The sequence below is a fragment of the Coregonus lavaretus genome (genome assembly GCF_964263955.1).
Source record: "Coregonus lavaretus genome assembly, chromosome: 2".
Lineage (NCBI taxonomy): Eukaryota > Metazoa > Chordata > Actinopteri > Salmoniformes > Salmonidae > Coregonus > Coregonus lavaretus.
In genome coordinates, this window is record NC_139989.1 from 81,342,906 (window position 1) to 81,487,084 (window position 144,179).

Here is a 144,179-nt window from a genome sequence, read left to right on the forward strand (position 1 = left end):
CAGAGAGAGAGGATGTTGAGGGCTCAGGAGAACAGGAAGAAGGGGAGATAGTCAATGTTACGGATAGCATGGATGATTATGTTTACACTTCTGATGATGCCAGAGATGACTCTGCAATGGAGGGAAAGGACAGGAGATTTGGGGAAATTGATTTTCAATATGTCCCAGAAACAGCAGGGAATATTTCAGTGGAATGTGAAGCAGCGGAGATCACCAAGGGCAACTCTGCTACAGGAGAAGCTGGTGATTCGGTTAGACAAAGTAAGCCTAGACCAGTTAGGAGAAAAGTCAGACCAAAACGTTACGAAAACTAGGGTTGCAGTAACTCTGGGACAGTCAGCTCAGCTCCCGTGTCAGTGCACGAGAGAGAACAGTGGTGAAGGGAAATTTAGAGTTCAGTGGGAAGATAGATATGGCCGGAGTTTAGATCTGTTAGGAGCAGTTGCATTAAGAAAGTATGCGTTGCTGAATGATGAGAGAAGAATGAAGATTGAGGGTGATTGTGGTATCTATATTTACAATTCCCAGCAGGAAGATCAAGGTGATTATAAGTGTATTTTTTATAATCAACAGTTTGAAAGTGAGGGATTAATAATAATAATAATATGCCATTTAGCAGACGCTTTTATCCAAAGCGACTTACAGTCATGCGTGCATACATTTTTTTTTGTGTATGGGTGGTCCCGGGGATCGAACCCACTACCTTGGCGTTACAAGCGCCGTGCTCTACCAGCTGAGCTACAGAGGACCACATTAGAGTTAGGATTAGAGTTAGGGCTGAGAGTTAATGTAGTGACACTAGTGGTGACAGATGGAAATACAAGTCAAGAATTCAAAGCCTTAGGGGGAATGGATGAATCGACAACAATGAGATCAACACTTCAGCCTATTATAACAACAGTGAGAAGCAATTTAACTCCTTCAACATTGACAGTTATTAAAGCCATAAATATATCACATTTGATTACAAGGGAGCCGAAAGCTCCAGCACCAATTTTAGAGGAAAAGACTGTTATTAGGGTTAGGATGGGTGATACAGTTCATCTTCCTTGTAGCTGTGAGAGATGGAATGGGGGTGGTGACGTTCCTCCCACATGGAGAGATAATTATGGAGAAGAAGTGTTGTTATTAGGACCAGAAGTAGAAGCTGTTGCACCTAGTCAAAGGAAGTATATTTTGTACAACGATATGAAGTGGAAGAGGGTTATGAGTGATTGTTCACTTATTTTGAGTAATGTTACAGGGAAAGATCAGGGAGAATATATGTGTACTTATCTAGTGCAAGCATTAAAATTTGTTCCGGTTAAGAATTATTGGTTAAAAGGCTATGTAACTCGTAAGGTGACGCTTATGTTAGATGATTTGAAGTCTGTTGAAACTTCCACAGTCACCAAAGGAGTTCAGGAGAAGCATATTACAGTAGCTACTCTAACAGTAAATAATACGCAGAGGATATCAGTAACTTTCCCACTGGAAATAGTTAAGAGTGTTAATACATCAACTAACGCAACTATTTTAATAGTAACTTTGAAAGAGATTAATGGTACGACGGCAATAACAAATGTAGGAAGTATGACACAGACACCAACAACAACTTTTCTGAAATTAAAGGATGTAGCAAGAGTGACTCAGGAGTTTATGATACGGAGGGAGAGTGCTGTCAATGGTAGTAAGGATAGTGTTCAAATAGGAGAGCAGATGGTGGTAGAGAAGGATATAGATTCATCTGAAATAGTGCAAGATACTATCATGGAGGTACAGGATGAGTTCTTTGATTTCAACGGAACATCAGAAGATACATCTGATCAATACCGCTCGTTAGGGAAGAGAGAAACTAAATGGAAGGCATATGGATTTGATTCGTCTGTTTTTAAGATTAAAGATGAATGGGCAGGTAGGAATCTTTGGTTCCAACAGTTAACTCATTCTGTAAGATCAGTGAGGAATCTTGAGGGTCCATGTCTGTTGAGAATTCCAGCACCAGGCACATGGGGTTCCATTTTAGAGACGGTCGCTCAACCTCTATCAAGTACGTGTCAATCTTATGCTTTATCATGGCTGTTGTATCAGCAACAATCGTTAACGGATACATTAATGTCGTTGTCGAGACATTTGTTTAGGCCTAGGTTTAAGTGTTCTTGGTTAAATGAAATACCCTATGTGAATTTGTTAGATGGGAAGGAAAATCAGTTAACAGCGACTCCTGAAGCATTGGAGGTGAAACCAGTGAGGGCTAAAAGCAGTTTTTGTTCTAATGAAACATATGATGGAAAGGGTATGTTTATGGGAATATCAGATTATGATGATTATATGATGACTTTGGGTAAGCATGACCTTTAGGGTAGTAATGAGAAATATAATGTTACTTTTTATGTTCCAGTTAGTAAGAAGAGCAGGATTTTGATGGTGAAAGATCAGCTTTTGCCTGGCAATGTGACTATTGGTAATTTTAGAGATATTTGGTGGGTTTGTGGTGATAAAGCGTATATATTCTTACCCTATGGATGGATAGGATGTTGTTACATGTCGACGTTGAAGCTTCCATATGAGGTTTTTACCATTGAAAGAGGGGAAGCACCGGACACAGATAAATCTGAGGCTAGGTTTGGAAATAGGGTGAAAAGGGACATGGCAGAATTTCATAGTCTGGAAGCCTACCATTGGAGGATAAGTCTAGGAGAGAAGTGGGGACTGGGACTTTTTCCATGATATGGTGTAACATTTTTGGCAGATCACATTGATAATATTACCTATACTTTGCAGGGTTTTGCAAATGAAACAATAAGAGGGTTTAACCTTCTGTCGAATACTCAAAGAAGTCACAGACTGACACTGTTGAAACATGACATGGCTCTTGACTATATTCTGGCAAAACAAGGTGGCTTAAATTTGGCTATGAATTTGACGGGGGATGATTGTTATACTTTGATTCCAGATAGTTCCGATAATATCACTAGTGTTATAGATGCATTGAAGAATATAAGGGATGTGTTTGGTCGATCTGAAGGAGCTGGATGGTCAGCGAAGGCTTGGTTGCAAGATCAGTTAGGCCCAGTGGGAGCAGTGATAGTTCAGATTTTAGTAGCAGCTCTGATAGCACTGTGTGTGATGTTTTGCTTTTGTACTTTGTTACTGACCTTTGCGAAGGCTATGATATTGAGATGGGTTGGAGTTGTGATGCCTGGAGACAACACTCAGATGCCGTTGTTAACTGTTCCTGATCTGGATGAAGATGGACAAGTGGGACTGGATGGAGTATTGATGGATAAATATCTATTTTGATTATCTCATCATTTTTCAAATGTTTTTCAATATTAGTGTGATTTTAGTATTGTGTTATGAATCAAAGGGGGGAAATATAAATGAATCACCTTCTATCATTTATATATCATTTATATATGATTTTATATGTCATTTTTTATATTCTTAGTTGATATTGATGTTTTAATTTGAATGTGTTGTTTTGCAAAAGATACTGTTTGGTCTTTTATTTTCTTCCAGAAGTATTTGGGGGAATATGTAGAGATTAAAATGCTCAAACAAGGACAATATGAAGGGACTGGAGGAGATGGAACAAGGAAGGTGTGGAAATGTTCAGATTCCATCATCAACGATGCATTGGAAGTCGACACTGCTGAGGAGATGAAGTGTAGTGGAGTACATTCCAGTGTCTGCAATGAAATATAGACATATTTGCATGTGTAATACATAATTTGTGTCATATTCTTTCTGTATTAATTTTTGTAGAATGATATTTGCTGTTATTGGATACATGTGGGGATCTTAGATGTTTTTGTTTATTTCGTGAATGCTTAGGGACATGAGGTCTAGGCAGGGATAGAGGAATCCACAGTAGGGTCCGATGGGTCGACCAGCCTGAGTGTGGATATTTTGGATAGTATTTTGTTTGCTGGGGCTTTCATGTGTATTTAATTGCATCATAGTTTCAAATACATTGATAAAGATTTATGAATTGATCTGGAGTACTTAGGTGGTTGCCTGGGGCAGAGGGGCCGTGAGAAAATTTTACTGTCTTGATTGATGGATGGATATTTGGAAAGAAGGCTGCCAGACAGGTTTTTCGCTCTCACACTCCATAAAGATTTGTTCATATTTCATAGTAATGTATTCACACTCCATAAAGATTTGTTCATATTTCATAGAAAGGTCTTTACACTCAATATAATTTTTTTTTTGGTTTATTGTTAAAGATACTCAATAAGATAAATTGTTACTTGTCATAATCCTATTCTTTTTGTTTTCGAGACTTTTAGTTAGTCTCGAAGGGGGGAATATGTAGTGTATGGAGAATTATGATTTTGCTAATTTTTTCAAGTGGAAACTGAGAGGATGTTTATTTAGTTTTAGAGGGAGCCGTTTTAGAGTGACACCCCATAGAACAGAAGAAGTCTGGTTGTTGGAGACAGGTGATTGGACAGTAGAGGGAGCCACCCATATTTTTGTAAAGATTATAAGTATGGGGTAGAGACAAAGAACATTGGGAGCAGACATATTCGTTTGGGATGCTGCTTTCCGGATGATCTTGACATCTGTAAACTTATGCTGAAATCTTGTGATATAAATAAAACTTATGATCAAAGTTCAGTATAAGCGGACTCCTTTGTTTCACAGCATAATTAGCAACATTAACTCGACACTACACCAGCTAGAGGAAAATGATCGTTTTTTTTAACCAAACATTTTGACTGAATATTTCCTCAACACAACCTGTTTGGGTTTGTTCATGCTGAGGTCACTCATACCCACTGATTCAACAGGCAGTTGTGGCCCAAATGCTGCCCCGGACTCCACGGAGCTACTAGCATCAGGCTCAGACTGTCGTCCAGGGTCTCCTTCTCCAACTACCCCAAGGGGGGGTAGAAGGATTACTTTATCCTATCCCAGGTATTCCTTAAAGAGGTGGGGTTTCAAGTGTCTCCGGAAGGTGGTGAGTGACTCCGCCGTCCTGGCGTCATGAGGGAGCTTGTTCCACCATTGGGGTGCCAGAGCAGCGAACAGTTTTGACTGGGCTGAGCGGGAACTGTGCTTCCGCAGAGGTAGGGGGGCCAGCAGGCCAGAGGTGGATGAACGCAATGCCCTCGTTTGGGTGTAGGGACTGATCAGAGCCTGAAGGTACGGAGGTGCCATTCCCCTCACAGCTCCGTAGCCAAGCACCATGGTCTTGTAGCAGATGCGAGCTTCAACTGGAAGCCAGTGGAGTGTGCGGAGGAGCGGGGTGACGTGAGAGAACTTGGGAAGGTTGAACACCAGACGGGCTGCGGCATTCTGGATGAGTTGTAGGGGTTTAATGGCACAGGCAGGGAGCCCAGCCAACAGCGAGTTGCAGTAATCCAGACGGGAGATGACAAGTGCCTGGATTAGGACCTGTGCCGCTTCCTGTGTAAGGCAGGGTCGTACTCTCCGAATGTTGTAGAGCATGAACCTACAGGATCGGGTCACCGCCTTGATGTTAGCGGAGAACGACAGGGTGTTGTCCAGGGTCACGCCAAGGCTTTTTGCACTCTGGGAGGAGGACACAACGGAGTTGTCAACCGTGATGGCGAGATCATGGAACAGGCAGTCCTTCCCCGGGAGGTTCAGCTTGAGGTGGTGATCCGTCATCCACACTGATATGTCTGCCAGACATGCAGAGATGCGATTCGCAACCTGGTTATCAGAAGGGGGAAAGGAGAAGATTAGTTTTGTGTCGTCTGCGTAGCAATGATAGGAGAGGCCATGTGAGGATATGACAGAGCCAAGTGACTTGGTGTATAGCGAGAATAGAAGAGGGCCTAGAACTGAGCCCTGGGGGACACCAGTGGTGAGAGCACGTGGTGCGGAGACAGATTCTCGCCACGCCACTTGGTAGGAGCGACCTGTCAGGTAGGACGCAATCCAAGAGTAAGCCGCGCCAGAGATGCCCAACTCGGAGTGGGTGAGGTCAAAAGAGGAGAGGAGTGGAAAGAAGGAGGCAGAGAGAAATGCGTCAAAGGTTGACGTAGGGAGGTTAAAGTCACCCAGAACTGTGAGGGGTGAGCCATCCTCAGGAAAGGAACTTATCAAGGCGTCAAGCTCATTGATGAACTCTCCAAGGGAACCTGGAGGGCGATAAATGATAAGGATGTTAAGCTTGAATGGGCTAGTGACTGTGACAGCATGGAATTCAAATGAGGAGATAGACAGAGGGGTCAGGGGAAAAAGAGAGAATGTCCACTTGGGAGAGATGAGGATTCCTGTGCCACCACCCCGCTGACCAGATGCTCTCGGGGTATGCAAGAACACATGGTCAGACGAGGAGAGAGCAGTAGGAGTAGTAGTGTTTTCAGTGGTAATCCATGTTTCCGTCAGCGCCAAGAAGTCGAGGGACTGGAGGGTAGCATAGGCTGAGAAGAACTCTGCCTTGTTGGCAGCAGAACGGCAGTTCCAGATGCTGCCGGAGACCTGGAACTCCACGTGGGTCGTGCGCGCAGGGACCACCAGGTTAGAGTGGCAGCAGCCACGCGGTGTGAGGCGTTTGTATAGCCTGTGCGGAGAGGAGAGAACAGGGATAGACAGACGCATAGTTGACAGGCTACAGAAAATGGCTACAATAATGCAAAGGAGATCGGAAGGAAATGAACTAAACATCTGGGAAAGCGAGAGAGCGGGGCCTCCTTCACTTACGTTTCACTGAAATATAACTCTCCCAACTTCCACCTCAGAAAGTTCCACCTCACTTTTTAAGAGATCTGTGCCTCAAGTGGGGGGTGCCAAGCATTTTTGGGGGCGGGCCCGGCCCCCTATGGCCCGCCCATAGCGACGGGTGTGGTCCTCTTTAGCACGTTATTCCAATATTTCCTAGCTCTGAATTGACGCAGGTTACACTTTTGCAAAGCTACTCGGTTAAAAATAAGAGCATGAATGACAATAAAGGTATGACTTGAATTATATGCATAATTTTTTTTTTTTTTTTTTTTTTTTTTAGTCATTTAGCAGACGCTCTTATCCAGAGCGACTTACAGGAGCAATTAGGGTTAAGTGCCTTGCTCAAGGGCACATCGACAGATTTTTCACCTAGTCAGCTCGGGGATTAGAACCAGCGACCTTTCGGTTACTGGCACAACGCTCTTAACCACTAAGCTACCTGCCGCCCCGATGTTGTTTACTACATAATGATGTAGTAAACAACATCGCTCAGCGTGGGAACTTTTGGTGGGGGGGGAAGTAGCCTTTATAAGTCTCCATGGCGGGCAAAGACCATCACTTCGTTGTCTTGTTAGGAATAGTAATATTTCGTGACAGTACGCATTGTATTAGTCTAACAGTTGTTTTTCATTTTATTTCTCACATTAAACAGACATTTGAGAAGGATTTGAGAAGCGAATTGCTTGCAGTTGTACCTATGACGCACAGACACACTAAAGCTGTACAGTGTAGTTAGAAAAGTCAGTTTACATTATTTGCAGATGTGTTCCCTTTTATTTACAAATCGAAAAATGTAACATTTGAAATGAATGTGGCAGAACAGTTAAGCCAAGAGTTCCTGTGGGAGTCTTCTCCTTCAGTCTTTTTGCCTCCTATGCCTCGTTTCCCATTAGATGGGATTTTCCCAATGCCAACTTCACCTGAGACAGCCGCTATCCAGTGTCATGTGTTGCTGAATTACAGATCTCGCTATCCCAATGTCGCTGCTGTCCATGGTGCTGAAATATCCAATCTCGGCTATTAGCATACATAGGACCATCCACACTTGACACCACACACACAATTTAATGCTTTTTCTCTCACACACTTTTGAACATTGCACAACCTGCAACAAGACACTGAAACAACACTTAATTTCAAGTTTGTTTCTTTCTGAATAAAGATGAAATCAATGTGTGGAAGGAGATTGGACAATGTATAGGCATTCCCTATAGCTGTTTTTGACTGGAGCATGATCAGATTGCTTTGTTTGAGCCAGAATGGAAATTTGGTATGAGAAACGACGCCCATTATAGCATGACTATTTCAGACAGAATTAACTTTATGTTATATGTAAAAATATAAATAAGGCAATGTTTATATGACCCCCTTTCAAACAGTCACTTATTTATCACTTTCTTGCAGATATACAGTGCATTCAGAAAGTATTCATACCCCTTAACCTATTCCACATGTTGTTTTCTTACAGCCTGAATTAAAAATGGATTCAATTATAATATTTTCTCTCACGCAGCTACACACAATACCCCATAATGACAAATTGAAAACACGCTTTTGAAATTACAATATCTACACCATCCAAAGTTTAATTAATACCTTCACCATGCTCAAATATCTCATTTACATAAGTATTCCCACCCCTGAGTCGATTAAAGCTGTGTCTTACTTGGTAAGTCTCCAAGAGCTTTGCACAACTGGATTGCAAAATATATGCATTATACATTATATAGACAGCCATTTTTTTTTGGCATAGGTTTTCAAGCCGAATTAAGTCAAAACTGTAAATAAGCCACTCAGAAACATTCAATGTCGTCTTGGTAAGCAACTCCAGTGAATATTTGGCCTTGTGTTATAGGTTATTGTCCTGCTGAAGAGGGAATTTGTCTCCCAGTGTCTGTTGGAAAGCAGACTGAACCAGGTTTTCCTCTAGGAATCTGCCTGTACTTAGCTCTATTCCGTTTATTTTTATCCTAAAAAAGTCTCTAGTCCTTGCCAATGAAATGCATACCCATAAGATGATGCAGCCACCACCATAATTGGAAATATGAAGAGTGGTACTCAGTGATGTGTTGTGTTGGATTTGCCCCAAACATTACGCTTTGTATTCAGGACATAAAGTTAATTTCTTTGCCACATTATTTGCAGTTTTACTTTAGTGCCTTATTGCAAACACAATGAATGTACAGGTTTCCTTCTTTTACATTTACATTTTAGTCATTTAGCAGACGCTCTTATCCAGAGCGACTTACAGTTAGTGAGTGCATACTCTGTCAATTAGGTTAGTATTGTGGAGTAACTACAATGTTGATGATTCATCCTCAGTTTTCTCCTATCAAAGCATTAAACTTTCTAACTGTTTTAAAGTCACCATTGGCCTCATGGTGAAATCCCTGAGCGTTTTCCTTCCTCTCTGGCAGCTGAGTTAGGATGGACACCTGTATTTTTGTGGTGACTTGGTGTATTGATACACCATCCAAAGCGTAATTAATACCTTCACCATGATCAAAGGAATATTCAATGTCTGCTTTATTTGTACCCATCTACCAAAAGGTGCCCTTCTTTGCGAGGCATTGGAAAACCTCCCTGGTCTTCATGGTTGAATCTATGTTTGAAATTCACTGCTCGACTGAGGGACCTAATAGATAATTGCATGTGTGGGGTACAGAGATTATGTAGTCATTCAAAAATCACTATTATTGCACACATAGTGAGTCCATCTAACTGATTATGTGACTTGTTAAGCACATTTTTACTCCTGAGCTTATTTAGGCTTGCCATAACAAAGGGGTTGAAAAATAATTGATTAGATTACTAGATACTAGACTCTGTCAATATGTTTTTGGAAGTGGCTCTGCATTTCTTGCATACATATCATATTTATGTAGGGATTATGACGACTTTCTAAAAGGACAAAGCTGTTTTTGCTGTTTCTGTGTGCTCCCTTGTCTCCACTGTCACCACATCCCTCGATGCGTGCAAACAGAGCATCTATATCAGGGATGGGCAACTCCAGTCCTCGGGACCTGATTGGTGTTACACTTTTTCCCCAGCCCCAGCTAACACGTTTGACTCTAATAATCAAATACTCATGGGCTTCAGTTTAGAATGCAATAAGTTTAATCAGCTGTGTTTGCTAGGGATGGGGAAAAACTGTGACACCACTCCGACCCCCAAGGACTGGAATTGTCCATCCCTGATCTATATGGTAGGACCAGTACCAGATTAATATGGAGGCGAAAGAAACGCACACCTATTTAGGCGAGGTGCTGGTTATCGGAGTAGAACACTTGAAAAAGAAAAGGCGAGCCGCACACTCTAGGAGCTCAGAAGCAATAATTTAATAACCTAATAACCAACGTCAGGATACCTTGATGAAGACAGCTTGTCTGTCAAAATCTACCCACTGCACTGAGGCTAGGAAACACTGTCACCACCGATAAATCTACGATAATCTAGTCTTTCAATAAGCATTTTGCACGGCTGGCCATGCTTTCCACCTGGCTACCCCTACCCCGGCCACCAGCTCTGCACCCTCCGCTGCAACTTGCCCATGTCCCCCCCGCTTCTCCTTCACCCAAATTCAGATAGCTGATGTTCTGAAAGAGCTGCAAAATCTGGACCCCTACAAATCAGATGGGCTAGGTAATCTGGACCCTTTCTTTCTAAAATTAGCCGCCGAAATTGTAGCAACCCCTGTTACCAGCCTGTTCAACCTCTCTTTCGTATCATCTGAGATCACCAGAGATTGGAAAGCTGCCACAGTCATCCCCCTCTTCAAAGGGGGTGACACTGTAGATCCAAACTGTTACAGACCTATATCCATCCTGCCCTGCCTTTTGAAAGTATTTGAAAGCCAAGTTAACAAACAGATCACCGACCATTTCGAGTCCCACCGTACATTCTCCGCTATGCAATCTGGTTTCCGAGCTGGTCATGGGTGCACCTCAGCCACGCTCAAGGTCCTAAACGATATTATAACAGCAATCGATAAAAGACAGTACTGTGCAGCCGTCTTCATCGACCTGGCCAAGGCTTTCGACTCCGTCAATCACCGCATTCTTATTGGCAGACTAAATAGCCTTGGTTTCTCAAATGACTGCCTCGCCTGGTTCACCAACTACTTCTCAGATAGAGTTCAATGTGTCAAATCGGAGGGCCTGTTGTCTGGACCTCTGGCAGTCTCTATGGGGGTGCCACAGGGTTCAATTCTCGGGCCGACTCTATTCTCTGTGTATATCAATGATGTCGCTCTTGCTGCTGGTGACTCTCAGATCCACATCTACGCAGACGACACCATTTTGTATACATCTGGCCCTTCATTGGACACTGTGTTAACAAACCTCCAAACGAGCTTCAATGCCATACAGCACTCCTTCTGTAGCCTCCAACTGCTCTTAAACGCTAGTAAAACTAAATGCATGCTCTTCAGTCGAACACTGCTTGCACCTGCCCGCCCGACTAGAATCCCTACTCTTGGCGGGTCTGACTTAGAATATGTGGACAACTACAAATACCTAGGTGTCTGGTTAGACCGTAAACTCTCCTTCCAGACTCACATTAAGCATCTCCAATCCAAAGTTAAATCTAGAATCGGCTTCCTATTTCACAACAAAGCCTCCTTCACTCATGCTGCCAAACATGCCCTCGTAAAACTGACTATCCTACCGATCCTTGACTTCGGCGATGTCATTTACAAAATAGCCTCCAACACTCTACTCAGCAAGTTGGATGTAGTCTATCACAGTGCCATCCGTTTTGTCACCAAATCCCCATATACTACCCACCATTGTGACCTGTACGCTCTCGTTGGCTGGCCCTCACTACATATTAGTCGCCAAACCCACTGGCTCCAGGTCATCTATAAATCACTGCTAGGCAAATCCCCGCCTTATCTTAGCTCATGGGTCACCATAGCAACACCCACCCGTAGTATGCGCTCCAGCAGGTATATCTCACTGGTCATCCCCAAAGCCAACACCTCCTTTGGCCACCATTCCTTCCAGTTCTCTGCTGCCAATGACTGGAACGAACTGCAAAAATCTATGAAGCTGGATACTCTTATCTCCCTCACTAACTTTAAGCATCAGTTGTCAGAGCAGCTTACCAATCACTGCACCTGTACACAGCCCATCTGTAATTAGCCCACCCAACTACCTCATCCCCATATTGTTATTTATTTTGCTCATTTGCACCCCAGTATCTCTATTTGCACATCATCTTCTGCACATCTATCACTCCAGTGTTAATACTAAATTGTAATTATTTTGCACTATGGCCTATTTATTGCCTTACCTCCATAACTTACTACATTTGCACACACTGTATATAGACTTTTCTATTGTGTTATTGACTGTACGTTTTGTTTATCCCATATGTAACTCTGTGTTGTTGTTGTTTTTATCGCACTGCTTTGCTTTATCTTGGCCAGGTCGCAGTTGTAAATGAGAACTTGTTCTCAACTGGCTTACCTGGTTAAATAAAGGTTAAATAAAATGAAATAAATGAAAATGGGCTATTGACGGAGAGTCTCTCCTCTGGCAGCAGGTGCTGCAGAGGCTCATAGCCCTGAGACGCGTAATGGTCACCCAGAACATTGCGCGAAGTGGGACCACCGACAGGCTCAACGAGCCAAATAATGGGAACTTTCTGAAATTTGTGGAAATGCTGGGTATCTTTGATGGAATCAAGAAGGAGCATGCAACTAGAGTGCAGTCCAAAGAAACACGTGCAAATAATCTAGAATAAAATCATAGACATGCTGGCTCAAGAGATCCAACAGACAGTGTGCAGTGAGCTAAAAGCAGCCAAATATGTTTATATAATTTTGGACTACACACCTGACAAGAGCAAAACAGAGCAGATGACCATGGTGGTGCGTTTTGTTTCAACCGAGGATGATGGGTCAGTGAGCACGAGAGAGCACTTCCTGGTTTTAGTGAACTGCTTGACACAACGGGGGAGGGTATGACCGAGCTCCTCTTCTCAAAACTACAGGAACATGGCATCACCATCATGGACATGAGACGGCAGGGAGATGTACAACGTGGACCATCATGGACATGAGATGGCAGGGGGATGTACAACATGGACCATCATGGACATGAGACGGCAGGGAGATGACAACGTGGACCATCATGGACATGAGACGGCAGGGAGATGACAATGTGGACCATCATGGACATGAGACAGCAGGGGGATGACAATGTGGACCATCATGGACATGAGACGGCAGGGAGATGACAATGTGGACCATCATGGACATGAGACGGCAGGGAGATGACAACGTGGACCATCATGGACAGGAGACGGCAGGGAGATGACAACGTGGACCATCATGGACATGAGACAGCAGGGGGCTGACAATGTGGACCATCATGGACATGAGACGGCAGGGAGATGACAACGTGGACCATCATGGACATGAGACAGCAGGGAGATGACAATGTGGACAATCATGGACATGAGACGGCAGGGAGATGACAATGTGGACCATCATGGACATGAGACGGCAGGGAGATGACAACCTGGACCATCATGGACATGAGACGGCAGGGAGATGTACAACGTGGACCATCATGGACATGAGATGGCAGGGGGATGTACAACATGGACCATCATGGACATGAGACGGCAGGGAGATGACAACGTGGACCATCATGGACATGAGACGGCAGGGAGATGACAATGTGGACCATCATGGACATGAGACAGCAGGGGGATGACAATGTGGACCATCATGGACATGAGACGGCAGGGAGATGACAATGTGGACCATCATGGACATGAGACGGCAGGGAGATGACAACGTGGACCATCATGGACAGGAGACGGCAGGGAGATGACAACGTGGACCATCATGGACATGAGACAGCAGGGGGCTGACAATGTGGACCATCATGGACATGAGACGGCAGGGAGATGACAACTAGGACCATCATGGACATGAGACAGCAGGGAGATGACAATGTGGACAATCATGGACATGAGACGGCAGGGAGATGACAATGTGGACCATCATGGACATGAGACGGCAGGGAGATGACAACCTGGACCATCATGGACATGAGATGACAGGGGGATGTACAACGTGGACCATCATGGACATGAGACGGCAGGGAGATGACAACCTGGACCATCATGGACATGAGATGACAGGGGGATGTACAACGTGGACCATCATGGACATGAGACGGCAGGGAGATGACAACCTGGACCATCATGGACATGAGATGACAGGGGGATGACAACGTGGACCATCATGGACATGAGACGGCAGGGAGATGACAACCTGGACCATCATGGACATGAGATGACAGGGGGATGACAACGTGGACCATCATGGACATGAAATGACAGGGGGATGACAACGTGGACCATCATGGACATGAGATGACAGGAGGATGACAACGTGGACCATCATGGACATGAGATGACAGGGAAATGACAACGGGGGGAGCACAGCAGAGTTCAAAAGAGAGTGTGGGATATAAGCATTGTGTTGTTTGGAGGAGGCAGAGTTTTCTTTACACCATCCAAAGAGATTTCTACATTTTTATCTGGATCTACACACCGCTGGGACGTGCTGAAAGAGCATGTAAAAGATGGACTCACAGTGAAATCCCTCAGCACCACGAGATGGGAGAGCCGGGTGGAGGCTGTGAAACCCCTCAGCACCACGAGATGGGAGAGCCGGGTGGAGGCTGTGAAACCCCTCAGCACCACGAGATGGGAGAGCCGGGTGGAGGCTGTGAAACCCCTCAGCACCACGAGATGGGAGAGCGGGGGGGAGGCTGTGAAACCCCTCAGCACCACGAGATGGGAGAGCCGGGTGGAGGCTGTGAAACCCCTCAGCACCACGAGATGGGAGAGCCGGGTGGAGGCTGTGAAACCCGTGCGATTTATGATGGCCTGTTGTCCATCTCCACCGACACCAAGCTCACAGGAAGCTGTGGTGCTAAAACAAGGTTGGAGGCAAACAGCATCACCGCCAAGATGAACAATGTTGGCTTCATGTGTTCGTTTGGTATAACATCTTTAATCAGATTCTTGATTCTGCTATCTGGTCTGTTTACACAGCTAGAAGAGCTCAGCAGTGTTTTCAGCATCCTGTACAACATCCCCACCATCAAGGACATGGACACTGCAGCACTTACCAGGGACTGCACAACACTAGAGAGGGCCCTTACGTACAGGGATTCCAGGGACATTGACGCAAAAGAGCCTTGAGCAGGAGACTGGACAGTGAGGCAAAACCACTCGACACACTGGAGTACATATCCAGACTCCAAGTGGCCTCCTTGTACCCCAATGCCTTTGTTACCCTGAGAGTTCTCCTCACACTCCCCGTGACAGAGGCAAGTGGAGAGCACACATTCTCCAAGCTCAAACTCATCAAAACTACCTGCACTCTATTATGAGTCAAGAGAGACTCAATGGACTCGCCACCATATCAATTGAGGACGAGTTGTCTTACAAACTCAACCTCCAACAAGCAGTGCATGCTTTTGCTGCGAGGAAGGCAACTTGTCTTTCAATAAAAGGTAAGCATTGATCAGACCCTCGCATTAATTCTATCACCGAGTAATTTGTAAGATTGATCAATTATCGTGTACTATGAGTTTACTTTGTAATTTTTAGACTTAAATAAACTACATCCTAAACCCAATGCAGCACCACAGCAGTGGAAAGACGCCACTCTAGCCGGGCCACGAAATAAAGAAATGCTGATGTTGGACAATCAAATTTGATAAATAAACCAAATTTGTTAAGGCTGGGTCATTGAGCGAAAGCTTATTTTACACTGCTCCAGTGAAACGAGGCCCGCCATGCATTTATGAAAGCACTTGTTTCCAAAGCTCAAATGATATATCACTATTTTTACAGTTAATATTAAATATGTTAAATCAAAATTATATTTTAATTGTAATTGTAACAATTCTGGGGTCTTAGCATGTGTGATTCCAGGTGTCTTATTATTAGTAACAACTCTGTTTGCTACTATAAGCAGTCGGCTGCCAACTGATTGAAACATTGTAACTCTCCTATGTGAATAGTTGGCCACCATGTTTAGTTTCCAAGCACTGCTGAATAAGCTCAAGTTGAACTGAAATGCACCAATTGCGCACATACAGTGCATTCGGAAAGTATTCAGACCCCTTCCCTTCCCTTCCCTTCCCTTTTTTTTTTTTTTTTTTTTTTAACATTTCTGGGATCTTTTATTTCAGCTCATGAAACATGGGACAAATAATAATAATAATAATAATAATATGCCATTTAGCAGACGCTTTTATCCAAAGCGACTTACAGTCATGCGTGCATACATTTTTGTGTATGGGTGGTCCCGGGGATCGAACCCATTACCTTGGCGTTACAAGCGCCGTGCTCTACCAGCTGAGCTACAGAGGACCACATGTTGGTTTATATTGTTGTTCAGTATAGTTACAGTGCCTAAAGAAAGTATTCACACCCCTTGACTCCCTCCACATTCCGTTGTTACAGCCGGAATGCAAAACTGACCAAATTGAGATATGTTTGTCACTGGCCTAAACACAATACCACACAAGGTACAAAGTGGAATTATCCTTCCAGACATCTTTACAACTGAATAAAAAAGGAAAAGCTGAAATGTCTTGAGTCAATAAGCACTCGAATGTGCTTAACAAGTCACATAAGTTGCATGGACACACTCTGTGTGCAAAAATAGTGTTTAGCATGAATTTTTCATGATTACCTCATCTTTGTACGTCACACATACAATTATCTGAGCATTGATCAACAACATTGTAGTCACTCAACAACAGCAACCTAATTGACAGAGTGAAAAGAAGGAAGCAGAAGAAAATAAAATTACAAAACATGCATCCTGTTTGCAACAAGGCACCAAAGTAATACTGCAAAAAACGTGGCAAAGCAATTCACTTTTTGACCTGAATACAAAGGTCTTATGTTTGGTGCAAATCCAACACAACACATTACCGAGTACCACTCTCCATATTTTCAAGCATAGTGGTGGCCGCATCATGCCACGGGCATACCTGTAATCGCCAAGGACTGGGGAGTTTTTCAGGATAAAAAAGAAACGTATTGGAGCTAAGCACAGGAAAATCCTAGAGGAAAACCTGGTTCAGTCTGCTTTCCACCAGACACTGGGAGATTAATTCACCTTTCAGCAGGAAAATAACCTTCTTGACCAGTTGGATCTGCTGCACTGGGTCAGTCAACGCCAGACAGTCCTGCAAGGTCTGGGCTAGCTGTCTGATCACTTCATCTCCTCCATCCACAGAGAGAGACGCTAGTCAAGCCTGTCCTTGTCCGAGACCAGCCTCCACTTTCACAGTTGTCTTCTTTGTCACTCCCCAGAATTTGAGTGATTTCACGTTTAGGGAAGGACTTTTTAATAAACATGCAAAATTGCAATTAACAACCTGATATCACAAATAATATTTTCTGTGGCTTCTCTCAGCTGCTGCTAGCCACCATCATGCTACATGTGTATAACGTCAATTCCGGAGTTCCTTTTTCGACATTTTGTTACGTTACAGTCTTATTCTAAAATGGATTGAATTACTTTTTTTCCTCATCAATCTACACACCATAACCCATAATGACGAAGTGAAAACTGGTTTTTAGAAATTGTTGCACTTATTTACATAAGTATTCAGACCCTTTGCTATGAGACTCGAAATTGAGCTCAGGTGCATCCTGTTTCCATTGATCATCCTTGAGATGTTTCTACAACTCGATTGGAGTCCACCTGTGGTAAATTCAATTGATTGGACATGACTTGGAAAGGCACACAACTGTCTATATAAGGTCCAACAGTTGACAGTGCATGTCAGAGTGTGGTGTCGAGACAACGATGCTGATATGCTGTGATGACATAATGGTAATGGTTTATAATGGTTTATTACATCAAAGATTACAGTATCAATTTACAGATTCCTGCAGACATCTGGAGAACAACTGACCCAATCTCTAATATGTTATTCTCCCCGTCCTTTGTTCAAAAACATGGTATTTATATCCTATGTAACATAATATGGGTGGTTTTAGATAGACCAATCCCTGGCCTTTACACATCCGAATCTCCTCTGTCTTAGGGGGCCCCTATAGTAATACTTTCCAAATGTTTCCGCAAGCAGAGCCAAGTTCTGGAATGTTCAGATACTACATATTTCCCCCCTTCGAGACTAATTAAGTCTCGAAAACAAAACGAATAGGATTATGACAAATCTTGTGTAACTTTAACAATAAAACAAAATGTGAACAAATTTTTATGAAGTGTAAACAAATCGTTATGGAGTGTAAGAGCGAAAAACCTGTCTGGCAGCTTTCTTTCCAAATATCCATCAATCAATCAAGACAGTAAAATTCTCTCACGGCCCCTCTGCCCCAGGCGACCACCTAAGTACTCCAGATCAATTTATACATCTTTATCAATGCATTTTAAACTATGATGCAATTGAATACACATGAAAGCCTCAGAAAACAAAGTACAATCAAACTTGTCCACATTCAGGCTGGTCGACCCATCGGACCCTCCTGTGGATTCTCTCTGTCCCTGCCTGGACCCAATATCCTTAAGCATCCACGAAAAAAACAAAAAAATCTGAGGTCCCCACATGTACCCAACAACAGAAAACATAATTCTTCAAAAATTAATACAGAAAGAATATGAAACAAATGATGTATTACACACACAAATATGTCTATATATCATTGCAGACACTGGAATGTAGTCCACTACACTGCATCTCCTCAGCAGTGTCGACTTTTAATGCAACGTCGATGATGGAATCTGAACATTTCCACACCTTCCTTGTTCCACTTCCTCCAGTCCATTCATATTGTCCATGTTTGAGTATTTGAATCCCACTCTACACATTCCCCATATACTTCTGGAAGAAAAGAAAACACCAACCAGTATCTTTTGCAAAACAACACATGCAAATTAAAACATCAATATCAACAATAATATAAAAATGATATATAAAACGATATATAAAATGAATCACATTCCATTTCCCCCCTTTGATTCATAAGAAAATACTAAATATCACAATAATATGTAAAGACGTGAAAAATGATGGATATTCAAAATGGATATCTATCCATCAATACTCCATCCAGTCCCACTTGTTTATCTCCATCTAGATCAGTAACAGTTAACAACGGCATCTGAGTGTTGTCTCCAGGCATCACAACTCCAACCCATCTCAATATCATAGCCTTCGCAAAAGTCAATAACAAAGTACAAAAGCAAAACATCACACACAGCGCTACAAGAGCTGCTACTAAAATCTGAACTATCACTGCTCCCACTGGGCCTAACTGATCTTGCAACCAAGCCTTCGCTGACCATCCAGCTCCTTCAGATCGACCAAACGCATCCCTTATATTCTTCAATGCATCTATAACACTAGTGATATTATCGGAACTATCGGGGATCAAAGTATAACAATCATCCCCCGTCAAGTTCATAGCCAAACATAAGCCACCTTGTTTGGCTAAAATATAGTCAAGAGCCATGTCATGTTTCAACAGCGTCAGTCTGTGACTTCTTTGAGTATTTGACAGAAGGTTAAACCCTCGTATCGTTTCATTTGCAAAACCCTGCAAAGTATAGGTAATATTATCAATGTGATCTGCCAAAAATGTTACACCATACCATGGAAAAAGTCCAAGTCCCCACTTCTCTCCTAGACTTATCCTCCAATGGTAGGATTCCAAATTATGAAATTTCGCCATTTCCCTTTTCACCCTATTTCCAGACCTAGAATCAGATTTAGCAGTGTCCGGTGCCTCCCCGTCGACATGTAACAACATCCTGTCCATCCATAGGGTAAGAATATATATGCTTTATCACCACAAACCCACCAAATATCTAGAAAATTCCCAATAGTCACATTGCCAGGCAAAAGCTGATCTTTCACCATCAAAGTCCTGCTCTTCTTACTAAATGGAACATAAAAAGTTACTTTTTATGTCTCATCACTAACCTTACGTTCATGCTTACCCAAAGTCATCATATAATCATCACAATCTGATATTCCCATAAACATACCCGTTCCATCATATGTTTTATTTGAACAAAAACAGCTTTTAGCCCTCACAGGTTTCACCTCCAATGCTTCAGGAATCGCTGTTAACTGATTTTCCTTCCGATCTAACAAATTCACATAGGGTAATTCATTTAACCAAGAACAATTAAACCTAGGCCTAAACAAATGCTTCGACAACGACATCATTATATCTGTTAATGATTGTTAATGATACAACAGCCATGATAAAGCATAAGATTGACACGCAGTTGATAGAGGTTGAGCCACCGTCTCTAAGATTGAACCCCATGTGCCTGGTGCTGGAATTCTCAACAGACATGGACCCTCAAGATTCCTCACTGATCTTACAGAATGAGTTAACTGCTGGAACCATAGATTCCTACCTGCCCATCCATCTTTAATTTGCAAAACAGAAGAATCAAATCCATATGCCTTCCATTTAGTTTCTCTCTTCCCTAACGATGTCACGAATTCCGCCGAGACTGCTCCTCCTCCTTGCTCGGGCAGGCTTCGGCGTTCATCGTCCCTGGAGTACTAGCTACTACCGCTTGATGTCTCGATGTTTGTTTGGTCTTGTCTTGTTAGTGCACCTGTTTTGTGTTATGTATTGATTAGGTCACCTATAAGTTTCCTTTAATTTTGTTAGCAGTTGTGTGTGATTGTCCGCCTGTTCGTTGATGTCAGAGTTTTGTTCTCTTGTTGATAGTGTTTTTACGCACTGTATGCGTAATCGCTTGCCTCCAGTGTTTGAGGCCCGTTTATTTTTGTATTGTATATTTGACTAGTAAAGTCTGTTTGACTGAGCTTCTGTGTCCTGCGCCTGACTCCAACACCGCATCCACATCAGCTTGTGACAGAATCACACACCATTACTATGGAGTCAGCAGGAGCAGCGGCGGCGACCGAGTCGCTGGAGGATCGGGTCAGCTGCCAGGACGCCAGGATCCAGCAACTCGGCTCCGCCATGCAAGAGGTGATGAACACCCTATGGGAAAGGGGAGGCGTGCCCACACCTCCTCCTACCTTACCACCACCATCGGCCAGCCCCACCAGACCAGCTCCGGAGTCCAGTGGGATTCGGCTCTCGCTCCCAAGGGCGTATGATGGCACCGCAGCCGGGTGTCAGGGGTTCCTCCTTCAGGTAGAACTCTACCTGGCCACCATACACCCGGCGCCCTCGGGATACGAGAGCGTTTCCGCCCTCATCTACTGTCTCTCCGGCAAGGCGTTGGAGTGGGCCAACGCCGAATGGAGGGGAATAGACGCCGCCACCATCAGCTACGCGGAGTTCTCCCGCCGCTTCAGGGCTGTGTTCGATCACCCTCCTGAGGGTAAAGCGGCGGGGGAGCGTCTGTTCCACCTCCGACAGGGGAAGAGGAGCGCACAGGAGTTCGCCCTGGATTTCCGGACTCTAGTGGCGGATGCGGGGTGGAATGAGAGGGCCCTCATCGACCACTATCGGTGTAGCCTACGTGAGGACGTTCGACGAGAGCTGGCCTGCAGGGACACCACTCTATCCTTCGACCAGCTGGTGGACATGTCCATCCGTCTGGATACCCTGCTGGCCACCCGCGGACGTCCCGAGTTGGGGCCGTCCATTCCATCCCCCAGCATCTCCGAGCCTAGCCCTATGGAGCTCGGGGGTGCTGGCACTAGAGAGAGGAGGAGAGAGCCCGAGGGGGGCCGTCCCCTGCACCAACTGTGGCCGTGGAGGACACACTGTGGCTAGGTGCTGGGGAGGGTCTCCAGGGAGTCGGGGCAACAGGTCACGCACTGGGGAGTCATTCCAGGTGAGTAGGCGCCCCACTCACCCAGAGCTCTCTGTTGTTCACTTGTGTCTACCTGTGGTATTTCCTCAGGTTGCATCTCATTCCCAGCATAAGGCGCTAGTCGATTCAGGCGCAGCTGGGAATTTTATTGATCGGAAATGTTGTATTAAGTTAGGGATTCCCCTCCTGCCTGTTGATGCACCCTTCCCTGTCCATGCCCTAGATAGCTGCCCGTTGGGATCTGGGTTGATTAGGGAGGTCACAGCGCCACTAAAGATGAAGACGCAGGGGGGTCATGAGGAGATCATTCAGTTGTACCTGATCGACTCTCCTGCGTATCCCGTGGTGCTGGGGCTTCCTTGGTTAATCACCCATGACCCCACCATTTCGTGGCAACAGAGGGCTCTCAAGGAGTGGTCTGACCAGTGTGTTGGGCGATGTTTAGGTGTTTCCGTTGGGGCGACCACGGTGGAGAGTCCGAACCAAGTGCCCGCAATGCACATTCCCCCTGAGTATGAGGATTTGGCACTCGTGTTCAGCAAGACTAGGGCGACGCGATTGCCACCTCATAGACAGGGAGATTGTGCGATAAACCTCCAGACAGGTGCGGCACTCCCGCGGAGCCATGTGTATCCTCTGTCTCAAGAGGAGACGGCGGCTATGGAGACATACATAGCCGAGTCCCTGAGACAAGGATACATACGGTCCTCCACTTCCCCTGCGTCCTCGAGTTTCTTTTTTGTGAAGAAGAAGGATGGAGGGTTGCGCCCGTGTATTGATTATCGTAGTCTCAATCAGATCACTGCTAAATACAGTTACCCACTTCCTCTGATTGCGAGTATGACTGAATCATTATGCGGAGCGCGTTTCTTCACAAAACTGGATCTCAGGAGCGCCTATAACTTGGTGCGCATTAGGGAAGGAGATGAATGAAAGACGGCATTTAGTACCACCTCAGGTCATTATGAGTATCTCGTCATGCCATACGGGTTAATGAATGCTCCTTCAGTCTTCCAATCATTTGTGGATGAGATCTTCCGGGACCTGCATGGGCAGGGTGTGGTAGTGTACATTGACGACATCCTAGTGTACTCTTCTACACGAGCCGAGCATGTAGCCCTGGTGCGCCGAGTGTTGGGTAGGCTGTTGGAGCATGACTTGTATGTCAAGGCAGAGAAATGTCTGTTTTTCCAGGAGTCCATCTCCTTCTTGGGTCATCGGTTGTCCACGTCAGGGGTGAAGATGGAGATTGACCGTGTGTCAGCCGTGCGTAACTGGCAAACCCCAACCACTGTTAAAGAGGTGCAGCAGATTTTGGGGTTTGCCAATTACTACCGGAGGTTTATCCGTGGTTTTGGACAGGTAGCAGCTCCCAATACTTCCCTGCTGAAGGGGGGCCCGGTGCGTTTGCAGTGGTCGGCTGAAGCGGACAGGGCGTTTGGTAAACTGAAGGACCTGTTCACTTCGGCTCCGGTGCTCGCGCACCCGGACCCCGCTTTAGCGTTCCAGGTAGAGGTGGATGCGTCAGAGGCCGGGATTGGGGCAGTACTGTCGCAACGCTCAGGCACGCCTCCTAAGCTCCGTCCCTGCGCTTTTTATTCTAAAAAGCTCAGCCCGGCGGAACGTAATTATGACGTAGGGGACAGGGAGCTGTTAGCCGTGGTTCAAGCTCTAAAGGTGTGGAGGCATTGGCTTGAGGGGGCTCAACACCCTTTTCTCATTCTGACTGATCACCGTAACCTGGAGTACATCTGGGCAGCTAGGAGATTGAACCCTCGTCAGGCTAGGTGGAACATGTTCCTGACCCGGTTCGTGTTTAAGATAACCTACATCCCAGGGTCCCAGAACGGTAAGGCAGACGCCCTGTCCAGGCGGTATGACACAGAGGAGAGGTCCATTGAGCCCACTCCCATACTGCCGGAGTCTTGTCTGGTGGCACCGGTGGTATGGGAGGTCGATACGGAAATTGAGCGGGCGTTACGCACCGACCCTACTCCCCCAGAGTGTCCAGTGGGTCGGACGTACGTGCCGCTCGAGGTCCGTGATCGTCTCATTTATTGGGCTCATACGTCACCCTCCTCTGGACATCCAGGTATTAGCCGGACAGTGCACTGCCTTAGTGTTAAGTACTGGTGGCCAACATTGGCTAGGGACGTGAGGGTTTATGTCTCCTCCTGCTCGGTGTGCGCTCAGTGTAAGGCACCTAGACACCTGCCCAGGGGGAAGTTACAACCCCTGCCCGTTCCACAACGGCCGTGGTCTCACCTCTCGGTGGACTTTGTTACAGACCTTCCCCCCTCTCAGGGGAATACCACTATTCTGGTCGTTGTGGATCGGTTCTCTAAGGCCTGTCGTCTCATCCCAATGCCGGGTGTCCCTACTGCCCTACAGACTGCTGAGGCTTTGTTTACCCACGTCTTCCGGCACTACGGGGTTCCCGAGGATATAGTGTCTGATCGGGGTCCCCAATTCACCTCTAGAGTCTGGAGGGCGTTCATGGAACGCTTGGGGGTCTCGGTTAGCCTTACCTCGGGGTTCCACCCTGAGAGTAATGGGCAGGTGGAGAGAGTGAACCAGGATGTGGGTAGGTTTCTGAGATCATATTGCCAGGGCCGGCAGGAGGAGCGGTCGGGGTATATCCCCTGGGCAGAGATGGCTCAGAACTCTCTTCGCCACTCCTCTACTAACCTGACCCCTTTCCAGTGTGTGTTAGGGTATCAGCCGGTTCTGGCACCATGGCATCAGAGCCAGATCGAGGCTCCTGCGGTGGATGAGTGGTTTCGGCGCTCGGAGGAGACGTGGAACGCTGCACACGTCCATCTGCAGCGGGCCATCCGTCGGCAGAAGGCGAGCGCCGATCTCCACCGCAGTGAGGGTCCAGTATACGACCCTGGAGATCGAGTCTGGCTCTCGACTCGAAACCTGCCCCTTCGCCTGCCCTGCCGGAAGCTGGGTCGGCGGTTTGTGGGGCCATTCAAAGTCCTGAGGAGATTGAACGAGGTTTGCTACAAGTTACAACTGCCTAATGATTTTCACATTAACCCCTCGTTCCATGTGTCTCTCCTCAGGCCGGTGGTAGCTGGTCCACTCCAGGACAATGAGATAAGAGAGACTCCTCCGCCCCCACTGGACATCGAGGGGGCTCCGGCGTACTCGGTCCGGTCCATCGTGGATTCGAGACGTCGGATGGGGGTCTACAATATCTCGTGGAGTGGGAGGGGTACGGCCCGGAGGAACGGTGCTGGGTGCCTAGGAGGGACATTTTAGATCCATCCCTCCTGACTGAGTTCCACCGTAGTCATCCCACGCGCCCTGCTCCGCGTCCTCCTGGCCGCCCCGTGCCCGGGGTCAGCGCACGGCTGGAGCCGCACGTCAAGGGGGGGGTACTGTCACGAATTCTGCCGAGACTGCTCCTCCTCCTTGCTCGGGCAGGCTTCGGCGTTCGTCGTCCCCGGAGTACTAGCTACTACCGCTTGATGTCTCGATGTTTGTTTGGTCTTGTCTTGTTAGTGCACCTGTTTTGTGTTATGTATTGATTAGGTCACCTATAAGTTTCCTTTTGTTTTGTTAGCAGTTGTGTGTGATTGTCCGCCTGTTCGTTGATGTCAGAGTTTTGTTCTCTTGTTGATAGTGTTTTTACACATTGTATGCGTAATCGCTCGCCTCCAGTGTTTGAGGCCCGTTTATTTTTGTATTGTATATTTGACTAGTAAAGTCTGTTTGACTGAGCTTCTGTGTCCTGCGCCTGACTCCAACACCGCATCCACATCAGCTTGTGACAAACGATCGGTATTGATCAGATATATCTTCTGGTGTTCCATCAAAATTAAAGAACTCATCCTGTACCTCCGGGATAGTATTCTGCACTATTTCAGATCAATCTACATCATTCTCTGCTACCATCTGTTCTCCTATTTCAACACTATCCTTACTACCATTTACACCAATCTCCATCTTTATCATAGACTTCTGTGTCACATTTCCGAAATTTGTTATCGCCGTCGTAACATTCATCTCTTTCAAAGTTACTGTTGAAATAGTGGCTTTAGTTGATGTATTAACACTCTTAATTATTTCCAGGGGCAAAGTTACAGATGTCCTCTGTGTATTATTTACTCTTGGAGTGACTACTGTAATATATTGCTCCTGAACTCCTTTGGTGACTGTGGAAACTTCAACAGACTTTAAATCTTCCATCATAAGCGTCACCTTACGAGTTACATAGCCTTCTAACCAATCATTCTTAACCGGAACAAATTTGAACGCTGGCTCTAAATAAGTACACGTATATTCTCCCTGATCTTCCCATGTAATATTACGCAAAATAAGTGAGCAATCACTCATAACCCTCTTCCACTTCATATCGTTGTACAAAATATACTTCCTTTGACTATGTGGCACAGCTTCTACTTCTGGTCCTGATAACAACACTTCTTCTCCATAATTATCTCTCCACGTGGGAGGAATGTCACCACCCCCACTCCGTCTCTCACATCTACAAGGAAGATGAGCTGTACCACCCATCCTAACCCTAATGACAGTCTTTTCTTCTAAAATTGGTGTTGGAGCGATTTTCTGAGGCGCCATTGTAATCAAATGTGATACATTTATAGCTTTAATAACTGTCAATGTTGAAAGAGTTGAATTGCTTCTCACTGTTGTTGTATTAGGCTGAAGTGTTGATGTCATTGTTGTTGATTCATCTATTATCCCTACTGCTTGGAGCTCTTTAATTGTATTTCCATCTATCACCACTAGTGTCACTACATTAACTCTCAGTCCCGACTCTAATCCCTCACTTTCAAACTGTGGATTATAAAAAATACATTTATAATCACCTTGATCCTCCTGCTGGGAATTGTACACATAGAGACTGCAATCACCCTCAATCATTTTACATTTTAGTCATTTAGCAGACGCTCTTATCCAGAGCGACTTACAGGAGCAATTAGGGTTAAGTGCCTTGCTCAAGGGCACATCGACAGATTTTTCCACTAGTCAGCTCGGGGATTAGAACCAGCAACCTTTCGGTTACTGGCACAACGCTCTTAAACACTAAGCTACCTGCCGCCCAATCTTCAGTCTTCTCTTATCATTCAGCAACGCATACTGTCTCAATGCAACTGCTCCTAACAGATCTAAACTCCTGCCATAGCCATCTTCCCACTGAACTCTAAATTTCCCTTCACCACTGTTCTCTCTCGTGCACTGGCATGGAAGCTGAGCTGACTTTCCTAGAGTTACTTCAACCCTAGTTTTCGTAACGTTTTGGTCTGACTTTTCCCCAATTTTTTCAAAATCCATTTCACTGATTTATCCACAAAACTCTTTCCCACTATCTGAGGATATTTCGATCGGGAAATCCCCACCTGCTTATGACTTCTTTACACAAGAACTTAGCAACCGACTGAGCATATTTTAGCTTAGTTGGACATATTATGCACCTCTTGGTGTAGGAATGTAACCAAGAAAAACAGTCATACCCCTGCAAACATTATTTTTCAGACAGATTGTGCACCTGTCTATGACATAGTCAACCTGTTAAAGCAAGTATGGTTCCCAAAAACCATACTCCTTTGTGATCTTTCTCCTAAGCTCCCTCCCCCCTTGCAACATGAGCTAACCCATGTGCTTCCTAAATCATCAGACCTAATAGGTCTAGAGGCGCTACTATCAACCCCTCATGGTTTCTCCAAAGACAACAAAGGATTGTTACTCTGAGGATTTTTTATTGTCTTCAAAACACCTGCTTTCGAAAGTCCTTCAATTTGTGGTTCGATCCCTTGGATTGCTTCATCTTTCAATGGATACTGATTCTTCCAAGGAGGTCTGGCTCCTGGTCGAAGTTCAACTTTCACCGGTTGGGCTGATTTCACAAGTCCAATATCGGTACTGTGTTGATACCACAAACATTCTGGAACTTATTGCAACATCTCCTCTTTCATAGGGTCTGAATCCATCTTCGCACTGCAAATAGATTCATGTGTCATCCGTACAGCTTGTGGCTCTCCTTGTCCTTGAGCCGAAATCATGATTTTGAGAAATCGCTGATCTTCACTCCTCCAAATCGCCAAATTTTCTTTCATCGGTACGAAAACAGCTTTCTCTGCTTCTGTCATCATTTCTCCTATTTGCTTCTGCTCATAGCCTTCAGAAACCAACAAGGTCACATGTGGCACACTATTCTCAATCTCAAATTCTTTATCCAGATAAACGTCCGTGTTTATCTTCATAGCTGCTCCTTGTGGTCCTACAATTATGCAACATGAGCTGAGTTGAACTTTCTTTGGTTGATGACTCAACCATTCCTCTGAGTTAGACTGGGCAGCATTCTTGAAATACTTGAGCATACAATGAAATGGATATTCTGGAAGCCTCGCATCTGGCATGTTTGCCACAATGAATTTCTCCCATATCTTAGCCTGCTTCAAAAAATCTTCACTGAGATTTCCAATCCAGAATACTGAAGAAGAATCCATCTCTGTCGTCATCAACAATTGGTAAACCTTTTCCTTTGGCACTTCTACCAGACAGCCGTCTGGTGTACATTTTATTGTACAGTTCAATTTACACAATGCATCTCTTCTCAACAATGCAATAGGTGTATGTTCTGATACCAGTATGGATATTGTAATTTTCTGATTTTCATAGCAGAGCTCAATTGGTTCCGTAAGAGGAATCAGCTGTTTCACTCCCTCAAATCCGATTGTCCTAATTAGTTGATTGGACATAGGGAGATGTGTAGCATCTTCAGGCTGAACACAGGTAAAAGCAGCTCCGCTATCCGCCATCACCTCCAATGGTCGGTTGTTTACTTTCACCTCAATTGTTGGATCAATTGTTGGATCTTCAGCTACCAGCTGACACCCCCCTTTCGGATCTTCTGGGCACCCCTAGAATCCTTGCTCCGGGCCCCTATAAGGGTTCACCGGTCCTCCAGATGATCTTGACTGGCCCCTGTATCTTCCTCTGAAATTCCCTCTGGTGTTTCCTCCTGGCCCATTACACTCACGGGCAAAGTGACCAACCTGTCCACAATTATAACACACTTCTGAAGATTGCTGGAAGTATGGCTTAAATCTTCCTCCTCTTCCTCTTCCTAAGCCTTCTCGTCCTCTTCCTCTCCAATTCTGTGTCTGTCCAGAAACTGGCTGTGGATATGAAGAAACTGGTACCGCTATTGGTGGCTGGTACAATTGCGGTTGGAACTGGTTCGGTTGAAGCTGTGGCAGTGATTGTTGATTTGGTGCACACTGATTCTGCATAACCAAAGCTTGTTTCTTCTCCTTCTTATTCTCCACCAGTTGTATTTGATTGAGTTTTCTGAGAGTTTCTTGGTCCTGTTCTTTCTGGTTGTGTTCCTTTTTCCGGTACAGATCCACTTGATGGGCTATATGATCTGTATAGACACCTTTTGTCATGCTTCCAAGTCCAACCACCTCTGCCAGTTTGCTCCTTACTGGTGAGGGCAGTCCCATCTGCAGTTTAGCTCTCAAAATTGACATAATATTTCTCCACACTTGATGAACTCTTGGCACATAGGCTCTCTGATTTTCTTGTTGTCCTAGTGGGTCAATCAGAATGTTGTCAGGATGCACATTTGTTGGAAACGTATCTTTCAGTGCTCTCCACTGCCGATTTTTACTTGCAGCCAACAATTCAGGGTCATTCACCGCAGTCCCCACATATCGATGAAGTCCAGCTCTCTGAAAAATGTATTCCATACCTGGAATCCCAAGGAGATTAGCCAAAAGTATCTTAATGTCTCCTATGGCAGACTGTGTTCCCACCGTAATTTCTTCCAATTTTGAAATCCAAGGATATGCTCCATCTTGAAGAGTAGGCAGCTTCTCAAGTACAGTGGGGAGAACAAGTATTTGATACACTGCCGATTTTGCAGGTTTTCCTACTTACAAAGCATGTAGAGGTCTGTAATTTTTATCATAGGTACACTTCAACTGTGAGAGACGGAATCTAAAACAAAAATCCAGAAAATCACATTGTATGATTTTTAAGTAATTCATTTGCATTTTATTGCATGACATAAGTATTTGATCAAATCAAATGAAATCAAATAACATTTTATTGGTCACATGCGCCGAATACAACAGGTGCAGACATTACAGTGAAATGCTTACTTACAGCCCTTAACCAACAGTGCATTTATTTTAAACAAAAAAAGTAAGAATAAAACAACAACAAAAAAAGTGTTGAGAAAAAAAGAGCAGAAGTAAAATAAAGTGACAGTAGGGAGGCTATATATACAGTAAAATAAAGTGACAGTAGGGAGGCTATATATACAGGGGGGTACCGTTGCAGAGTCAATGTGCGGGGGCACTGGCTAGTTGAGGTAGTTGAGGTAATATGTACATGTGGGTAGAGTTAAAGTGACTATGCATAAATACTTAACAGAGTAGCAGCAGCGTAAAAAGGATGGGGTGGGGGGGCAGTGCAAATAGTCTGGGTAGCCATGATTAGCTGTTCAGGAGTCTTATGGCTTGGGGGTAGAAGCTGTTGAGAAGTCTTTTGGACCTAGACTTGGCACTCCGGTACCACCTACCAACCAGAAAGAATTCCGGCTCTCACAGACCGATTAGTTTTTCTTTAAGAAGCCCTCCTGTTCTCCACTCATTACCTGTATTAACTGCACATGTTTGAACTTGTTACCTGTATAAAAGACACCTGTCCACACACTCAATCAAACAGACTCCAACCTCTCCACAAAGGCCAAGACCAGGCAGCTGTGTAAGGACATCAGGGATAAAATTGTAGACCTGCACAAGGCTGGGATGGGCTACAGGACAATAGGCAAGCAGCTTGGTGAGAAGGCAACAACTGTTGGCGCAATTATTAGAAAATGGAAGAAGTTCAAGATGACGGTAAATCACCCTCGGTCTGGGGCTCCATGCAAGATCTCACCTCGTGGGGCATCAATGATCATGAGGAAGGTGAGGGATCAGCACAGAACTACACGGCAGTACCTGGTCAATGACCTGAAGAGAGCTGGAACCACAGTCTCAAAGAAAACCATTAGTAACACACTACGCCGTCATGGATTAAAATCCTGCAGCGCACGCAAGGTCCCCCTGCTCAAGCCAGCACATGTCCAGGCCCGTCTGAAGTTTGCCAATGACCATCTGGATGATCCAGAGGAGGAATGGGAGAAGATCATGTGGTCTGATGAGACAAAAATAGAGCTTTTTGGTCTAAACTCCACTTGCCGTGTTTGGAGGAAGAAGAAGGATGAGTACAACCCCAAGAACACCATCCCAACCGTGAAGCATGGAGGTAGAAACATCGTTCTTTGGGGATGCTTTTCTGCAAAGGGGACAGGACGACTGCACTGATCTTGGCCAACAACCTCCTTCTCTCAGTAAGAGCATTGAAGATGGGTCGTGGCTGGGTCTTCCAGCATGACAACGACCCGAAACACACAGCCAGGGCAACTAAGGAGTGGCTCCGTAAGAAGCATCTCAAGGTCCTGGAGTGGCCTAGCCAGTCTCCAGACCTGAACCCAATAGAAAATCTTTGGAGGGAGCTGAAAGTCTGTATTGCCCAGCGACAGCCCCGAAACCTGAAGGATCTGGAGAAGGTCTGTATGGAGGAGTGGGCCAAAATCCCTGCTGCAGTGTGTGCAAACCTGGTGAAGACCTACAGGAAACGTATGATCTCTGTAATTGCAAACAAAGGTTTCTGTACCAAATATTAAGTTCTGCTTTTCTGATGTATCAAATACTTATGTCATGCAATAGAATGTAAATTCATTACTTAAAAATCATACAATGTGATTTTCTGGATTTTTGTTTTAGATTCCGTGTCTCACAGTTGAAATGTACCTATAATAAAAATTACAGACCGTGTACAGTGGGGAGAACAAGTATTTGATACACTGCCGATTTTGCAGGTTTTCCTACTTACAAAGCATGTAGAGGTCTGTAATTTTTATTATAGGTACATTTCAACTGTGAGACACGGAGATGAAATCTCTATCCTGATTGCCTAGTCATTTTACCCCTACGTACATGTACATACAGTGGGGAAAAAAAGTATTTAGTCAGCCACCAATTGTGCAAGTTCTCCCACTTAAAAAGATGAGAGAGGCCTGTAATTTTCATCATAGGTACACGTCAACTATGACAGACAAATTGAGAAAAATAAATCCAGAAAATCACATTGTAGGATTTTTAATGAATTTATTTGCAAATTATGGTGGAAAATAAGTATTTGGTCACCAACAAACAAGCAAGATTTCTGGCTCTCACAGACCTGTAACTTCTTCTTTAAGAGGCTCCTCTGTCCTCCACTCGTTACCTGTATTAATGGCACCTGTTTGAACTTGTTATCAGTATAAAAGACACCTGTCCACAACCTCAAACAGTCACACCCCAAACTCCACTATGGCCAAGACCAAAGAGCTGTCAAAGGACACCAGAAACAAAATTGTAGACCTGCACCAGGCTGGGAAGACTGAATCTGCAATAGGTAAGCAGCTTGGTTTGAAGAAATCAACTGTGGGAGCAATTATTAGGAAATGGAAGACATACAAGACCACTGATAATCTCCCTCGATCTGGGGCTCCACGCAAGATCTCACCCCGTGGGGTCAAAATGATCACAAGAACGGTGAGCAAAAATCCCAGAACCACACGGGGGGACCTAGTGAATGACCTGCAGAGAGCAGGGACCAAAGTAACAAAGCCTACCATCAGTAACACACTACGCCGCCAGGGACTCAAATGCTGCAGTGCAAGACGTGTCCCCCTGCGTAAGCCAGTACATGTCCAGGCCCGTCTGAAGTTTGCTAGAGTGCATTTGGATGATCCAGAAGAGGATTGGGAGAATGTCATATGGTCAGATGAAACCAAAATATAACTTTTTGGTAAAAACTCATCTCGTCGTGTTTGGAGGACAAAGAATGCTGAGTTGCATCCAAAGAACACTATACCTACTGTGAAGCATGGGGTGGAAACATCATGCTTTGGGGCTGTTTTTCTGCAAAGGGACCAGGACGACTGATCCGTGTAAAGGAAAGAATTAATGGGGCCATGTATCGTGAGATTTTGAGTGAAAACCTCCTTCCATCAGCAAGGGCATTGAAGATGAAACGTGGCTGGGTCTTTCAGCATGACAATGATCCCAAACACGCCGCCCGGGCAACGAAGGAGTGGCTTTGTAAGAAGCATTTCAAGGTCCTGGAGTGGCCTAGCCAGTCTCCAGATCTCAACCCCATAGAAAATCTTTGGAGGGAGTTGAAAGTCCGTGTTGCCCAGCGACAGCCCCACAACATCACTGCTCTAGAGGAGATCTGCATGGAGGAATGGGCCAAAATACCAGCAACAGTGTGTGTAAACCTTGTGAAGACTTACAGAAAACGTTTGACCTGTGTCATTGCCAACAAAGGGTATATAACAAAGTATTGAGAAACTTTTGTTATTGACCAAATACTTATTTTCCACCATAATTTGCAAATGTGATTTTCAGGAAAAAAAATTCTCATTTTGTCTGTCATAGTTGACGTGTACCTATGATGAAAATTACAGGCCTCTCTCATCTTTTTAAGTGGGAGAACTTGCACAATTGGTGGCTGACTAAATACTTTTTTTCCCCACTGTATCTGACATATCGGTATTCTGCAAAGGCTTATACTCCAGGTTCTGTCCTCGAATTATCACTGGCATCATCTTCTTACTTGTGCTCCCTTGTCTTGGCATCAATGTATACCTCTTCTCCAATTCTTGGGATCCTTTTTTCAGCAGTTTTTTTCTTCTGTATCTTCAGCTTCTTGAGTTGTTCTTCCAGTTCTCTTACTTCTTCTAAATTATTGGCCTTATCCAAGCATGATATGCATCGATCTATATATTTTTGTTTTTCTTCTGTGCTAGTCATTGTAGGATAAAATCCTCTTGAATATGAAGCACCTTTAATCTCCAAATCTTTATCGCTGTCTTCATCTTCACTTTCATCAGAACTCGAATCTCTTGTATTCTTCTTCTTCCAACTTCCATCACCCCTTCTTTCCGCTCTGGCCAACCTCCATCTGATCACAGGGTCATATCCACCCATGATCTCTTCTGAATCTTTCTGATCATCATCATCATCATCTTCAAGTTCCAACCTCCTGAACCTCACTCCACCCTTAGTTTCCAGACATCTCGTTTTCTTCTTACTTTTGGAGTTTGGATTCATCTTTATGGTCGTTTCGGCTTGTCCTCTCTCTATTATTCGTTCATCTTCATCTCTGATGCAATAATCACCCTCCTGAATGATCACTGGAAGCTGAGGATAGACGTCCTTAAACTCTACTTCTTCCTCGTAAGGTGGGGGTCTTTTTGCTGAATCCGTATGTGAGAAAGGTGTATTGACTTCTGCCATTAGTTTTTCTGTCACCTTCACCTCTTTTGCCATTTTCTCTATACCTCTGTCTCTTTTATCTTTTGTATCTTTTATCAGTTTTTGTCCTTCATTTTCAAACAGCTTAAGAACACCCAGCTCTCTTTGTCTCTTTTCTTTAAGTTGTTCCCCTTTTTTCCCCTTCTTTTGATCTGCCTTATATGTGGCCACAAGCACTTTCATTATCACGATGACGTCTGGGTTAAGAGTCCCTTCCACTGGCCACGGTTGTTCAATGTCAGGCCAACGTTTATTCCATTTTCCAGATAACCTTGCAATACCATTAACTAGAGGATTACTATTTTGTACTACATCAACAGGAGTAATTACTTTCGTAGTTTTGATGTCCTTTTTCCCCATTGTAACAACTCTTTTATATTCCTTTATTGTGAATCATTTTATTATTATTATTATTATTTTAAACCAATTAATTTGTAAACCAAAAAATACTTTAAACTATGTAGCTTATGTTTCCCTCCTTTAAAAAAAAAAATTAAACCAATTAATTAATTTATCAATATATCTATTTATTTTTATTAATTTATTAATTTATTAATTAATGTTTATTTTATTTTATTTTACCAAATTATTGATTAGTGGCAATCTTACCACATCCGATTAGGAAAAGTAAAGGAAAGTAGTCAACTTCAGAGCAATCCAAAAAAGAAAGACCTGTAATCCAGCAACACTACAGCACTCACAAACCAATTGCTTAATAATCACCCAATTACCTTAATTTTACAAAATAATGTCAGTGCTGGATATCCAACACAACTCTAATCAAACCAACCCATGCACAAAAAACTCCAATGTGCAATTCTTAATTACATCAATTGATCAGTCTGTTGCCAAGTCCCTGTTAAATTGTCACAACATAAAATATGCTAGGCACACACAATATCCTGTATGGGAAAGTAAGTTTGTGAACAGAACAGTACTGGCCTTGATTGGACTGGATCCGGGGCAGCACACACTGTCGCGTGACGCATTGGTCAGCACCTCCTCTCTCTCTCTGTCTCCTCCTTCTCGTCTCTCACATGACAGAAGAACAAAGGAAACAGACAACAATTTAGTATTTTATGCATACCTATGTTCACATTCGCGCTAAGAAATAAGCAAACAGCTTAACTCAGGAATATTATATATAGCGCAATAACATTTTATTTTATTTATTTATTTATTTTTAATCCGTCAACATATCTCTCATTTATAAATTCAATAGATCTCAATCAAATAGTTTCATAGTTAAGCAACAGCGACTTATCAAACAGAATACTTTATCTGTGTGTATTCAAAATCTCCCCCCTTTTCACATCCCTGCTGCACTAAGTCTGCGTGTCACAGCAGCTCAGTGCAGGCAGGGGAGTGGCATATTTGCTCTACGTAACTCTAAACTCATAAAATCCCACGCATGCGCAGCTCATTCACCAGTGCAATTTCAGAGCGAGAGGAGCTCTCCCAAGCAGCTCTCTCCAAGCTAAACAACAGAAAGCAGACAGACCAGCTGTCCCTCCGTTATTTCCAACACAGACAAACAGTAACACTTAACAAACCTCACAAACCAACACAGAACATAGAACACAAATCCTACTTCGAAGTTTCTTAACTTTACCACAATCTATTTTCTCTCTCCTCTATCTTCACATCTTTTACTCTAATCTGTAGACTTATTTTCTTATCCATTACATCTAACGTCCTCCCAGGGGCTCATAGTTTTTTAACAATTATTAAACGTTCTCTTTTATAGAGACTCATATAAGGTTTTAACCTTAACGTCCTCCCAGGGGCTCATATATAGTTAACAATTATTAACGTTTTCTCTAATGGAGACTCATAAGATTTTAACCTTAACTAACATATTTCCTTACAAAAAACTAAAACCCCTGTTGTCATATCCTTAGTCGACACACAGCAGAGACCTCCCCTTTTACACACACGCATAGGCCCTCTTCCTCTCACACACACACAATTCAAGAGGAATGCATCCGTTCATACAATACACTAAGCATGCTACCGTCGCTCCTTATTTCTCATTGTTCCTTCCTAAATTTCTGCTACCTCGAGTTGCAGATATTCAATGAGAGGTTACTTCGAACACATACCTCGTCAACTATATGTCGAGAGGTAACTTACAATGGAATGTATCTTCCACAAACTCCAGTTCCCAGAACTGACCTTAAAAATCAACCTAGTGAGTTTTCAGGATTTTCGGCCCATCCTAATGATCGCCTCGTTTGAGGGCTTCCTTAAATCAGCGACGTCCTAAAAGTATACTTTTTCCTTATTTCCTGGCCTTATTCCTTCATGCTATCCCTGGACACTCCTTTAAATTTTACTCAAGCCAAATATCCGTGTGCCCAGTGTTAACAATTCTTATAGACACTGTTGTTCCCAACGCAAACAAATTTAGAAATTTTGAACGGATTCTCATCACACAGCAAATAACAGCAAAGCGCACACACAAGTCCTTTGACGGTACATCTCCTCAACGCACACACACACACAAGCACACGAACCGACCAGCGCCCAAAGCTGTGAGAAATCTCACCTTATTTGCCGGCATCTTGAGCGGGAGTCACTTCGTAGCTCATGAATGGAACGCTGAGAAAAGACGCAACACGTCCCAAATCCTCGTCGCCATTCTGTGGTGTCGAGACAACGATGCTGTTATGCTGTGATGACAAGAAATCCGCTGACACTGTCCTTGATTATAATGGTTTATTACATCAAAGATTACAGTATCAATTTACAGATTCCTGCAGACATCTGGAGAACAACTGACCCAATCTCTAATATGTTATTCTCCCCGTCCTTTGTTCAAAAACATGGTATTTATATCCTATGTAACATAATATGGGTGGTTTTAGATAGACCAATCCCTGGCCTTTACACATCCGAATCTCCTCTGTCTTAGGGGGCCCCTATAGTAATACTTTCCAGATGTTTCCGCAAGCAGAGCCAAGTTCTGGAATATTCAGATACTACAAGAGCAAAAACAAAACCATGATGTCGAAGGAATTGTCCATAGAGCTCCGAGACAGAATTGTGTCAAGACACAGATCTGGGTAAGGGTACCAAAACAACTCTGCAGCACTGAAGGTCCCAAAGATCACAGTGGAAACCATCAATCTTAAATGGAAGACGTTTGGAACCACCAAGACTCTTCCTAGAGCTGGCAGCCTGGCCAAACTGAGCAATCGGGGGAGAAGGGCCTTGGTCAGGGAGGTGACCAAGTACCCAATGGTCACTCTGACAGAGCTCCAGAGTTCCTCTGTGGAGATGAGAGAACCTTCCAGAAGGACAACCATCTCTGCAGCACTCCACCAATCAAGCTTTTATGGTAGCCACTCCTCAGTAAAAGGCAATTGACAGCCCACTTGGAATTTGCCAAAAGGCACCTGAAGGACTCAGGCCATGAGAAACAAGATTCTCTGGTCTGATGAAACCAAGATTGAACTCTTTGGCCAAGCGTCACGTCTGGAGAAAACCTGGCACCATCCCTACGGTGAGGCATGGTGGTGTCAGCATCATGCTGTGGGGATGTTTTTCAGCGGCAAGGACTGGGAGACTAGTCAGGATTGAGGGAAAGATTAACGGAGCAAAGTAGAGAGAGTTCCTTGATGAAAACCTGCTCCAGAGTGCTCAGGACCTCAGACTGGGGCGAAGGGTCACCTTCCAACAAGACAACAACCCTAAGCACACAGCCAAGACAACGCAGGTGTGGCTTCGGGACAAGTCTCTGAATGTCCTTGAGCAGCCCAGCCAGAGCCCCGTACTTGAAGCCAATCGAACATCTCTGGAGAGACCTGACAATAGCTGTGCAGAACGCTCCCCATCCAACCTGACAAGAGCTTGAAAGGATCTGCAGAGAAGAGTGGGAGAAACTCCACCTGTCACCAGAGACCGTCCTAGAGACATTAATGACAGTCAGGTGTGTCCTATTACTCATTATGATTTCCCTGTTAAGAGGTGTGTTTTCTGTTGTCCTTTGCAGAAGCTTGATTTGTTGTGTGCTTTTGTCTCCTGAGTGAGTTTTCGAGACTTAGTGTTAGTTGTTTTCCCCGTGTTACTGTGATCCTCCTGTTACCGTTTCTTAGTAAAGTTGTATTTATCCTTAACCACTGATTCCTCATCTGGTGTCTTCTCTGCTCCTGGGTCCAACCACGTCACAGCAAGCTTCTGCCTCCAACATGGGCCCAGCAGAGATCACCCAGATCATGAATGTTATTACCCACCAAGGAGCACTGCAAGAACAACTCTCCCAAATATCAGAGACCCTCCGGGCACTTAACGACTTCCTCCAGTCCAACCCCAACACAGGAGGAGCCAATGCCCAAGTCTCATCGCCCAGTGCTACAGGCATCGCCGTAGTTCCTCCAGTGAACCTGCACCGGGAAACGAAGATCCCAGCCGAGACACAATACTGTTAAAATATATATCAGAACAAATAGCAGCAGGAATGGTTGTACAGCTAGAGACACAATACTGTTACAATATATATTCGAATATTATGGAAACCAGTTATTGCAGGTAAATACAATTAAAATAATAAAATCAATAAGGTACACATTTGCACTAAAATGATGATGAACGGGCAATATGTTGGGTAAACAACCCACTACAGTAGTTATTTTATGGTTTCAGTTGCAGATAACCAGCTGTCAATTGTTGTTTGGCTACATATGTATATGCATAAAGGAGCCAAACGGCACCTTGACTACATAGATCACACAGAGGAGAGGTTATGATTTGTATTAAATGATGTTTTCTAGGTGGAAGGTATACCCTGTGTATGAGATTCAAATGTATCAACTGGTGATTAGGATTGTTAGATGAACCCACTAAGTTCCTGATGAACTCAACTGGTGAGCCTCTTTAGCAGCTAGTTCCATGGACACACTGATTTCAATGTCCTTTGCCAAGGTCAGATGACTTTCAGTCAACAGTCTCTTTTGTGTAGCTTCACTCCGTAGCCCACATACTAGTCTGTCTCTAATGATGTCATTTAGAACAGCATTAAACTCAGTGTTCTGATAGTTTCTTTAATGCAGCAGCAAACATTGTTACTGATTCTCCCTCTTCTCCTGTGTAACCTGAACCTTTCAGCATTAACTAGTGGTTTAGGTGAAAAATGTCCTTTAAGTATCTCCACAATATCCACATACGTCTTATTACCTGTTCTGTCTGACTTCTTCTAGATTCAGACTTACTCATCACCAATCTGTTGTTATGTCTCGTGGGTTTCATAACCACGTCTGTATAACAATTCAATAATGATGAGACAGGAAACAGGAATCACTTCAACCATTTATCTGGAACGTGATCATCTCAACACATACAAACCCCCATGATGCTCTGCGGCACAACCCCAATATACAACAAATACATAAATAAGTAAATGGACACTAAACAAAACTCATAGAGGAATTTAAATGTTCAGTTCTAGAAAGTAGGGCCATGGGACAGGGTCAGAAAGGTCAGTATGTTTGATAACTGACATAACAAGCATAAGGTCCATTATAACACAGTGAAGTAGAGGTGGGAGCTAAAAGCAGACATGGACAGTGAGACGGTGTGAGGAGGTCAGGGGTGAAACACTAGATCAGGACAGGTAGAAATGGCAGGGCTGGAAATAGACACAGAGACACATTCTGATCATGGCTCAGACCTGACCTGAGACACCCAAACAGAAGATGCCATAGCAAAGTCCTGTCCAGTAGACTATATGGGATTTCCTTTCATCAAAATCCAACACATGGAAATGAGGCATCTGTCAATAAAAAGTTACTTTAGAGCTTTAGTGAAAGGATGGAATGACTTAGTGTGACTAACATCATATCAAACATTTAGAACTGCTCTTTTTTATTATACTGAACAAAAATATAAACGCAACATGCAACAATTTCAAAGATTTTACTGAGTTACAGTTCATATAAGAAAATCAGTCAACTGAAATAAATTAATTAGGCCCTAATCAATGGATTTCACGACTGGGAATACAGATATGCATCTGTTGGTCGCAGATTCCTTAAAAAAAAAGGTAGGGGAGTGGATCAGAAAACCAGTCAGTATCTGGTGTCACCACCATTTGCTTCATGCAGCGCGACACGTCTCCTTCGCATAGAGTTGATCAGGCTGTTGATTGTGTCCTGTGGAATGTTGTCCCACTCCTCTTCAATGGTTGTGCAAAGTTGCTGGATATTGGCGGGAACTGGAACATGCTGTCGTACACGTCGATCCAGAGCATCCCAAACATGCTCAATGGGTGACATGTCTGGTGAGTACTCAGGCCATGGAAGAACTGTTTTTTTTCAGCTTCCAGGAATTGTGTGCAGATCCGTGCGACATCGGGCTGTGCATTATCATGCTGAAACATGAGGTGATGGCGGCGGATGAATGGCACGACTATGGGATCTCATCAAGTATCTCTGTGCATTCAAATTGCCATCGATAAAATGCACTTGTGTTCGTTGTCCGTAGCTTATGCCTGCCCATTCCATAACCTCACCGCCACCATGGGGCACTCTGTTCACAACGTTGACACCAGCAAACCCCCCGCCGACATGACACCATACACGTGGTCTGCGGTTTTTGTCTGGTTGGATGTACTGCCAAATTCTCTAAAACAACGTTCAAGGCGGCTTAGAGAAATGAACATTAAATTCTCTGGCAACAGCTCTGTTGGACATTCATATGGCCACCCAGACTATTTACATTGACACCCCACCCCCCCTCCATTTGTTTTTACACTGCTGCTACTCGCTGTTTATTATCTATGCATAGTCACTTTACCCCTACCTACATGTACGTTACCTCGACTAACCTGTACCCCCGCACATTGACTCGGTACCGGTACCCCCTGTATATAGCCTCATTATTGTTATTTTATTGTGTTACTATTTATTATTTGGTAAATATTTTCTTAACTCTTTCTTGAACTGCATTGTTGGTTAAGGGCTTGTAAGTAAGCATTTCACGGTAAGGTCTACACCTGTTGTATTTGGCGCATGTGACAAATAACATTTGATTTCATTTCATTTGACACACACACACTGGACACACACACACACTGGACACACAGACACACTGGACACACAGGACACACACACTGGACACACACACACACACCCAGAGACACACTGGACACACAGACACACACACTGGATACACACACACACACACACACACTGGACACACACACACACTGGACACACACACACACACACACACTGGAGAGTGTGTGTTTGTGTGTGTGTCCAGTGTGTGTGTATGTGTATGTGTGTGTGTGTGTGTGTGTGTGTCTGTGTGTCCAGTGTGTGTCCAGTGTGTGTGTGTGTGTGTGTGTGTCCAGTGTGTGTGTGTCCAGTGTTTGTGTGTGCGTGTGTGTCCAGTGTGTGTTTGTGTGTCCAGTTTTCATATGTGTGTGTGTCCAGTGTGTGTGTGTGTGTGTGTGTCCAGTGTGTGTGTGTGAGTGTGTGTCCAGTGTGTGTGAGTCTGTGTCCAGTGTGTGTGTGTGTGTGTGTCCAGTGTGTGTGTGTGTGTGTCCAGTGTGTGTGTGTCTGTGTGTGTGTGTGTGTGTGTGTGTGTGTGTGTGTGTGTGTTGTGTGTTTCCAGTGTGTGTGTGAGTGTGTGTCCTGTGTGTGTGTGTGTGTCCAGTGTGTGTGTGTGTGTCCAGTGTGTGTTTGTGTGTGTCAAGTGTGTGTGTGTGTGTCCAGTGTGTGTGTGTGTGTGTCCAGTGTGTGTATGTTTCCAGTGTGTCCAGTGTGTGTGTGTGAGTGTGTGTCCAGTGTGTGTGTGTGTGAGTGTGTGTCCAGTGTGTGTGTCCAGTGTGTGTGTCCAGTGTGTGTCCAGTGTGTGTGTGTGTCCAGTGTGTGTGTGTGTGTGTGTGTGTCCAGTGTGTGTAGGTGTCCAGTGTGTGTGTGGTGCATCTGAACCGTTCTCACAGGGCGCAGGATCACGGAAAGAGACAGATGCAGAGTTACCATGGTTATTATTTACAGGAATAAACTGGCCCACACTGGTGTGTTACTCTGTGTATTTAAATGCCATATTCTAATCAAACATAAAACACATGATCAGAGTGAAACATCATGTTGTGTTTGACACAGGGACCACCTGACACAGGGACACTGAGGTGTCATCATACCAAAACCTAAACCCTGGATAGAGGGGCTCAGTGAATGTGGAGTGGAATGTGTTCAGGTGGGTCAGTGTGTCAGATGAGACTCTGTAGAAGGACAGAGTGCCGGCTGGCCAGTCCAGATACACTCCTACTCTGTGGGAGCTGGAGGAGGAGACATCTATGGTAGTGACATTTTTATTGTGCCTGGCATAGTAACTTTTGTCAGAGCAGAACAGATTCCAGGACTTGTCATTGTATCCAAGCCCACAGTCACCACCCCCTCCTCTCCTGCTGATTCCTTTATATGTCACTCCTATAACAGCCTCTCCATTCCACTCTACCTCCCAGTAACAGCGCCCAGTCAGACCCTCTCTACACAGCACCTGACTATAGTCCTCAAATCTCTCTGGGTGATCAGGATACGGCTGCTCCTCTCCCCTCCATGTCACCTTTCTGTTCTCCTCAGACAGAGAGAGGAGTCTGTTTACTGTGTTTAGGTCCAGTGTGAGATCACAGGCATCTGATGGATGAAACCAGACACAATATTAGAAATCATCATCATTCACATTAGAATGTTACCTCACTTTTCACTAATTCATTTAATGTAGATGTTTCTAGGTATGAAAAGGAGAAGTTAAGGTAACTTGAGACTTGTTGAATGATCATATGTTATACTGTATGGTAATATAAAACACACTTATTCCCATTAATTATACACACACACACACCCCCTGAACACACACACACACACACACAATATTACAAATCATCATCATCCTGAACACACACACACACTGAACACACACACACACACACACACACCTTCATGCATGCATGAACACACACACACATTTCTAAAGTAACACAAACACGCCACACACATACACAGACACACACATTGTCAAAGCAACTCTTTGTAAACTTTGGTGTCCCTGATTTGTGCTTCTGTAGAACTACAGCTGATATTTAATATGACCAAGTAAGTACTGATGGTGGTCTTTGACTTTGACTTCACTTGAATTAAGACTTATTCTTAGTCATATTCTTCACAGCAGTCAACACTCACATTTTCTAAGTCCAGGTTTCATTCTGTTCTCTCCACCATGTTCCACACTGTAGTGGTAAGCAGAAGAACAGACAGTCATTGAGGGATACACCTGAACTCACACACACACACACACACACACACACACACACACACACACACACACACACACACACACACACACACACACACACACACACACACACACACACACACATACACACACACACAGTCAGCATATAACTTTGTCCAAGTGTGTGTGTGTGTGTGTGTGTCCAGTGTTTGTGTGCTGTGTGTGTCCTTTTTGTGTATGTGTCATTTTGTGTGTGTATTTGTCCAGTGTGTGTGTGTGTGTACAGTGTGAGTGTGTGTGTGGGGCCAGTGTGTGTGTGTGTCCAGTGTGTTTGTGTCCAGTGTGTGTGTGATCGTGTGTCCAGAGTGCGTGTGTGTCCAGTGTGTGTGTGTGTCCAGTGTTTGTCCTTTTTGTGTATGTGTCCAGTGTGTGTGTGTGTGTGTCCAGTGTGTGTGTGCGTGTGTCCAGTGTGTGTGTGTCCAGTGTATGTGTGTGTGTGTCCAGTGTGTGTGTGTGTCCAGTGTATGTGTGTGTGTGTCCAGTGTGTGTGTGTGTGTGTGTCCAGTGTGTGTGCGTGTGTGTGTGTCCAGCGTGTTTTTTTCCAGTTTGTGTGTGTGAGTGTTTGTGAGTGTGTGTGTGTGTCCAGTGTGTGTGTGTGTGCGTGTGTGTCCATTTCGTGTGTGTGTGTGTGTCCAGTATGTGTGTGTGTGTCTGTGTGTGTGTGTCCAGTGTGTGTATGGATCCAGTGTGTGTGTGTGTGTGTGTGTGTGTGTGTGTGTCCTGTGTGAGTGTGTGTGTTTCCTTTTTGTGTCTGTGTGTGTCCAGTCTGTGTGTGTGTGTGTCCAGCGTGTGTGTGTGTGTGTCTAGTGTGTTTTTTTTCCAGTTTGTGTGTGTGTGTGGGTGGGTGAGTGTGTGTGAGTGTGTGTGTGTGTGTGTCCAGTGTGTGTGTGTGTGTGTGTGTGTGTCCAGTGCGTGTGTGTGTGTGTGTCCAGTATGTGTGTGTGTGTGTCTGTGTGTGTGTGTCCAGTGTGTGTGTGTGTGTGTGTCCAGTGTGAGTGTGTTTGTGTGTCTCCAGTGTGTGTGTGTGTGTGTGTGTGTGTGTCCAGTGTTTGTGTGTGTGTGTGTGTGTGCGTGTGTCCAGCGTGTGTGTGTGTGTGTCTAGTGTGTTTTTTCCAATGTGTGTGTGTGTGTGTGTGTCCAGTGTGTTTTTTTCCCCAATTTTGTGTGTGTCCAGTGTGAATGAGTGAGTGTGTGTATAGGTGGATCCAGTGTGTTAGTGTGTGTTGGTCCAGTTTGTGTGAGTATGTGTGTGTCCAGTGTGTGTGTGTGTGTGTGTGTGTGTGTGTGTGTGTGTGTGTGTGTGTGTGTGTGTGTGTGTGTGTGTGTGTGTGTGTGTGTCCAGTGTGTGTATGTGTGTGAGTATGTGTGTGTCCAGTGTGTGTGTGTGTGTGTGTCCATTTGTGAGTGTGTGTGTGTGTGACCAGTGTGTGTGTGTGTCTGTGTGTCCAGTGTGTGTGTGTGTGTGTGTGTGTGAGTATGTGTGTGTCCAGTGTGTGTGTGTGTGTGTCCATTTGTGAGTGAGTGTGTGTGTGTGTGTGTCCAGTGTGAGTGTGTGTGTGTGATCCAGTGTGTGTGTGTGTGTGTGTGTGTATGTGTGTGTGTGTGTGTTTTTGTCCAGAGTGTGTGTTTCCAGTGTGTGTGTTTCCAGTGTGTGTGTGTGTGTGTGTCCATGTGTGTGTGTGTGTGTGTGTGTCCAGTGTGTGTGTGTCCAGTGTGTGTGTGTGTCTCCAGTGTGAGTGTGTGTGTGTGTGTGATCCAGTGTGTGTGTGTGTGTGTGTGTGTGTTTTTGTCCAGAGTGTGTGTTTCCAGTGTGTGTGTTTCCAGTGTGTGTGTGTGTCCAGCGTGTGTGTGCGTGTGTGTGTGTGTGTGTCCAGTGTGAGTGTGTGTATGTGTCCTTTGTGAGTTTGTGTATGTTTGTGTGTGTGTGTGTGTGTGTCCAGTGTGTGTGTGTGTGTGTATGTGTCCAGTGTGTGTGTGTGTGTGTCCAGTGTTTGTGTGTGTGTGTGTCCAGTGTTAGTGTGTGTGTGTGTGTCCAGTGTGTGTGTGTCCAGTGTGTGTGTGTGTGTCCAGTCTGAGTGTGTGTGTGTGTTTGTGTGTGTGTGAGTGTGTTTTTCCAGTGTGTGTGTGTGTGTCCAGTGTGTGTGTGTGTGTGTGTGTGTGTTTGTGTGTGTGTGTGTCCAGTGTGTGTGTGTGTGTCCAGTGTGTGTGTGTATGTGTGTGTGTGCATGTGTGTGTGTCCAGTGTGTTTGTGTGTCCAGTGTGTGTGTGTGTGTGTGTGTCCATTGTGTGTGTGTGTGTGTGTCCAGTTTGAGTGTGTGTGTGTGTGTGTGTGTCCAGTATGTTTGTTTTTCTGGTGTGTGTGTGTGTTTGTCCAGTGTGTGTGTATGTGTGTGTCCAGTGTGAATGTGTGTGTGTGTGTCCGTGTGAGTGTGTGTGTGTGTATGTGTCCAGTGTGTGTGTGTCCAGTGTGTGTGTGTGTGTTTGTGTGTGTGTGTGTGTCCAGTGTGAGTGTGTGTGTGTGTTTGTGTGTGTGTGAGTGTGTTTTTCCAGTGTGTGTGTGTGTGTCCAGTGTGTGTGTGTGTGTGTGTGTGTGTTTCTGTGTGTGTGTGTCCAGTGTGTGTGTGTGTGTCCAGTGTGTGTGTGTATGTGTGTGTGTCCATTGTGTGTGTGTGTGTGTGTCCAGTTTGAGTGTGTGTGTGTGTGTGTGTGTCCAGTATGTTTGTTTTTCTGGTGTGTGTGTGTGTTTGTCCAGTGTGTGTGTATGTGTGTGTCCAGTGTGAATGTGTGTGTGTGTGTCCGTGTGAGTGTGTGTGTGTGTATGTGTCCAGTGTGTGTGTGTCCAGTGTGTGTGTGTGTGTTTGTGTGTGTGTGTGTCCAGTGTGAGTGTGTGTGTGTGTTTGTGTGTGTTTGAGTGTGTTTTTCCAGTGTGTGTGTGTGTGTCCAGTGTGTGTGTGTGTGTGTGTGTGTGTGTTTGTGTGTGTGTGTGTCCAGTGTGTGTGTGTGTGTCCAGTGTGTGTGTGTATGTGTGTGTGTGCATGTGTGTGTGTCCAGTGTGTTTGTGTGTCCAGTGTGTGTGTGTATGTGTGTCCATTGTGTGTGTGTGTGTGTGTCCAGTTTGAGTGTGTGTGTGTGTGTGTGTGTGTGTGTGTCCAGTATGTTTGTTTTTCTGGTGTGTGTGTGTGTTTGTCCAGTGTGTGTGTATGTGTGTGTCCAGTGTGAATGTGTGTGTATGTGTCCAGTGTGTGTTTGTCCAGTGTGTGTGTGTGTGATACATACACACAGGACACACACTCACACACACACACAAACACACACACACACAAACACACTGGCCACTGGACACACACACCACACACACACACACACTAGACACAAACACACACACTCATACTGGAGACACACACACACACACACACACTCACAGTCTTTATATAACTTAGTCCAAGTGGTGGTCAGAATGTTTGTCTTAACTAGCCTGATAACTCCAACATGTCTGATATGAACATTGACATAAACCCTCTACATACTTGAGTTTCTCCAGTCTGCAGTGTGGATCCTCCAGTCCAGCAGAGATCAGTCTGACTCCTGAGTCTCCTGGGTGATTGTAGCTCAGGTCCAGCTCTCTCAGGTGTGAGGGGTTTGACTTCAGAGCTGAGACCAGAGAAGCACAGCCTTCCTCTGTGACTAGACAGCCTGACAGCCTGCAAAGAGTCAAATCATATTAAAACCACACTGCTGTTCTTTGGTGGTGAAGATATTAAAAGTATATTTTTTAACATTTTCAGTTAAATCAGTGTCCTGAAACCTGCCCTATCTATTCATAAATGGATGTTTCATTATTTGAAATGACAAATTATCAAAGTACTGCTTGTAGATAGAAAAATGTATAGTACAAATATTTGAGTAGACTGACCAGAGCAGTTTAAAAAGCAGTATCAGTCAAAAGACAGACAGTGAGGTATCAGATTTAGATTGTATTGAGTATACAGTCCACACCATATCTATTTTGACAGTGAAGCTAACATTTTAAATGTGGCTATATACTCCAACATTTTGGATTTGAGATCAAATGTTTCATATGAGGTGACAGTATATAATGTCACCTTTTAATTTAGGGTATTTTCATACATATCTATTTCACCATTTAGAAATGAAAGCACTTTATGTATCTAGTCCCCCACTTTTGAAGAAGTCATAAGTATTTTGATAAATTCACTCATAGTGTATTAAAGTAGTCAAACGTTTAGTATTTGGTCCCAAACTCGTTGGTTGCATTTGCAGTTTGTTTTGGTTGTGTTATGGGTTATGTTTTGTCCAATAGTAACTGAATGGTGGATGATGACTGGAGTAATTTTCTGTCTAAGTGAGTAGATAACATGTTTCTAAACACTACTAAATTAATCCTGATGATGACATGATTAAGAAAAATCATGAATGAATCATGAATAATAATGAATGAGAAAGTTACAGAGGCTACAACAAAACATGCTAACCTCTCACCATTACCAATAACAGAGGGGGTATGATCCTTGTTCCTCTGTAACTTTCTCATTCATCATCATTCACGATTATTCATAATCATGGTAGCATCCACATGAATGTAGAAGTGTTCAGAAACATCTTCTATTCTTACTGACAATACAAGTGAAGTGACTCCAAAATTACTAGACATTATTCACCATTCAGTTTCTATTGGGAAAAACATCATCCAAAACACAACCAAGACAAACTGCAAATGTATTCAACAAGTTTGTAGAATCACAAGCTTGATGTAATCACTGCAGGTAAGGAATATGGGACCAAATACTAAACTTTGGACTAAATTAATTTGTCTAAATAATTATGACTTTTCAAATGGGAGAACTACATAATAAAGTACTTTCATTTCTAAACGGTAAAATATACAGTGATGGAAAAAAGTATTTGATCCCCTGCTGATTTTGTACGTTTGCCCACTGACAAAGACATGATCAGTCTATAATTTTAATGGTAGGTTTATTTGAACAGTGAGAGACAGAATAACAACAAAAAAATCCTGAAAAACACATGTCAAAAATGTTATAAATTGATTTGCATTTTAATGCGGGAAATAAGTATTTGACCCCTCTGCAAAACATGACTTAGTACTTGGTGGCAAAACCCTTGTTGGCAATCACAGAGGTCAGACGTTTCTTGTAGTTGGCCACCAGGTTTGCACACATATCAGGAGGGATTTTGTCCCACTCCTCTTTGCAGATCTTCTCCAAGTCATTAAGGTTTCGAGGCTGACGTTTGGCAACTCGAACCTTCAGCTCCCTCCACAGATTTTCTATGGGATTAAGGTCTGGAGACTGGCTAGGCCACTCCAGGACCTTAATGTGCTTCTTCTTGAGCCACTCCTTTGTTGCCTTGGCCGTGTGTTTTGGGCCATTGTCATGATGGAATACCCATCCACGACCCATTTTCAATGCCCTGGCTGAGGGAAGGAGGTTCTCACTCAAGATTTGCTGCGGTGAAGTTGTCCTGTCCCCTTAGCAGAAAAACACCCCCAAAGCATAATGTTTCCACCTCAATGTTTGACGGTGGGGATGGTGTTCTTGGGGTCATAGGCAGCATTCCTCCTCCTCCAAACACGGCGAGTTGAGTTGATGCCAAAGAGCTCGGTTTTGGTCTCATCTGACCACAACACTTTCACCCAGTTCTCCTCTGAATCATTCAGATGTTCATTGGCAAACTTCAGACGGCCATGTATATGTGCTTTCTTGAGCAGGGGGACCTTGCGGGCACTGCAGGATTTCAGTCCTTCACGGCGTAGTGTGTTACCAATTGTTTTCTTGGTGACTATGGTCCCAGCTGCCTTGAGATCATTGACAAGATCCTCCCATGTAGTTCTGGGCTGATTCCTCACCGTTCTCATGATCATTGCAACTCCACGAGGTGAGATCTTGCTTGGAGCCCCAGGCCGAGGGAGATTGACAGTTATTTTGTGTTTCTCACATTTGCGAATAATCGCACCAACTGTTGTCACCTTCTCACCAAGCTGCTTGGCGATGGTCTTGTAGCCCATTCCAGCTTTGTGTAGGTCTACAATCTTGTCCCTGACATCCTTGGAGAGCTCTTTGGTCTTGGCCATGGTGGAGAGTTTGGAATCTGATTGATTGATTGCTTCTGTGGACAGGTGTCTTTTATACAGGTAACAAGCTGAGATTAGGAGCACTCCCTTTAAGAGTGTGCTCCTAATCTCAGCTCGCTACCTGTATAAAAGACACCTGGGAGCCAGAAATCTTTCTGATTGAGAGGGGGTCAAATACTTATTTCCCTCATTAAACTGCAAATCAATTTATAACATTTTTGACATGCGTTTTTCTGGATTTTTTTGTTGTTATTCTGTCTCTCACTGTTCAAATAAACCTACCATTAAAATTATAGTGTCACACCCTGGCTCTGGGACTCTATATGTTGAGCCAGGGTGTGTTCATTCTTTGTGTTTATTTCTATGTTGGTAATTCTGGTGTGTTTATTTCTATGTTGGCTAGAGTGACTCCCAATCAGAGGCAACGAGTGTCAGCTGTCGTTGGTTGTCTCTGATTGGGAGCCATATTTATACTGTCTATTTTCCCTTTGTGTTTGTGGGTTCTTGTTCCGTGTTTGGTCATTGTTACCATGGACTTCACGAGTCGTTTCTTGTTTTTGTATCGTGTTTACACTTTAACTAATTAAAGTATGTTCGTTCATCACGCTGCGCCTTGGTCTGTTCAATATGACGATCGTGACAGAAGAACCCACCATGCAACGACCAAGCAGCGTGTCCAGGGGCAGCTCTTGGGCTGGACATGGGAGGAAGCGCCGGGAGAAGAGACGGTGGAGGCGCGCCGTAGAGAGGAGCAGCGGCGCCAAACGGGTCAACGTCGGACAGGCGAGAGGCAACCCCAGAACATTTTTAGGGGGGGGCACACGGCATGGACGACGGGGCTGACGGAGGCAAAAGAGGGGCGGATTCAGAAGGCCACCAGGTTACGGATACACCGCCCTGTACGTCCTGTGCGGATGCCTCACACAGAGTGGGTGAGGGTAGGCATTCAGCCAGGACGGGTTGTGGCCGCTCTTCACTCCAGGTCTCCTATCCGTCTCCACAGCCCGGTTCGGCCTGTCCCTGCTCCACGCACCAAGCCTACGGTGTGCGTCGCCAGCCCTGTCCGGCCTGTCCCTGCTCCACGCACCAAGCCTACGGTGTGCGTCGCCAGCCCAGTCCGGCCTGTCCCTGCTCCACGCACCAAGCCTACGGTGTGCGTCGCCAGCCCAGTCCGGCCTGTCCCTGCTCCACGCACCAAGTCTACGGTGCGCGTCGCCAGCCCGGCCCGGCCTGTTCCTGCCACTCGCACCAAGTATACGGTGCGCGTCGCCAGCCCGGCCCGGCCTGTTCCTGCTACTCGCACCAAGTCTACGGTGCGCGTCGCCAGCCCGGCCCGGCCTGTTCCTGCCACTCGCACCAAGTATACGGTGCGCGTCGCCAGCCCGGCCCGGCCTGTTCCTGCCACTCGCACCAAGTATACGGTGCGCGTCGCCAGCCCGGCCCGGCCTGTTCCTGCCACTCGCACCAAGTCTACGGTGCGCGTCGCCAGCCCGGCCCGGCCTGTTCCTGCCACTCGCACTAAGCCAGGGGTGCGAGACGTCAGCCTGGTAAGGCCCGTTCCTCCTCCACGCACCAAGCCAGGGGTGCGAGTCGTCAGCCTGGTAAGGCCCGTTCCTCCTCCACGCACTAAGCCAGGGGTGCGAGTCGTCAGCCTGGTAAGGCCCGTCCCTCCTCCACGCACCAAGCCAGGGGTGCAAGTCGTCAGCCTGGTAAGGCCCGTTCCTCCTCCACGCACCAAGCCAGGGGTGCGCGTCGTCAGTCCAGCACAACCCGTGCCTGGGTCACCGGTGCCTGGTAAGGTACCGGTCAACTGCTCCACTATGGAGCTGAAGCTAACCACTCCTGCTAAGTCCAGTTCAGCTCCAGCCGGCGGGGCCAGACTGGACCAGGGGCGCTATGGGGGGTGTATTGGAGGGTGGTGGTCAAGGCCGGAGCCAGAACCGCCGCCGAGGAGGTATGCCCGCCCAGCCCTCCCCTGTTTTGTTCAGGTTGAGGCGCGGTCGCTGTCCGCGCCTTTAGGGGGGGGTACTGTCACACCCTGGCTCTGGGACTCTATATGTTGAGCCAGGGTGTGTTCATTCTTTGTGTTTATTTCTATGTTGGTAATTCTGGTGTGTTTATTTCTATGTTGGCTAGAGTGACTCCCAATCAGAGGCAACGAGTGTCAGCTGTCGTTGGTTGTCTCTGATTGGGAGCCATATTTATACTGTCTATTTTCCCTTTGTGTTTGTGGGTTCTTGTTCCGTGTTCGGTCATTGTTACCGTGGACTTCACGAGTCGTTTCTTGTTTTTGTATCGTGTTTACACTTTAACTAATTAAAGTATGTTCGTTCATCACGCTGCGCCTTGGTCTGTTCAATATGACGATCGTGACATATAGACTGACCATTTCTTTGTCAGTGGGCAAATGTACAAAATCAGCAGGGGATCAAATACTTTTTTCCCTCACTGTATATGTATGAAAATCTTTAAATAAAAGGTGACATTCTGTACTGTTGCATAATATGAAACATTGTATCTAAAAACCAAATGCAAAACTGTAAGCTTCACTGTCCAAACACATATGGTGTGGACTATGTGTGCCTGGTAAACACATGTGGATCTGGTGAACAGTTATCACTTGTTGACCAACTACAGGAATACTGACCTCAGAGTCTCCAGTTTACAGCGGGGAATCCCCAGGACAGCAGAGAGCAGCTTCACTCCTGAATCCTTCAGGTCATTGTTACTCAGATCCAGCTCTCTCAGGTGTGAGGGGTTTGAGTTCAGAGATGAGACCAGAGCAGCACAGCCTTCCTCTGTGACTAGACAGCCTGACAGCCTGCAAAGAGTCAAATCATATTAAAACCACACTGCTATTCTTTGGTGGTGAAAATAGTGGCAGTATATTTTTTCATTCATACCAGTGTCCTGAAACCTGCCATTTATATATTATTATTAGAAAAAATCATAATATTGCTTGTAGATAGAAAAATGTATAGTACAAATATTTGAGTAGACTGACCAGAGCAGTTTAAAAAGCAGTATCAGTCAAAAGACAGACAGTGAGGTATCAGATTTAGATTGTATTGAGTATACAGTCCACACCATATCTAGTTTGACAATGAAGCTAACATTTTAAATGTGGCTCTATACTCCAACATTTTGGTTTTGAGATCAAATGTTTCATATGAGGTGACAGTATATAATGTCACCTTTTATTTTAGGGTATTTTAATACATATCTGTTTCACCGTTTAGAAATGAAAGCACTTTATGTATCTAGTCCTCCCATTTGAAGAAGTCATAAGTATTCTGACCAATTCACTTAGTGTATTAAAGTAGTCAAAAGTTGAGTATTTGGTCTCAAACTCGTTGGTTGCATTTGCAGTTTGTTTTGGTTGTGTTTTGGGTTATGTTTTGCCCAATAGTAACTGAATGGTGGATGATGACTGGAGTAATTTTCTAACTAAGTGAGTAGATAACATGTTTCTAAACACTACTAAAGTAATCCTGATGATGACATGATTAAGAAAAATCATGAATGAATCATGAATAATAATGAGTGAGAAAGTTACAGAGGCTACAACAAAACATGCTAACCTCTCACCATTACCAATAACAGAGGAGGTATGATCCTTGTTCCTCTGTAACTTTCTCATTCATCATTATTCACGATTCATATATGATTATTCATAATCATGGTACTATCCACATGAACGTAGAAGTGTTCAGAAACATCTTCTATTCTTACTGACAATACAAGTGAAGTGACTCCAAAATGACAGGACATTATTCACCATTCAGTTTCTATCAGGAAAAACATCATCCAAAACACAACCAAGACAAACTGCAAATGCTTTCAACAAGTTTGTAGAATCACAAGCTTGATGTAATCACTGTGGGTAAGGAATATGGGACCAAATACTAAACTTATGACTACTTTAAAACAATATAAGTGAATATGTCCAAATTATTACGACATATACAAATGGGAGTACTAGATACATAAAGTGCTTTCATTTCTAAACAGTAACACAGATATGTATGAAAATATCCTCAAATAAAAGGTGACATTATATACTGTTGCCTAATATGAAAGATTATATCTCAAATCCAAAATGATGGAGTATAGCACCAAATGTAAAACTGTAAGCTTCAATGTCCAAACACATATGGTGTGGACTATGTGTGCCTGGTAAACACATGTGGATCTGGTGAACAGTTATCACTTGTTGACCAACTACAGGAATACTGACCTCAGAGTCTCCAGTTTACAGTGGGGATTCCCCAGTCCAGCAGAGAGCAGCTTCACTCCTGAATCCTTCAGGTCATTGTTACTCAGATCCAGCTCTCTCAGGTGTGAGGGGTTTGACTTCAGAGCTGAGACCAGAGAAGAACAGCCTTCCTCTGTGACTAGAGAGCCTGACAGCCTGCAAAGAGTCAAATCATATTATAACCACACTGCTATTCTTTGGTGGTGAAAGTAGTGGCAGTATATTTTTTCAACATTTTCATTTATACCAGTGTCCTGAAACCTGCCATATATATCATCATTAGAAAAAATCATAATATTGTGTGTAGAGAGAAAAATGTATAGTACGAATATTTGAGTAGACTGACCAGAGCAGTTTAAAAAGCAGTATCAGTCAAAAGACAGACAGTGAGGTATCAGATTTAGATTGTATTGAGTATACAGTCCACACCATATCTAGTTTGACAGTGAAGCTAACATTTTAAATGTGGCTCTATACTCCAGCATTTTGGATTTGAGATCAAATGTTTCATATGAGGTGACAGTATATAATGTCACCTTTTAATTTAGGGTATTTTCATACATATCTGTTTCACCATTTAGAAATGAAAGGACTTTATGTATCTAGCCCCCTATTTGAAGAAGTCATAAGTATTCTGACCAATTCACTTATAGTGTATTAAAGTAGTCAAAAGTTTAGTATTTGGTCCCAAACTCGTTGGTTTCATTTGCAGTTTGTTTTGGTTGTGTTTTGGGTTATGTTTTGTCCAATAGTAACTGAATGGTGGATGATGACTGGAGTAATTTTCTGTCTAAGTGAGTAGATAACATGTTTCTAAACACTACTAAATTAATCCTGATGATGACATGATTAAGAAAAATCATGAATGAATCATGAATAATAATGAGTGAGAAAGTTACAGAGGCTACAACAAAACATGCTAACCTCTCACCATTACCAATAACAGAGCGGGTATGATCCTTGTGCCTCTGTAACTGTCTCATTCATCATCATTCACCATTTATTCATGATTATTCATAATCATAGTAGCATCCACATGAATGTAGAAGTGTTCAGAAACATCTTCTATTCTTACTGACAATACAAGTGAAGTGACTCCAAAATGACAGGACATTATTCACCATTCAGTTTCTATTGGGAAAAACATCATTCAAAACACAACCAAGACAAACTGCAAATGTATTCAACAAGTTTGTAGAATCACAAGCTTGATGTAATCACTGCAGGTAAGGAATATGGGACCAAATACTAAACTTTTGACTAAATGAATTTGTCCAAATAATTACGACTTCTTCAAATGGGAGAACTAGATACATGAAGTGCTTTCGTATCTAAACACTAAAACAGATATGTATGAAAAACCTCAAATAAAAGGTGACATTCTGTACTGTTGCCTAATATGAAACATTCTATCTGAAATCCAAAATGCTGGAGCATAGCACCAAATTTAATACTGTAAGGTTAACTATCCAAACACATATGGTGTGGACTATGTGTGCCTGGTAAACACATGTGGATCTGGTGAACAGTTATCACTTGTTGACCAACTACAGGAATACTGACCTCAGAGTCTCCAGTTTACAGTGGGGATCCCCCAGTCCAGCAGAGAGCAGCTTCACTCCTGAATCCTTCAGGTCATTGTTACTCAGATCCAGCTCTCTCAGGTGTGAGGGGTTTGACTTCAGAGCTGAGACCAGAGAAGCACAGCCTTCCTCTGTGACTCCACAGCCTGACAGCCTGACAAAGATATCATCATGATTTCACAAACACACTGTTAATTTAACACCAGTAGTGTAGAAGGACAATGGCAGATGCATTTGGTTTATTCTCTTAAACAACATATCGATTCCACTTCCGTCTCCTAGAATTGTATGCTCATATTGTTATACTAATGTGAACATCAATGCAGTGATTCAATATGTTTTTCAATATATATTATATACATATTATAATATATATATTTCTCTAAACTGAATATTTCTTCTTGATGATTAGTACTTAAATGTCATTTGATGTACTCACAGAGCAGCTCTGGAGGCTTTGACCACTGGCAACAGCCTCAGAAGACCTTCCTCTGATCTGGAGTATTTCTTCAGGTCAAACACATCCAGCTCCTTTTCTGAAGTCAGCAACACAAAGACCAGAGCTGACCACTGTGCAGGTGACAGTTCTTCTTCTGAGAGACTTCCTGATCTCAGGTAGCTTTGGATCTCCTCCACTAGAGAATGGTCATTCAGTTCATTCAGACAGTGGAACAGATTGATGCACCTCTCTGGAGAGGGATTCTCCCTGATCTTCTCCTTGATGTAATTGACTGTTTCTTCATGGCTCTGTGAGCTGCTTCTTGTTGTTGTCAGTAGACCTCGTAAGTGCTTCTGATTGGACTCCAGTGAGAGGCCCAGAAGGAAGCGGAGGAAAAGGTCCAGGTTTCCTGTCTCGCTTAGTAAGGCTTTATCTACAGCACTCTGGTAGACAGTAACTTCAGTAACTTGAGGTTCGGCCATTAGATTCTCATTGTTGTTGATGAATGAGAGGAACACAAATACAGCAGCCAGAAACTCCTGAATGCTCAGATGCACGAAGCAGTACACCTTGTCCTGGTACAGCCCACATTCCTCTTTAAAGATCCTAGTGCACAATCCGGAGTACACTGAGGCTTCATTGACATCAATGCCAGCCTCTTTCAGCTCTTCTTCATAGAAAATCAGATTGCCCTTCACAAGCTGTTGAAAAGCCAGTTTTCCCAGTGACAGAATGCTCTCTTTATTCCAGTGTGGACCTGTCTCTTCTTTCCCAAGATACTTTTCATTCTTCTGTTTGGTATGAAACATCACAAGGTGTGAGTACATCTCAGTCAGAGTCTTTGGCATCTCTTCTCTCTTGTCTGTACTCAACATGTTTTCAAGGACTGTTGCAGAAATCCAACAGAAGACTGGAATGTGGCACATGATGTGGAGGCTCCTTGATGTCTTTATGTGTGAGATGATTCTGCTGGCCAGGTCCTCATCACTGAATCTCTTCCTGAAGTACTCCTCCTTCTGTGGGTCATTGAACCCTCGTACCTCTGTCACCTGGTCAACACACCCTGAACGGATCTTATTGGCTGCTGCAGGTCGGGTAGTTATCCAGAGGAGAGCAGAGGGAAGCAGATTTCCATTGATGAGATTTGTCAGCAGAACATCCACTGAGGTTGACTCTGTGACGTCAAAACAAATCTTGTTCTTCTGGAAGTCTAAGGGCAGTCGGCACTCATCCAGACCATCAAAGATGAACAGAACTTTGTACTTGTCGTAGTTGGAGATCCTTGATTCTTTGGTTTCGATTGAGAAGTGATTGAGAAGTTCAATCAACGTGTGTTTTTCACCTTTCATCAAATTCAGCTCCCGAAAAGGGAATGAAAATACAAATTGGACATCCTGATTTGCTTTTCCTTCAGCCCAGTCCAGAATTAACTTCTGCACAGAGACTGTTTTTCCGATGCCAGCGACTCCCTTTGTCAGCACAGTTCTGATACGTTTGTCTTGTCCAGTTAAGGGTTTGAAGATGTCTTTACATTTGATTGCAGTCTCTGGTCTTGCTTGTTTCCTGGTTGTTGTCTCAATCTGTCTCAGCTCATGTTCATTATTGACCTCTCCTGTTCCACCCTCTGTGATGTAGAGCTCTGTGTAGATCTTATTGAGAAGTGTTGGGTTTCCTTGTTTAGCGATCCCCTCAAATACACATTGAAACTTCTTCTTTAGATTAGATTTGAGTTCACGTTGAAGAATCACAGCACGCTCATCTGAATCTAGAAATAACACAGAGGATATTAATATTACATTTGTTTTAATGCCTACAGTATTGTAAGACTGTCTTATAAAGTTTAAATTATAATCATTTATTCTCTTAACTGTCTGTATAAATCTGTAAATGTTTTCATAATGCATTACACACTGGTGTGACTGATTATATTATTATTGGTATTATTGATGGCATTAATAATGTTCTCTCTCTCTCTCTCTCTCCTCTGTCTCTCCTCTTCTCTCTGTCTAAATTAATCACCACAACACATCCCTGCTGCTACTTGATGAGGTCACTAGGTGTTGTGTTAAGGCTGCTACAATATCATTGAATTACACAGCTACTTTAGCTGTACTTTAGCTACAGCTTTTAAATGTTCTAAAACAGCATTCAACATGAGGCAGACAGCTCTTACTTTTCTCCAGTGTGTCAGCAAGCTCCTTCTGGTTCATTTTCCTCAGGACGTGCAGTGTGATCTTCAGAGCCCCCTCTCTTGCACTGCTCTCCTGCTTCTCATCTTCAGCATCCACCACTTCCTTATCCTGCTTCTGACTCTCAAAGCCTTCTGGGAGTTCTGGACTAAGAATCCTCTTGAACATCTTCAGCTCGTTCTTCACAAATGTCATAATATTCTCTTCAAGCAACTGAAATAAATCAAGTAAATAAGTTAAGCAAGAGACTAAATGCTTTCTCATTAACACATTAATGAATGATTGACAGATCAACTTTACTTGAGGTAAACAAAAACAAATGTACATAACAGGACCACATACACTGAATATGGAGGCCAGGTCTGTTTGATGACTCTGGGAAGACTGACCACTGAGAATCTCTGACTCTGATCTCTCCTGTTGGTTTCTGTGGACAAAACATCAGATTACATTTCCTCATCCAGGGAGTACACACACACACACACACACACACACACACACACACACACACACACACACACACACACACACACACACACACACACACACACACACACACACACACACAGGGAGGGAATGTAGTGTTTGTTTAATATTGTTTCAGGACTATGAAAATGGAAAAAAGGGTTAGCCTATGGATTATGAAAACAACAAAAATAAATGGGAAAATGGGAGAGGAGAAATGACTAGAGACAGTGTTGTTTAACTCACTGAACATGACCCATGAGTTCTTCTTACCTTTGTTCAGTAGAAAAGTCTCCCTCTCTAAACGCTATAGGAAGATTCATAGACCAGTCACTCTTCATGGACACACAGCTGGGTACAGGGGAGGCTGGTCTCTCCTGCTTGATTGGACTTCAACACAACAGAGACAAACATTACGTCTCTCATCTACTCTGAGCTCAGATGGGGAAACAAGAGTTTCATTCCAAAACGCTATATATCCATTTTCAGAAATGTTGGTCAATTTGCTTTTATTGTTTAAAGAAATTCTGAAAGAGATTGGTGTGTTTTTTCACTAGCTAATCATGGTATGGGGGTGTTCAATGACAGACATGTATTTGTTTAAAATCTATCACTTGATGGTTTCATTTCAGAGAGACAAATAATCATGTTTTTTTGCACAATGCTATATCTGCCTCACTCTCAGAGAAATAATTAGTACTGCTAGGTTTACACAGTAATAATATATATCTGCCTCACTCTCAGAGAAATAAGTAGTACTGCTAGGTTTTACACAGTAATAATATATATCTGCCTCACTCTCAGAGAAATAAGTGCCTCACTCTCAGAGAAATAAGTAGTACTGCTAAGTTTTACATAGTGAAATGTGACCGATCAGCTCAATTTTATGTAGCAAAATTTGAAATTTGTGTTTTTTACATTGGATAAAAGTAGAGACTCAGCTAGAAAAAGGTATATCATACACTACAGTTGAGGAACAATGGGAAAGTAATTCTGCTTTGAAAGATGATAAACTTGTAACCTCTCTTTGAGAAAATGGCCTTTGAAAGTTTTGGTACACCTACTGAAGAGCTCTTCTTTATCTACAGTGGTGTTACTTTGGCAGATAATGTCACCCATCTAAATAAATAGTATATATATATATATATATATATATATATATATATATATATATATATATATATATATATAGTTAACGAAATGTATGGTGTTTTTGGTTTATGTCAGTTTCATTGTTTGTTATGCTATAAATGGTTATGTTATGGTTGTAAGTGGTAGAATGAACTAGAAAATGTCATATTTTTAAATTCTGAGTAATTACTACTTTAGTATGGATATACACTTTATTCAGTACTACTGCAGTTACTAAATAATTCCAATAGATGGAAGCGTAAGACCACAAATGAAATTTCAGAAGATCAGTTTAGTTTTCTCCCTGGATACACCACCACTCCCCCTCACAGGAAAACTCCTGCACACGCTTTTTACTGTCCTTTTCCACACTGTTAACGCAAGATGAATGACTGAAAAATAATTTAACAGATTACTGTGAAGTAATATAATAATCTTGAAAAAGAGGACAGTTACATGCGTTTTGTTTAGATCGTACACTTTTTTCTGACCAGAAAATGTTTAATGCTTGATGGCTATGTGCCAGCCATCTCGTCTTCGACTGTGGGTCACAACAACGTGTACTCAGGTGAACAGTGTGCGCGCTCATCAAGTAGCCGTAACCTTGTTAATAATAAGTTACCTAAGGTAAACCTACAGGGTTAACGCTCACCAAGTAGCCGTAACCTTGGTAATAATAAGTTACCTGAGGTAAACCTACAGGGTTAACGCTCACCAAGTAGCCGTAACCTTGGTAATAATAAGTTACCTGAGGTAAACCTACAGGGTTAACGCTCACCAAGTAGCCGTAACCTTGGTAATAATAAGTTACCTGAGGTAAACCTACAGGGTTAACGCTCCCCAAGTATCCGTAACCTTGGTAATAATAAGTTACCTGAGGTAAACCTACAGGGTTAACGCAGGCAGGTCTCATTGATAACAATAGTGAAGCTGGCATTGTGACGCAGAACAATGGGCTGGGAATAGAACGTTCTGAAGGCGAGTTGGTGTCACGGAGCTCAATAGAACTAATAGGAGCTGGTAGGGTGAAAAATGACCAAACATAAGAGATTGAGGCGCCCCGAAAATAATATTCAAAAAGTTCAGTCCTTGGACACAGCGGGGTTAAACACTAAAGTTACCGTTTATCTAGTGAAGAGAGGAGAACCGGACAGAGGGAGCGTAGGAAGCCAGCATCCGTCAACGAGAGAGGGAGAAGCCCTCCACGGTATTTAACAGGTGGAAGAAACAACCCGGGAGCTCCATCGGTCCACAAGAAATGCAGGCAGCCGGTGATGATGTAGTGGTAGCTAGGATAACTAGGATGCTGCTGGTAGAGTAGCTAGCTTAGCTAGCTGTACCGACTAGCTTGGCTAACTAGCAGGTCGTTCGTCTGTCCCTCGAGGATGATGACGAATCCGGTGAACCACAAGATGAAACAAGGATAGTGAGTGAAAAGGATCTGGCTACACTCATACTGTCCCTGACCAAAAAGCAAATTGAACAATAAACTTCGGTGTCTCAACACTGTAACGAACTCCGTCGTTATTCCCCAACATCACCTCAGTCCACTTTGCGCGTAACTGGACAATATGCTTGGCGCCAAACCGTACTTGGACGCGGGCAGTTCTGTACGTGGACGCGGACAGTTCTGTACGGGGACGCGGACAGTTCCAGAACGCGGACATGAGCAGAGCAACACAATAAACTAAACCAAGTCTTTACAGTGGCTTACATTAGTAATATTATTTTATTTATTTTTTATATGTAAAACAAACATTCAAAGTTTTTTTAATAATAATATTTTGAGATCTGGGCCCATATCCACAAAGTATCTCAGAGTAGAACATTGGTCGTATAAGTGCTGAGAATTAAGACATTTTACTCTTATGGGTATAAATGAATGCATAGCATTTTGTCTTCGGTTTGGCATATTAACTCATGCTTATTTCTGAAGATAAACTCAGGTTTTCGCCCAGCGGCTAAGGAGTTGGAGCAGTGGCAGGAGTTGGACCTATGGCAGAAAGGTGGCAGTGTCACGCCCTGGCTCTGGGGACGCTGTTATGTTGAGCCAGGGTGTGTAGATCAATGTGTTTTGTGTCTATGGGTGCTATTTCTATGTTGGCCAGAGTGGCTCCCAATCAGAGGCAACGAGTGTCAGGTGTTGCTGGCTGTCTCTGATTGGGAGCCATATTTATACAGTCGGTTTTTCATTCGTGTTTGTGGGATTTTGTTTCTAGTCTGTTTATGGTAGACCGTGAACTGTCACGTATCGTTTGTTGTTTTGATCGTGTCTCGTAATAAAGAGTATGTTTGCCTGCAACGCTGCGCCTTGGTCCTCATCTGTTCTAGACGATCGTGACAGGCAGGTTCGAATCACGGGCCGGGCGCTGGAAAAAACGGGCGGGCTTGATCAGACCACTGGAGGGCTGCTGGGTTCACATCCTCAAAACATTCACCTTTCGTTGATCAGGGCCCGTATCTCTAAAGAATTTTTGTGCAAAAAGTGGCTCCTAGCGGCCAAATTCTAAGAAAATTCTCAGAGGCATGACGTTTTCTTAGAATTTCCCCTAAAAGTGACACGAAAATCCCAGTTAATATAAAAGCTATTCCTCAAGAGTCCTAGCGCTTAAAAGGGCTCCTAAGGCGAGATCTGCTAAGAGCAGGGAAGAGGACTTTTAGTGGCTTAGGAGTTACCCTAAGCAGCTGCACAAAATGGCCAACAGAGGAGGCAGGAGAGATGTCCTGCAAACACTGGATTGGATCGTGCAGGAATCATGTTTGTGGTGGATCTCCTTAGAGATGCAATTACTTCACCAACTCGACGCCACAACGCTATTACACCGGAGAAGAAAGTAATCACAACCCTGAGGTATTTGGCAACAGGGAAAATGCAACAATGCATCAGTGATGACTTGGGTCTGTCCCAATCCTCCGTCAGCAGAGTCATCACCCAAACACTGACAGCTTTGTCACAACCTAATATTGTGACACAATTTGTTTCATTCCCGCTGGATGCCCGCACTTTACACACACATAAAAGGGCATTTATGGACATTGCAGGATTCCCTGGCGTTGTGGGTGTAATTGATGGAACACATGTGAGAATAATTGCGCCATCAGAGGACGAGGCTGTCTTTGTTAACAGGAAGAATTTCCACAGCATCAATGTGCAAATAGTGTTCAATGCGGCCTGGAAGATTTTGGACATTGTGGCTAAATGGCCAGGCTCCACACATGATGCGAGAATGCTCTCCGAGAGTGGCATCAGACAGCTTTTTGAGAGACGCTATGTGCCAGCTAATTGCCACTTGTTAGGGGACAGTGGCTACCCATGCAAACCATGGCTCCTTACACCTTACCTCCAGCCACGCCAAGGGCCCCAACTAAACTATAACAGGTAAGCCAAACAATACAAAAATCATGGAAATGAAATGCAAGCAATATGTTAGAGCATCCAAGTAGTGCAATATTTCCATCAAATAATTAAAGGTCTGTATTCTATTGTAGGGCCCACAAGACAACAAGAGCGGTGGTGGAGTGTGGCATAGGCCAGCTTAAGAGGCGCTTTCATGTTCTCCACGGAGAGGTGCGGCTGAGGCCTGAAAAAGTCAGCAAACTCATCATAGCCTGTGCAATATTACACAATATCTGCAAGGTTAGACAGATTGCAGAACCTCTGGAGGATGGCGATGAGGATGAGGATGGAGACAACGATGAGGATGGTGGTGAAGAAGATATTCACATTCCACAGGGGAACCTAGCCCAGAGTGGACTGCCTTACAGGGCAAACTTCACAAATTTACATTTCAGGCAAGCTGTAGCCCCATGTCATTTGAGAACTTGTGATGGTATTAAGAACTACCACAGTTTTACTGCACATCACCTGCAACTGTTAAATGCAAGACACAGAACACAATCTCTAAATGGTTTATTTTTTAGGTGTTCAATTTTAAGGCGGTAGTACTCCTCCTGAAGGGAAAGGACTTTTTTTTGTTGTTCAAACACATCAATTGTGAGTTGCAATCTTCTCTCCTGCAGGGATGCTGACGGAGCAGGTGCTGCGGATGGGAATGGTGTTTGATCCGCCGGGCTATCCTGAGTAGCAGCTGCAGATGGTTCAGGCGGCAAACTTGATGGGCCCGGTTCTTGTGATGGCTCCATGCTACAGAAATACATAGGCCTAGTTTAATTATTGTTTTGATTAAATTAATTTAATACAATGAGCATGGATAACACATGAAATGGCTTCTGCAATGAATAAACACTGTTGATATGAATAACCCTGTGTCCTACCTTTGCTGCATTTCAAGGGCCTGCATCATTGACGTGTCAATGCCTGTTGGCAGCCCGGTGACACTGACCTCAGAGTGTCCCAGGACTTGAAAGACAGTGTCGGCCACCTGGGACAGCCGCTTTGCAGGTGGTCCACCCCCTAGAAAGAAACAGTCAATGAACACAGTACTTAGGCATGTAAATTAACTTTGCCAGCAGGAGCAAATTGCCAGATTATGTGGTAGGCCATAGTATTTTGCTCACCTGTGAGTGAGGATTCCCGCTTGTGTGCTGCAATCTCATCTTTTGCCTTGGACTGCAGCACATACCACCTTTTCTCACAATCGTCGCCTGTCCGCACCACCAGTGGAAAAGAGGCATTGATTGTTTGGGATATTGTGTCCCAGGCGCGCCTCTTGCCTTGGCTAGTGACAGTTGGGCCAAATTTTCCTCGTAACATACCTTTATGTTCGTTCACCAACTGGGCCAGCAACAAACCTTGCTCCTCAGTCCAGTTCGGCTTGCGATTCCTTTTTTTCTCCATTTTCTGTGTTTGTAGGATATTTGTTAACAAGCCTTCATAAATAGACCAGCCAGCAATCACAGACATTGTTAAAAGCTGAGCTGTGTTACCCTCGTTAAGTTCACACTGAGTTGTAACGTTGCAATTTCTACTTCATTAAGGACAGCCCCTTGAGTTAGGCCATCTTGTTTTCAATGGGGTCCATATGGAAGTGAAAGTACAAAATATGCCAGCTAGGATATTAATATGAGCAAATGAGACACAAATCATTATTTGAACAGGGTGTAATGAGCTTAAGTTTTCACATATTTTAGATTCTAATGTTAGGCTATAACCCCTACAGCTTACTATTCATTTTCCAGATATTTTCTTGAATGTGAAATATTATTTACAATTATAGTCTGCATAAGATTAGAGTGTATAATTATGTTTATTGATTTGAGGGTACATCCTTTGCTCATTATCACCAAAAGTTCATTTTCATCAAACTTGTAGGATCAACCAATCACGGCTTTTGAAATGATGACTCATACCTAGCAACGGGGTCAACCACACCTCCTCACTAAGATAGGATTTTTCATCCATTCCTGGCTCAGAGTTCACTGAAAATGTTCTGGAATCACTTCTAAGCTAAAACTCCTGGCAAGGAATTTTTAGGTTAAGTTAGGAGCTCTCTGAGAGGATTCTCAGAATCTTTAAGGATACGGGCCCAGAACTCTAGAGGGTCTTCTTCACTGAACCCCAAAATATATCTAACTTTTAGTGGTTCCATATATTAAGGAAGTGATAGAAGCCTTTTTGGTTCTATAAGGAACCTTCTTTTCTAAGTGTATAATAAACACGTTTTTCTTTTGATTATTTAATTACCTACATCATGTTATTTCAAGTTATCCCTTTGGAGCGCAACATCACGTTGTTAAAAAATAATCCTAAATTGGCCATGGCTATAAATTGGGCAATTGAAGGCATCTCGGGCGAAATATGTGTTAGATGAAAATGAACATTGTATGCAAAGTTGTAGGCAACATTATTGACAAGGGACCCTGATGCCTACAATACCAAAGCTATTTAGAGTTGTTAAACGGGTGTGAAGAGTGTGTTGGTATAATGGTAATATTGTCAAAATTCTGCTTGTAACAACCATCAGAATTGGTTAAAAAAAAAATGCATTCCATTATATTAGGCAATAATGAAGAGTAGGCAAAGTGGTTGTGTCGTATTCAAATTCTATCAAATGTCTTCCATTGCAACGAGTCCAGTCAGGGTGCTGCAGAACCCCTGCAGTACCTCCACTGACCCCGGATTGAGAAATCCTGATTTAGCAGATGCTCTTATCCAGAGCGATTTACAGTAAGTGCATTCATCTTAAAATAGCTATTTATTTTGTAAATAAAATTAATACATTCTTCATAAAATTGTCATCTCACCTCTTAGCTTTGGTGTCATGTTCCCCAGAGAGACTCATTTTAGAGGCAGGGCCCCCCTCTTCTCTCTCCCCAGAGAGACTCATTTTAGACCACTGACCCCTAAACAGAGATGCAGCATGTTGGTTGTGGTTACCACAGTGACAACTAATTCTAGAATGTCAATTGTTCTCTTTTACTCATGATCTCTTAGAAATAAAACATTTACTAACATACATATCCAAACAGTCAGGCTATTTAATGCAATCAGATGAACATCTGGTTGTGACATCTCTTCTCCATGGTAACTGTCAATAATAATAATAAGTCACTGTTTGTTAAGGTAGTTATAGACAGTGCAGCAACACACGGCCATGTCTCACACGTATTTGTATTCATTAAAAGTAGGCTATTTGTTGTCTTTCAATCTGAGAATGTAGACAGAAGGGCTAAAACGGGCATGATTGATCTGAGGGGAAATCATTGATCCATTCAGAAAGTATTTTTGCAACAAGTAAGAGATTATGTTATGTAAAGTAGGCTAGGTTATAATGTAAACTCAGCAAAAAAAGAAACATCCCTTTTTCAGGACCCTGTCTTTCAAAGATCATTCGTAAAAATCCAAATAACTTCACAGATCTTCATTGTAAAGGGTTTAAACACTGTTTCCCATGCTTGTTCAATGAACCATAAATAATTAATGAACATGCACCTGTGGAACGGTCGTTAAGACACTAACAGCTTACAGACGGTAGGCAATTAAGGTCACTGTTATGAAAACTTAGGACACTAAAGAGGCCTTTCAACTGACTCTGAAAAACACCAAAAGAAAGATGCCCAGGGTCCCTGCTCATCTGCGTGAACGTGCCTTAGGCATGCTGCAAGTAGGCATGAGGACTGCAGATGTGGCCAAGGCAATAAATTGTAATGTCCATACTGTGAGACGACTAAAACAGTGCTACAGGGAGACAGGACGGACAGCTAATCATCCTCGCAGTGGCGTGTAACAACACCTGCACAGGATCGGTACAACAACAACTGCCCGAGTTACAACAGGAACGCACAATCCCTCCATTGGTACTCAGACTGTCTGCAATAGGCTGAGAGAGGCTGGACTGAGGGCTTGTAGGCCTGTTGTAAGGCAGGTCCTCACCAGACATCACCGGCAACAACGTCACATTTGGGCACAAACCCACCGTCGCTGGACCAGACAGGACTGGCAAAAAGTGCTCTTTACTGACGAATCGCGGTTTTGTCTCACAAGGGGTGATGGTCGGATTCGCGTTTATCGTAGAAGGAATGAGCGTTACACCAAGGCCTTTACTCTGGATCGGGATCGATTTGGAGGTGGAGGGTCCGTCATGGTCTGGGGCGGTGTGTCACAGCATCATTGGACTGAGCTTGTTGTCATTGCAGGCAATCTCAACGCTGTGCGTTACAGGGAAGACATACTCCTCCCTCATGTGGTACCCTTCCTGCAGGCTCATCCTGACATTACCCTCCAGCATGACAATGCCACCAGCCATACTGCTCGTTCTGTACGTGATTTCCTGCAAGACAGGAATGTCAGTGTTCTGCCATGGCCAGCGGAGAGCCCGGATCTCAATCCCATTGAGCACATCTGGGACCTGTTGGATCGGAGGGTGAGGGCTAGGGCCATTCCCCCCAGAAATGTCTGGGAACTTGCAGGTGCCTTGGTGGAAGCATAGGATAACATTACACAGCAAGAACTGGCAAATCTGGTGCAGTCCATGAGGAGGAGATGCACTGCAGTACTTAATGCAGCTGGTGGCAACACCAGATACTGACTGTTACTTTTGATTTTGACTCCCCCTTTGTTCAGGGACACATTATTCAATTTCTGTTAGTCACATGTCTGTGGAACTTGTTCAGTTTATGTCTCAGTTGTTGAATCTTGTTATGTTCATTCAAATATTTAAATATTTAGGGTACCAGGTAGTTGAGGTAATAACTAGACTATATACAAGGAGTACCAGTACTGAGTCAATGTCAAATCAAATCAAATCAAATGTTATTGGTCACATGCGCCGAATACAACAGGTGCAGACATTACAGTGAAATGCTTACTTACAGCCCTTAACCAACAGTGCATTTATTTTAAACAAAAAAAGTAAGAATAAAACAACAACAAAAAAAACAAAAAAAAGTGTTGAGAAAAAAAGAGCAGAAGTAAAATAAAGTGACAGTAGGGAGGCTATATATACAGGGGGGTACCGTTGCAGAGTCAATGTGCGGGGGCACCGGCTAGTTGAGGTAGTTGAGGTAATATGTACATGTGGGTAGAGTTAAAGTGACTATGCATAAAAACTTAACAGAGTAGCAGCAGCGTAAAAAGGATGGGGTGGGGGGGCAGTGCAAATAGTCCGGGTAGCCATGATTAGCTGTTCAGGAGTCTTATGGCTTGGGGGTAGAAGCTGTTGAGAAGTCTTTTGGACCTAGACTTGGCACTCCGGTACCGCTTGCCGTGCGGTAGCAGAGAGAACAGTCTATGACTAGGGTGGCTGGAGTCTTTGACAATTTTGAGGGCCTTCCTCTGACACCGCCTGGTATAGAGGTCCTGGATGGCAGGAAGCTTTGCCCCAGTGATGTACTGGGCCGTACGCACTACCCTCTGTAGTGCCTTGCGGTCGGAGGCCAAGCAGTTGCCATACCAGGCGGTGATGCAACCAGTCAGGATGCTCTCGATGGCGCAGCTGTAGAATTTTTTGAGGATCTGAGGACCCATGCCAAATCTTTTTAGTCTCCTGAGGGGGAATAGGCTTTGTCGTGCCCTCTTCACGACTGTCTTGGTGTGTTTGGACCATGATAGTTCGTTGGTGATGTGGACACCAAGGAACTTGAAGCTCTCAACCTGTTCCACTACAGCCCCGTCGATGAGAATGGGGGCGTGCTCAGTCCTCTTTTTTTTTCCTGTAGTCCACAATCATCTCCTTTGTCTTGGTCACGTTGAGAAAGAGGTTGTTGTCCTGGCACCACACGGCCAGATCTCTGACCTCCTCCCTATAGGCTGTCTCATCGTTGTCGGTGATCAGGCCTACCACTGTTGTGTCGTCGGCAAATTTAATGATGGTGTTGGAGTCGTGCCTGGCCATGCAGTCATGGGTGAACAGAGAGTACAGGAGGGGACTGAGCACACACCCCTGAGGGGCCCCCGTGTTGAGGATCAGTGTGGCAGATGTGTTGTTACCTACCCTTACCACCTGGGGGCGGCCCGTCAGGAAGTCCAGGATCCAGTTGCAGAGGGAGGTGTTTAGTCCCAGGATCCTTAGCTTAGTGATGAGCTTAGAGGGCACTATGGTGTTGAATGCTGAGCTGTAGTCAATGAATAGCATTCTCACGTAGGTGTTCCTCTTGTCCAGGTGGGAAAGGGCAGTGTGGAGTGCGATAGAGATTGCATCATCTGTGGATCTGTTGGGGCGGTATGCAAATTGGAGTGGGTCTAGGGTTTCTGGGATAATGCTGTTGATGTGAGCCATGACCAGTCTTTCAAAGCACTTCATGGCTACAGACGTCAGTGCTACGGGTCGGTAGTCATTTAGGCAGGTTATCTTAGAGTCCTTGGGCACGGGGACTATGGTGGTCTGCTTGAAACATGTTGGTATTACAGACTCAGTCAGGGACATGTTGAAAATGTCAGTGAAGACACTTGCCAGTTGGTCAGCACATGCTCGGAGTACGCGTCCTGGTAATCCGTCTGGCCCTGCGGCCTTGTGAATGTTGACCTGCTTAAAAGTCTTACTCACATCGGCTACGGAGAGCGTGATCACATAGTCATCCGGAACAGCTGGTGCTCTCATGCATGCTTCAGTGTTGCTTGCCTCGAAGCGAGCATAGAAGTGGTTTAGCTCGTCTGGTAGGCTTGTGTCACTGGGCAGCTCGCGGCTGTGCTTCCCTTTGTAGTCTGTAATAGTTTTCAAGCCCTGCCACATCCGACGAGCGTCAGAGCCAGTGTAGTATGATTCAATCTTAGACCTGTATTGACTCTTTGCCTGTTTGATGGTTCGTCGGAGGTCATAGCGGGATTTCTTATAAGCGTCCGGGTTAGTGTCCCGTTCCTTGAAAGCGGCAGCTCTACCCTTTAGCTCAGTGCGGATGTTTCCTGTAATCCATGGCTTCTGGTTGGGGTATGTACGTACGGTCACTGTGGGGACGACATCATCGATGCACTTATTGATGAAGCCAGTGACTGATGTGGTGTACTCCTCAATGCTGTCTGAAGAATCCCGGAACATGTTCCAGTCTGTGCTAGCAAAACAGTCCTGTAGCTTAGCATCTGCGTCATCTGACCACTTTTTTATTAACCGAGTCACTGGTGCTTCCTGCTTTAGTTTTTGCTTATAAGCAGGAATCAGGAGGATAGAGTTATGGTCAGATTTGCCAAATGGAGGGCGAGGGAGAGCTTTGTATGCGTCTCTGTGTGTGGAGTAAAGGTGGTCTAGAGATTTTTTCCCTCTGGTTGCACATTTAACATGCTGGTAGAAATTAGGTAGAACGGATTTAAGTTTCCCTGCATTAAAGTCGCCGGCCACTAGGAGCGCTGCATCTGGATGAGTGTTTTCCTGTTGATTAATGGCCTTGTACAACTCATTCAGTGCAATCTTAATGCCAGCATTGGTTTGTGGTGGTAAATAGACAGCTATGAAAAATATAGATGAAAACTCTCTTGGTAAATAGTGTGGTCTACAGCTTATCATAAGATACTCTACCTCAGGCGAGCAAAACCTCGAGACTTCCTTAGTATTTGATTTTGTGCACCAGCTGTTGTTTACAAATATACACAGACCGCCACCCCTTGTCTTACCGGAGTTCGCCGTTCTGTCCTGCCGATGTAGCGTATAGCCTGCTAGCTGAATGTTGTCATTGTTGTCGTTCAGCCACGACTCCGTGAAACATAAGATATTACAGTTTTTAATGTCCCGTTGGTAGGATAACCGTAATCTTAAATCGTCCATTTTATTTTCAAAAGATTGAACATTGGCTAATAGGATTGATGGAAGAGGCAGTTTACTCGCTCGCCGTCGGATCCTTACAAGGCACCCTGATCTGCGTCCGCGATATCTCTGTCTCTTCCTCACGCGAATGACGGGGATTTGGGCCTTGTCGGGTGTCTGTATGATATCCTTCGCGGCCACCTCGTTGAAGAAAAAATCTTCGTCCAATACGAGGTGAGTAATCGCTGTCCTGATATCCAGAAGCTCTTTTTGGTTATGAGAGACGATGGCAGAAACATTATGTACAAAATAAATTACAAATAACGCGGAAAAACACACATAATAGTACAATTGGTTAGAGGGCTGTAAAACTGCAGCCATCTTCTCCGGCGCTGTTGTTTGACTACTAGACTATATAAAGGAGTACCAGTACTGAGTCAATGTGCAGGGTACCAGGTAGTTGAGGTAATAACTAGACTATATACAAGGAGTACCAGTACTGAGTCAATGTGCAGGGGTACCAGGTAGATGAGGTAATAACTAGACTATATACAAGGAGTACCAGTACTGAGTCAATGTGCAGGGGTACCAGGTAGTTGAGGTAATAACTAGACTATATACAAGGAGTACCAGTACTGAGTCAATGTGCAGGGGTACCAGGTAGTTGAGGTAATAACTAGACTATATACAAGGAGTACCAGTACTGAGTCAATGTGCAGGGGTACCAGGTAGTTAAGGTAATAACTAGACTATATACAAGGAGTACCAGTACTGAGTCAACGTGCAGGGGTACCAGGTAGTTGAGGTAATAACTAGACTATATACAAGGAGTACCAGTACTGAGTCAATGTCCAGGGGTACCAGGTAGTTGAGGTAATAACTAGACTATATACAAGGAGTACCAGTACTGAGTCAATGTGCAGGGGTACCAGGTAGTTGAGGTAATAACTAGACTATATACAAGGAGTACCAGTACTGAGTCAATGTGCAGGGGTACCAGGTAGTTGAGGTAATAACTAGACTATATACAAGGAGTACCAGTACTGAGTCAATGTGCAGGGGTACCAGGTAGTTGAGGTAATAACTAGACTATATACAAGGAGTACCAGTACTGAGTCAATGTGCAGGGGTACCAGGTAGTTGAGGTAATAACTAAACTATATACAAGGAGTACCAGTACTGAGTCAATGTACAGGGGTACCAGGTAGTTGAGGTAATAACTAGACTATATACAAGGAGTACCAGTACTGAGTCAATGTCCAGGGGTACCAGGTAGTTGAGGTAATATGTACATGTAGGTAGGGGTAAAAGTGACTAGGAAATCAGGATAGAGATTACATCTCCTCATCCAGGGAGTGCACACACACACACACACACACACACACACACACACACACACAGGGAATGTTGTGTTAGTTTAATATTGTTTCAGGACTATGAAAATGGAAAAAAGGTTTAGCCTATGGATTATGAAAACAACAAAACGAAATGGTAAAATGGGAGAGGAGAAATGACTAGAGACAGTGTTGTTTAACTCACTGACCATGACCCATGAGTTCTTCTTACCTTTGTTCACTAGAAAAGTCTCCCTCTCTGAACTGTATAGGACGATACATAGACCGGTCACTCTTCATGGACACACAGCTGGGTCCAGGGGAGGCTGGTCTCTCCTGCTTGATTGGGCTTCAACACAACAGAGACAAACATTACATCTCTCATCTACTTGGTACACCTACTGGAGAGCTCTTCTTTATCTACAGTGGTGTTACTTTGGCAGATAATGTCACCCATCTAAATAAATAGTATATAAATAAATAAATATATATATATATATATATATATATATATATATATATATATATATATAGTTAACTAAATGTATGGTGTTTTTGGTTTATGTCAGTTTCATTGTTTGTCATGCTATAAATTGTTATTTTATGGTTGTAAGTGGTACAATGAACTAGAAAATGTCATATTTTGTAATTCTGAGCAATTACTACTTTGGTAAGAATATACACTTTATTCAGTACTACTGCAGTTACTAAATAATTCCAATAGATGGCATCATAAGACCATGAATGACATTTCAGAAGGTTAGTTTAGTTTTCTCCCTGGATACACCACCACTCCCCCTCACAGGAAAACTCCTGCACACGCTTTTTACTGTCCCTTTCCACACTGCTAACGCAAGAGGAACGACTGAAAAAGCATTTAACAGATTACTGTGAAGTAATATAATGATGATTCATGTTTATTATTACAGTGGGGAAAAAATGTATTTAGTCAGTCACCAATTGTGCAAGTTCTCCCACTTAAAAAGATGAGAGAGGCCTGTAATTTTCATCATAGGTACACGTCAACTATGAAAGACAAAATTAGGAAAAAAAATCCAGAAAATCACATTGTAGGATTTTTAATGAATTTATTTGCAAATTATGGTGGAAAATAAGTATTTGGTCAATAATAAAAGTTTCTCAATACTCTGTTATATACCCTTTGTTGGCAATGACACAGGTCAAACGTTTTCTGTAAGTCTTCACAAGGTTTTCACACACTGTTGCTGGTATTTTGGCCCATTCCTCCATGCAGATCTCCTCTAGAGCAGTGATGTTTTAGGGCTGTCGCTGGGCAACACAGACTTTTAACTCCCTCCAAAGATTTTCTATGGGGTTGAGATCTGGAGACTGGCTAGGCCACTCCAGGACCTTGAAATGCTTCTTACGAAGCCACTCCTTCGTTGCCCGGGCGGTGTGTTTGGGATCATTGTCATGCTGAAAGACCCAGCCACGTTTCATCTTCAATGCCCTTGCTGATGGAAGGAGGTTTTCACTCAAAATCTCACAATACATGGCCCCATTCATTCTTTCCTTTACACGGATCAGTTGTCCTGGTCCCTTTGCAGAAAAACAGCCCCAAAGCATGATGTTTCCACCCCCATGCTTCACAGTAGGTATGGTGTTCTTTGGATGCAACTCAGCATTCTTTGTCCACGAGTTGAGTTTTTACCAAAAAGTTATATTTTGGTTTCATCTTACCATATGACATTCTCCCAATCCTCTTCTGGATCATCCAAATGCACTCTAGCAAACTTCAGACGGGCCTGGACATGTACTGGCTTAAGCAGGGGGACACGTCTTGCACTGCAGGATTTGAGTCCCTGGCGGCGTAGTGTGTTACTGATGGTAGGCTTTGTAATGTTGGTCCCAGCTCTCTGCAGGTCATTCATTAGGTCCCCCCGTGTGGTTCTGGGATTTTTGCTCACCGTTCTTGTGATCATTTTGACCCCACAGGGTGAGATCTTGCGTGGAGCCCTAGATCAAGGGAGATTATCAGTGGTCTTGTATGTCTTCCATTTCCTAATAATTGCTCCCACAGTTGATTTCTTCAAACCAAGCTGCTTCCCTATTGCAGATTCAGTCTTCCCAGCCTGGTGCAGGTCTACAATTTTGTTTCTGGTGTCCTTTGACAGCTCTTTGGTCTTGGCGATAGTGGAGTTTGGAGTGTGACTGTTTGAGGTTGTGGACAGGTGTCTTTTATACTGATAACAAGTTCAAACAGGTGCCATTAATACAGGTAACGAGTGGAGGACAGAGGAGCCTCTTAAAGAAGAAGTTACAGGTCTGTGAGAGACAGAAATCTTGCTTGTTTGTAGGTGACCAAATACTTATTTTCCACCATAATTTGCAAATAAATTCATTAAAAATCCTACAATGTGATTTTCTGGATTTTTTTTTCTCATTTTGTCTGTCATAGTTGACGTGTACCTATGATGAAAATGACAGGCCTCTCTCATCTTTTTAAGTGGGAGAACTTGCACAATTGGTGGCTGACTAAATACTTTTTTCCCCCACTGTACCTGTTTTTATGCTCATGTTTTGAAATTATACTTCATTACTATAACGATGATCAATAAGCCTGAACATTAAGTTAGTCACCTCTCGTCGAGGAAAAACGTATTTTCCTAGTACATTCATTGTCAGATTCATCAACCAGCAGCGAGCACTCTGCCTTCTAGCACAAGCGACGGGCATGTTGAGGTACATTTGCTAACCGGGAGGGTTGCATGATGTAATTCATTGGCGGGCTGGAAGACGCACTCTTGTCTTATCTATTCCGAGGTTGTTTAATCGATATATTAGTTATTTTTAAATGCATGTATACTAGGGTTGAGGTTGGAGCATCTGACTAGTGATTATTTACCAGGGGTTCAACACCTGCTATAGTCACTATTTAATTGCTCTTCCAAAAGCAACACAGGCCTAATACGAGATATATAGCTAACTAAAGTAATGAGTGACCATCTTAGAAAATCATGGGACATATAGTATTTGGTTGCATGCTATTTTATGTCAATCATATTGCTGCTTGTAGCCTATAACTGATGCTTCGTGGTCTTATACTGCCATCTATTGGAAATATTTAGCAAATCAAAGTGATTAATTCACGTACAGACATTGGTGAGGCAGCTGAGAATAAAGTGTATTTTTCTTGTTAATTCCTTAGATCAGTCTCAAACCTGCCCCACCTATCCCATGGCAATTGCTGGACTTTCATACAGAGGTTACTAGGTCACCCAGTTCAAGCCACATTTGAAAAATAAAACAAAAGTGTCTTATTTATCAAGTGTTCTGTCTTGCAATAATAAATATCATAAAATAACTAATAACAAAAAAATAGCAAAATGTTTGACAGGTTTTGATTAACAAAAAATGTAAAATGCTATTTAGTACTATAATTGTATTTACTAAGATAATATTATTACTAAAATAGTTTCTAAAAGTGTTCTAGGCTACACTACCCTAGAATTAGGGTTAAGGTTAAGGCTAAAATAGAATTAGGGTTAAGGGTTAAGGTTAAAATACGTTATACCTAGGGTTAGAGTTTCTGTATTGCACTTTGTGACATCTGCTGGTGTAAAAAGGGCTTTATAAATACTTTTGATTGATTGATTGTTAGGTTTACTGTTTTTAAGGCTAAAAACTGCATGGGTTTATAGCTCTCTTGCTCCTCCCTGTGGCCGTATGTGGGTACTACATAACTCATTCATGACACTTGCTAGGCTCATAATCTGAGGTAGCAACTGCGTCAGATCTACAAATCCATTAGCTAGACCACCCAATTAGACAACAATCACCCCATTATACCCATTTGGTTTGCAACTCAGTGAACCTGCGCAGCCTTCGCTCAATTTGATGCCTGAACAAAGGTTTCGATACATATCAAATTACCCAGCAGCCATTTAGAAACAACAAATCGTCAAAGAAAAATGGTTATTTCTTAATTTAAAAATGTATTCTGGCTGTTTAAATCGGCCACATCTTGAAAAAGAGGACAGGGACATGCGTTTTGTTTAGGTTGTACACCCTTTTCTGAAAACAAATATGGTTAACCATGACCAGAAACGGTTTAACGTTTGATGGATATCCGCCAGCCATCGCTTACATGTTCGGTGAACACAACGTGTACTCAGGGGAGCAGTAACCCTCTCACAGAGTATCAATAACCTTGATAATAATAAGTTACTTGAGGTAAGCCTACAGTGTTAACTATATACATGCTGTCCTTAATCAAAAAGCAAATTGAACAATAAACTCCGGCATCTCAACACTGAAACGAACTCTGTCGTTATTCCCCAAGATCACTTCAGCCCACTCTGCTCCTAACTGGACAATATCCTGGCGCCACACCGGACGTTGTGGACGACACCAGAACACAGTTCTGTACGGGGACGCGGGCAATTCCAGAACGCGGACATGAGCAGAGCAACACAATAAACCAAACCCAGTCTTTACAGTGGCTTACATTAGTAATATTATTATATTTATTTTTTATATGTAAAACAAACATTCAAAGTTTTGAGATCTGGGCCCATATCCACAAAGTCTCAGAGTAAAAAATTGGTCTTGATGAGAATACATTTTACTCTTATGGGTATAAATTAAAGCTATGCATGAAGTCTCTAGTCCCACCTAGTCGGCAGATATTTAGGACACCTGATGAGCTGTCCTAACCAGTTAAGAGTTAACAACAGGTGTCTTGATAATATTATAGAATAATGCAGTGAGTCAGTGGTTCCTGCACCACATGTAATTGCTTTGGAGTAGTTCAAAATAATATTTATATATTTCTATATGATCAATCCATAAATAATATAGACCTACATGCAACAATATGTCTTGTGCTTTTGGCAATGATTTCTGTATAATAATGATGTATAAGTGATACCATTAATGTCTGCATAGCATGTTGTCTTCATTTTGGCAGATCAACTCATGCTTATTTCTGAAGATTAACTCAGGTTTTCGCCCAGCGGCTAAAGAGTTTGAGCTGTGGCAGGAGATGGACCTATGGCAGAAAGGTGGCTGGTTCGAATCCCGGGCCGGGCGCTGGAAAAACAGGCGGGCTTGATCTGATCACTGGAGGGCTGCTGGGTTCACATCCTCAAAACATTCACCTTTTGTTGATCAGAACTCTAGAGGTTCTTCTTCACTAAGCCCAAAAATATATCTAACTTTTAGTGGTTCCATATATTAAGGAAGTGATAGAAGCCTTTTTGGTTCTATAAGGAACCTTCTTTTCTAAGTGTATAATAAACACGTTTTTCTTTTGATTATTTAATTACCTACATCATGTTTTTTCAAGTTATCCCTTTGGAGCGCAACATCACGTTGTTAAAAAATACTTCTAATTTGGGCATGGCTATAAAATGGCCAATTGAAGGCATCTAGGGCGAAATATGTGTTAGATGAAAATGAACATTGTATGCAACGTTGTAGGCAACATTATTGACAAGGGACCCTGATGCCTACGATGCCAAAGCTATTTAGAGTTGTTAAACGGGTGTGAAGAGTGTGTTGGTATAACGGTAATATTGTCAAAATTCTGCTTGTAACAACTATCAGAATTGGTTAAAAAAATATGCATCCATTATATTAGGCAATAATGAAGAGTAGGCAAAGTGGTCGTGTTGTATTAAAATTCTATCAAATGTCTTCCATTGCAACGAGTCCAGTCAGGGTGCTGCAGAACCCCTGCAGTACCTCCACTGACCCCGGATTGAGAACTCCTGATTTAGCAGATGCTCTTATCCAGAGCGATTTACGATAGCTCTTGAGATAGCTATATATTTTAGAAATAAACTTAACAAATTCTTCATAAAATTGTTATCTCACCTCTTAGCTTTGGTGTCATGTTCCCCAGAGAGACGCATTTTAGAGGCAGGGCCCCCCTCCTCTCTCTCCCCAGAGAGACTCATTTTAGACCACTGACCCCTAAACAGAGATGCAGCATGTTGGTTGTGGTGAACACAGTGACAACTCATTCTAGAATGTCCATTGTTCCATTTTACTCATGATCTCTTAGAAATAAATCATTTACTAACAGACATATCGAAACAGTCAGGCTATTTAATGCAATCAGATGAACATCTGGTTGTGACATCTCTTCTCCATGTTAACTGTCAATAATAATAATAAGTCACTGTTTGTTAAGGTAGTTATAGACAGTGCAGCAACACAAGGCCATGTCTCACACGTATTTGTATTCATTAAAAGTCGGCTATTTGTTGTCTTTCAATCTGAGAATGTAGACAGAAGGGCTAAAACGGGCATGATTGATCTGAGGGGAAATCATTGATACATTCAGAAAGTATTTTTGCAACAAGTAGGAGATTTATTTTATGTAAAGTAGGCTAGGTTATAATATATAACAGAGGTTTGTTAGTGCTATGCAGATGGAGGTCTATACCTCAGCTATAGCCTACATATCCTAGATGACCAGCCTAAACCTGTTCAGATCAGTTCCCATAACGTTACAGGCCTACCAGTAGCAGGACAGAGCATGTAGCCTAGGACTGATATGTTTCACATTTCCAACAGAGACCATCAGGTTGGTCAGCATGATAAGTGATCATATATCAAATCTACTCTGACTATTGAATGTCTGTAAACGATCTAACTTTCTAATATAATAGTTCTATGTAGCCTAGACTTACCAGAGTCTGCCAGTCTTTCCTTCAAATCAACACATTTATCCTAATTTTAATGTTGCCGAGAAATGTGTCCCACAGTTTAAACAGCCATTTTGTAAGTGCGTAGGCTACAAACTTACTTTTAATTTCATATGAGGAAACTGGTGCGGCCGCCTGTTTTCTTGCAGATGAAGTAGCCTCTCATAGGGAACTCATTCAACCAGCCTAAACAACAGTAAATAAAATATGTCAAATGGTCAAAAAACAATGGTCTTAAGAGAATCCTGTCCTCCTAATATAGCCATGTACATTAAAGACAGGTATATTGCTACAGATGTAGGATCTTAATTTGAGCCCGTTTGCTACAGCAGGAAAATAACCCTGAAGCAACACGACATTTGAATTATTATATGCATTATAATGAATTGACATTTTTCAAAAGGGAAAGGTGGAAAAGTGGAAATTACAAGATTCCGAAGACTTTTTAACCCTCAAATACAAAACAAGTTTTAGTTCTCCTGCAACAGGCTGATTAAATTAAGATCCTTCATCTGTACAGAACTTGTCTTTATCTAAATAAGGCAGTTTGCATTATTAGCAATGATGTTGCAACTGTCAGCTGCTGTAAACCTATGTGATTTGATGTTATAGACCCCCATCTGAACAGTTTCTTTCCCCATGCTGTGACCCTCACCAACTGGCCATCTGGTCCATAGAGACTAAAGGACTATACACTCTATGCTGCACACCACATCAAGCCATCTCTGAACTGTACACTACCATCTGGTCCATAGAGACTAAAGGACTATACACTCTATGCTGCTCACCACATCAAGCCATCTCTGAACTGTACACTACCATCTGGTCCATAGAGACTAAAGGACTATACACTCTATGCTGCACACCACATCAAGCCATCTCTGAACTGTACCCTACCATCTGGTCCATAGAGACTAAAGGACTATACACTCTATGCTGCACACCACATCAAGCCATCTCTGAACTGGTACACTAAATAACTGCATTTCTCTTATAGCTCAATGCTCACTATATAATAATGTTATAATAAATAATAATAATATGCCATTTAGCAGACACTTTTATCCAAAGCGACTTACAGTCATGCGTGCATACATTTTTGTGTATGGGTGGTCCCGGGGATCGAACCCACTACCTTGGCGTTACAAGCGCCGTGCTCTACCAGCTGAGCTACAGAGGACCACATGTTGTACGTAAACTTTGTGTAGACTCCTCTGTCTGTATTCTGTCTATAAATGTTGTCTATCACTAGCAGCACCATATCACCAAGTAAAATTCTGAGTAAGGATCTTAATTTGATCAGCCCCCCCCCCCCCCCCCCCCCCCCCCCACTGCAGAATAACTTCCATGCAATGCAGGGAAGGTTTAAAAAAGCTTCTAAAATTTCTAATTTCCACTTTGAAATTTCAGACTAGACTTTTTCTTATGAAGAATATATCAACCTTACAAAAATTTATATTAATTATGATCCACATAATAATTCACATTTCCTGTTGCTGCAGGAATATTTTCCTGCTGTAGCAAACTGGCTCAAATTAAGATCCTACATATGTATCGTTAAATGTACTGAATAAAGGTGATTTATTGATTTGCAAAGGTTGAGTCTCTAGATTCCCTTGCTGCTCTGGGGAAATAATGAAATGGTTGTCATAGTGATTTAAACTGGGACTGGTTATCTCCAAACTCTGAGGCCATGTCATTTGTTATATTTCACCCAATTGATAAAGGAAGTTAGAAGGCTGAACCCAGAAGACAACTTTAAATCAACACTTACTGATATTATCCTCAAATCCTTTCACTCATATTATTGTGTCTCTGTGTTCAACAGGTAGTCTATGACATCAGTAGTGTATCAAACAGGGCAGGGAAGAGAACCCAGGTCGATGGTGAGAAAGGCAAACACCCTACGCATCGCACCAATAGGGTTAACCCACATGGGGGGAATTGGAATGTGGCTCACACTGCCCCCTCCGACCAGGAAGTCGACTACTCAGCCCCCTCACACGTCCGCGCCATGCGTTCTGATGGCCTCACAGCCACCATTCCAATTCTGACACCAATGTAGCAAACAGCAGGGCAGGGAAGCAAACCAGGGTTGCTCGTGTGAAAGGCAATCACCCTACGCATCGCTCCATTGGCACCAATAGGGTTACAATCACCCTACGCATCGCTCCATTGGCACCAATAGGGTTACAGTCACCCTACGCATCGCTCCATTGGCACCAATAGGGTTACAGTCACCCTACGCATCGCTCCATTGGCACCAATAGGGTTACAGTCACCCTACGCATCGCTCCATTGGAACCAATAGGGTTACAGTCACCCTACGCATCGCTCCATTGGCACCAATAGGGTTACAGTCACCCTACGCATCGCTCCATTGGCACCAATAGGGTTACAGTCACCCTACGCATCGCTCCATTGGCACCAATAGGGTTACAGTCACCCTACGCATCGCTCCATTGGCACCAATAGGGTGACTTGGTTGGAATTGTGACCAATGTTCCCTCTAAGCTGCGCCGTGCGCAGGCTCACAGCTCCCCCAGGACTGCCACACAGAAGAAATATCAGCGTGCACAGAGAAGCACGAGATTTCTAGAGATTTCACCGTTAGTTATCACTATCAACGTTTCCCTTTACTGTGGGAATTGTGATCGTATCAATGCAATATTTGCCACTCAAAAGTTTGGACACACCTACTCATTCAAGGGTTTTTCTTGATTTTTACTATTTTCTACATTGTAGAATAATAGTGAAGACATCAAAACTATGAAATAACAGATGTGGAATTATGTAGTAACCAAAAAAGTGTTAAACAAATCAAAATATATTATATATTTGAGATTCTTCAAAGTAGCCACCCTTTGCCTTGATAACAGCTTTGCACACTCTTGGCATTCTCTCAAACAGCTTCATGAGGTAGTCACCTGGAATGCATTTCATTTAAGAGGTGTGCCTTGTTAAAAGTTAATTTGTAGAATTTCTTTCCTTAATGCGTTTGAGCCAATCAGTTGTGTTCTGACAAGGTATGGGTGGTATACAGAAGCTAGTCCTATTTGGTAAAAGACCAAGTCCATATTATGCCAAGAACAGCTCAAATAAGCAAAGAAAAACAACAGTCCATCATTACTTTAAGACATGAAGGTCAGTCAATCCAGAAAATGTATTTGAAAGTTTCTTCAAGTGCAGTCGCAAAAACCATCAAGCGCTATGATGAAACTGGCTCTCATGAGGACCGCCACAGGAAAAGAAGACCCAGAGTTACCTCTGCTGCAGAGGATAGGTTCATTAAAGTTACCAGCCTCAGAAATTGCAGCCCAAATAAATGCTTCACAGAGTTCAAGTCACAGACACATCTCAACATCAACTTTTCAGAGGGGACTGTGTGAATCAGGGCTTCATGGTTGAATTGCTGCAAAGAAACCAGTACTAAAGGACACCAAGAAGAAGAAGAGACTCACTTGGGCCAAAATATTTGGACAATAAATATTAGACCGGTGGAAATCTGTCCTTTGGTCTGATGTGTCCAAATGTGACATTTTTGGTTCCAACCTCTGTGTCTTTGTGAGACGCAGAGTAGGTGAACAGATTATCTCTGCATGTGTGGTTCCCACCGTGAAGCACGGAAGAGGAGGTGTGATGTTGTGGGGGTGCTTTGCTGGTGACACTGTCTGTGAATTATTTAGAATTCAAGGCACACTTAACCAGCATGGCTACCACAGCATTCTGCAGCGGTACGCCATCCCATCTGGTTTGCGCTTAGTGGGACTATAATTTGTTTTCAACAGGACAATGACATAACACACCTCCAGGCTATGTAAGGGCTATCTGACCAAGAAGGAGAGTGATGGAGTGCTGCGTCAGATAACCTGGCCTCCACAATCACCCGACCTCAACCCAATTGAGATGGGTTGGGATGAGTTGGAACGCAGAGTGAAGGAAAAGCAGCCAACAAGTGCTCAGCAGATGTGGGAACTCTTTCAAGACTGTTGGAAAAGCATTCCAGGTGAAGCTGGTTGAGAGAATGCCAAGAGTGTGCAAAGCTGTCATCAAGGCAAAGGGTGGCTACTTTGAAGAATCTAAAATCTAAAATATATTTTTATTTGTTTAACCCTTTTTTTGGTTACTACATGATTCCATATGTATAAAATAGTAAAAATAAAGAAAAACCCTTGAATGAGTAGGTGTGTCCAAACTGTTGACTGGTACTTTATATGCAAATAGACCATTGCTATATATGGATTTGTACCATTCACTTTGAACTGGACTGTTTTTACAGCATCAGCGGTCGTGAGTAGATGCGCTTGTTTTGATATCAAAGCAAGAGCTACATGTAGCAACGTGTGGACATTTGTTCATATCCTTTGATAGTTAGTGAGTTATTATCCCAGTTATAGATCATTTGTTCATATCCTTTGATAGTTAGTGAGTTATTATCCCAGTTATAGATCATTTGTTCATATCCTTTGATAGTTAGTGAGTTATTATCCCAGTTATAGATCATTTGTTCATATCCTTTGCTAGTTAGTGAGTTATTATCCCAGTTATAGATCATGTTTTCATATCCTTTGATAGTTAGTGAGTTATTATCCCAGTTATAGATCATTTGTTCATATCCTTTGATAGTTGGTGAGTTATTATCCCAGTTATAGATCATGTGTTCATATCCTTTGATAGTTAGTGAGTTATTATCCCAGTTATAGATCATTTGTGCATATCCTTTGCTAGTTAGTGAGTTATTATCCCAGTTATAGATCATTTGTAGTCAGTAATAGGGGAGTGATTGCTTCCTACAACAGCACAAAACGTGTACATTTCTAGACATCTTTAAAAAGTGAGCTTTTTCTTTTTCTTAAAGGGGCAGTGTTGTATTTTGAGACATGTTTGAATAAACTAAGTAGCCAATAGGCAGAGGGTAGCATAATTTGTCTGATTCTCTGTAATAATGGTATTGGAATAATGATTCATTTTATTTAGTAAAGTGGTTTCTTGCATTAAACACAACAACATTTTCAGTCACCTCCTCCTTGTGTGAAGGACAAGTAGATAAACAGGTTAATGTCAAGCTCTGCATGTTTTTTGGAATGTCTCATGGAATGTAGGCTTACATTGAACACCACACATTGGCTGCTACTGTAGGCTGAATGATAGAACAGCTATTTCCATGTTAAATGTTATTGGAGGCCTTTTTTACATTATGATCAAATAGCCTACTTGGTCTCTGTTAAAACTGTAACTTTAGTGTTCACAGTAAACTCACGCCGGAAGTTGCAGAGATCGCTACACTATAGTAGAACTATGATACAATTACATTTATCATATGAAATGTGAAATGTAGAACTATGACGAATGAATATTGATGTATTGAATTCACAGGAGGTTGGTGGCACCTTAATTGGGGAGGAGGGGCTTGTGGTAATGGCTGGAGCGGAATAGGTGGAATGGTATCATTAATATGAGCCGTCCTCCCCTCAGCAACCTCCACTGATTGAATTTGACTTGCCCACGTCCAGTTAGCGCCATTTTGTATGATTAAACTGTCAAGTCATTATATATTTTCCGTTCTGCTGAGAGAGCACCTTCCTGATGACTGGCACTCTGTACATTCCTATGGGTGAGGCCTGAGCTGGAATGTGAAGATAACTGAAGCTAGCTATCTTTAGAAAACCAGTATATCTAGCTAGCATCATAGTACACCCCTCAGGCTAAGTTCAGGTTACAGCATCAGGCAGACATCAACAGCCGAGTTGTAGGCTACTACCTGGGTCGTATTCATTAGTTTACACAGCAGCCAACAGTTTTGCAACAATGCTTAAACAGTTTACTCCAAACGCTGTACAACGTGACCTAAACGGTTTCCGTGGCCAAACGTTTTTCTACAGTTGGCCCTAATGAACACACACAACCTGTTTTGAGGAACTGTAAGTTGTTGTTAGTCTTTCCACAGTATTTATTTGTCTCTCTTTCACACAACATACCTTCCTGAGTGAAAAGAGTTAACAGTAGATAAGAAAGAGAAAATGTTGTTGCTTGTTGTGTTTTAAGCCTGTTTTGAGAAGACAAGTCTATAGGTCTATGATACAGTAGGAGATCACCCTGGGGAACACAGTCTATAGGTCTATGATACAGTAGGAAATCACCCTGGGGAACACAGTCTATAGGTCTATGATACAGTAGGAGATCACCCTGGGGAACACAGTCTATAGGTCTATGATACAGTAGAAGATCACCCTGGGGAACACAGTCTATAGGTCTATGATACAGTAGGAGATCACCCTGGGGAACACAGTCTATATGTCTATGATACAGTAGGAGATCACCCTGGGGAACACAGTCTAAAGGTCTATGTGTCACGCCCTGGCTCTTGGGACTATGTTATGTTGAGCCAGGGTGTGTAAGTCTATGTTTTGTATATCTATGTTGGCCTGAGTGACTCCCAATCAGAGGCAACGAGTGTCAGCTGGTTGTCTCTGATTGGGAGCCATATTTAACTATCGGTCTTTTCACTTTGTGTTGTGGTTTCTTGTTCCGTTTGGTTTGTGTGTATCGAAGGACTTCACGTTTCGTTCGTTGTTTTGATCGGGTGATCTGTTTAATAAATAATATGTACGCATTCAACGCTGCGCATTGGTCCTCCTCCTTAAGCGAACGTGACAGAAGAAACCACCAAGACAGGACCAAGCAGCGTGAAGAGGAGAGTGGATGGACCTGGGATCAGTGGAGTAGGAGTCTCAACTGGGCCCAGCCAAGCGAGGAGCAGAAAGGTTGGACTTTGAAGCAGTGGAGTGAGAGTCTGGCGAGAACTAGGGAGGCCTGGTCCACGGGGAGGAGAGAACCCCAGAAAATTTTTAGGGGGGGGCTCACGACGTGGACGACGGGGCAGCCGGAGGCCGCGATGGAGCGGTCCAGCGGGTGTGCAGAAGAGGCCGCCAGGTTAAGGGGGCCACTGGTCACAGAGGAGAGGGAAAGTGTGGAGGCACGGCGAGAGGTACTGGGGTGTATTACCAGTCCGGTCCGGGCCGTTCCTGATCCCTGCATAGGGCCAGTGGCGTGTGTCCCCAGTACGGTTCGGCCTGTTCCTGCCTCTCGCACCGAGCCTGTGGTGCGCGTCGTCAGCCCTGTCCGGCCCGTGCCTGCTCTCCGCACCAAGTCTATGGTGCGTTTCGTCAGCCCTGTCCGGCCCGTTCCTGCTCTCCGCACCAAGTCTGTGGTGCGCGTCGCCAGCCCAGTCCGGCCCATCCAAGCTCCCCGCACCAGGTCAGTGGTGCGCGTCGTCAGCCCGGTCCGGCTCATTCCTGCTCCCCGCACCAAGTCAGGGGTGCGCTTCGTCAGCCCGGTCCGGCCCGTTCCTCCTCCACGCATCAAGCCAGGGGTGTGCGTCGTCAGTCCAGCACAACCCGTGCCTGGGTCATGTCCGGAGCCGGATCCGCCGCCGAGGAGGAGTGCCCACCCGGTCCCTCCCCTGTTGTGGTTGTTTGGCGCGGCCGGAGTCCGCGCCTTTGGGGGGGGTACTGTCACGCCCTGGCTCTGGGGACTATGTTATGTTGAGCCAGGGTGTGTAAGTCTATGTTTTGTATATCTATGTTGGCCTGAGTGACTCCCAATCAGAGGCAACGAGTGTCAGCTGGTTGTCTCTGATTGGGAGCCATATTTAACTATCGGTCTTTTCACTTTGTGTTGTGGTTTCTTGTTCCTTTTGGTTTGTGTGTATCGAAGGACTTCACGTTTCGTTCGTTGTTTTGATCGGGTGATCTGTTTAATAAATAATATGTACGCATTCAACGCTGCGCATTGGTCCTCCTCCTTAAGCGAACGTGACACTATGATACAGTAGGAGATCACCCTGGGGAACACATGTTGGCACAGAACGAATTCACCCCCAGCATCGAATTTACTTCAAATACATTTTAAGGAGAGTAGGCCAATTATAACACTCTGTCTACAAAAATATCAACTATATGAATACACATAACAATATCATCAACTATATTAATACACATAACAATATCATCAACTATATGAATACACATAACAATATCATCAACTATATGAATACACATAACAATATCATCAACTATATTATTACACATAACAATATCATCAACTATATTAATACACATAACAATATCATCAACTATATTAATTTCATAACAATCGTCGTCTTACCTTTTATATGTCTCTCAATAGAAGTAGAGTCTGGAATGATCATTCGGTGGTGGAAAGTTCCTTTAGTTTGTTCTGCTCATTTCCATATCAGGTTCTACCTGTTCTCTCTCCCACTCCCTGTCTCTTTATAGCTCTTACAATGTGCCTTGGCATACATTCTACAAGTGTCTGGAACTCCAAATGTAGTTCTGATTTAGTGTTCCAAATTAAAACAATTTGATTAAACTGGTTAATATGGTTAAAATACATTAAGACTGAGTAATGCTGTGATTGTTTTTATTATTTTGTTATGTATTGAAATGTTTGACTTTATTTTCCCTATGTCCTTTCAATATAGGAACAATTTGTGAAATGACAGCCTTCTGTAAATATGGACAAAAGTCTATGGATTCATTTGATGGTATGTGTCTTGCAACATTATGTAAAATGACAGGTTGAGAAACACTGCATCTTCCTAGGTGCATATGTGAGAAGGAACGCAAACTGTCTCCCTATGTGTGTGCCATCCCTAAACATCAAGTGTTTGTGGTTCATTAAAATGTTTATTGTCAAGGTTGAAAAAAAAGAAAAAAAAGAGAAAAGTGTCTGGAACTCTATTGGAGGGATGTGACATCATTCTTCCACAATAAATTCCATAATTTAGTGTTTTGTTGATGGTTGTCTTCAATTGGGTTGAGACCTGGTGACTGAGACGGCCATGGCATATTGTGAAACATCAGCAAGTTCAGCAGTCTTCATTACTGAAGCTCCTGCCAAACGTGCCCCAACAATCACCAATCATTAAGCTCTTCCCGAGCAGGGTTGCAGTCTCTCTTCGTTGCAGCTCCTCTCTCCCCAGGGGTATCAGCTCCTCTCTCCCCAGGGGTAACAGCTCCTCTCTCCCCAGGGGTAGCAGCTCCTCTCTCCCCAGGGGTAGCAGCTCCTCTCTCTCCAGGGGTAACAGCTCCTCTCTCCCCAGGGGTAGCAGCTCCTCTCTCCAGGGGTAACAGCTCCTCTCTCCCCAGGGGTAGCAGCCCCTCTCTCCCCAGGGGTAGCAGCTCCTCTCTCCCCAGGGGTAGCAGCTCCTCTCTCCCCAGGGGTAGCAGCTCCTCTCTCCCCAGGGGTAGCAGCTCCTCTCTCCCCAGGGGTAGCAGCTCCTCTCTCCCCAGGGGTAGCAGCTCCTCTCTGCCCAGGGGTAGCAGCTCCTCTCTCCCCAGGGGTAGCAGCTCCTCTCTCCCCAGGGGTAGCAGCTCCTCTCTCCCCAGGGGTAACAGCTCCTCTCTCCCCAGGGGTATCAGCTCCTCTCTCCCCAGGGGTAGCAACTCCTCTCTCCCCAGGGGTAGCAACTCCTCTCTCCCCAGGGGTAGCAGCTGCTCTCTTCCCAGGGGTAACAGCTCCTCTCTCCCCAGGGGTAGCAGCTCCTCTCTCCCCAGGGGTAACAGCTCCTCTCTCCCCAGGGGTAGCAGCTCCTCTCTACCCTAGGATGTGAAGACATCGGTAGCTTAGCCCACAGCCAGTAGGATGGTCCGGGAAGGAATTTCAACAGCTAAATCCATGAATACATCACCAGTGTATTGCCAAAAACCACTCAAGAACTTCAAATATAGACTCTGACCTGTCCAATGAGCCAAACTGATTAAATAATCCCACAGTACCTAAACACTCTCTCCTCTCTCTCCTCTCTCTCCTCTCTCCTCTCTCTCTCTCTCTCTCCTCTCCTCTCTCCTCTCTCTCATCTCTCTCTCTCTCTCTCTCTCCCTCTCCTCTCTCCTCTCTCTCTCCTCTCTCTCTCTCTCTCTCTCTCTCTCTCTCTCTCTCTCGCTCTTTCTCTCTCTCTCTCTCTCTCTCTCTCTCTCTCTCTCTCTCTCTCTCTCTCCTCTCTCTCTCTCTCTCTCTCTCTCTCTCTCACTCTCTCTCTCTCTCTCTCTTTCTCTCTCTCTCTCTCTCTCTCTCACACACACACACACAGTGCAGTAATTAGAATCCCTATATCAGCTTTTAGTGATAGTCTACTGTGTGTTCTCCCCTCCTCTGTCTCTTTCCATCACTTTCTCTGTGTCGTCTATTGATGTCTCTCATCTTGTCTGGTGTCTCTCTCCATCATATCATATTCTTCTGTTTCTGTCTCTGTGTCTTGTCTGGTGTCTCTCTCCAATCATATCATATTCTTCTGTTGCTGTCTCTGTGTCTTGTCTGGTGTCTCTCTCCATCATATCATATTCTTCTGTTGCTGTCTCTGTGTCTTGTCTGGTGTCTCACTCCATTATATCCTATTATTCTGTTGTTGTCTCTGTGTCTTGTCTGGTGTCTCTCTCCATCATATCCTGTTCTTCTGTTGCTGTCTCTGTGTCTTGTCTGGTGTCTCTCTCCATCATATCCTATTCTTCTGTTGCTGTCTCTGTGTCTTGTCTGGTGTCTCTCTCCATCATATCCTATACTTCTGTTGCTGTCTCTGTGTCTTGTCTGATGTCTCTCTCCATCATATCATATTCTTCTGTTGTTGTCTCTGTGTCTTGTCTGGTGTCTGTCTCCATCATATCATATTCTTCTGTTGCTGTCTCTGTGTCTTGTCTGATGTCTCTCTCCATCATATCATATTCTTCTGTTGCTGTCTCTGTGTCTTGTCTGGTGTCTCTCTCCATCATATCATATTCTTCTGTGCTGACTCTGTGTCTTGTCTGGTGTCTCTCTCCATCATATCCTATTCTTCTGTTGCTGTCTCTGTGTCTTGTCTGGTGTCTCTCTCCATCATATCATATTCTCCTGTTGCTGTCTCTGTGTCTTGTCTGATGTCTCTCTCCATCATATCCTATTCTTCTGTTGCTGTCTCTGTGTCTTGTCTGATGTTTCTCTTTAGTTTTGCAATCCAAATTTGGAGCTATTGGAATTGTAACATGTTGTCCCATGTACATGGTGTAATTTACTGATGGTCCCTAACTAGCCCATAGGGATATCCAAATTCAACCCAAATTTACCCCAGGCATTACGATTGGGTCGGGTGCAGTTGCATTCTGAATTGATTATTACTTGGTGTGGGCATGTGGGCAAACTTCATTTACGTTGTGATGCAGTCACAACCACAAGTCTCACTAAATTCAGTTTTGGAAAAGACTGACTTTATGACCAAAATTATCCAATATTTTTCCGCGGAATTGTGCCATGTTTATAATAATAATAATAATATAATAACATGCCATTTAGCAGACGCTTTTATCCAAAGCGACTTACAGTCATGCGTGCATACATTTTTTGTGTATGGGTGGTCCAGGGGATCGAACCCACTATCTTGGCGTTACAAGCGACGTGCTCTACCAGCTGAGCTACAGAGGACCGCAGAACCACCAGTTTATTCTGGTGATAACTGGATCACTGGCTGTCTCATGGAGTGTGTGAGGGTGAGTGTCATGGTCAGGATGGCCTGAACTCAGAGCCTGATAGAATACCAAGGAAAACCGTAGTAACTGCAGTAGAACATGGTGGAACAAAGCCAGATGGCAGTAACCTCACTTACTGTTGTTTCCTTGGTTTTTACTGGGATTTTGTAGTTACAGCAAATTTGACCCTCCATTTTCTCTGAAACGGAAGATAATTGAACCAGGACACTTTGTCACAAGATATAACAGATACTATGAAGCCTGATTTAGGTCTGAACTCATCTTTGACCAAATGTGTAGCAGCAGTTTGCAATTGTACGGCAGAATAGCTGTGCACATAATTCTAATACCTCTTCATGGACTACATTTGAACACTTAAACATTGTCTTCTTTTAGGGCGGGACCTGGTATGGTGTGGTCACATTGCCTAGTGGTTAGAACGTTGGGCCAGTAACTGAAAGGTTGCAAGTTTGAATATCCGAGCCGTCAATGTGAAAATCTGTTGATGTGCCCTTAAGCAAGGCACTTCACACTAACTTGCTTCATGGGTGCTGTACTACTATGGCTGACCCTGTAAAACAACACATTTCACTGCACCTATCCGGTGTATCTGACAATAAAAACATTTATATATTTTTGCAATTCCAACAGTTAATTTAACAATGCTGGTTATAACTCTTGTTGACGTTGATCCAAGGACACCTTCACTTGCATTACCCTCTTACTGCAGAAAAATATTCTCATGAAATCATGTGACTTATAGTTAGAGAGAACGATTCCTGTAAACGCACACTGCTACAAGCAGGAAACAAGGTATGGACAAACCAGAAATGTGACATTTCTGTTTGATAGTAACCCTGAATGATGAATGTGTGATCTATCTTGTCATCTTTTTGGCCAACCACATTGGAACATTCTAATCTTTAAGGACATGAAGTATGGAGTCATTGTTTTCAGGAAGGTGTCTTCATGGTGATAGGAGGGACAGGAGGCAGACTAAGGGCAAGGGAAGCCACCTGAACTACTGCCCTACAAAGGCAAAGAGCAGTCTACGCAAATGTCCGTGCATATCAACCATAACCACTGATCTGACCTATGACCCCTAAAATGCTGATACTGAACTCTGCCTTTGTATGACCTTAAACAAGTATATGGGTAATGCAACGGCAAAGTGCAGCATCAAGAAATCTAAATATGTTCGATCCAACTTTCTTGTTGTTTATCTGTTTGATGGAAACGGTTTGATAGTTGTTACTACCTTCCAACTGTATTTAATGGTGTTATGTAGGCGTGTTTTCATGTTTTCAATGTTGTATTATAGTAGGCCTAAGGTTATTTCATCATGGAGAATGTTTATACTTAAGAAATATTTGACATTGTATGACTATCATTATAATGCTGTTTTACCATTATTTACTCTCTCTCTCACACACACACACACACTCACAGACACACACACACACACATACCCCCCCCACCCCCCCAACACACACACACACACACACACACACACATACACACACATACACACACATACACACACACACATACCCCCCCCCCCCCCCCCCCCACACTCACTGTGCAGTAATTAGAATCTATAGAGCAGCTTTAAGTGATACAGTCTACTGTCTGATCTCCCTTCCTCTGCCTCTCTCCATTACTTTCTCTGTCTTCTGTTGCTGTCTCTCTTGTCTGCCCTCTTCTGTTGCTGTCTCTCTTGTCTGCCCTCTTCTGTTGCTGTCTCTCTTGTCTCCCCTCTTCTGTTGCTGTCTCTCTTGTCTCCCCTCTTCTGTTGCTGTCTCTCTTGTCTGCCCTCTTCTGTTGATGTCTCTCTTGTCTGCCCTCTTCTGCTCAACCAACCTTGGTTCTCTCTCCATCTGCCCTCTTCTGTCACTTTCTCTGTGTCTTGTCTGTTGTTGTCTATGTCTTGTCTGTTGCTGTCTGTGTCCTGTCTGTTGCTGTCTGTAAATTGAATTTTGCTCTCTGTGTCTTGCCTGTTGCTGTCTGTGTCTTGTCTGTTGCTGTCTGTGTCTTGTCTGTTGCTGTCTGTGTCTTGTCTGTTGCTGTCTGTGTCTTGTCTGTTGCTGTCTCAGGTTCCAGTTTGTTACTGTCTCCTGTGTCTATTTTCTTCTGTTATGGCCTGTTCTGTCTCTCTCCATCATATCCTATTCTTCTGTTGCTGTCTCTGTGTCTTGCCTGGTGTCTCTCTCCATCATATCCTATTCTTCTGTTGCTGTCTCTGTGTCTTGTCTGGTGTCTCTCTCCATCAGCAGAAATATTGGTGAGGGTTAGGCCTACTCCAATACAACATTGAAAACATGAAAACACGACTACATAATACCATTAAATACAGTTGGAATATAGTTACAACACTCAAACTGTTTCCATCAAACAGAAAAACAACAAGAAAGCTGGATAAATACATTTAGATTTCTACATACTGCACTTTGCTTCTGCATGACCCATACAGCTGTTTAAGGTCATACAAAGGCAGAGTGCAGTATCAGAATTTAAGGGGTCATAGGTCAGATCAGTGGTCATGGTTGATATGATTGGACAAAAAACCCAACTGTAAAGCCATTTGTTCTCAGATTCACTGTTTGCGTAGACTGCTCTTTGCCTTTGTAGGGCAGTAGTTCAGGTGGCTTCCCTTGCCCTTAGTCTGCCTCCTGTCCCTCCTATCGCCATGGAGACACCTTCCTGAAAACAATGACTCCATACTTTGCTGAAACCTGTTCTGCCAGTTCATGTCCTTAAAGATGAATGTTGGAATGTTCCAATGTGGTTACCCCAAAAAGATGCCAAGATAGATCACACATCCATAACTTGTTTCCTGCTTGTAGCAGGCCGCGTTCACAGGAATCCTTTTCTCTAACTGTAAGTCATATGATTTCATGAGAATATTTTTCTGGAGTGAGAGTGTAATGCAAGTCAAGGTGTCCTTGGATGAATGTCAACAAGATTTATAACCAGCATTGTTAAATTAACTGTTGTAATAAATACATAAAATATTTGTAAATGTATTGTCACAGACACCGGATAGATGCAGTGAAATGTGTTGTTTTACAGGGTCATAGTAGTACGACGCCCCCTGGAGCAAATCAGGTGTAAGTGCCTTGCTTAAGGGCACAGACAGATTTTTACCTTGACGGCTCAGGTATTCGAACCAGCAACCTTTCAGTTACTGGCCCCACTAGGTAATCTTACCATACCAGTTCACGCCCTAAAAGAAGACACTGTTCAAGTGTTCAAATGTAGTCCATGAAGAGGTATTAGGATTATGTGCACAGTTATTCTGCCGTACAATTGCAAACTGCTGCTACACATTTGGTCAAAGATGAGTTCAGAACTAAATCAGGCTTCGTAGTATCTGTTATATCTTGTGACAAAGTGTCCTGGTTCAATTATCTTCAGTTTCAGAGACAATGGAGGGTCAAATTTGATGTAACTACAAAATCCCAGTAAAAACCAAGGAAACAGCAGTAAGTGAGGTTACTGCCATCTGGCTTTGTTCCACCATGTTCTACTGCAGTTACTACGGTTTTCCTTGGTATTCTATCAGGCTCTGAGTTCAGGCCATCCCGACCATGACACTCACCCTCACACACTCCATGAGACAGCCAGTGATCCAGTTATCACCAGAATAAACACGGCACAATCACGCGGAAACATTATGGTTTAACTCGCATTGAAATGCAAAATACCCAGATAATGGTAAGAAAGATAGCAAACAAAATATTGAAACGCTCGCTAACATAAAGAAAAGGACAGCATTGATAGTAATACAAAGTCACATAAGTATAAACATTCTCCGCGAGGAAATAATTCTTACCTTATGGATAAAAAAAAGCTTGAGGGTTGCTACAATACAACATTCAAAACATGAAAACACAACTACACAACACCATTAAAAACAACAAGAAAGCATGATAAACACATTTAGATTTTTTAGATACTGCACTTTGCTTTTGCATGACCCATACAGCTGTTTAAGGTCATACAAAGGCAGAGTGCAGTATCAGCATTTTAGGGGTCATAGGTCAGATCAGTGGTCATAATAAGATGATACATCAGTGCATTTACACTTATCTACCTACGACATATTTGGCTGGACGGCAAAAACAACTTTAAAGCCTTTTTTGTCTTCAGTTGGACTGTTTTCTAGTTGATGCTCTTTGCCTTTGTAGGGCCGTTTATTCAAGCAGTCAACGGACAACAACTCTTAATGCGATCACGGGGAAAACACTTTTGAAAGCAGTTTTGACCTTTTTTTTTAAAAGAGGGGGATCCAAGCTTTCCATTGATAACACGTTTATTTCTATACTCCTACAATTGCACTAATGCATTGTTTTAGAGATGCAGTTACAACTGGAGTATCAAGCATGGTTTAGGAACATTCACAACAGAGCTCTTAAAGGGGCAACGGCATCTTAAAACCGGAGTGTCAAGCATGGTTTAGGATCATTCACAACAGAGCTCTTAAAGGGGCAACGGCATCTTAAAACTGGAGTATCAAGCATGGCTTAGGATCATTTGCAACAGAGCTCTTAAAGGGGCAACAGCATCTTAAAACCGGAGTATTAAGCATGGCTTAGGATCATTCACAACAGAGCTCTTAAAGGGGCAACGGCATCTTAAAAGGGCAACTTTGTAATAGAAACCCCCCCAACAACAATTCTGAGTGAATAATAATAATAATAAATAATACTAATAATCAGGAAGCTGTGTCCAATGGGGTAAATGCAGATGGACAAACCCCATGCTTCATTTATAGCCACTATGCTGCATCCGTTGGGCTACAGGGGATCATGCTTATTGCTAATAGAACATCTGATAATAGACCATGAATATAGGATATATGGTTCAATATGTTAAAATCATTTACCATCTGATAATAGACCATGCATATAGGATATATGGTTCAATATGTTAAAATCATTTACCATCTGATAATAGACCATGAATATAGGATATATGGTCCAATATGTTAAAATCATTTAACATCTGATAATACATGCATATAGGATATATGGTTCAATATGTTAAAATCATTTACCATCTGATAATAGACCATGTATATAGGATATATGGTTCAATATGTTAAAATCATTTACCATCTGATAATAGACCATGCATACAGGATATATGGTTCAATATGTTAAAATCATTTACCATCTGATAATAGACCATGAATATAGGATATATGGTTCAATATGTTAAAATCATTTACCATCTGATAATAGACCATGCATACAGGCTATATGGTTCAATATGTTAAAATAATTTACCATCTGATAATAGACCATGAATACAGGATATATGGTTCAATATGTTAAAATCATTTACCATCTGATAATAGACCATGAATATAGGATATATGGTTCAATATGTTAAAATCATTTACCATCTGATAATAGACCATGCATACAGGCTATATGGTTCAATATGTTAAAATCATTTACCATCTGATATTAGACCATGCATACAGGCTATATGGTTCAATATGTTTAAAATCATTTACCATCTGATAATAGACCATGCATACAGGCTATATGGTTCAATATGTTAAAATCATTTACCATCTGATATTAGACCATGCATACAGGCTATATGGTTCAATATGTTTAAAATCATTTACCATCTGATAATAGACCATGAATACAGGCTATATGGTTCAATATGTTAAAATCATTTACCATCTGATAATAGACCATGCATACAGGCTATATGGTTCAATATGTTAAAATCATTTAACATCTGCTAATAGACCATGAATACAGGATATATGGTTCAATATGTTAAAATCATTTAACATCTGATAATAGACCATGAATATAGGATTTATGGTTCAATATGTTAAAATCATTTACCATCTGATAATAGACCATGCATACAGGCTATATGGTTCAATATGTTAAAATCATTTACCATCTGATAATAGACCATGCATACAGGATATATGGTTCAATATGTTAAAATCATTTAACATCTGATAATAGACCATGAATACAGGATATATGGTTCAATATGTTAAAATCATTTACCATCTGATAATAGACCATGCATACAGGCTATATGGTCCAATATGTTAAAATCATTTACCATCTGATAATAGACCATGAATACAGGATATATGGTTCAATATGTTAAAATCATTTAACATCTGATAATAGACCATGAATACAGGCTATATGGTTCAATATGTTAAAATCATTTAACATCATCTTTACCAATATCTTATTGGGCTATTTTTTTTTACACAGGTTCTTCTGGTGACACGTACAGCGGTTAAGGTTAAAGGTCAACCGCAGTGGATACATGCGTCCAGGCTTAAAGGAGCACCTAGGACACAGACACCAACTTCGGAGGAGTTGGGGAAGGACTGAACTTAAGGGGATATTTGTATAGACTTCGATTGTTATTATAGTGTTGTGTTATTCTTATATTCATTATTATTTCTGTGTTTGTTTTTGTGTATTTGTTTTTCTTTTATCAAACCAAGGTGGTGGTGGAGAGAAAAGTGGCAGTTTCTGGAGGGATCATGGAGAAGACCATGACGAGATGCAAACTCCTTGGAAGGATGAGTGGAGATGTTGCATCAGGGACATTTATCATAGTCCTTATAACTCTGACAGAAATTATCTCTGGGGGGCTAGTGATTGACAATTTTAAGATGAGGGAGAAGATGGTTAAGGACAATACCGACTTCAGCAAATCTGACAATGAAAATAGAAGGTTAAATCATGACTATATGAACAATAATGTAAAAATTTGACTTAGCGACAAGGACCAGCACCCTGAGCGTACACAGAGACAGGTTAGTCAGACGGACCAGCACCCTGAGCGTACACAGAGACAGGTTAGTCAGACGGACCAGCACCCTGAGCGTACACAGAGACAGGTTAGTCAGACGGACCAGCACCCTGAGCGTACACAGAGACAGGTTAGTCAGACGGACCAGCACCCTGAGCGTACACAGAGACAGGTTAGTCAGACGGACCAGCACCCTGAGCGTACACAGAGACAGGTTAGTCAGACGGACCAGCACCCTGAGCGTACACAGAGACAGGTTAGTCAGACGGACCAGCACCCTGAGCGGACACAGAGACAGGTTAGTCAGACGGACCAGCACCCTGAGCGTACACAGAGACAGGTTAGTCAGACGGACCAGCACCCTGAGCGTACACAGAGACAGGTTAGTCAGACGGACCAGCACCCTGAGCGTACACAGAGACAGGTAAGTCAGACGGACCAGCACCCTGAGCGTACACAGAGACAGGTTAGTCAGACGGACCAGCACCCTGAGCGTACACAGAGACAGGTTAGTCAGACGGACCAGCACCCTGAGCGTACACAGAGACAGGTTAGTCAGACGGACCAGCACCCTGAGCGTACACAGAGACAGGTTAGTCAGACGGACCAGCACCCTGAGCGTACACAGAGACAGGTTAGTCAGACGGACCAGCACCCTGAGCGTACACAGAGACAGGTTAGTCAGACGGACCAGCACCCTGAGCGTACACAGAGACAGGTTAGTCAGACGGACCAGCACCCTGAGCGTACACAGAGACAGGTTATTCAGACGGACCAGCACCCTGAGCGTACACAGAGACAGGTTAGTCAGACGGACCAGCACCCTGAGCGTACACAGAGACAGGTTAGTCAGACGGACCAGCACCCTGAGCGTACACAGAGACAGGTTAGTCAGACGGACCAGCACCCTGAGCGTACACAGAGACAGGTTAGTCAGACGGACCAGCACCCTGAGCGTACACAGAGACAGGTTATTCAGACGGACCAGCACCCTGAGCGTACACAGAGACAGGTTAGTCAGACGGACCAGCACCCTGAGCGTACACAGAGACAGGTTAGTCAGACGGACCAGCACCCTGAGCGTACACAGAGACAGGTTAGTCAGACGGACCAGCACCCTGAGCGTACACAGAGACAGGTTAGTCAGACGGACCAGCACCCTGAGCGTACACAGAGACAGGTTAGTCAGACGGACCAGCACCCTGAGCGTACACAGAGACAGGTTAGTCAGACGGACCAGCACCCTGAGCGTACACAGAGACAGGTTAGTCAGACGGACCAGCACCCTGAGCGTACACAGAGACAGGTTAGTCAGACGGACCAGCACCCTGAGCGTACACAGAGACAGGTTAGTCAGACGGACCAGCACCCTGAGCGTACACAGAGACAGGTTAGTCAGACGGACCAGCACCCTGAGCGTACACAGAGACAGGTTAGTCAGACGGACCAGCACCCTGAGCGTACAGAGAGACAGGTTAGTCAGACGGACCAGCACCCTGAGCGTACACAGAGACAGGTTAGTCAGACGGACCAGCACCCTGAGCGTACACAGAGACAGGTTAGTCAGACGGACCAGCACCCTGAGCGTACACAGAGACAGGTTAGTCAGACGGACCAGCACCCTGAGCGTACACAGAGACAGGTTAGTCAGACGGACCAGCACCCTGAGCGTACACAGAGACAGGTTAGTCAGACGGACCAGCACCCTGAGCGTACACAGAGACAGGTTAGTCAGACGGACCAGCACCCTGAGCGTACACAGAGACAGGTTAGTCAGACGGACCAGCACCCTGAGCGTACACAGAGACAGGTTAGTCAGACGGACCAGCACCCTGAGCGTACACAGAAACAGGTTAGTCAGACGGACCAGCACCCTGAGCGTACACAGAGACAGGTTAGTCAGACGGACCAGCACCCTGAGCGTACACAGAGACAGGTTAGTCAGACGGACGTCTACATAGAAATGGAGGCGATGGAACACGTTCCTGTATCTGAGCATGACATGCATTGTTTGTATTATCCTCTCAGAGCTACAGGGAGTAAAAGCCTTTTTATGTAAATAATGTTACTTTTGTGGTTTTAAGTGAGGAATTGACAAGGGTTAACGTTGAATATGAATCGGGTTGAAGGAGAGGAAGTCTTAATACTTATAATGTCATTAGCGGCAACAGGTGCTAGCACACCAACCGTAGAATATTGTAATGGGTTATGGAAAGGGTTGACGCCAACATTTTTGGTTCAGAGAGATTCGCTAACTTATGCAAGTATGCAACCAGTAGCAATCAGGACTAAGCAGAAGGCAGTACCTCTAACCAGCGTGACTTCTATAGCTAGTCATACAATTCTATATAAAATGGGGATTACACAGGGATGTCCAGATAAGAAGATTTTTTTGGATACTAATTTGCCCTGGCCAGCAACTGGTTACATGGTATGGTATTGTGGTGATCACTCATATACCGACCTTCCACAATATTGGCAAGGGGTTTGTGCTCCTTATTGGGTACCAAGGAAAGTGGTATTTGGGGGTATAAATGATCCAATCACACGGCCAGCGACTTTACCTGAGGATCAGACTGCTGAGTTGGTAGAGAATGGGGAAATTATTATTTATGAGAATATGGATTCACAAGTGAATTCTATTCATCCCATAGCGTCTAATTTGTGGTACAAAACCCTTAAGCAGAAAGTTAGGAAGTTGACTCAAAATTAATGTTATGTGTGTTCACTGATTCCCAAATCGACTGAGGATGTATTTCCTTATTGGGCGGTTCCTCTGCAAGGGTCAGAAGGATTGCCGACCCTATGCATTATTGCTTATCAGTATGTATTGAACACTCATCCTGAGATGGGATCACAATCAGTCAGACCGATAATTTTGCCGAAATAACATTTACATTGGTAAAATCAATAACATGATTATCAAGGTTGATCGGATTCTTCACAAGATGTCTCAGTATGTTATTTATACTAACATATCTGTAAGACAGGAGAATGGGAGGGATCTGAATAAGGTCCATTCAACCATTTATGCGATTCAGGAACATTGGCCATCCGTTACTAGATGTCCGATCTTTTATGATCAGCATATAATTCAAGTACCAAGTGATTTATCAATTGTACCCACTAACGTCTCAGCTATGGTGAATGCGTCTTCTGTATTTGATGTTTATGTAAAAGGAAGACAGGGAGGAGAGTTATCTGTAATAGCTGTTGGTTTTCTGAGAGCTTCTCAATGTATCATGATGTTTAAGGATATGGGGGAAAAGTATCGCATTTCAAAAGTGGGAACATTACCGATTCCAGTTTTTTTTTTGGTGTTGTGGAAATAATATATGGACTACTCTTCCTCCACTGTTCAGGGGAATATGTGGAGTCTGTACTTTAAACAACCTTCTCTATGTTGTTCAGCCTGTTGAATTGGTTGATAAGAATCTTACGGGACGTTTTAGGAGGGATACTTCGGAACTTATGGGATATGTACATTTAAAGAATACAAATCCAATTGATTTGGCTACTAGATACAAAGCAATACCTCAATATTTTAAGATATTTACACGTACTCAGTTAGTTTTTAAGACTATTTTTGGAAATACAGAATTGCAATAATCAAATCATTATCTCATAGCATTGACATGTCATGATGTTGCTAGAGTGGTTAATGCAACAGTCATGGGTTTTCAAGCTATTGGTTCTGAGTTGGCTCTCATTAGACAGTATGCTACTGATAATCGCATAGCCTTGGATGCTATTACGGCTGCTCAAGGAGGTGTGTGTGCAATTGTTGGAGGAGATAATTGTACATACCTACCGTAAGTCGCTCTGGATAAGAGCGTCTGCTAAATGAGGAAAATGTAATGTAAATGTCTTGGGAATGTAACTACAGCTATGGGTAATATTTGAGACATACAGGATGGCATTAAGCGTACTAATAGGGATGCTAAGATAGGGATGCTAATAGGGATGCTAATAGGGATGCTAATAGGGATGCTAATAGGGATGCTAATAGGGATGCTAATAGGGATGCTAATAGGGATGCTAAGATAGGGGGAGGATATGGTCATTTGAATGCTGTTGAAGTCTTTTCCAAATTTTTATAGTGGTAATTCCATAGGAACATGGATGGCAAGTATTATATGTCCTCTAGTGGCAATAGTACTTACTGTAGCTATAGTTATGGGGTGTTGTTTTCCAATTTTTCGGGGATTGATTTTAAGATCTGTACAAACGATTACTAACATGCCAGATATTACAGTTAGACATGTATCAGTTAATGTTAATGCAAGGAGGGAGAGGACTAATTATTCTTCTATGTCATCTTGTTCCAGTTTAGAGTCCATTGATAATGTTGATTGAGGAATGGGAATGTTAAGGTGGAATTGTATACCATGGAATTAAGGGTTACAGGAAGAAGATGGATATCTCAGTGGATCAGAGAGAGCCCCTTGTGACCAGGGAGAAACTTGGGGTTCCTCTGACTGCGCGTGGATGAAGTAGACGGATGTTTTTGTTATTTTTATATTCATGTGTTCAGATTATAATATCCATGTAAGTACAAAGTGTCATGGATCTTTGTATTTGTAGTGATGATGTCAGGATGGTCACAATTTCGTTGATGTATGTTTTCTTGGTAGCATGAATAAGTAATGGGTATATTTGATTAGCATGTATCAGAAAAAGGGGTCATTTTAAAAGGGAGGATGATGTCTATGTGGGATTTTTCCTTATATATAAAAATAGGGTTTGACTACATAGATTATTAGCATGAATATATAGTAGTTAATTATGTGTCTATCTTTTACTCAGACTGAGTTTATAGAGGTTTGAGAGGTTTGATATCGCATAAGATAGATGACTGGGAATGTATACCTTTGTTGATTAAATATATGGAGAATCAGGTTGGATTCAGGTATAGAATGTAGAAGGGGATCAATTCTCAGTTATCTAGCATAGTTTAGGATCTAGTCAGAGATATATGTGATACTGAGTAGAGAATATTGTATTTTATATAAAGTTATAAGTGAATTGTTGAGGTTAAGTCATGTCACTTACCACAAAAAAAAGAAGAAAAAAAAAGAAAAGAGTGGATTGATATTATGTTTTTATGGTATAATGATGTCATGTCATAGTGTTGTGGGCACCAGGGAAGAGTTATTGGATACGTGGTTAGGAGACAGAAAGTCTACATTCTATTAAGTCAAAGGAGATTAGTGATGTTTAGGATAGCATGATGGATGGACAGGATAGTGACTTGGGGTAAAGAGTGATGAACACCAAAGACAGGGAGTGCCCATGGAGACTTGCCAGATGTATGCCAGGAAGATGGTAACAGAAGAGTATATAAGGTAGAGGGTGTTCCGTTGTAAAGGCACCCATGGAGACTTGCCAGATGTATGCCAGGAAGATGGTAACAGAAGGGTATATAAGGTAGAGGGTTTCCGTTGTAAAGGCACCCATGGAGACTTGCCAGATGTATGCCAGGAAGATGGTAACAGAAGGGTATATAAGGTAGAGGGTTTCCGTTGTGAAGGAGTCCAACTGACGAAGTGCAAAGCCATGTCCGCTGGTTAGATGAACCCACGAGCTCGTGATTCAATAAATACTTGGTATGAAATCTCCACAGAATGTCTAAGTATATCCTTGCATCCTTGATTCTTTGAGCACCCTAGAAACTCATCATAATAGTTGGTACCGTTAAAAATCCCTTAGCCACCTCCTCTATATAACAAGTATATAACACCTGGAATCACCCCTTTCTGTTTATGTAGTAATAAAGGGTATATGAGGTAGAGTCTTCTTTGTTCAAGATAGTTCGTAACATCAAGGGCAAAGCTCTGGTCATTGTTGTAACGAACCCGGTACCAATCATTAAACATTTGCATTAACTGTCTACAAAGTGTCTCAGTATATCCTTGCATCCTTGATTCTTTGATACCCGAGAAACTCATCATAACGGTCCCTTAATACAAGGTTTGGTTTACTGTCTCAATGTTAGGTCCATTACTACGACGGTTGGTTTACTGTCTCAATGTTAGGTCCATTAATACAAGGTTTGGTTTACTGTCTCAATGTTAGGTCCATTAATACAAGGTTTGGTTTACTGTCTCAATGTTAGGTCCATTAATACAAGGGTTGGTTTACTGTCTCAATGTTAGGTCCATTAATACAAGGTTTGGTTTACTGTATCAATGTTAGGTCCATTAATACAAGGTTTGGTTTACTGTCTCAATGTTAGGTCCATTAATACAAGGGTTGGTTTACTGTCTCAATGTTAGGTCCATTAATACAAGGTTTGGTTTACTGTCTCAATGTTAGGTCCATTAATACAAGGTTTGGTTTACTGTCTCAATGTTAGGTCCCTTAATACAAGGTTTGGTTTACTGTCTCTAAAAAAGAAGTGTATTTTGAACAGAAAATGATTTAATCCCTATGATAAGGTCCAAAAATACACAAAGCTCTTTGCCAAGGTATTTGGCCTTGGTAAAACAAGGTGAGAGAGAGACCAACCATTTATCGCTTTCCCTGCCGGAACCCTTAAAGGAGGAAGAGCATAGAGAGAGGCCTGCCCTGGTAATGCCTGGACCGGAGACCTTACAGGTTGAATATCAAATACATTTTGAAGATCATGTTCTGCATGACATGTTGACACATGTTCCAGCACGTAACCGGAGAAATGTTAGATACATTATGAACAAAATAAAATACTCACCAGTCGTGGGGTCTATGTCTTCCATAGAAGCTCCAGCAGTATCCTCCAGTCCTTTGTTTCCACCAGTCGTGGGGTCTATGTCTTCCATAGAAGCTCCAGCAGTATCCTCCAGTCCTTTGTTTCCACCAGTCGTGGGGTCTATGTCTTCCATAGAAGCTCCAGCAGTATCCTCCAGTCCTTTGTTTCCACCAGTCGTGGGGTCTATGTCTTCCATAGAAGCTCCAGCAGTATCCTCCAGTCCTTTGTTTCCACCAGTCGTGGGGTCTATGGCTTCCATAGAAGCTCCAGCAGTATCCTTGCTAAACAGCCCAGCGCTGAACTGTGTCTTCAAAGTGTCTTCGGAGTAGTTTAGTAAACATTCCAGGATAGCCCTGTAAGGATAGGTGGCACTGCTTTGACTGATAAGGCGTTCACCCAAAGTCACATCCACTTGGGAGAAGATGGTAGCCAAGGGGTAATTAATGAGGCTCACCTTGGCATAATTTGCAATATTGGTCCCATCTCTTTAGGTCACTCTGAGACGTAAATGTAATAAGGTGTTGTTGAGGTCCAGGTAGTTGTCACCATGGCCTGGGATGAACAACTCTATAGGTCCATTGTCTGTGTTGTTGAGGTCCAGGTAGTTGTCACCATGGCCTGGGATGAACAACTCTATAGGTCCATTGTCTGTGTTGTTGAGGTCCAGGTAGTTGTCACCATGGCCTGGGATGAACAACTCTATAGGTCCCTTGTCTGTGTTGTTGAGGTCCAGGTAGTTGTCACCATGGCCTGGGATGAACAACTCTATAGGTCCATTGTCTGTGTTGTTGAGGTCCAGGTAGTTGTCACCATGGCCTGGGGTGAACAACTCTATAGGTCCATTGTCTGTGTTGTTAAGGTCCAGGTAGTTGTCACCATGGCCTGGGGTGAACAACTCTATAGGTCCATTGTCTGTAATGGCAGAGAGTGGGGCTATCTCCACATAACAGGACCTATCTATTGGAAACTGGGTTAAGGGGTCCGTGAAAAGATGGAGCTCTGTCTTTATAGCTTCAGAGGACATGCGGTGTAAAAGAGACATGTTGATTGTTCTTTTAGAAAACTCTTCTGAGTTTATATTTTAGCAGTTTTTGGTCGAGACCTCATCACTTTACGTCGTCTTTGACTTACTGACTTTCTTCCAGCGGTTAACCTCCGCTTTTTAAGGGAGGACATACGTCTTATACCCAGAGGTCTCTTTTTAAGGGAGGACATACGTCTTCTACCCAGAGGTCTCTTTTTAAGGGAGGACATACGTCTTATACCCAGAGGTAACTGTGAACAGCTCATCTTTTAACTTGTAGACAGGAGGTATACAGGGGTGAACATTCTGTAACTGTGAACAGCTCATCGCTGTCACCTTGCTCATATGTTTTGTCTAAAAACACCCCTCAACTTGGAGATACATACCAAGTAACCAACTATGAATGTAAAATCAATGTCTTTCTTACGGTGAAGGGGATCAACCCATACAGATTTTTAAAGACATGAAAATAGTTATCCAAAGACACCTCACAGGGCTTCATACGGACACTCTTGTGGTAGCTGTAGTTATACCCCTTTACTAAATCTTGAACTATAGCCACATATCTACGGGTGTTGTGAGCCGTAAAGCATTTCCACATATTCTCCTTCAAAGTCCTGTTAAAGTGGGTGTCCTCTGCCCCACTCTTATTTTTTAAGACCCTTACAAAAGCTATTTTAGAGTAAAACGTCTATAACCGTTAGCATGTATCGATCTCCATCATTTTTATCGGCAAGTGCCTGCATGTCACATAGATCAGCCTGAAACTGTGACAAGGATGAATAGAAAAAAACTATATTTCGATGAAAATTGTTTTTCGCACAGGTTTATGGAAGGTGTAAGCATCCTGCTCTGCTAGCCAATCGGTCACTTGGTTATCGTTTAACCTGCGGCCTGTTACTTCAGCTGTAGCTGTCTGGAACCTCTCCTTCCCACCCAAAGACCCTGGGTTAGAGGGGGTATAATACATGACCCTGGGTTAGAGGGGGTATAATACATGACCCTGGGTTAGAGGGGGTATAATACATGACCCTGGGTTAGAGGGGGTATAATACATGACCCTGGGTTAGAGGGGGTATAATACATGACCCTGGGTTAGAGGGGGTATAATACATGACCCTGGGTTAGAGGGGGTATAATACATGACCCTGGGTTAGAGGGGGTATAATACATGACCCTGGGTTAGAGGGGGTATAATACATGACCCTGGGTTAGAGGGGGTATAATACATGACCCTGGGTTAGAGGGGGTATAATACATGACCCTGGGTTAGAGGGGGTATAATACATGACCCTGGGTTAGAGGGGGTATAATACATGACCCTGGGTTAGAGGGGGTATAATACATGACCCTGGGTTAGAGGGGGTATAATACATGACCCTGGGTTAGAGGGGGTATAATACATGACCCTGGGTTAGAGGGGGTATAATACATGTTTTTAATCAGCTGCTCAGCCATCCTTCTGGCCTCTTTGATGACCTTAACAATAATTCACCCATTTCAAATAACGAGAACATTTCATTTGCATTTTTGCATTTTATTTCTGCGTGCTTTTTTTATGTATTACGTACCCATTCAGTTTAGGTTGTAAAGACATATCTAGGATGATCAATGGAAACAGGATGCACATGAGCTCAATTTCCAGTCTCAAAGCAAAGGGTCTGAATACATCTGTAAATAAGGCATTTCAGTTTTTATTTGTAATACATTTGCAAACACTTCTAAAAACCTGTTTTCGCTTCATCATTATGGGGTATTGTGTGTAGATTGCTTTTTTTTTTTTTTTTAAAGGCTGTAACGTAACAAAATGTGGAAAAAGGGAAGAGGTCTGAATACTTTCCAAATGCACGGTTAATGGGAAATGCCATTTGGAAAATATATTCTTGTTTTACTGAACCATCACAATAATAAATATAATGTTATATCACACATTTTGGACATACTTGGACATTGTCCCAGGTCATTGAGAACGTTCCGTACATCACAGTTTCCTCCTGTGAATAGGCCAGTCTCCTCTTAAATATCTTAGTCTGGAATTAACATTGATATTACTGACATACACGTAATAACCACTCATTGTACTCATAAATAAGGTAGCCTGTGTAATCACCTTGAAATAACAGAATTAGGAAATAGGCTGAATCAAATTGTGTTTACATATGTTTAAGACTCACACTTACCTCAGCCTGTTTCTTCCACTTCATGATCTGGGTATCATTGCCGACCCTCAACCTGTTAACATGTCCTCTAGTGGCATCAGAACATAGGCAGATGGCCATGGAGTTCAGAGTGAAGAACATCTTCTCACAGCATCCTCCCCTCCACAGCTCCATCTCCAGGCATGTTGGTACAAACTTCATTTTATTTTGCCTGCTGGTGAACAAGGCCATTGACAGCACCATCCATGTCCCTCTGTCAAGGAGCTCCTGCTTCTTACGTTGAAAGTCGTCTCTGAAAAGAGGAGACATTAGAAGGTTTCTTCACTTAGTTTTGTCTTTTGTCTCGGACAAGGCTTACATGTCAGAGGCGTACTTACTTTACTAATTTACTTGTAGAAACGGTACAACTATATACAACACGTCAATTGTGAAATGATTGATATTGGACATCTAGTGTGAACATGATATTGGGTTAATCCTCACATTGTGGTGATTTCTCTACCTTTGATGACGTCTACTTTGAGGTTTCTGGCCTGGGGAAGGGTTTCCCTCTAACAGATGGTCATCAAAGGTGCCTTCTCCTCTGCCCCACGCCAGAGTCTCACTCCAGGAAAAGGTCTGAAAGACCTCTGTCTCCACCGGTTGGGACAAGGGACCATCTTTTTCCTGCACTAACTCCTTTCTCTGAAAGTACATAGAAATCACACAAACCTATGATCCTACATTGTAGATATATGGTATGGCATATCAACTGAATTATAATCTCAAGTCTAAAAAACAATCACTCTTATCACATACTTCTACTACCTTACCTCTTGATGATGTCCTCTTTGTACTTCTTCACGTGTGACCACATAAACAAAGCATGGAGGTATTGATGGAAATCCAGGTAATTTCTGGCCCTGGCAAGGGGACCAGACCCATAGACTGGAGGTGTCCTCTTCACCTCGGGGACAGGGGACTTTGTTGGTGTTCCAGCCAATCTCACCTTCTTCTCCTTAGCTGGTGTAACAGCCAATCTCAACTTCTTCACCTTAGCTGGTGTAACAGCCAATCTCACCTTCTTCTCCTTAGCTGGTGTAACAGCCAATCTCACCTTCTTCACCTTAGCTGGTGTAACAGCCAATCTCACCTTCTTCACCTTAGCTGGTGTAACAGCCAATCTCACCTTCTTCACCTTAGCTGGTGTAACAGCCAATCTCACCTTATTCTCCTTAGCTGGTGTTCCAGACAATCTCACCTTCTTCTCCTTCGCTGGTGTAACAGCCAATCTCACCTTCTTCTCCTTAGCTGGTGTAACAGCCAATCTCACCTTCTTCACCTTAGCTGGTGTTCCAGCCAATCTCACCTTCTTCACCTTAGCTGGTGTTCCAGCCAAACTCACCTTCTTCACCTTAGCTGGTGTAACAGCCAATCTCATCTTCTTCACCTTAGCTGGTGTTCCAGCCAATCTCACCTTATTCACCTTAGCTGGTGTAACAGCCAATCTCACCTTCTTCTCCTTAGCTGGTCTTCCAGACAATCTTATCTTCTTCACCTTAGCTGGTGTAACAGCCAATCTCACCTTCTTCACCTTAGCTGATGTAACAGCCAATCTCACCTTCTTCATCGTAGCTGGTGTAACAGCCAATCTCACCTTCTTCACCGTAGCTGGTGTAACAGCCAATCTCACCTTCTTCACCTTAGCTGGTGTTCCAGCCAATCTCACCTTATCCACCTTAGCTGGTGTAACAGCCAATCTCACCTTCTTCTCCTTAGCTGGTGTTCCAGACAATCTCACCTTCTTCACCGTAGCTGGTGTAACAGCCAATCTCACCTTCTTCTCCTTAGCTGGTGTAACAGACAATCTCACCTTCTTCTCCTTAGCTGGTGTAACAGCCAATCTCACCTTCTCCTCCTTAGCTGGTGTAACAGCCAATCACACCTTCTCCACCTTAGCTGGTGTAACAGCCAATCTAACCTTCTTCTCCTTAGCTGGTGTAACAGCTAATCTCACCTTCTTCACCTTAGCTGGTGTAACAGCCAATCTCACCTTCTTCACCTTAGCTGGTGTAACAGCCAATCCCACCTTCTCCTCTTTAGCTGGTGTGGCAGCCAATCCCACCTTCTCCTCCTTAGCTGGTGTAACAGCCAATCTCACCTTCTTCTCCTTAGCTGGTGTAACAGCCAATCTCACCTTCTTCACCTTAGCTGGTGTAACAGCCAATCTCACCTTCTTCTCCTTAGCTGGTGTAACAGCCAATCTCACCTTCTTCTCCTTAGCTGGTGTAACAGCCAATCTCACCTTCTTCACCTTAGCTGGTGTAACAGCCAATCTCACCTTCTTCTCCTTAGCTGGTGTAACAGCCAATGTCCTCTTCTTACCCTTCTTCTGGGTCTTGGTTCTTAGTGTGGCCAATCAGCACGGCCGGCACAGAAATGAGGTTTTAGATGGAGACACAGGATCCAGTGGTCTGGCAGTAGGAGGACTGGTCAGGGACAAAACACTTGTCCTATTGTACCCTCCTCTGCCTTTAACTCATTCCAAACTACAACCTACATATTTATTCTCAGACATATTGTCCTCACAACAGTCTGTCTCTCCTTATCTCTCAATACTGTATGTATGTGTGTGTGTCTATATAGTAAATGCTATATATATGATATGGTTATATATTGATAATTATATATTACATTTATATAAATGACAGTAGTGTGTATATATATATATATATATATATATATATATATATATATATATATATATATATATATATATATATAATGTGTAAAACTAGCAGTGTGAATGTTAAAACAATAAATGTTATAGAATAAGAGTTTACTGAAAATAATAAGTAATTCAGTGAATAATGGAACAAATGTAGTGAATGTGTCTGTTTGTAAATGAAACCTAGGCTATACAATTATTGTAATATGTAAAATACACATATCTTTCTATGATTTATCTTTCCTGGTTGTTATTTCTCAGTATCTCTTGACTTAAAAAAATGCCAAGTCAATAAAGTTATGCGCCCAATTTTGTGTTTACTGACGCCTGTAATGATCTGCAAAATGTTGATTGGTTGACAGCCCATCTGTAGATTGTGTGATTTGATTGGACAACGAGTATTTGGAGCCCTTGGTCTAAGTCATTGGATATTCAATTGACACAGTTGCAAAAAAAAGGAGCAAAAAGTCGGTGGTTGAATTTCATTAACGTTTAAAAAAGAAAGACACGCAACTACAGAGGACAAACATTTTATGATTCATTATTTTTTGAAGTATTGACCTTGGGAGAATACATAGCCTTTTTAGTGTTTTTCAAAATTGTTATTACACGACAAGTTCAAGCCAATTTTGTCTGCATTTTCAAATTATATATACTTATGTCTTATGCCTTAATTGTAGTAGCGTAACTGTGTTGTGAGATCTTAACTAGAACAATAAGAAACTATTACTGGACATAGTCAATGGGATAGTTGTTGTCATGGTAGACTTTTAAAACTAATTATGTGGCTGGCCACCCCTTTACAACTCGGAAGGCATGGTTTTGCAGATAAATGAGTAAACGTGAACTACACTCTTAAAAGAAAAGCTTCCTGTAGGATCCTTTAGGATAATATAAGGTAAAAAATATACCTTAAGATTAATTTCCAAGCCTATACTCTGCCATCAGCTCGTTGTTGAACCGTTGTAGACTTCAGGGGTTCTTTGAAGAAGCATTTTCAAAAGAGGGGTTCGTTTTGGAACCAGCAGCGCCCTCGTGAGTAAAGGGCGCTCCAGCGTAGAATTCAAATTGAGACCATTGGTCAAAAGACTACTGGAAGCGGGAAGCGCGCGGATGGTTGGAGAGACGCGGCCAATAAGAGATGACTTGCATCGGATTGACGTGAAAGGTGAGTGAACTTTAGCTATTCGCTAGCTAAGATAATAATTCATCAAACTACTATCAAATAACTTAAAAACAATACATGATGTAATGTACTCTTGGTTTTTCATTAGCTAGCCAAGCTACATAGCCTGTAATGTTAGCTGGTAATTGTTGTATAAATGTTGGTACGTTTTAGCTAACGTTAGCTACAGTAGCTAGCTAGTTAAAGTTACTGTAACGTTAGCTAACTTTAGCTAGCTAGACTCAATATTGAGAAATTGTAGTCATTTAAACCCATGATATACTTTCTCACCATCTCCTTCCATCCTCCTCCCTTTAGTACCTGGCTAATCCTGCCCCTGTCCAGTTAAGTGGTGGAGAGTTTGGAAGCTGTGAGCTCGGATAGAAAAATGTATCAACCACCACGAACAGGTAACACACACACACACACACACACACACACACACACACACACACACACACACAGATGACCCAATGTAGATTATGTTCGACTTGACGAAAAGAAGAATACATAAAGCAGATCAGATTAGTTAGATGCATTTGATATTGAATACTCATGTTGTTTATGTTGTGTTTGTGTCTAATTGATGTCTTTCAGGTTGGTGTATTGGGGCGGATTGTTCTGTCCTCTGTATTTCAGACCAAAGCAAGACAACGTTGTTTGAATGTTAAATAACGAGGCAGAGGCATTGATGCGAGTAACCAGTCTTGTTCAGTATATTGCAATACATCCGGGTATCTCAAGTACACCGGTAAAACACTGGAGTTGCAGTAATGAACATTTACCAACAGATGGCATCAATGTGCCATCTTCCACCCATAACATCTTCCCTTTTATAAAATAGGACAGGAGCTGTCAATTCACTAACAAAACAAACCTAGTAGTAATTTCCAACATGAACAGTTAAGTATTTTTTATTTTTATTTTTATTATTTTTATTAACCACTTAACACATTTTGATACTCTCTTCACTTTTATCTCTGTCTGTCAACAATCCCTAATGGGAAACCTACAGATTAAGTCTTTTTGGTGGCTGGGACAGACGCCCGCAGCGTGAAAAGACAGGGGGCTTGTCTGCGTGGACTGCGGGCTCCCGCACAGGCGTGTCACCTGACTGTCTAAGGGGAGTATTGATGGGCGAGGGAGTGGCCGACCTGTGATCTCCTGGCTCTTCGCCCAGTGCCTCAGGCCCCATGTGACTTGCTGGGGTTCCGTCTTTTGTCATGCGACCCCTATGACCATCCGAGTTCTGAGTAGATGCTGGCTCAGCAATCCGAAGGTCAACCCTGTTACGACGGTACAGTGATCCATTCACTTCGACCAAGTAGGAGCATGGTGCCACTTTCTGTACACAGGATCCGAGTCTCCAGAGGCCCGTCCGGTCCCCTGGTAGTGGCTTCATTCGCACCGTTTCACCCACCCTGAGCTCAGGTAAGTCTTTTGCTGATTTGTCGTAGATGAACTTGGAGACCTGTCTTCTGTGACGTAGCTTCACCAGCACGTCTGTCACCACATATGGCTCCAGGAGAGTGCTTGCTACTGGCAGAGCTGCTTTTAAACGCCGTGCCATGAGGCGCTGGGCCGGGCTGCTATCCATGCCTTCTGTCGGGGTATTGCGCCATTGCAGGATTGCTTTCCAGGCATCTTTGCCCTCTCGCAGAGCTTTTTTGCAGAGGTTCTTTGCAATTTTGACTGCCGACTCAGCCTTCCCTTTAGCTTTTGGGTGTCGTGGTGATGAAGTGACGTGCTCGAATTCCCATTCTGCAGCAAATTTTCGGAACTCACATCCGGAGAATTGGGGTCCATTATCTGAAATTACCCTATCTGGCTGGCCATAGCGGGCAAACTGAGCCTTGCAGCGTTTGATCGTTGTCTCTGCTGAGAGGTCGGGGAGGAGGTCAATCTCCCAGAAGTCTGAGTAATGATCAACTACCAGCAGAAAGTCTTTGCCACTGTGCTGGAAGAGATCTAGACTTACTATCTTCCAGGGGCGCATTGGTAGCTCGTGGGACATCATCGTCTCTCTCTCTGTTGCTCAATGGCATATTCATTGCAGATTGTGCATTTACTGACATAGTCTTTGATTTCACTCTGCATTCCTGGCCAATACAGTGTGTCCCGTGCTTGTCTGTAACAGGCCTCACCTCCTATGTGACTTGAGTGCACGCGCGCCAACATCTCAGGGACAGAGACCGGGGAATAACGACTCGCTGACCCTTGAATATTACTCCGTTTTGAACACTGAGCTCTTCTTTGACTGGCCAATATTCTCTGGTGGCTAAAGCAGTTTCTTCCTTGCAGTCGGGCCAGCCCATCAGAATCACAGACCTCAATGCCTGGAGTTGCTCGTCCCTGTCTGTGTGCTGTCTGATTTGTATAAGGCGCTGGTCCGTAACATTGAGGTAGTCAGCCTGGTTGATGTGTTCAACATCCACTTGCTCTGTTTGTAAGCTGCACACTGCGTGTTGTTCATGCATGGAGCGTGTGTGAGTGCCTGATGCAGTAGCCCTGCTGAGCGTGTCACTCACATACATCTCTGGCCCTGGCTTATACACCACCTTGAGGTTGTAGTTTTGTAGGGCCAGTAGCATGCTCTGCAGTCGTTTCGGGGCATTCAGGAGAGGCTTGCTGAATATAGCAATAAGGGGCTTGTGATCTGTCTCTGCGGTAATATTGTCACGCCCGTACAGGTAGTGGTGGAAGCGTTGGCATGCAAATACAATGCTGAGGCACTCCTTCTCTATCTGGGCATAGTTCTGCTCTGTTGGAGTGAGTGCCCTGGGGCGGCAGGTAGCTTAGTGGTTAAGAGCGTTGTGCCAGTAACCGAAAGGTCGCTGGTTCTAATCCCCGAGCCGACTAGGTGAAAAATCTGTCGATGTGCCCTTGAGCAAGGCACTTAACCCTAATTGCTCCTGTAAGTCGCTCTGGATAAGAGCGTCTGCTAAATGACTAAAAAAAAAAAAAAAAAAAAAAAAAAAAAAAAAAAAAAAGCCTTAGCTTGACCTGTCTGCATCTGACCATCAGGGCCAGCAGCTTGGCGTCATGGTCACATTCTGCCTCCTCATCACTGTCCCCACAGCCCACTACGAGGATGTCATCTGCTATGGGTTCCACGCCGCTGAGTCCCATCAACAGCTCGTGCTGTTTCCGCTGATATACCTCTGGAGCCACGGAGACACCAAACGGGAGCTGCTTCAACCACCTCTTCCTGCCCCAGGGTGTCCAAAGGGTGGTCATGTAGCTGCTGGGCTCGTCAAGCTTGCACTGCAGGAAGGCATCTCTGGCGTCCACGAGCGTGAAGACTGGTCTTTGAGAGCTTGTAAAGAACATCCTCCAACGTGGGCATAATGTAATGTGAACGTCTCAGAGCCCGGTTGAGGTGTTTAGGATCTATGCATATCCGTAGCTTGTCTGGTTTCTTGACGATAACCATATTACTTATTCAGTCTGTAGGCTCGGTGACGGATATGATGTGGCCATCTGCTTCGTATTTGTCAACCTGAGCCTTTGTAGCTGCTTTCATGGCCACTGGTACATTGCGAGGTGCACACTGGACAGGCTGGATTGCTGCATCCAACTCAAAGTGGACTTCGCCGGGAACTGACTCGACCGGTGCGTTGAAGACATCATGGTACTTGCTTAGGAGAGTCTCCTTGCTCAGGGGCCCAGCCTGGACGTTGTATATAATGTTAAGATCAGCTGGGATGGTGAAGTTAATAAGCCCAAGGCGCTCGCATGTAGAACCTGACAGTAATGGCTGTTGACTAGCCTCAACTATTTCAAACTCAAGAGTGTGTTTCTGGCCACGTAAAACACACTCTGTCACATACAGGCCTAAAGAGGTCATGAACTGGCCTGAATACAGTTTCAGCTTGGTGCTACTCTGTGTGAGTTTGTCTCTGGGCGCAAGCCTCCTTTTATCTTTAAGGCTCATAACGTTACATGTGGCCCCTGAATCTAGCTGGCATTGCTGTGATTTATTATTAAGTAGCAGAGTGACAAACAATTTTTTTCCTTTTGCCCTTACTGCCCCTATGCACTCGCTAGCATATACATCCTCTGTGCTGATGTTCCCTTCATCTGTGTTTATTTCAATGGAGTGAACTTTACCCTCCTTTCTCTTGCTTTTCATGCAGGCCCTTGTGAAGTGATTAGCTGTACCACAGGATTTGCATATTTTTCCATAGGCTGGGCAGTGTTCTTTTCCTCGTCCATGAGAAATGCCACAATATCGGCATGCATTGGGGTTGTCTACTGCAGAGTTGGCTGTAGTATTAGCATTAGCTGTGGCAAAAGGGAATTTCTTTATTGGCTGCCTGAATGTAGCATTGACATTGTCCATATGTTGCCTTTCTAGCTCCATGGACCTTATCTGTATATCCGTAAGCTCTGCTGCACGGCATGTCTCCACTGCCAAGACTAGTGTCAGGTCACGTTCTCTCAGCAAACATCTGTGGGTGCCCTCATCAGTTATGCCAAGCACTATCTTGTCTCTGATCAGTTCATCTCTTAAAGCACCATAGTCACATGTAGCTGCCTTTTCCCTTAGCTTAGTGACAAAGCTGTCAATGGACTCCCCGTCCTCCTGTTTGCAACAACCGAAAACATAACGCTCGTAGATAACGTTCTTTGCTGGCTTAAAGTAAAGTTGGAGAGCATCAAGAATAGCTGTAGCGTTAACTTGCTGAGCTGCTGTTAGGTTCAGGTTGTGTTTGTATACGTGTTGGCATTCTGCTCCCATTATAGTCCTCAAAGTGGCAGCCACTACCTCATCGTCCTTTTCCCGAAGTCCCGTTGCTAGTGCATAGTCCTCCCATTCACCTCTAAACGTATCCCAGTTTATGCTCCAATCTCCGCTGAGCTTCATAACGGCGGGAGGGGAAATGTTTGCTGCCATGTCTAAACGCTGCTAACAACACTGAGGCTAACTAGCAAACTCAATCTAGCTAAGGACAATTCCGGAGGAGTTTTACTCAACTAAGCTTTTTAAAACCAGAACAGGTGACTCTAATTTGCGGAAAGCATGGTTAGTTATCCGACTCTGACACCATGTTTGAATGTTAAATAACGAGGCAGAGGCATTGATGCGAGTAACCCGTCTTGTTCAGTATATTGCAATTAATGAAGTAGTAATGAACATTTACCAACAGATGGCATCAATGTGCCATCTTCCACCCATAACATCCACCACACCCTCTCTCATTAGCACCACCAGCTGAAGACAGTTTCTCCCTAATTGTGTCCCCCATGCAGGCTCTGCGCCACGAGGGTGCAAAAGGGGGCAATGGCATTGTGTGCATGGAGCACTTTAACAATTCCATGTCCAAGGAGGTCTGGGTGCAGTGTTGGGAATGATGGGCTCACCAAGCCTGAACCCCAGGACAGCCATACCACTGTCACCAAGCCTGAACCCCAGGACAGCCATACCACTGTCACCAAGCCTGAACCCCAGGACAGCCATACCACTGTCACCAAGCCTGAACCCCAGGACAGCCATACCACTGTCACCAAACCTGAACCCCAGGACAGCCATACCACTGTCACAACTGTCACCAAGCCTGAATTCCAGGACTAATGGCTGAGGTGGGTGATTGTATATGTGGTTTATTATAATTGTATTTATCTGCAATAACTAGTTTCCATAATATACTGATATATATTTTAACAGTATTGTGTCTCTAGCTGTATAACCATTCCTGCTGCTATTTGTTCTGATATATATTTTAACAGTATTGTGTCTCTAGCTGTTGTCGTATATGATGAATGGTGGTCATTATTGCTGTCAACAAAAGGAGTCTGCTCATACGGAACATTGATCATAAGGTTTATTCAGACCACAAGCTTCAGCATGAGTAACAGACTTGCAAGGTCTGGAGAGCAGTGTCCTCCAATTCTAATGGCTGCTCTGGGGTTTATTGTCTAAAACCCTTCTTATATAGACAATACCAAAATAAGGGTTACCCCCTCTTCTGGCCAATCACCAGTCTCCCCTCGGGCGTCACCCTCCAAGCGGCACATTTCAAATAACATCATAAAACATCCCCCCTCTGGCCTGAACAACCAACATTCCATTTCGTCATGAAAAACATTTAACAAAGGCATAATCTTCAGATACGATATTCCCCCCTTTCGAGACGAAATAAACGTCTCGAAAACAAACAGAATAAGATTATGACTATTAACCATTTATCTCATTGAGTATCTTTAACATTAAACCAAACACATTCTCCTCTAGAGTGTAAATACCTTTCTATGAAATACCTGTTTATGAAGTGTGAATACATTACTATGACATATGAAGAAATCTCTATGGAGTGTAAGAGCGAAAAACTGTCCAGCAGCCATCCATCCATATCAATCAAGACAGTAAAATTCTCTCACGGTCCCTCTGCCCCAGGCAACCACCGTCGGTACTCCAGATAACCTCATTAACCATGTAAATGCATTTGAAACTATGATGTAATTAAATACACATGTAAACAAAATCCTATCCATAAATATCCATTGTACGGCTGGTCAACCCATCGAATCGTACAATGAATCTCTCCCTTCCTAGACCTTCTGTCCCTAAACCCCATCGAAATAAACAAAAGCATCTAAGATCCTCATCTGCATTCAATAACATCAAACATCATTCTACTAAAATCAATACCTAAGAATATGACACAATTATGTATTACACATGTCTATATTTCATTGCCCACTACACTTCATCTCCCTGTAGTGTCCTCTTCCAATGGACTTGTTGATGATGGAATCAGCCACACCCTCCTTGTTTCATCTCCTCCAGTCATATTGTCCCTTCATATTGTCTTTGTTTGAGTATTCCAATCTCCACATGTTCTCCCAAATGCTTCTGGAATGACAAGAAAATAAACGACCAAACAGTATCTTTTGCAAAACAACATTTTCAAATTAAACCTCAACATCAATTTAAGAATATAAAAATGACCTATAAATGATGTATGAATCACATTAACCTATCCCCCCCTTGATTCATAAATCATCCCAAAATCATACTAAAAAAATGTTTTCCTTGAAACAATAAAAATAAAATGATCAAATAATCAAAAAGGATATTTATCCATTCAGTAGTCCATCTAGACCCCCTCGTCCGTCTTCGTCCAGATCCGGAACAGTCAACACCGGCATCATTCTCCAACCTATTTCAATCTCATAGCTTCCTCAAAAGTCAGTAACATATTACACCTTGCTATCAAAGCTGTTATTAACCCATCACTGCCCCTACTGGCCTAATTGATCTTGCAACCAAATCTTCTCAGATCTCCCAAACACATCCCTTATAATGCATATATAACCCCAGTGATCTTATCTGAACTATCTGGACTCAAAGTATAACTAATATTTATCAATATGATCTTCCCAAATGTTACACCATACCATGAATAAAGTCCCCCCTTCTCCCTGACCTTATCCTTCAATGATAGGCTTGAAGACTATGACATGTCGCCATGTCACCCTTTTAACCCTAGAGTTAGCTGTGTCCAATGCTATCCCTCTTATAATGGTAAAACCTCATATGGAAGCTTCAACGTTGACATGTAACCAAATCCTGTTAATTCATAATGTAAGAATATATATTTTATCATCACAAACCCACCCAATATCTCTAAAATTCCCCATAGTCATAAGCAAAAGCTAATCTTTTACCCATCAAAGTCCTGCTCTTCTTACTACCTGATACCTAAAAAATAACATATTTCTCATTACTACCCTTAAGGTCATGCTTATCTAAATTTATAATATAACATCACACTGATCTTCCCATAAACATACCCCTTACCTCATATGTTTTATTAGAACAAAACAATTCTTAGCCCTCACTGCTTTCACCTCAAATGCTTCAGGGATTCGCTGTTACCTGACTTTACTTTCCATCTAACAATTCCCATAGGGTAAACCATTTACCCAAGAACACTACTTAAACCTACGCTTAAACCACTGTTCTGACAACGACATTATTTTATCTGTCAATGACTGTTGCTAATTCCACAGTCATGACAAAGCATAAGACTGACCCACACCTGACAGAGGCTGCGCAACCGTCTAACATGTTTGGGATGGAATTCTCAACAGACATGGACCCTCAAGATTCCTCACTGATCTTACAGAATGAGTTAATATATCTCTAATTTCCACAACAGAAGAACGAGCAGTACTGATCAGATACCTCTCCCCATCTGTCACTAAAATCAAAGATCTCATCCTGTCCTCCATGATGAATCTATATTCTCTCTACTACTCTCTGTTCTCCTATTTTAACCCTATTCGTACTATCATTGACAGCACTCTCCATCCGTAACCTAAACCCCTGAGTCCTTCTTGCTAACCCCCTTTAATTTCAGAACAGTTGTTGTCGGTATCATACTCCTATATTTGCTATTGCCATAGTATCATTAATCCCTTCCAAAGTTACCATTAAAGTAGTTGATTTAGCTGCTGTATCAACCCTAATTACTTCTAGTGCAAAATTTCCCATTATCCTCGGTGTATTATCTACTGTTGGAGTGACTACTGTCCATTCAGTTCTACTCCTCCTGAACTCCCTCAATGACTGTGGAGGCTACAACAGACCTCAACTCTTCCATTATAAGCGTTACTTTATGAATTACATAGCCCTTTAACCAATAATTCGTAACCGGAACAAATTCTAATGCTTGCCCTAAATAAGTACACATATATTCTCCCTGACCTTTCTCTGTAACCTTACGCCAAATAAGTGAACAGTCACTCCTAACCCTCTTCTAAACTATACCTCCTTTTACTCCTGATCCTGATAACAATACTTATTCTCCATAATTATCTCTCCATATGGGAGGAACGTCCCCATCCTAAACCCTAATAAGTGTTTTCCCCCTAAAATTGGTGCTGTATTGGTTCCCTTATAATCAAATGCAATATATTTATGACTTTAATACCTATCAATGTTGAAAGAGTTAAATTGCTTCTCCCTGTTGTTCTAATAGACTGAAGTGTTAATGTCCTTATTTACTCCTAGTTTTCCCCAGTTTTCCCCTAAGACTTTGAACTCTTTCCTTGTACTTCCATCCATCACCACTAGTGTCCCGTTTTCCCCAAATCTCAGTCCTATCTCTAAATCCCTGACTTTCAAACTTTTGATTACACAAAATACACCTATAATGACCTTGATCTCCCTGCTGGAAACTGTAAATATAGATACTCAATCACCCTCAAATCATTCAGCAACACATACTTTCTCAATGCATCTGCTCCTAACCGATTTAAACTCCTACCATATCTTCCCACTAAACTTTAAAATGTCCTTCCTCACTGTTCTCTCTCTGTCTTACTACTAACTTTGAAACTTAGCTTACTGTCTCAGAGTTCTTCCAACCCTAATCTACTCCTAACTTATTTTAATCTAATCTTTTCTCTCATAACATTTAAAACATTTTCCCCTGATTTATTGACAAAATCTCTTACCACCACATTTTTGGAATATGTGATTGGGAAAGTTCCCCACCTGCTTCTGACTCATTACACACAGACTTGGCAAAACGTCTAAACACCTTTTAGCCTAGCCTGAAATCTCTTAGTGTAAGAATGTAACCCAGAATAAACAGTCACCCTATTAAGTTTATTTTCCCAGACAGATTGTCTAACAGGTAATCTAATACATTATCATCCTTCCTATGATATTATCTTTTAAGCAAATTATTCCCAAAAAAAACCCTACTTCTTAAAATATTCTACCAGACAGTCAGTCGTCTAGTGTGCCTCTGATTGAACACTTCAATTTACACCATGCATCTCTTCCCACAATGTCATTGGTATATTGTCTCTTTTAATTCCTATTTGACTTCTATAGCAGAACTCAATTGATTCCTTAAGAGTAATTAAACTGTTTTACTACTTCCAATCCCTATCCTAACCTAATTAGTTTATTTTACAGAGTGATATGTTTAACCTTTTTAGACTGAACCCAGATAAGTTTTTCCCCTATTCACTATCACTTCTAATGGTCGGTTGTTTTTACTTCAATTGTTGGCTATTTTCTCTTCCTCTCCAATTCTGTGTCTGTCCAGACCTTGACTGTGGATATAACACCTGGTACCCCCCTTGACTGATACAATTGCATTTGATATTGTCCAGTTGAAACTGTAACAGTGATTGTTGATTTGGTTCACTCTGATTCTTCATAACCAACACTTATTTTCTTCTTCTCCACCACCAGTTATAAGTTGTATTTGATTGAGTTTTCTTCGTCCGGTTCTTCTCGTTGTGGACCTATCAGTATTCTTCAAAAGGTTATCTTCTAAGTTCTGTTCTTGAAATATCATCTTCTTACCAGTGGCCTTTCCTTTGGCCTCACTGTATTATTCTTCTCCTTCAATTCTTGAGGTCTTCATCCAGTCGTGTTACTTCTTCCACTTCTCCATTTCTTCTTTGCTCTTGTACCTTCAACTTTCATCAGAGATCAAATCTCTAGTATCCATTTCTTCTTTCCTCTCTTGCCACTTCCCTCTGATCACAGAGTCACCTCCACCCATGACCTCTCATCAATCACTCTCATCTTCATCATCCTCTTCTCCTTCACGTTCCAGACATCTCATTTTCTTCCGTCTTCTGGATTCATCTTCATCGTCGTTTCTGCTTGTTCTCTATCTATTCTGCCATTAGTTTCTCTTAACACTACTTTAGTTAAATAATTACTATTTTAGTCAATTTTCCCCTATATCAACCCTTTTAAATTCCTTTATTGTGAACTATGTTATTCTAGACTGTATAGCCTAAAGCTTACCCCCTTAAATTATTAATATAACCCTAACAACTCCAAATAAATCCTGAATAATTAAACCCAATTTTATTCCTATATCCTATGTCACCAACTTATCAATTAGTGTTGAGTATATTACCACAACCCATCAAATGCAAGTAAATTAGTCAACTTCAAAGCAATCCCAAAAACAAAGCCTCTAACCCTTCAATACTACAATCCCCATAAACCCCCTTGCTCTATAGGCCCTTGCACTATAAGCACCTAATTATCTTAAATTTAAAGAATAATCCTCAATCCACCCTTGATTCCCAACACATCTGTAATCAAACCCCAGTGATACACAGAGCATCCAAAATGCAATTTTTAATGAAATAGTATTTGCCAAGTCTATGTAAAATCGTCATAACATCACATATCTTGTAACAGTAACCTTTTTTATGACTTGATCCTCTGCCGCGTCACGTGATCACTTCCTGTATCTCCTCGCTCCCCCTCTCTCCTGTCTCTCATGACAAGGGACAAAGACACAAGAACAGCTTTTAGTAGTTCATGCCATCACTGAGTATTTCCAACCATTCAATATTCATTCGTTCTACATTATTCACTCTAAGACTAAACTCAGAACTAAATAGATCGCTCAAAAACATTATTTTAATCCGTTATTTAATTATTTAATTCAATCCATTATAATCCATTATCATATATTTAATTTATAAATTCAATAGGTCCCAAAACAAGTTTCATCTTAACCCACCGCCGTTTAAACTTATAAGATTCGTGTTAAAATCTCTTTATGCGTATTTGTTCCGTCGTCTGTGTTCCTCTGTCTCCCCCTGCAGTTTAACCAATGTGTTGTTTTGCAGAATCCCACGCATGCGCAAATATCATTTTAACCTCATGCTTGAGTTTTAGCATCCCCTCGTGGTGTCGTTTAGTGCCGTAAAACAAAACGTTCCCTAATCTCGTGCCATAAACTCCCCTTTCTGTAGTGTAGTGTCGCAAAATTAAACGCATGCGCACATCCATTCAAAAACCCGTTTTCACCTCCACTAAATGGATAACAGTCCAGCTGTACCTTTCGTTCCCCTCCTAGTCAACCAACATTTAACAGCGCTCACAAAACATACAACCTGACTTACAGACAGTGACAAGTTTAAGAGACTTTAATCCATCGCAATGGAATCTCTAAGGATATCCGTTAGCATGTAGCACGCAACACAATTAGCATGTAGCATTAGCATTTAGCTTAGCCTAAGGTACACTGTGACACGAAACACAATTAGCATTTAGCCTTAAGCATTAACATTAGCATTTAGCCTTAAGCATTAGCATTTAGCCACGATGTACCACGTGACCTGAAACAACCCAGCCTTAGCTTCAGCCTCTAGCCAACTGCGGCCTACTAGCTATACAAATGAACACCCCGCACCGTGGCCAAATCATCATCATCACAATTATCTCCCCGTCTAACTTTTTGTTGCCTTGAAAGATGAATCTCATATCAAGCGGTTATCCCCAACATATCTCCCGTCGGCTATAGAAGAAGTATAACATAAATACAACCATTCACTTCATAATTTCCGCTTAAGGAATCAACCTGACCCAATACTAAGTCCGGATTTGTAGCCCATTCCTAAAGAATCGCCTCGATCAAGAGGTATTTTCCGTATTCACGGTGCCCTAAAAATGCATACGTATTCCAACATTATTCTCTACCAATCCATTTGTACAATCCATTGTTGTAAACAGTGTTTACACATCAACCAAATTTAGAATATTTTCGTTCAGACTCCCAGTTAACAGCCATAACGCCACCCGAAACACAGTCGTAAGGGTACATTCCTCCAGTGTACATAAGCAGTAACAAAACCAACAACTTAGCTGTGTCTAGTCGGGTCATGACTCCAAATCAAAGTCAGCTTGAGTTAGCTTGTCGACTCCAAATGCAGCAAAGAAGGATTGCATCATCCCTCCTGGCAAGCTCGCCATTCTGTCGTATATGATGAATGGTGGTCATTATTGCTGTCAACAAAAGGAGTCTGCTCATACGGAACATTGATCATAAGGTTTATTCAGACCACAAGCTTCAGCATGAGTAACAGACTTGCAAGGTCTGGAGAGCAGTGTCCTCCAATTCTAATGGCTGCTCTGGGGTTTATTGTCTAAAACCCTTCTTATATAGACAATACCAAAATAAGGGTTACCCCCTCTTCTGGCCAATCACCAGTCTCCCCTCGGGCGTCACCCTCCAAGCGGCACATTTCAAATAACATCATAAAACATCCCCCCTCTGGCCTGAACAACCAACATTCCATTTCGTCATGAAAAACATTTAACAAAGGCATAATCTTCAGATACGATACTGTATAACCATTTCTGCTGCTATTTGTTCTTGTCTGTGTTCCTTTCAAATAAATAAAACGTTTCAACAGAGTTTCAACTGAAAATCAGAGACCGGGAAATCAAGTCACATGCTGGTGTAAGGACATGGATTGTTCAGCCTGTGGTAAAAAGGTCAACATCGGACAAGTCTCCAGAAACAAAAAGAGAACAGAGAAATCACAAAAACGGGAAACAAGAAACAGACATTCCAACGAAAGACACATAGACATGTTCACACTGTTGCGTAAGAGAACACTGAGGTGAGTGACTCATCAGACCAGGAAGTCACACTGAAAATCCAGACTTTTTCCTGGCGGGTCGCACGGCTACTATGTATCCCCCTTGCTAGAGGGACAGCCGGTGGGTATGGAGATAGACACAGGGGCAGCTGTATCTCTTGTGTCAGAAAAAATACACTGAAACACCTTCCACTTCAACCAACGCACCTCGTCTTAAAGACTTACACAGGTGAATCTGTCGCTGTGAAAGACATCACTGATGTCACAGTTCAGGTAAACAAACAAACTGAAAAGATGCCACTCTATGTTGTGAAAGGAGACTGTGCATCACTACTGGGATGTTCATAGTTGGAGAAAATCACACTGGACTGGCCATCAGTGCATATAATGACACATGGAGACACAGACCTACCTGCCATCTTAAAGAAACATGGAGAAGTCTTTAATGGACAGCTGGTTAGTATGAACGACATTACAGGGAAGCTTAGCATTAAGCCAGACAGCAAACCAACGTTTCTGAAAGCACGACCGAAAGTCAAGGCTGACTTGGACGCATTAGTCAAGAACAAAGTACTGGAGCCAGTCAGCATGAGTGAACGCATGAGCAACACCCATCTACCAGTCATTAACACTAGAACCATCTGGCCTTTCAGCTAGTAGGGAAGGGTACTCCAATCCTCGGGGTGTCACACTTTTCCTCCATCCCTAGCAAACACAGCTGATTAAACTAATCACATTCTAAATTTAAGATTATGATTAGTTAATTATTGGAGTCAAGTGTGTTAGCTGCGGCTAGGGCAAAAGTGTGACACCAATCAGGCCCCGAGGACTGGAGTTGCCCATCCCTGTGCTATAGCAAGGTGTGACACCAATCAGGCCCAGAGGACTGGAGTTGTCCATCCCTGCACTAGAGCAAGGTGTGACACCAATCAGGCCCCCGAGGACTGGAGTTGCCCATCCCTGCACTAGAGCAAGGTGTGACACCAATCAGGCCCGGAGGACTGGAGTTGCCCATCCCTGCACTAGAGCAAGGTGGGACACCAATCAGGCCCAGAGGACTGGAGTTGCCCATCCCTGCACTATAGCAAGGTGTGACACCAATCAGGCCCCAGAGGACTGGAGTTGCCCATCCCTGTGCTATAGCAAGGTGTGACACCAATCAGGCCCCGAGGACTGGAGTTGCCCATCCCTGGACTAGAGCAAGGTGGGACACCAATCAGGCCCAGAGGACTGGAGTTGCCCATCCCTGCACTATAGCAAGGTGTGACACCAATCAGGCCCCAGAGGACTGGAGTTGCCCATCCCTGCACTATAGCAAGGTGTGACACCAATCAGGCCCCAGAGGACTGGAGTTGCCCATCCCTGCACTAGAGCAAGGTGTGACACCAATCAGGCCCCGAGGACTGGAGTTGCCCATCCCTGCACCATAGCAAGGTGTGACACCAATCAGGCCCAGAGAACTGGAGTTGCCCATCCCTGCACTAGAGCAAGGTGTGACACCAATCAGGCCCAGAGGACTGGAGTTGCCCATCCCTGCACTAGAGCAAGGTGTGACACCAATCAAGCCCCGAGGACTGGAGTTGCCCATCCCTGCACTATAGCAAGGTGTGACACCAATCAGGCCCAGAGGACTGGAGTTGGCCATCCCTGCACTAGAGCAAGGTGTGACACCAATCAGGCCCCAGAGGACTGGAGTTGCCCATCCCTGCACTAGAGCAAGGTGTGACACCAATCAGGCCCCGAGGACTGGAGTTGCCCATCCCTGCACCATAGCAAGGTGTGACACCAATCAGGCCCAGAGAACTGGAGTTGCCCATCCCTGCACTAGAGCAAGGTGTGACACCAATCAGGCCCTGAGGACTGGAGTTGCCCATCCCTGCACTAGTGTGGTTGATAAATAAACGCTTGATAAATAGTGCATAAACTATTGTAAAGGATTAATTGCATGAAGAAATATTAGTGGAAATATATATTTTTTGTAACTTAAAAAAAAGTTAATTCTACAAAGTAAAATAAAAAAAGTCCTATATCCTATTTCTGTTTCCCTTACAATAAAAACATTACAGTGTAATCCATCTGATCAACTTTATTGGTAGATTCAATTAGTAATAGAGTTTTAGTACTTAATAAAGTCCATTTAGAGTTTATTTTGACAAAGTAGAATGAAAAATATAATAATAATAATAATAATATAACCAGCCAGGTGCGCAGGTGAAATTATCTGCTGTATTTCTAAACAAACACACCAGTGCATGAACAATTATAAAGGATTAATTCCATGAATAAATATTTGTGTTAATATATTCATGACAAGATATACAAACAATAATGTGTTGATTGTATCAGACACTGTACCGAGCCTTTACACATGAACCAATCACGTCTTCTCTTTATGGTTCGGTTCCACAGTCAGCACACAGCTTCGGGGCTTTATGTGAGCAAGCCCCACAAACAAATCGGTTGCCCTGCACACAGTTTTATGAGACTTTTTCAGTCCGCTCTTACTTACTTTTTCCCCAGTGGGAGCTGTGGTTCTTGGGGAAGAGGGAGAGCAGGACCTGCTGTCTTGACATTGTGTATTTTTCCCCAGTGGGAGCTGTGGTTCTTGGGGAAGAGGGAGAGCAGGACCTGCTGTCTTGGCATTGTGTATTTTTCCCCAGTGGGAGCTGTGGTTCTTGGGGAAGAGGGAGAACAGGACCTGCTTACTTGACATTGTGTCTTTTTTTTTGGGCTCCACGTGTCTCAAAACCACAGTCTCTGTTATGTGGGCAGCTTGTCTCTCCCTTTTCTGTTTCCCTTCCTCCTTGTTTTGTCCCCTCTTTTTCTGTTGTATCTGTATGTGTGTTTGTCCCCTTTATGTGGGTGTGTCTGGAGTGGAGCAGGGGGCGTGCTCAGGATCTGCCTCTCCTGTGCAGCTGCGGGTTGTTTCCAGTGATTCCTGCCTACGCAGCTGCATCCTATTCTCTCATCAACCTGCACTACTTATTCCTGGGCATGGCTCTCCGCCGGCGCCAGATCGTTGTTCTTACCAGAGCGGTAACTTGGCTCACCAGTAAAGTTATTTTGTCTTTGTCTTCAGCCTGGCTCTCCACTCTCCTTAACCTGTCGTTTGTTTTGTCTTTAGTTTCGGACATACCTCCCAACCTGCCTGCCTTCCTGCCTGTCGGTCTGCCTGCCTGCCTGCCTGCCTGCCTGCCTGCCTCAGCCTCTCCTTCCTCCGGAGCCGACTAGCCCACTCTGTTCCTTTACTTCAGTTGTTTTTGGACTAAGACAATTTTAACTTTTATTAAATATTTTTGTTTCTTCCATTCCTTTTGTCGTGTTTGTTTCTCTGAGTGCTGGGTTGAACCATAGCCTAACAGAACGATCTGGCCATGGACCCAACAGAGAAACAGCACGGGGCAAACAAAGACAGCTTCCAACAAGCTATCCAGGCTCAAGGAACGTTGCTAGGACAGCATGACCAGTTGATTCGGACTCTTGTGGAAGATAATCATCAACTGCTGAACCAGGTGACTCAGTTAACTACACACGTCTCTAAATTGTCTGTTATCAGTTCTCCATCTCTCTCTGACCCCCAGTTTGATGCACCCCAAGTTGTTTCCTCGGACACTAGGCAGGCTTCGTTCCGTCGGGAACCCCCTGTCACGTCGCCTGAACCGTTCAATGGAGAATTGGACAAGTGCCGGGGATTTTTGCTTCAGTGTGACTTGATTTTTCGGCAGAGACCACTGTCGTTTTCTACTGATTCATCTAAGGTACATTATGTTCTGGGGCTGTTAAGAGGGAAAGCTCTGGTTTGGGCTGAGGCTGTGTGCTCAGATCAAACTTTGACTGGATTGACTTTTGCTGATTTCTCTGCTAAATTGAAGACTGTTTTTGACCATCCTGACCATGTGGGTAATTCCTCCAAGATACTTTTTAATTTGAGGCAGGGTTCTAACAGTGTGGCAGAGTACTCTATTGAGTTCTGGACGTTGGCAGCGGACTCCAAGTGGAACAATGTGGCACTTCAAGGAGCATTTCTAAACGGTTTGAATGAAGCCATTAAGGATGAACTGGCTGCTCGTGATGAGCCACATGATTTACATTCTCTCGTTTCCCTGTCCATCAAGCTAGACAATCGGTTGCGGGAGAGGCGTCGGGAGAGAGGCGATCGGCCACATCTAGGAGGACGAGATCCCCAGCCTTCAACCACTCGAGTCTCGCCTCTCCGGAGTCGGCAGCTTCTTGTTCCTGATTCCATCCCGAGCACAGAGGAGGAACCTATGCAAGTGGGTCGAGCTCGACTACCTCCAGCAGAGCGGCAACGGCGCCTCCAGGCGGGTGAGTGCCTGTACTGTGGAGACGCCACACACATTCTGGCTACATGCCCTAAGCGGCCAAAAGACAAGGCTCGCTCGTAACGGTGGGTCTACTTGCGAGCCCAGAGTTAGATCCTGAACCCATCATTCCCCGATTACAAGTACCTGTAACCTTACGTTTCCAGAGTCATTCCCTGCCACTCTCAGCTCTCATAGACTCAGGTGCAGAAGATAACTTTATTAGCCGCCAGTTCGTTACACAAGCTCGTATCCCCATGGAGCCACTACCTACCCCCATTCGGGTCACAGCCCTTGATGGGCGCCTCCTCGCGGAGATAACTCATCAAACCACCCCCGTTTCCCTAGTGATTTCTGGCAATCATTGTGAAAGCATTCAGCTAAGAGTTATGTCTGGCTCAGCTACCTCCCTAATCCTTGGCTTCCCCTGGTTGGCTCTTCACAACCCACAAATTGATTGGACACGTCACACCATTCTCAGTTGGAGCATTAACTGCCATTCCGAGTGCCTGAGGTCAGCGGTTCCCCCCACTAAGTGTAACCCAACTCCTCCCTCAGCTCCTCTTGATCTGTCATCTGTCCCCAAAGAATACCATGACTTAGCGGAGGTTTTCAGTAAGGACAAGGCTCTGTCTCTACCACCACATAGGCCTTATGATTGCCCTATTGAACTGCTTCCTGGTGCTCCCTTGCCCTCTAGTCGGTTATACAATCTGTCCCGACCGGAAAGAGAGGCAATGGAGCAGTACATTGGTGATTCTCTGGTCTCGGGCATAATCCGTCCCTCGTCGCCTCCTTTGGGTGCAGGTTTCTTTTTCGTGGAAAAGAAGGACAAGTCGTTACGCCCCTGTATCGATTTCAGGGGTTTAAACAACATAACTGTTAAAAACAAGTATCCCCTTCCACTCATCAACTCAGCTTTTGAACCTCTGCATGGCGCCACAGTGTTTTCCAAGCTCGACCTCAGGAATGCTTATCACCTTGTCCGAATCCGAAAGGGAGATGAGTGGAAAACCGCTTTCAACACTCCACTGGGACATTTTGAGTATTTGGTCATGCCCTTTGGGCTTTCAAATGCCCCTGCGGTTTTCCAAGCCATGGTGAACGATGTTCTTAGGGATTTTTTGAACCGTTTTGTCTTTGTATACCTGGATGATATTCTTGTTTTTTCCAAGTCACCCGAGGAGCATGAGTCACACGTCCGTCAAGTCCTTCAACGGCTCTTGGAGAACAAGCTGTACGTCAAAGCAGAGAAGTGTGAGTTCCACAAACAGTCTACATCGTTCCTTGGATTCATAATTGAGAGCGGGCAGGTGAAGGCGGACCCCGAGAAGATCCGGGCAGTGACGGAATGGCCCACACCCACCACCCGTAAGCAACTTCAACGATTTTTGGGCTTTGCTAACTTCTACCGTAGATTCATTAAGGGTTTTAGTAGAGTGGTGGCACCCCTTACAAGACTCACATCTCCTAAAGTCCCTTTTCGGTGGTCCCCTGAGGCGGAGCAGGCGGTAGGGGTTTTGAAGGAACTGTTTTCCACCTCCCCCGTGTTGATACACCCCAATACCTCTCTGCAGTTTGTTGTGGAGGTGGAAGCGTCGGACTCAGGTGTGGGAGCAGTCCTCTCCCAGCGCTCCCCCACTGACCAAAAGCTTCACCCCTGTGCTTTTTTCTCCAAGAAATTGTCACCCACAGAACGGAATTACGACGTTGGAAACCGGGAACTGCTGGCGGTCAAGCTTGCACTGGAAGAATGGCGGCACTGGCTGGATGGAGCTGAACTGCCGTTTGTGGTCTGGACTGACCACAAAAACATGGCTTACATCCAAGCCACTAAGAGACTCAACTCACGCCAAGCCAGATGGGCCCTGTTTTTTAGTAGGTTTAACTTTATTCTTACATACAGACCGGGGTCAAGAAATGTTAAACCAGATGCTTTGTCCCGCCAGTTTGCTGACCCTTCGGAGACCAGCGAGCCTGAGGCAGTCCTGCCTTCCTCATGCGTCGTGGCGGCTGTTCAGTGGGAGATCGAGTCTCTTGTGAAGACTGCACTTGCCACGGACCCGGGACCGGGTGATGGACCTCCCAACCTACTCTTTGTTCCCGAGACGGTCCGGTCTCAGGTGTTGCAGTGGATTCACACCTCCCGTTTTGCTGGTCACCCTGGGATGAGACGCACGTTGACGCTGCTTAGGAGACATTTTTGGTGGCCTTCAATGGAAACTGACGTTCGGGCTTTTGTGGCAGCCTGTTCAACCTGTGCTCGGGGCAAAGCCTCCCATCAGTCCCCTTCGGGGCTGCTGCTACCCCTCCCAGTTCCCAGCCGTCCCTGGTCCCACATTGCCATGGATTTTGTCACCGGCCTACCCAAGTCTGAAGGTAATGATACTATACTTACCATTGTGGACAGATTCTCTAAATCTGTCCACTATATAGCATTACCAAAATTACCGTCTGCCAGTGAGACAGCGGACCTCCTAGTCCAACATGTATTCCGTCCCCATGGAATACCTGTGGACATCGTATCTGATAGAGGCCCACAGTTTACTTCCCGTGTTTGGAAGGTTTTCTGTTCTGCTTTGGGTGCTTCCGTTAGTCTGTCCTCAGGGTTTCATCCCCAGACCAACGGTCAAACAGAAAGAGCCAATCAAAACCTCGAAGCAACCCTTCGTTGTGTGGCTGCTCAACATCCATCATCCTGGGCCAAACATCTGCCCTGGATAGAGTACGCCCACAACTCCCTCACCGCCTCTGCCACCGGTCTTTCACCCTTCGAGGTTACCATGGGTTATCAACCCCCTCTGTTTCCTGCTCAGGAGAAGGAATTGGCTGTTCCTTCGGTTCAGGAGAACCTCCGCCGCTGCCAGAGAGTGTGGAGCGACGCTCGGGAAGCATTGCTTAGGACCACCGACAGGAACAAGACAACAACGGATAGGAGCAGGACTCCCGCACCTGTGTTTCATCCTGGTCAAGAGGTTTGGCTGTCATCTAAGAACGTACCTCTTCGTACCAAATCACGCAAGCTGTCTCCTCGGTACCTGGGTCCGTTTGTGGTGGAGTCCATCATTAACCCCGCTGCGGTTCGTTTGAAGTTGCCTTCAGCCATGAAGATACACCCTACCTTCCACGTCTCCCAACTGAAACCTGTGTCCTCCAGCCTTTTGTGTCCGCCGGCTGATCCACCTCCACCTGTTCGCCTCATTGACGACCATCCGGCCTACACCGTCAGTAGGCTCCTGGACTCTCGGAGGCGGGGTAGGGGTCTCCAATACCTAGTCGATTGGGAAGGTTATGGACCAGAGGAGAGGTCTTGGGTCCCTAAGCGTTTTGTGTTGGATCCTCAGCTGATCACGGACTTCCATCACGACAACCCTGACAGGCCTGGTGGGTCGCCAGGTGGCGACCATTGAGGGGGGGGTACTGTTATGTGGGCAGCTTGTCTCTCCCTTTTCTGTTTCCCTTCCTCCTTGTTTTGTCCCCTCTTTTTCTGTTGTATCTGTATGTGTGTTTGTCCCCTTTATGTGGGTGTGTCTGGAGTGGAGCAGGGGGCGTGCTCAGGATCTGCCTCTCCTGTGCAGCTGCGGGTTGTTTCCAGTGATTCCTGCCTACGCAGCTGCATCCTATTCTCTCATCAACCTGCACTACTTATTCCTGGGCATGGCTCTCCGCCGGCGCCAGATCGTTGTTCTTACCAGAGCGGTAACTTGGCTCACCAGTAAAGTTATTTTGTCTTTGTCTTCAGCCTGGCTCTCCACTCTCCTTAACCTGTCGTTTGTTTTGTCTTTAGTTTCGGACATACCTCCCAACCTGCCTGCCTTCCTGCCTGTCGGTCTGCCTGCCTGCCTGCCTGCCTGCCTGCCTGCCTCAGCCTCTCCTTCCTCCGGAGCCGACTAGCCCACTCTGTTCCTTTACTTCAGTTGTTTTTGGACTAAGACAATTTTAACTTTTATTAAATATTTTTGTTTCTTCCATTCCTTTTGTCGTGTTTGTTTCTCTGAGTGCTGGGTTGAACCATAGCCTAACAGTCTCAGACAGTCTCTCACCCGCTGGCCTGGTTTCATCTTTCCCCAGATATGGAAAGACATTGAGCAAGTTGGTTTCGACATCCACGGCTAACCAAAACTAAAGTCACATGCATCATTATCAGTTTCTATCTGGTTTCTATTGGCCATTCATCCATTGGCGACAGAATATTATGTTACTAGTTGTTGCTTAGTAACCAGAGCAATGCTGACACTAGACTGGTCGTGTCCTAAATGAATGAACAGCAGGGATGTTGGTGAAAAAGTGACATTTGGAAATAGAGCTGCACCTCTTGAATGTTGAGAGTTATTTGATAAAGGTAAGTGTCATAGAAACAGCAGAATATGCTCTTTCAGATACAGCACTATATAGAAATCCCAATGTTTTACCTGCATGTGACTCTGAAGGAGGATTTGATAAAGAGATGCTCCTTTCCCTGCGTCTGTCAATTACAAGATGCGTCCATCTCTTCATGTACAATTTGACAACTGATAATATTGTCACTCATCAGATTATTGTCAATGTAATCTGGTCTATAGGCTAACTCTTATTATGTGTGAAATGAGTTTTGGTTTAGTTTAGTTGTAGTTTTGCTGTGCAGGCTGACTGGCATCATTTGTTCACTCATCAACTTCGGTAGTCAAGGATATGTTTTGCATTATTCTAAAGGCATACGTTTTGCAACACAATCTCACACTCAATTCGAGCAAATATGTACAAAAAGTATTTTAGCAGATCTTGTGCGTTTTTGTGTGGCTTAATTCGCCCCCCAAAAATGTATTTTCCTCTGAATGAAGTCATACAAAAATGTGTATTTTCACACAAAATCAGCCACACAAAAATGCATGCTTTTTGTGCATATTTGCACGGATTGAGTGTGAGATTGTGTTGACTGCAACACATAGCATGTTTTCGTTTCCCAATACAATACATTTGATTAGTTATAGACTTATAGTAAATAAAACAGACCTGTAACAGTTTATTTTTACAAAGTAAAACATAAAAGAGAAATGCATCAACCCACAAGGCGTGTGGTCAAATGATTTGCTGCTGATAAATAGGCAATAACACAAACTCATCATTACACTATTGTTCTAAATGAATTCAACTTATCATTCAGTTAAGCCTAATTTAAATTCAATTGTGAAGTAAGGTGCAAAACTATCACCCATTCATCCATTTGTCATTTATTCAGTGAGGAAAGAGAGACTCATTAGTGGCGCATTGTCTTGGCAGATTAAGTGTGAAAAAAATGGGTAACAAGGCTCAAAATACTTTTCTGTTTGTGAAAACAGCATGTTTCTATGATCTGTCATTAAAAACTGTCATTAACTCCCGAGTGGCGCAGTGGTCTAAGGCACTGCATCGCAGTGTTAGCTGTGCCACTAGAGATCCTGGTTCGAATCCAGGCTCTGTCGTAGCCGGCCGTGACCGGGAGACCCATGGGGTGGCACACAATTGGCCCAGGGTAGGGGAGGGAATGGCCGGCAGGGATGTTGGTAGAGCATGGCGTTTGCAACCACGGTTGTGGGTTCGATTCCCGCGGGGGGCCAGTATGAAAAAAATATATATGTATGCACTCACAAACTGTAAGTCGCTTTGGATAAGAGCGTCTGTAAAAAGATAAAAACAAAAGTCTTTAAAAATGAACCCGTCCTCCTATATCCCTTCCCACCAGCATCCTCTGGGAAATGTCTCTGTTCTGGTAAAAGAGAAGTAGATAGTATCACATCTTGTTTCTGTTGTATCTACATGTTTCTACATTAAACCACAGGTTGTGTTCTTGAGACTGGTGGGGAAGAGTGGGGTGGAAAGGCTTTTGCAACACTACTTTAGTTAGCACAACCTTGTGACTAATTTTACTTCCTGTTTGCGATACTTGGGGGAAATTCAATGTTATCTTTCTACCTTCCCAATACCTTCCCCCATGTCTCATATTCACTGTTATCTTTCTGTCTTCCCAATATTTTCCCACACAGAGATGGCTTGATGTGGTGTGCAGCATAGAGTGTATAGTCCTTTAGTCTCTATGGACCAGATGGTTGTGTACAGTTCAGAGATGGCTTGATGTGGTGAGCAGAATAGAGTGTATAGTCCTTTAGTCTCTATGGGCCAGATGGCCAGTTGATGAGGGCCACAGAATGTGGAAAGAAACTGTTCAGATGGGGGTCTATAACATCCAATCACATAGGTTTACAGCAGCTGACAGTTGCAACGTCATTGCTAATAATGCAAACTGCATTGGTTTAGTTAAAGACAAGCTATGTACAGATGTAGGATCTTAATTTAATCAGCCTGTTGCAGGAGAACTAAAATGTGTTGTGTATTTGAGGGTTAAAAAGGCTTCTGAAGTTTGTAATTTAAATTTTTCCACCTTTTCCTTTTGAAAAATGTCAATTTATTATTACATTTACGTCATTTAGCAGACGTTCTTATCCAGAGCGACTTACAGTTAGTGAATAATTATTTTTTTTATATACTGGCCCCCCGTGGGAATCAAACCACAACCCTGGCGTTGCAAACGCCATGCTCTATCAACTGAGCTACATCCCTGCCGGCCATTCCCTCCCCTACCCTGGACGACGCTGGGCCAATTGTGCGCCACCCATGAGTCTCCCGGTCACGGCCGGCTACGACAGAGCCTGGATTCGAACCAGGATCTCTAGTGGCACAGCTAGCACTGCGATGCAGTGCCTTAGACCACTGCACCACTCGGGAGGTTTAGACCATTGTTTTTTGACCATTTGACATATTGTATTTACTGTTGTTTAGGCTGGTTGAATGAGTTGCCTTTAAAAGCTACTTCATCTGCAAGAAAACAGGCGGCCGCACCAGTTTCCTCATATGAAATTAAAAGTAAGTGTGTAGCTGTTGAATGGCTGTTGAAACTGTGGGACACATTTCTAGTCAACATTAGAAGTCGGATAAATGTGTTGATTTGAAGGAAAGACGGGCAGACTCTGGTAAGTCTCGGCTACATATAACTATTATATTAGAAAGTTAGGTTGTTTACAGACATTCAATAGTCAGAGTAGGTTTGAGCTATGATCACTTATCATGCTGACAAACCTGATGTTCTCTGTTTGAAATGGTGTGTAAAATACCATGCCTAGGCTACAAGCTCTGTCCTGCTACTGTTAGGTCTATAACGTTATGGGAACTGATCTGAACAGGTTTAAGCTGGTCATCTAGGATATGTAGGCTATAGCTGAGGTATAGACCTCCATCTGCATATCACTAACAAACCGCTATTATATACTTAGAAAAAAAAGAAACATCCTCTCACTGTCAACTGCGTTTGTTTTTAGCAAACTTAACATGTGTAAATATTTGTGTGAACATAACAAGATTCAACAACTGAGACATAAACTGAACAAGTTCCACAGAAATTGAATAATGTGTCCCTGAACGAAAGGGGGATCAAAATCAAAAGTAACAGTCAGTATCTGGTGTGGCCACCAGCTGCATTAAGTACTGCAGTGCATCTCCTCCTCATGGACTACACCAGATTTGCCAGTTCTTGCTGTGAGATGTTACCGCAGTCTTCCACCAAGGCACCTGCAAGTTCCCAGACATTTCTGGGGGGATTGGCCCTAGCCCTCACCCTCCTATCCAACAGATCCCAGACGTGCTAAATGGGATTGAGATCCGGGTTCTTCGCTGGCCATGGCAGAACACTGACATTCCTGTCTTGCAGGAAATCACGCACAGAACGGGCAGTATGGCTGGTGGCATTGTCATGCTGGAGGGTCATGTCAGGATGAGCCTGCTGGAAGGGTACCACATGAGGGAGGAGGATGTCTTCCCTGTAACGCACAGTGTTGAGATTGCCTGCAATGACAACAAGCTCAGTCCGATGATGCTGTGACACACCGCCCCAGATCATGATGGACCCTCCACCTCCAAATCGATCCCGCTCCTACGATAAACGTGAATCCGACCATCACCCCTGGTGAGACAAAACCACGACTCATCAGTGAAGAGCACTTTTTGCCAGTCCTGTCTGGTCCAGCGACCAGCGCCGGTGATGTCTGGTGTGGACCTGCCTTACAACAGGCCTACAAGCCCTCAGTCCAGCCTCTCTCAGCCTATTGCGGACAGTCTGAGCACTGATGGAGGGATTGTGCGTTCCTGTTGTAACTCGGGCAGTTGTTGTTGCCATCCTGTACCTGTCCCGCAGGTGTGATGTTCGGATGTACCGATCCTGTGCAGGTGTTGTTACACGTGGTCTGCCACTGCGAGGACGATCAGCTGTCCGTCCTGTCTCCCTGTAGCGCTGTCTTAGGCGTCTCACAGTACGGACATTGCAATTTATTGCCCTGGCCACATCTGCAGTCCTAATGCCTCCTTGCAGCATGCCTAAGGCACGTTCACGCAGATGAGCAGGGACCCTGGGCATCTTTCTTTTGGTGTTTTTCAGAGTCAGTAGAAAGGCCTCTTTAGTGTCCTAAGTTTTTATAACAGTGAACTTAATTGCCTACCGTCTGTAAGCTGTTAGTGTCTTAACGACCGTTCCACAGGTGCATGTTCATTATTTTTTTATGGTTCATTGAACAAGCATGGGAAACAGTGTTTAAATCCTTTACAATGAAGATATGTGTTATTTGGATTTTTACGAATTATCTTTGAAAGACAGGGTCCTGAAAAAGGGACGTTTCTTTTTTTGCTGAGTTTATATTATAACCTAGCCTACTTTACATAAAATAACATCTCTTACTTGTTGCAAAACATACTTTCTGAATGTATCAATGATTTCCCCTCAGATCAATCATGCCCGTTTTAGCCCTTCTGTCTACATTCTCAGATTCAAAGACAACAAATAGCCGACTTTTAATTAATACAAATAAGTGTGAGACATGGCCTTGTGTTGCTGCACTGTCTATAACTACCTTAACAAACAGTGACTTATTATTATTATTATTGACAGTTAACATGGAGAAGAGATGTCACAACCAGATGTTCATCTGATTGCATTAAATAGCCTGACTGTTTCGATATGTCTGTTAGTAAATGTTTTATTTCTAAGAGATCATGAGTAAAATAGAACAATGAACATTCTAGAATTAGTTGTCACTGTGTTAACCACAACCAACATGCTGCATCTCTGTTTAGGGGTCAGTGGTCTAAAATTAGTCTCTCTGGGGAGAGAGAGGAGGGGGTCCCTGCCTCTAAAATGAGTCTCTCTGGGGAGAGAGAGGAGGGGGGCCCTGCCTCTAAAATGAGTCTCTCTGGGGAGAGAGAGGAGGGGGGCCCTGCCTCTAAAATGAGTCTCTCTGGAGAACATGACACCAAAGCTAAGAGGTGAGATTACAGTTTTGTTTATGAATTATTAAGTACATTTCCAAAACTCTATGTCCACAATTTTTTCAAATTATTGCTTATGGGTACCTAAAATATTACGCTTTGAACACACCGACTACGTCATTGTGCTAAATAGTATGCAGCATCATCTAAATATGTGTGCAACAAAAAAATAAACATTCACTTTCTGCTACCATTTCTGTCAAGCCGTTTATGTACACAGTTTGACGCATACGTTCGATAAATCCAACGTACGCACCACACAGAACGCACTGCAACTGCCTCTGCAACGCAATGCTGCAAGGCAAACACAGCGTTCATTTGTAAATGAATGTACTTCTGGTGTACCAAAATGCAATGACGCAGTCGGTGTGCTCAAAGCATTACTGAGCTCAGATTTTTAATTAATAGATTTTAGATGTATATGAAAATGTGTTTTTTCGCAAAACGCTATATTTCCAATGTTTAGCTGGAATGGGATGTTCGTATCCTGTATATTTGACTGTGATATGTGGTTGTCTCACTTAGCTATCTTAAGATAAATGCACTTAATCCACATAATAATTTGACCCAGTTTCTCGTAGCAGAAAGATTATGCTGGAGCAACAGGAAATGTGAATTATTATGTGGATTATAATTCATAAAAAAAATTTGTTAGGGCAAATCAAGTCTTTTAAAAGCTAAAATACACTACAATACAGCAACTGTATTGTAAGTCACTCTGGGCCCGGTTTCCCGATAGCGATGGAATTTAGGTTTACGAGTGTTTTAACGGTCGCTATGATGACTGAAAACACAACCGTGGGACAAACGAGTGACCCCTTTCTGGGCAAGGGCGGTCCATTTAAAATTAATTCATTCTTCCCTCACCCTTTGCCCTGCAAGTGTCCACTCATCATACGTCATGATACGTCATCAGAAGTGTCACGCCCTGGCTCTAGGGACTCTTTTATGTTGAGCCAGGGTGTGTAGTGTCTATGTTTTGTGTTCTATGTTCACAATCTAGTTTATGTGTTTCTATGTTGGCCGGGGTGGTTCTCAATCAGAGGCAACGTGAATCAGCTGTTGCTTGTTGTCTCTGATTGGGAACCATACTTAGGCAGCCTATTGTGCACTTGTCTTTTGTGGGATCTTGTTCCGTGTTGGTTTGTGTTATTGACCGAGGACTTCAAGTATCGTTTTGTTGTTTTGTATATTGTTATCGTATTGCTAGTACACTATTAAAAATAGATGTACGTATATCACGCTGCGCCTTGGGCCACTCATTATGACGATCGTGACAGAAGATCCCACCAAAACAGGACCAAGCAGCGTGCCCAGGAGCAGACAGCCTGGACTTGGGAGGAGATCTTGGACGGGCAGGGGTCCTGGACTTGGGAGGAAATCCAGGCCTGTATGGATCGCCGTCCGTGGGAGGAGACGGTGGAGGCGCGCCATAGAGAGGAGCAGCGGCGCCAACCGGGCCGACGTCGGACACGCAAGAGGCAACCCCAAGACATTTTTAGGGGGGGGCACACGGCATGGACGACGGGGCTGCTGGAGGCAGCTACAGGGCGAGTTTGGGGATTAGGAGTGGAGGCCACCGGGTTTGGGGGGCTGGAAGGGAGGTTGGCGGAGCCTAGAGTTAGAGCAGAGCCAACTCCCCGTACTCAGGCTAGGCAGCGTGAGACTGGGCAGGTTTCGAGGTATGCGGAGCTGCGTACTGTGCCGCGAGTGGTCCGGCACAGTCCGGCACAGTCCGGTACGTCCTGTGCGAGCATCACGCACGTGTCGTGCTAAGGTGGACATGCAGCCAGGACGGAGTGTGCCGGCTCAACGCTCGTGGCCTCCAGTACCCCTCCTCGGTCCCGGATATCCTGTGCCAGTGTCACGTGCTGTAGTGCCAGTGCGAGTACACAGTCCTGTACATCCTGTGCTGATGCCTCACACAGAGTGTGTAAAAATAGGCATTCAGCCAGGACGGGTTGTGTCAGCTCTTCGCTCCAGACCTCAAGTCCGTCTCCACAGCCCGGTCCGGCCTGTTCCTGCTCCCCGCACCAAGCCAATGGTGCGCTTCGTCAGCCCGGTCCGGCCCGTCCCTGCACCCCGCACCAAGCCAATGGTGCGCGTCTCCAGCCCGGCCCGGCCTGTTCCTGCTCCCCGCACCAATCCTGTGGTGCGCGTCGCCAGCCCGGCCTGGCCCGTTCCTGCTCCCCGCACCAAGCCAGTGGTGCGCTTCGTCAGCCCGGTCCGGTCCATTCCTGCTCCCCGCACCAAGCCTGTGGTGCGCAACGTCAGCCCGGTCCGGCCCGTTCCTGCTCCCCGCACCAAGCCAGGGGTGCGCGTCATCAGCCCGGTCTGGCCCATTCCTGCTCCCCGCACCAAGCCTGTGGTGCGCATCGTCAGCCCGGTCCGGCCCGTTCCTGCTCCCCGCACCAAGCCAGGGGTGCGCGTCGTCAGCCCGGTCCGGCCCATTCCTGCTCCCCGCAACAAGCCTGTGGTGCGCGTCGTCAGTCCGGCACAGCCCGTGCCCGTTTCACCGGTGCCTGGTCAGATACCGGTCAGCTGCTCCACACCGGAGCCTAAGCAATCCGCTCCACCGAAGTCCAGTCCAGCTCCAGCCAGCGGGACCAGACCAGGGGCGCTACGGGGGGGTTGTTAGAGGGTGGTGGTCACGCCTGGAGCCGGATCCGCCTCCGAGGAGGAATGCCCACCCGGCCCCTCCCCTGTTGGGTTTATGTTGGCGTGGTCGCAGTCCGCGCCTTTGGGGGGGGGGTACTGTCACGCCCTGGCTCTAGGGACTCTTTTATGTTGAGCCAGGGTGTGTAGTGTCTATGTTTTGTGTTCTATGTTCACGATCTAGTTTATGTGTTTCTATGTTGGCCGGGGTGGTTCTCAATCAGAGGCATGGTGAATCAGCTGTTGCTTGTTGTCTCTGATTGGGAACCATGCTTAGGCAGCCTATTGTGCACTTGTCTTTTGTGGGATCTTGTTCCGTGTTGGTTTGTGTTATTGACCGAGGACTTCACGTATCGTTTTGTTGTTTTGTATATTGTTATCGTGTTGCTAGTACACTATTAAAAAGAGATGTACGCATATCATGCTGCGCCTTGGGCCACTCATTATGACGATCGTGACAAGAAGTGTCCACTTAACTTGAGGGCTGAGGGGAGAGGGAGTCTTTTAAGTGTTTGAAACACTGCCATGGAGAGTTTTTGAAGTAACATTACCACATGATCAATGACGTCCGATGCTTCGTTTGAGCTCACGCTTTTTCAAACCATGTGTTGAAAAATGCGAGAGATCTCCCTGATTTCTCCCTGGTGCCGGAGCTTTTTTCGACGCAAAGTATTTTTCAAACACTGACCTCCACTGGACACCTTATTTACACATTTAGTTTGATGTCTTACAGATTGTAGCCCCTGAATGGTAGCTCAGCAGGTAGGGACGGGGATTTGGATCAGACATCAACATAGGCACAAGATTGAATCCCTGCTATAGTTGAACAATTATTTTCTGTGAAACCGCACTATCTTCCCATTGTTGTTTAAATAATGTGTTTTATTTAGTGTAGCCTATGATAATATTATGTCTTTAGTATCCTAAATAATACCACAGATGCATCGTTTTTCAAAACATAGTGAGCCTGGAGGCAAAAAGCGAACCCCACATACTAACTAAATGTTGTTTATTAGCACTCAAATCTATCAAGGGCATTTTCAGCACAATTTGGTGAAAGCCCCAAAGCGTTCAGAAAGCCTCTGATTCCCATCACTAGTGGACACCCCCAAGAGTGTCTTTCAGAACCCCTCCTAAAACCACCTGTTTCGTTTTGGTTGTTGTTAGTGACTCTTTGTTAGTTCCTTCTTCTGTTTGAGAGACAATGTTTTATTTCTTGTCGAGGAACGTAACAATGTTCATGTGATTAAATTAAATCACCCGACTGTTTGGATATGTCTGTTAGTAAATGTTTTATTTCTAAGAGATCATGAGTAAAAGAGAACAATGGACATTCTAGAATGAGTTGTCACTGTGTTCACCACAACCAACATGCTGCATCTCTGTTTAGGGGTCAGTGGTCTAAAATGAGTCTCTCTAGGGAGAGAGAGGAGGGGGTCCCTGCCTCTAAAATGAGTCTCTCTGGGGAACATGACACCAACGCTAAGAGGTGAGATTACAATTTTATGAAGAATGTATTATGTTTATTTCTAAAATAAATAGCTATCTTAAGATGAATGCACTTACTGTAAATCACTCTGGATTAGAGTATCTGCTAAATCCGGGGTCAGTGGAGGTACTGCATGGGTTCTGCAGCACCCTGACTGGACTCGTTGCAATGGAAGACATTTGATAGAATTTTCACAACACGACCACTTTGCCTACTCTTCATTATTGCCTAATATAATGGAATGCATATTTCTTTTACCAATTCTGATGGTTGCTACAAGCCGAATTTTGACAATATTACCATTATACCAACACACTTTTCACACCCGTTTAACAACTATAAATAGCTTTGGCAAAAAAAACATTTGTCTCTCTGAAATGAAGCCATTAAGTGATCGATTTTAAACAAACACATGTCTGTCATTGAACAACACCATGCCATGATTAGCTAGTGAGAAAACACAACCATTTATTTTATAATTTCTTTAAACAATAGAAGCTAATTTACGAACATTTCTGAATATGGATATATAGCATTTTGGAATGAAACTTTTGTTATGTTTCCAAATCTGAGCTCAGAGTAGATGAGAGACATAATGTTTGTCTCTGTTGTGTTGAAGTCCAATCGAGCAGGAGAGACCAGCCTCCCCTGTACCCAGCTGTGTGTCCATGAAGAGTGACTGGTCTATGGATCAACCTATAATGTTTAGAGAAGGAGACTTTTCTACTGAACAAAGGTAAGAAGAACTCATGGGTCATGGTCAGTGAGTTAAACAACACTGTCTCTAGTCATTTCTCCTCTCCCATTTTCCCATTTATTTTTGTTGTTTTCATAATCCGTAGGCTAATCATTTTTCCCATTTTCATAGTCCTGAAACAATATTAAACAAACACAACATTCCCTCCCTGTGTGTGTGTGTGTGTGTGTGTGTGTGTGTGTGTGTGTGTGTGTGTGTGTGTGTGTGTGTGTGTGTGTGTGTGTGTGTGTGTGTGCACTCCCTGGATGAGGAGATGTAATTTACCCCTACCTACATGTAAATATTACCTCAACTACCTGGTACCCTGGACATTGACTCAGTACTGGTACTCCTTGTATATAGTCTAGTTATTACCTCAACTACCTGGTACCCCTGGACATTGACTCAGTACTGGTAGTCCTTGTTTATAGTCTAGTTATTACCTCAACTTCCTGGTACCCCTGCACATTGACTCAGTACTGGTACTCCGTGTATATAGTCTAGTTATTACCTCAACTACCTGGTACCCTGCACATTGACTCAGTACTGGTACTCCTTGTATATAGTCTAGTTATTACCTCAACTACCTGGTACCCTGCACATTGACTCAGTACTGGTACTCCTTGTATATAGTCTAGTTATTACCTCAACTACCTGGTACCCCTGCACATTGACTCAGTACTGGTACTCCTTATAGCCTCGTTATTGTTATGTTATTGTGTTAATATTTCCTTTTTTTATTTAGCTAATTTTTGTGACTTTTTAACTCTGCATTGTTGGGAAAGGGCTCGTAAGTAAGCATTTCACGGTTAAGTGTACAACTGTTGTATTCGGCGCATGTGAGAAATACAATTTGATTTGATTTGATGCGCATGTACAGAAATACGTCATTGGGTCTAATAGTCGTCTTGTGTTGAACTGCACATGTGCAGGCCGTCAAATCAAAGGCACTCCTTCCATATAAAGTTGTTTTTGACTAACATGAAAATGTGTCAGTTTGTTAAACTACTTAAGACAGAACATTTTCAAAATTGACAACTAAGGAAGTCATTTTTACCTCTCATTGACATCTCAAACCCTGGCCTGGTCTGCTTCATATGCATTCCCAGAATATTATTTTTTACATCAGCAGTTGTCACAAAATGCTTATATAGAAACCCAGTCTAAAACCACAAAGAGCAAGCAATGCAGATGTAGAAGCACGGTGGCTAGGAAAAACTCCCTAGAATGGCTGGAACCTCGGAAGAAACCTAGAGAGGAATCAGGCTCTGAGGGGTGGCCAGTCCTCTTCTGGCTGTGCTGGGGGGAGATTATAAGGTCAGATCATTCTTCAAGATTTTCAAATGTTCATAGATGACCAGCAGGGTCAAATAATAATCACTGTGGTTACAGAGGGTGCAACACGTGCAACACGTTACCTCAGGAGTAAATGTCAGTTGGCTTTTCATTGGCTTTTCATAGCCGAGCATTCAGAGGTCGAGACAGCAGGTGTGGTAGAGAGAGAGAGAGAGGATCGAAACAGCAGGTTCGGGACAAGGTCGCACGTCCGGTGAGCAGGTCAGAGTTCCATAGCAGAAATGACAAGGTTGCACGTCCGGTGGATCATGTATCGATACTGACAAGATCGAAAGAAAGG

The 144,179-nt window shown here is 43.6% G+C and overlaps 2 protein-coding genes across 3 annotated transcripts; both read right to left on the reverse strand.

Moving 5' to 3' along the window:
* Positions 1–41,991: 41,991 nt before the first annotated feature.
* On the reverse strand, positions 41,992–107,010 carry LOC311140850 (stonustoxin subunit beta-like; the record flags this gene model as incomplete). Its single annotated transcript, XM_084176117.1, has 3 exons — positions 106,781–107,010; positions 43,092–43,138; positions 41,992–42,545 (listed from the first exon to the last, which is right to left on the reverse strand). The coding sequence occupies exons 2-3, from the start codon at positions 43,111–43,113 to the stop codon at positions 41,992–41,994; spliced, it is 576 nt and encodes a 191-aa protein (XP_084032243.1). The 5' UTR covers positions 43,114–43,138; positions 106,781–107,010.
* Positions 55,051–72,188, reverse strand: LOC311141318 (NLR family CARD domain-containing protein 3-like). 2 transcript variants are annotated; one of them, XM_084176613.1, is made up of 6 exons: positions 65,582–65,676; positions 58,520–58,636; positions 58,124–58,208; positions 57,766–57,994; positions 55,593–57,357; positions 55,051–55,307 (listed from the first exon to the last, which is right to left on the reverse strand). In XM_084176613.1, exons 1-6 carry the CDS (start codon positions 65,662–65,664, stop codon positions 55,118–55,120), a joined length of 2,469 nt encoding a protein of 822 aa, XP_084032739.1. In that variant the 5' UTR covers positions 65,665–65,676; the 3' UTR covers positions 55,051–55,117. The 2 variants fall into 2 exon arrangements, with proteins under 2 accessions (XP_084032739.1, XP_084032738.1); XM_084176612.1 differs by lacking the exon at positions 65,582–65,676 and adding an exon at positions 72,076–72,188 and having other exon boundaries at positions 57,766–58,208.
* Positions 107,011–144,179: the final 37,169 nt, after the last annotated feature.

Bases quoted from the DNA above. Each gene is read 5' to 3' on its own strand.
- LOC311141318 (XM_084176612.1), bottom strand. From the start codon at position 72,143: ATGAAGAGTGACCGGTCTATGTATCGTCCTATACAGTTCAGAGAGGGA. The intron at 58,637-72,075 runs GTAAGAAGAACT...GTTGTGTTGAAG, and splicing joins GACTTTTCTAGTGAACAAAG to TCCAATCAAGCAGGAGAGAC. The intron at 55,308-55,592 runs GTGAGTACATCA...TATCTTTGTCAG, and splicing joins AAAGCCTCCAGAGCTGCTCT to GCTGTCAGGCTGTGGAGTCA.